At 34.8% G+C, this 132,054-nt stretch overlaps 4 protein-coding genes across 4 annotated transcripts; 2 read left to right on the top strand and 2 right to left on the bottom strand.

Moving 5' to 3' along the window:
* Positions 1 to 20,416: 20,416 nt before the first annotated feature.
* Positions 20,417 to 21,070, bottom strand: LOC149374697 (uncharacterized). The gene has a single exon (XM_089592345.1). It carries the CDS (start codon positions 21,068 to 21,070, stop codon positions 20,417 to 20,419), a length of 654 nt encoding a protein of 217 aa, XP_089448471.1.
* A 110-nt stretch (positions 21,071 to 21,180) lies between these two features.
* Positions 21,181 to 22,728, bottom strand: LOC149374696 (uncharacterized). The gene is made up of 2 exons (XM_089592344.1): positions 22,157 to 22,728; positions 21,181 to 22,078 (listed from the first exon to the last, which is right to left on the bottom strand). The coding sequence occupies exons 1-2, from the start codon at positions 22,726 to 22,728 to the stop codon at positions 21,181 to 21,183; spliced, it is 1,470 nt and encodes a 489-aa protein (XP_089448470.1).
* Positions 22,729 to 25,306: 2,578 nt separating this feature from the next.
* On the top strand, positions 25,307 to 104,904 carry dlp (glypican dally-like). Its single transcript, XM_089592343.1, has 5 exons — positions 25,307 to 25,534; positions 54,428 to 54,676; positions 54,735 to 54,903; positions 101,803 to 102,277; positions 103,986 to 104,904. The coding sequence occupies exons 1-5, from the start codon at positions 25,307 to 25,309 to the stop codon at positions 104,542 to 104,544; spliced, it is 1,680 nt and encodes a 559-aa protein (XP_089448469.1). The 3' UTR covers positions 104,545 to 104,904.
* Positions 104,905 to 120,224: 15,320 nt separating this feature from the next.
* LOC106645401 (uncharacterized) lies at positions 120,225 to 121,195 on the top strand. The gene is made up of 2 exons (XM_089592342.1): positions 120,225 to 120,326; positions 120,374 to 121,195. Exons 1-2 carry the CDS (start codon positions 120,225 to 120,227, stop codon positions 121,193 to 121,195), a joined length of 924 nt encoding a protein of 307 aa, XP_089448468.1.
* Positions 121,196 to 132,054: the final 10,859 nt, after the last annotated feature.

The raw sequence follows: 132,054 nt of genomic DNA, 5'->3' as shown, positions 1-132,054 counted from the left end.
ATTTCTCTTTCTAGGGCAATGAAATCGTTCTCTTATTTCCCGATAAGTTTGATTTATTCCCTTATGCGCTCCAATAGGGCTATCGTCTAATGTTTGTATTATATTAGTAGGCTCTTAAATTTTTGGGAAATTTACCTTCCCGTAACAGACGGATATTTTTATAGGTGTCTAGTCAAATGTTTCAGTTATAAGTCAAGGTTTCAATTTATCTGTGTAATTCTCTTCGTAAAATACCTAACATTTTTAAGTTTTGTCTTATTTATATCTTTTTAGGAAATTTAAAAGCTTTTAATTAATTTTCTGTAATTATCAGATCAGTAAAGGTTTCAATAACAACTATTAACAATACATGATGGTAAAGTGTCCCAAGTGTTTGGCCTACTTTTGGTTTTTTCAATTTTAAATAATTGAAGTCAAGTGCACCTATCGCTCTTAACAGACTTGAAATAGACATGACTGACTGACACTTCTTATTAATAAAATGAACTATATTTTCTCTTTTATACGTGAGCCAACGTCTGGCAGTGATCACGTTATTTATAAGTTTCGTCATACTTTTACAATCATCAGTATTGCTGCTACTGCGACTATCACTGAGACTTACAGACACTTTTTCATCTTATTTTTAATACAGATTTATTGGTTGAAAAGGGTATTTAAATCTGATAGCAGCATAAAGTCAGGTGCAGAACTTTGATTTACTGATTTTCTTTTATTATAATTCATTGAGGTTGTGTTATCTTCATTCAAGCTTTTCGAAACTTCTTCAGTAATCTCCTTTAAGTCATGTATGTGCGTTAGATCGTCTCATTGTTATTGTCTATGTCAGTGTACAGGAACTTAAGGGACTTTCTTTTTGAATAAGTGAAGTAATTGACAATTTTCCGTTCGTGGTATATTGTTGTACAATTTCCTTTTTATCGAATAAAGGTTTAAAACCTAAGGTACGTTTTAATTACTTTGCAATTTTATTATCTTGTGCATAATCATAAAAATTATCAGCATTATAAGCATCTATTTCATTTTGAATATTACGAATTAAAGGGACTGAGTTATTTTCATCAGAGAATCTGTCTATAGGTGCCGCTAGCCAATTTAGGTACATTTGCTCCTGATTTGGTCACACTCCTTATTTTCGTTATTTTTACTGTCTTATTGAGAATTGTTAGCAATGGTCTGGGTTAAGTAGTTTTTCACTCAGACGTTCTAACGGTTTCTTTTCTCCAACTTTGTGATTCTGTTTCTTTTTTTTCTCTATTTCTTTTAAATCCATCATCATTACGCTTAATAATGGTTAACTATTATTTATATTGTTTTTTGCGTACAGAAATGATTCTACTGGATTTTTAAATAATGCATCAGCGTTGGTATTGAGTTTTCCTGGCTTGCTATGAAAGGTTTACACATAATCGGTGAATTTAAACATACAGTGCATTAAGCTCTGTCCTGGATCTTTTCATTTCTAATATTAGATTCCTAATTTATTTCCTAACAGTTAGAACGGACGTAATGCATTGCGTATAGTGCAGCCAGGAATTTTTTTCTAAGTAGTGGAATAAATAAGCTCGGCTTTATTTAGAGTTCTTGAAAAATAGGCGATAACATGGTTAAACCCATTTTTTTTACTTAACACTACTCCAATAGCGTATTTAGATACACCTGTTGTTAACTTCAATGATTTACTTAAGTCGGTAAATTATAAGATATGCTTTTGACATCGATTGTTTTTTAGTATTGGAAAACTCTTAGACCGTACTTGGATCTATTCAAATTTTTTTTGTTTTTTCAAACAAATCTAACAATGGCTTTGCTATTTTCAAAAACCTTTAATAAAATGACTATAGTATCCTGCTAGTCCTAAGAATTGTCTTATACTTGTCATAGTTTTTGTTGAGCGGATTCTCTGTGAGAAGGGATCGGCGTGGGGCTTATCAGGTAGTGAAACACACAACACAATGGCAATATGAAAAGATGTAAAATGTATTCAAAAATAACAGAGAAAAGTCAGCAACATGTCCACAAGAAAGTTTGTATTAAATTAAATTAAATAAAATTAATTGTACTGCAATTAATAAAACAAAGGTATTTAAATGAAAACACTCGTGTTTGAATATGATACAAAAATAATTTGAAAATAGTCTATAGTTTGAGAAAAGTTTGAACAGCACTGTAATTGAAAGTCACGTAACTTATATATTGAGAAATAAAGTCTTGAAAGTCAAGCACTAGCACAACACAGACACAATTCTCAGCGTCTTGAAAGAAGGGGCTTACTCTGCGTTGTCTGATGTAAACAATCACGGTGCCTGGAAATCAAGACAACTTGCGAATGCTTCTGGGTGAGACTGTCCTTGTGAGATGCCTATTGAGAACTCTTCCGCACACGAGTACTTCTATTAGCGCGCACTCGTGCATACCAACAGAAAAACTATCGATGGTGAAATCACTCCGAATCAATTTGAGATGTCAAAAAAAAAAAAAAAAACCACTGCAGTAAGCAGCACGTTATTGTACTAATAACGAGTGTACTGTATGTTTGAGAAAACTTCGTATCAATGAGATGCACTAGAGAAAATCTAACCGTTCTTCTACTAATAGCGATAGATGCGAGTGGCTCTCTTTGATAAAACCGGACAAATCAACGGCTCGCTCATTATTCCGCGGACACCAACCAAATAGCGGCTTCCTAAGCACCGCGCGACTCGACAGTCGGCAGCGGCGCCGACCGACAAGCACACACACACACGGGCGCGCACACAAACAAGCCAACACAGCTGAGATGACGGTCGTTCTCTAGCTTGATCCACGCAAGTTCTTAAACAGTTTTTGATTGAAGAAGTACTTTAACGGCTTGCACCTTTTTGGGATCTGGTTTAGTTCTTTGTAGGATTACAATCGCCCAAGGAATATTACTTCATCTCACAAAGTTTTACAATATCTGGCTGGAGTACTATACTCGTATTTACTGATCTTAACCAGCAAAAAAGTAACCTTACTTTAAGGTTGTGATCTACTAGATCTTTTGCATAAATAATAGTATCATCGAAATACATTTCAACATTTAATAAACCTTTTTATTTGAGATCTTACAGTCGCTGGAACGTGGTAGGTGCATTTTTCAAGCTTTCGGGCATTCGTCTGTATTTGTAATGTCCATGGGGTGCCGTAAATGCTGTCTTGTACTTATCATGCTTAGCCATAGGAATTAGTTGTAGTCTACTTGCCAAATCAAAATCTGAAAAATATACGAATACTCACAATCAGTTTATAAAACCTGTGATGTTAGGCAATGGATATTCATCACCAATGGTTTATTTATCAAGTTCATTTCTTAAGGCTCAATCATTCCGTCATTAAGTTGTTTGCTACGTGTTTTTCTAAAACTTTCCTATGTAACGGTGGAGGACGATATTGTTTAGTGTTAATTGAACTGTTATTTTCACCCGGAGTTTCATGTGCAACAAGATTTGTAAGAACTAGGGCTCTTCTAGTAGTGAGAAGATGCCAGGGTATTATTATTAAACAATAAATTATGTCTCGTTCTTTTGACTTTCAATAATCTGTACACACGAGTCTTTTGAGTGTTTCTATTTGTGAAGAATTATTCTTATCTATAGGAATTTCTTCTCCGCTATTAGTATCAGGGTCAAATTTGGGGGTGATGTATTTACAGAGCAAAATCTCTTATGGGTCTATATCGATCGTAACATCTCTTTCACTAGTATTAATAGCCATAAAAGTATAGTGGTTGTTTATATTTCGCACTATTCCTTCACCTTGATTAATATTATTATTTACACTAACGTATGCAGGCTTTGATAGTATTTTTTAACTAATTCATCTTTATTTTATTGCTTTACATAAGAATCCTATCGTTTTATGTTGTAATCGCGGTGTGGAGCTTTATCTAATAAGTTTTATTATGACTTGTTTTACGGTAAGTCAATATATTTACACTGACTGTTTTTGTTATTTTCGATATCGAGACAAATAACGGTCCTAAAATTATCGCCAGTTTAATTTAAAATTAATTTATTATACTCATCTTGAGACTGCATATTTTCGTGTATATCATCAATTTTTTGGTTTTTGGTAAAACTAATTTTTATGGTATTAATATAACTGCTGGCTAAAGAAAGGTTCTTTTCATGAACATGTCTAATGCCATGTCTTTTATTGAAGTCATCATATGTGCGTCATACATTTTGCCCTTGTTTTCCATCACAGCTTTTTTAGTCACATAGCTTTTCATCAAGTGCGTTCTAAACGCTTTAAGGTTTTTTAAGTCCTGACTGCTTACACTTATTCGTCCGGCACCTAGCAAGCTTATTTGTATGGCATTTCATGTCAACTAGGCCACCCCCTGTTGCCCAAAATTCTTTGAGTGTTTATAAAAAGAAATATTAAGGAATTTTGAACTTCTGGTTTCTAGTTTTGAATGACGGGTGATACTTTGTAAGAACTCAAAATGGCGGTGCTCGTATGGCGGCTGCAAGGAACAGACTTCCCTGAATACAAATTTTAGTCTAGAAAATTGAACTTTTTGATGCAAGATATATCTATATTTAGAACTAGGGCTATATGGACGTCTATCGACGCCAAGATTTAAACCTAACCACAAACTATATCTAAAAACGCAAATTATCATAACATACAGCGACTGAGGGTCATTTTGATAAAAGTATTTAACTTTTTATAGAGCACATCAGACCACTATTTATAATTATAGACGTATCAAAAACCATCTACCCAAAATTTTGTACCCAATCTAAAAATATAGCTCAAAAACGCATACTTTTGTAACGTATAGCGACTGAGGGACATTATGACAAAAAAATTTCATTTGTCATAATGCTTATAAGACAACTATTTATAATGGTAGCTGTATAAAAAACCTTCAACCCAAACATTTTTTTACTTAACCTCAAAATCCACCTAAGGAATTCATATTTCCGTAACAGAAAGCGACTGGTGACCGTTTGAACTAAAAAACTTTCACTAAAGTCTATGTAGTTTCTACCATCATTCAGGGTTATGAACATATCAAATACTATTAACATACTAACTTGCAACTAACCTCGAAAAATACCTTTAGAACCGAATTCTTCTCTATTTATAGAGACTGAGGCGCCTATGACTAAAAATTTACTACAATTTTTGCTGTTTCTCCTGGCCATCTGAAGTATGGCCTTATTTTTGTCACTCAACCTTAAAAAATACTTAAGCAGTTTACAGTTGATAAGGTTGTGTTGGTTCTTGAAAATTCAATTTTCTAGACTAAACACTATCAATCACTATTGGTTACGAACATCAACGTTCTTTAAGTATTTTTTAGAGTTAGCTAAGAACTTAAGGGCCGCTGGTAGATGACATTGCTATGGGTGTACTTGGCCATAAAAAATACATAAAGATGTTGTCAAACCTTAAATTTTAAATAGCCAGAATTAAAGTACAGTACGTTACATTGTTATTTCACAGTGATGTCAACTATTTGAAGCCGCCATATTGGCACCACCATTTTTAATTCTTACAAAGTACCACTACAACTCGAAACATTCGATTATCTCAAGGAAGGAATTAATATATCGGTATAAGACAATTTGTCAAGTAAAGTTGACAACATTTAACACAATTAAACGTTTTTAAGATTTTGGGTTTCATTACGGCGCGCGGTACGAGTACTGGATACGATCTGAGTAAGTTACGGCAGAATCACCCATATATAAATATATACACATAAGGCATTCGATTTTAACTAGGCCACCCCGTGCTGCCCAAAATTTTTTGAGTTTTTTTTTAAATGGAACCACAAAGAATTTTGTGCTTAAGTTCTCTAGTTTCAAATACCGAGTGGTACTTTGTAAGAATTAAAAATGGTGGTGCCAATATGGCGGCTTCAAATAGTTGACATCACTGTGAAATAACAATGTAACGTACTGTACTTTAATTCTGGCTATTTAAAATTTAAGGTTTGACAACATCTTTATGTATTTTTTATGGCCAAGTACACCCATAGCAATGTCATCTACCAGCGGCCCTTAAGTTCTTAGCTAACTCTAAAAAATACTTAAAGAACGTTGATGTTCGTAACCAATAGTGATTGATAGTGTTTAGTCTAGAAAATTGAATTTTCAAGAACCAACACAACCTTATCAACTGTAAACTGCTTAAGTATTTTTTAAGGTTGAGTGACAAAAATAAGGCCATACTTCAGATGGCCAGGAGAAACAGCAAAAATTGTAGTAAATTTTTAGTCATAGGCGCCTCAGTCTCTATAAATAGAGAAGAATTCGGTTCTAAAGGTATTTTTCGAGGTTAGTTGCAAGTTAGTATGTTAATAGTATTTGATATGTTCATAACCCTGAATGATGGTAGAAACTACATAGACTTTAGTGAAAGTTTTTTAGTTCAAACGGTCACCAGTCGCTTTCTGTTACGGAAATATGAATTCCTTAGGTGGATTTTGAGGTTAAGTAAAAAAATGTTTGGGTTGAAGGTTTTTTATACAGCTACCATTATAAATAGTTGTCTTATAAGCATTATGACAAATGAAATTTTTTTGTCATAATGTCCCTCAGTCGCTATACGTTACAAAAGTATGCGTTTTTGAGCTATATTTTTAGATTGGGTACAAAATTTTGGGTAGATGGTTTTTGATACGTCTATAATTATAAATAGTGGTCTGATGTGCTCTATAAAAAGTTAAATACTTTTATCAAAATGACCCTCAGTCGCTGTATGTTATGATAATTTGCGTTTTTAGATATAGTTTGTGGTTAGGTTTAAATCTTGGCGTCGATAGACGTCCATATAGCCCTAGTTCTAAATATAGATATATCTTGCATCAAAAAGTTCAATTTTCTAGACTAAAATTTGTATTCAGGGAAGTCTGTTCCTTGCAGCCGCCATACGAGCACCGCCATTTTGAGTTCTTACAAAGTATCACCCGTCATTCAAAACTAGAAACCAGAAGTTCAAAATTCCTTAATATTTCTTTTTATAAACACTCAAAGAATTTTGGGCAACAGGGGGTGGCCTAGTTGACATGAAATGCCATACAAATAAGCTTGCTAGGTGCCGGACGAATAAGTGTAAGCAGTCAGGACTTAAAAAACCTTAAAGCGTTTAGAACGCACTTGATGAAAAGCTATGTGACTAAAAAAGCTGTGATGGAAAACAAGGGCAAAATGTATGACGCACATATGATGACTTCAATAAAAGACATGGCATTAGACATGTTCATGAAAAGAACCTTTCTTTAGCCAGCAGTTATATTAATACCATAAAAATTAGTTTTACCAAAAACCAAAAAATTGATGATATACACGAAAATATGCAGTCTCAAGATGAGTATAATAAATTAATTTTAAATTAAACTGGCGATAATTTTAGGACCGTTATTTGTCTCGATATCGAAAATAACAAAAACAGTCAGTGTAAATATATTGACTTACCGTAAAACAAGTCATAATAAAACTTATTAGATAAAGCTCCACACCGCGATTACAACATAAAACGATAGGATTCTTATGTAAAGCAATAAAATAAAGATGAATTAGTTAAAAAATACTATCAAAGCCTGCATACGTTAGTGTAAATAATAATATTAATCAAGGTGAAGGAATAGTGCGAAATATAAACAACCACTATACTTTTATGGCTATTAATACTAGTGAAAGAGATGTTACGATCGATATAGACCCATAAGAGATTTTGCTCTGTAAATACATCACCCCCAAATTTGACCCTGATACTAATAGCGGAGAAGAAATTCCTATAGATAAGAATAATTCTTCACAAATAGAAACACTCAAAAGACTCGTGTGTACAGATTATTGAAAGTCAAAAGAACGAGACATAATTTATTGTTTAATAATAATACCCTGGCATCTTCTCACTACTAGAAGAGCCCTAGTTCTTACAAATCTTGTTGCACATGAAACTCCGGGTGAAAATAACAGTTCAATTAACACTAAACAATATCGTCCTCCACCGTTACATAGGAAAGTTTTAGAAAAACACGTAGCAAACAACTTAATGACGGAATGATTGAGCCTTAAGAAATGAACTTGATAAATAAACCATTGGTGATGAATATCCATTGCCTAACATCACAGGTTTTATAAACTGATTGTGAGTATTCGTATATTTTTCAGATTTTGATTTGGCAAGTAGACTACAACTAATTCCTATGGCTAAGCATGATAAGTACAAGACAGCATTTACGGCACCCCATGGACATTACAAATACAGACGAATGCCCGAAAGCTTGAAAAATGCACCTACCACGTTCCAGCGACTGTAAGATCTCAAATAAAAAGGTTTATTAAATGTTGAAATGTATTTCGATGATACTATTATTTATGCAAAAGATCTAGTAGATCACAACCTTAAAGTAAGGTTACTTTTTTGCTGGTTAAGATCAGTAAATACGAGTATAGTACTCCAGCCAGATATTGTAAAACTTTGTGAGATGAAGTAATATTCCTTGGGCGATTGTAATCCTACAAAGAACTAAACCAGATCCCAAAAAGGTGCAAGCCGTTAAAGTACTTCTTCAATCAAAAACTGTTTAAGAACTTGCGTGGATCAAGCTAGAGAACGACCGTCATCTCAGCTGTGTTGGCTTGTTTGTGTGCGCGCCCGTGTGTGTGTGTGCTTGTCGGTCGGCGCCGCTGCCGACTGTCGAGTCGCGCGGTGCTTAGGAAGCCGCTATTTGGTTGGTGTCCGCGGAATAATGAGCGAGCCGTTGATTTGTCCGGTTTTATCAAAGAGAGCCACTCGCATCTATCGCTATTAGTAGAAGAACGGTTAGATTTTCTCTAGTGCATCTCATTGATACGAAGTTTTCTCAAACATACAGTACACTCGTTATTAGTACAATAACGTGCTGCTTACTGCAGTGGTTTTTTTTTTTTTTTTTGACATCTCAAATTGATTCGGAGTGATTTCACCATCGATAGTTTTTCTGTTGGTATGCACGAGTGCGCGCTAATAGAAGTACTCGTGTGCGGAAGAGTTCTCAATAGGCATCTCACAAGGACAGTCTCACCCAGAAGCATTCGCAAGTTGTCTTGATTTCCAGGCACCGTGATTGTTTACATCAGACAACGCAGAGTAAGCCCCTTCTTTCAAGACGCTGAGAATTGTGTCTGTGTTGTGCTAGTGCTTGACTTTCAAGACTTTATTTCTCAATATATAAGTTACGTGACTTTCAATTACAGTGCTGTTCAAACTTTTCTCAAACTATAGACTATTTTCAAATTATTTTTGTATCATATTCAAACACGAGTGTTTTCATTTAAATACCTTTGTTTTATTAATTGCAGTACAATTAATTTTATTTAATTTAATTTAATACAAACTTTCTTGTGGACATGTTGCTGACTTTTCTCTGTTATTTTTGAATACATTTTACATCTTTTCATATTGCCATTGTGTTGTGTGTTTCACTACCTGATAAGCCCCACGCCGATCCCTTCTCACAGAGAATCCGCTCAACAAAAACTATGACAAGTATAAGACAATTCTTAGGACTAGCAGGATACTATAGTCATTTTATTAAAGGTTTTTGAAAATAGCAAAGCCATTGTTAGATTTGTTTGAAAAAACAAAAAAAATTTGAATAGATCCAAGTACGGTCTAAGAGTTTTCCAATACTAAAAAACAATCGATGTCAAAAGCATATCTTATAATTTACCGACTTAAGTAAATCATTGAAGTTAACAACAGGTGTATCTAAATACGCTATTGGAGTAGTGTTAAGTAAAAAAAATGGGTTTAACCATGTTATCGCCTATTTTTCAAGAACTCTAAATAAAGCCGAGCTTATTTATTCCACTACTTAGAAAAAAATTCCTGGCTGCACTATACGCAATGCATTACGTCCGTTCTAACTGTTAGGAAATAAATTAGGAATCTAATATTAGAAATGAAAAGATCCAGGACAGAGCTTAATGCACTGTATGTTTAAATTCACCGATTATGTGTAAACCTTTCATAGCAAGCCAGGAAAACTCAATACCAACGCTGATGCATTATTTAAAAATCCAGTAGAATCATTTCTGTACGCAAAAAACAATATAAATAATAGTTAACCATTATTAAGCGTAATGATGATGGATTTAAAAGAAATAGAGAAAAAAAAGAAACAGAATCACAAAGTTGGAGAAAAGAAACCGTTAGAACGTCTGAGTGAAAAACTACTTAACCCAGACCATTGCTAACAATTCTCAATAAGACAGTAAAAATAACGAAAATAAGGAGTGTGACCAAATCAGGAGCAAATGTACCTAAATTGGCTAGCGGCACCTATAGACAGATTCTCTGATGAAAATAACTCAGTCCCTTTAATTCGTAATATTCAAAATGAAATAGATGCTTATAATGCTGATAATTTTTATGATTATGCACAAGATAATAAAATTGCAAAGTAATTAAAACGTACCTTAGGTTTTAAACCTTTATTCGATAAAAAGGAAATTGTACAACAATATACCACGAACGGAAAATTGTCAATTACTTCACTTATTCAAAAAGAAAGTCCCTTAAGTTCCTGTACACTGACATAGACAATAACAATGAGACGATCTAACGCACATACATGACTTAAAGGAGATTACTGAAGAAGTTTCGAAAAGCTTGAATGAAGATAACACAACCTCAATGAATTATAATAAAAGAAAATCAGTAAATCAAAGTTCTGCACCTGACTTTATGCTGCTATCAGATTTAAATACCCTTTTCAACCAATAAATCTGTATTAAAAATAAGATGAAAAAGTGTCTGTAAGTCTCAGTGATAGTCGCAGTAGCAGCAATACTGATGATTGTAAAAGTATGACGAAACTTATAAATAACGTGATCACTGCCAGACGTTGGCTCACGTATAAAAGAGAAAATATAGTTCATTTTATTAATAAGAAGTGTCAGTCAGTCATGTCTATTTCAAGTCTGTTAAGAGCGATAGGTGCACTTGACTTCAATTATTTAAAATTGAAAAAACCAAAAGTAGGCCAAACACTTGGGACACTTTACCATCATGTATTGTTAATAGTTGTTATTGAAACCTTTACTGATCTGATAATTACAGAAAATTAATTAAAAGCTTTTAAATTTCCTAAAAAGATATAAATAAGACAAAACTTAAAAATGTTAGGTATTTTACGAAGAGAATTACACAGATAAATTGAAACCTTGACTTATAACTGAAACATTTGACTAGACACCTATAAAAATATCCGTCTGTTACGGGAAGGTAAATTTCCCAAAAATTTAAGAGCCTACTAATATAATACAAACATTAGACGATAGCCCTATTGGAGCGCATAAGGGAATAAATCAAACTTATCGGGAAATAAGAGAACGATTTCATTGCCCTAGAAAGAGAAATTGTATTTTTCATTGAGTTCGTAAATGTGGCAAATATCCAGAGAAAAAAATTGAACGTAAAGAATCAGAAAACCCTTTGTGCTTACAGACGCACCTAGTAAAGCCTTTCATAAATTTTTTATTGATACCGTTAGTAAATTTAAAATGACAGCCAATAGAAACTGCCAATTGCTAACAATACAGTTTAATCTAACTAAGTACATTGTGATATTCCCTGTATTAGATTAAGGATCAAGCTTGCTTGCTGATGCACTCGTACAAAATCTAATTTTAGGTAGTGGTGTCCCTAGAGCAATTCTATTACATAGACATACCAACTTTCCGTCTAACCTGTTAAAACAAACACACAAAAACCCTACAAACGATTCATTTAACGATGTCATCATTTCCAAACAAATGGTTTCCTAAAAAGGAGTCATGCTGCTTTAGCCGATTTTTTATGAACTTACTCATAAACATATGATAACTAAGTCAATTTGGCCCAATTAGCAGCTTTTACATGTAAGACAAGTGTACGTACTGCAACAAGTCAGAAAACCAACAAGTAAAATTGAAAGTACAAGCAAAAACTATGTACAAAGAAATAAAGTCTTTAAATATTTATTTATGAAGTGACGTGTAAGTAAAAAAAGAAGTGCGTTCCTATAAATTTTATCCCTACTATAATGAACCCTTAAAAGTAAAAACAGTTTCAGTAGGAACTGATATGTTGATGGAAAAAAACGATGGTGAAATCATATGAAAACACAGGTAAATTAAAACTAGTTCCTGAATGATAGTGTCCTTGTAAGAATTATATTATATATGACTTCCAAAAAAATAAAAAAACAACGATACGGATTATGATCTTAGTGACACTAGTGCTTGAAGGTTGCACAGACTTCAACTATGCTAATCACGGCAACGATAACAGAGAACCACTGGAAACGAACCCTGGAATTTACTATGAACGAATCGATATTACAAAAATTAAAAGAGCTTATTAGGAGATAGTGATATGGCTTGATATTAATAAATTCATATTGGATTACCCTTTCAAGAAATAAATAACACCTCTCGACATTATATTCTGCAGTTTGATTATCTTAATTGTACTTATTACATGGCAATTGAATTTTTGAATTTAAATGTAATGCGGTTAAAAAATTATGAAGTAACAGTATTGAACATAATAAATACTGTGGGAACCTATGCGGAAGATAACCTTATTCTTCTTACCGGCATAAAATTGAATAAATTAACAACTTTTGTAATTATTGAAAGTATTGTTAAAGGATTTTTTAATTCAGTCAGAGAAGACAACTTTAACGTCAATTAATAATGGGTTTACGGGAACCGTACAAAAACTAAATTTAAGTAGTGAACATAAAATCGTCATTCAGTTACAATTAACCTATCAGGGAGAAGTGAACTTAAACTTGACCGTATTCAATAAACCCTTGAGAGATGCCAATGCTTTCCGTAATGCTATAAAATCAATTCAAGTACTAAATTTTAGTGGACAAACATAAACAAATGAAGAATTAAATGACCAAAACATAATAAACCAAATACAAAAAATTATAACCCGCAAATTGGAAGAAAAGCAAACTTATTTTATTTATATTAATATGCCATGTCACAGAAGCTATTATTGTTTTGATTATTATTGTCATCATTGTCAATAAGGCAAGAAGTTGTTTTAAGAAAACTGTGAATCGTAAAGTCTCGAAAAATTTTACAAAATTCACTATCAATTCAACGAACACAGAACTCTGCCTAATTATAAATCAAGAACTGAAAGAAGAACCAGAAAAATCGTGAGACTTTAACACTAACCATATAACAAAGTCATTGAGTTTGACTCTTTATGCCATACACCACAAAAATTGGAAACATACTCTAAGATGAATATTAATTTGATAGTATCTTCCTTTCAATCTTTATGATGAACTCTAATTCCGATGTTGAAAGAACAATGTAGACCAAGGATGATGATATAGATCATCCTTTACGAAAAGTTATCGAACAATGAGAAAAAAAAAGAAACATCAAAGAATGGCATATTTTCCCGGATCCTCATAGTTATACACAACGAACTATAGCTGCCATTTACGTTAGTGACACATTTATTAAAAAACTTAATGTAGGAAAAGAAATGCAGACACCTACTTTTTAAATAAAATCTACCATTCATCGAACAAAAAAGATTTCTTTATCAACATTACCAGAAAGTGGTAAAAATAATGTACCAAAACGTGACCCAAATAGACTTATACATCTTCTACTATGGATAATGGAAGACAAGTAAAGGGAAAAAGTCTTATTAAATTATTTTCCTTGATTTAGAACCTTAGAATATTGCTTTGCTGTTAGACATTGACAAGGATGGCTAATACCAGGAAGTATAAAATACATAACCTTGAAAGTTTTTTTTCCTATTTTAGTATTAAAGAATGATAAACCAAAGTATCGCACGAAATACGCTGAGCCCATCAAATGGAGCGCAAGATACAACATAAGCATGAAATTAACTCATTCTTCTTGTCAACAATAAGTTGAGTCAATGACATCAAAGACACGTGATTACATGCAGATGACAAAGATGTATACAAATTTTAGAAATAAGACTGACTTTTGGCAAAACCATCGATTCAGAAAAAGGAATCAATAGTACCAGAAAATAAACCTAATAATATAATTTTACCATTCAACTGTATTTACTTTAAAATGAGATAAGAAAAACGTCACTTTTAGTTTTAAGTTTTGACATTTTAGAGTAAGAATAATTAAAAATTTCTAATTACATAAAAGTATAATATTTAATATCTGTACTATGTCATAATATCTTTCTTTAAGACGTTGCTTAACGCAAAATTACATATTTATACATGTAAGAATCTGCAAATTATCTACTATCGCATAATTTTATGATCTTTAAAAAAGTGAGAGGGGAAATACCTTGTGTCGAACATCTAGATTTATAAGGTTTTGAAGTAATAATTTTACTGCAATTACCTTAGGAATTTAAATCAATAATTTAGGCGTAAGTTGTATAAACCATAGATTTAATTGAAAATCATTCATATGTAAAAAATTTGTATTCCTGTGCACAACTCTTTCCACATGCCTTTCACAGCAGGAAGTTTACAGTAATAGTACTCATACACGTACATGTTTTACTCTATAATGGTCACAACACACATAATATTTACACTTACAGACTACATAAAATAACAAAGATCACAGATACCGTCGTTAGTGGATGTCGCTTAAATCTTATAATTAAGGGTCCTATAAATAAACTAGAATTAAAATAGTTATTGTAACGGTACGGCTCAGAGCAGGCCTTAGAATAACAACCCTACCCTGCATCGTACACCATCTACGAAGTTGTCCACTATTGACCCTCAGGCGTTGCACTAGTGGTTGCTCACTTTACAAATACAAAAATCATCAGGACGTTGGATGAATATAATGATTTAAGGGGCAATCAATGTACAGCAATTAGCAACACTACTAAATAAGTTTGGCCGTATGCAATCTTTGAAAAAACAGCCATGCATAAAACCATATACCGGGTTTGAGGCTATGTGTCACCAACTATGTGATACTACAGTGGCGTTGGCAACCGTAAATACAACGTTGATCATAAAAGGTGCTAATCAACGATGTGGAGTATTTGATTATTAAATAAATACACTGTTAAACAGAGATGTATATAATAGTTAGCTTATTAATGACAGAATATACATATACAGCATGATATGTAACGGTGGCATTTCCCGAGAACCGCGTGTAGAGCGATTTTTTCTGACGCGATCCCCGTTGGAATTAATTTTTTAGGGCAAATAGCTTTTAAATGGGAGCCGATTGAAAATACGTTCCAAACTACCCCTAAATGGGGTTGGAAAGCTATAGCGCGCCCGCATAAACTCGCGACGTTGCCACATTGTTATTGGAGCTTAGTCGGTAAGCAGTGAGAACTATATCCATGTGCGCACGCAAGAGCGTCAGCTACTGCTGGTAACTTGAAGGTTGAATGTAAAAATTTTTACCTTAAGGTAAATATTGTCTGCTCCTTATGTTGTCAGTTGTTTATCCATCACGCGCTTACTGTCTTTCTCACTCTCATGTTGGACAAAAACATCTTTAAATTTTATACTTATGTCGTCTGTACACGATTTAGAACGAGTCCATTCATAAATTGCAATAATCAAGTACCCGGGAAGTACCCACCAAGTACCCGGGAAGTACCCGCCAAGTGCCCGCCAAGTACCTGGGAAGTGCCCGAGAAAGTGCCCGCCAAGTCCCCGCCAAGTGCCCGGGAAGTACCTGGGAAGTACCCGAGGAAGTACCCGCCAAGTGCCCGGGAAGTACCCGCCTAGTACAATACAGTCGGGTACTTCCCGGGTACTTGGCGGGCACTTCCTCGGGTACTTCCCGGGCACTTCCTCGGGTACTTCCCGTGCTCTTCCCGGGTACTTGGCGGGTACTTCCCGGGCACTTGGCGGGTACTTCCTCGGGTACTTCCCGGGCACTTGGCGGGTACTTCCTCGGGTACTTGGCGGGTACTTCCCGGGCACTTGGCGGGTACTTCCCGGGCACTTGGCGGGTACTTCCCGGGCACTTGGCGGGGACTTGGCGGGCACTTTCTCGGGCACTTCCCAGGTACTTGGCGGGCACTTGGCGGGTACTTCCCGGGTACTTGGTGGGTACTTCCCGGGTACTTGATTATTGCAATTTATGAATGGACTCGTTCTAAATCGTGTACAGACGACATAAGTATAAAATTTAAAGATGTTTTTGTCCAACATGAGAGTGAGAAAGACAGTAAGCGCGTGATGGATAAACAACTGACAACATAAGGAGCAGACAATATTTACCTTAAGGTAAAAATTTTTACATTCAACCTTCAAGTTACCAGCAGTAGCTGACGCTCTTGCGTGCGCACATGGATATAGTTCTCACTGCTTACCGACTAAGCTCCAATAACAATGTGGCAACGTCGCGAGTTTATGCGGGCGCGCTATAGCTTTCCAACCCCATTTAGGGGTAGTTTGGAACGTATTTTCAATCGGCTCCCATTTAAAAGCTATTTGCCCTAAAAAATTAATTCCAACGGGGTTCGCGTCAGAAAAAATCGCTCTACACGCGGTTCTCGGGAAATGCCACCGTTACATATCATGCTGTATATTTCTATATTGAGTAACAGCATCGAAGTGCCTACATATTAGATCAGCTACGCACTCGACTAGATAACTAGACGGCTGGTTATGCACTACTCGACTTTTAAGCTATCATTGCCAAGGTCGAAAATCAATACAACTTACCCTACAGATAATTTATACAACATTATTAAACACATCGATGATGTGTCGATAACTCAGGTGGGACCTACAGCTCTAGAATCAGTAGATGTGGCCCTAAACATTTTCAGGAATAGACATTTTCAACAGACCTACCGAATCTGATACGTGAAACTATAAGATTGTTGGCGTCAACACAAAAGAAAAAATATGATTACCTTACTAACGAAAATACTCAGAAAGACTCGGACCCTTTTTTACTACTCTTTGTCAGAGTTAACTGTGAAGAAAAAACACTTATTATCAAAAAAACCATTTGACTCAAAAAACATGACTAACAAGTAAACCTACCCAAGTGTGACAGTCCGAGTTGGATAAAACTTTATATACGAGAAGAGCATTCAAAAATATCAGACACGTGTTTTCTTAGCGACTCTAGCTCACTTTTAATGGTAGAAACTACCTTTGCAAAACCACCCCTGCATAATCATAGCCTAATCCACCTTACCTGAAGAGTGGAGAGTTTAGTGGCTTATTTTTTTTAGAATGATTGAATTCCACACCTAATTCCGACTAATCTATTTCGCTATCTCTGCCTTAACTCACCTAACCCTTAAAAACTACTCCTACTAAGTTGTAAGTAGGCTGACTTACTTAACCATAGGAACACCGAGTTTGGTTGCTTATTTTTTTTTAAATGATTAAACACCACACTATTAGCAGGCTAACCCTCAGAACAACCTATGCTTTAGCTCACTTTAACCTTGAAAATTACTCCTACCTTATCACAAGCAAAGTAATTCACCTACTCCTGGGAACAACACAAGTTGAGCATTAGCACTTATGTTTCCTACTTTGCTTATAACGAGATCAATTTTTTAAAGCAGTTATAATTTGTTTAAAAACAAATTTCAGATGTCTAATATGTAAATAAATAGTCCTTAACAAAATAGAAACTCTAACTTTGCTTTATACAGGAATAACCATGTGGAGGTGGCGAGTGTATAATCCCATTTTTTTTGTTTTTCTTTGGTAATTGTTTTTATTTTCATTTTTTTTTTTTTTTATTCAAAGTTTTTGAGTTATTTCCAAGCAGTAATAGTAAAAATATGATAACATAATCCTTATTTTCTTTAGGCAGAATCCAATTTTTCGTTATTATTTATATCTAGTAATTTTCGCAATAATTAATGGTATCATCACTGTCTCACCCAAAGAAGTGATTTATGCATAACAGCCTTGTACACGAACTGCAACTTATAATTACTGTTTTACTACACCTTGATTTTGGACAAAAGACTGCAACTTACGAATATTACTCTTCCTATGTGAGTTAACATCAATATGTATAAGTACTATTTATTGTACTATAAAGTTCTAAAACCGGTCTAAGTACTATAAAGTTGGCAAAAAACAGCTGTTATAGGCTTACAAAAGTTATTAACGATGCCACGAGGTTGCAATAAGTGAGTTAAAAGGAATACTTTACATGCTTTGAATGTATACAATCATAGGCACTGACGCAGAACATTCATCGAGATTAGAACATTGGTGTAAAAATTGACAAATCAATAATCTATCACGTGACAGATCAGCATTACATTATAACCCTAATATTAATATCATTTAAATTTTTAAGCTATTCAAGTACTTAAAATAATACGTATTTGTATTCATTGTAGCGCTTAAAATGGAGGAATGAATTTTATCTGGTTTAAATCCTTACAGCTTTAATAAATAATCCTTTGTATTATTTTTATATGTTATAACGAGAGTTAGTGCAAATCAACGGCCCTGTTTAGGGCCCACAACTATTTTATGGCGTAAGGAACGCACGACATTTTTTAACACCATAAGTATTATTACTATTTTTTTTTTTTTTTTTTTAGTTTTTGGTAGCTTATTATTTGACCAAAACTGCAAAGATTCTAAACAAAAACTTTTTTTCCGAGAAGTATTAGGAATAGATGCAAAATTTTACATTTAAAATGTTTTTTAACATTACGTGTGAACATACTATGGTGCTCCACTCAGTGAATGCCGGGTGAAGCCGAGACGAGGGGCCACTTGTTACAATATATTTGTCGTAATATCAGCTTTGTGTATCAACTCATAATTTTACAATAAACTGTCTATGAGGTAAAGAAGTAACAGACATTTATCAAAATGAAATCGCTGGTAGAGAAGAAACTTTGCATTATACAATGAATTTTTCTGAACTGCATATAAACACTGAAGTTAAGTTTAATAGTCCCAAGATGCAACTTTTATATATTAATTTGCGCTCATGATAGTTCAGTAAGGCTTGATTAACCTTCTAAAGTATTATATTTGTGCGTCTTATTGTTGTTTTTCATTAAATTAAGCACCAAATTAATGATTAATAAAAATTAATTACATTAAGGTAACCGGTGAGGTTAGAAATTCCTATGATATACTAACTGTCCTGAATTAGATAATTTATAAGAAAAATTATGTGACGCTAGTCCGAGTCAATAATAAAATTTTGTCTCTTGATAAATAAAACGAGTCAAATAAAAAAATTTTTGATTATTTTTTTTCTGAGCATAAGTTATTATTGCCTATTTTTTATTTATTAATCATAATATTGCTTAAATTTCTTACTTGAAGAGAGCTGTATGTAAGCAGCTTAAACGTTGTACATGAGATGATTGTCAGACAAGGTATTCTGGTTTTTTTATTGGTTTATGAATGTTTTTACTGCTTTATTTATTTCGCAGGGGATTACAAAATGCTTTCAACGCTTTAAATAAAAGAAAGGCACAAAGGATAGTTGCTTCGGCGTGTCATCGTCGTCTTCTTCTTCTCTCCTTCTCTAGCGTGGCGTGCGACTGTCCTCGCTGAGCCTTCGTACACGAGTGAGTGCCACCTGCCGAGCGCGGTGACGCACGAGGTGGGAGGCCGGGAGAGAGCGCAGCGACCGACGTTGCATGGCAGGGCGTGGGTCCCCGCTTGGTCGGTAAGAAAACCCGAACATCCCGCCCGCCTCGATCCAAGAGCGAAACCCTAGTCACCACCCGCCGAAGCAGGGGGAGTCCCTCGATCGTCCGTCGCAGGGAGGCTAGAGTCCGCAGGTGCCACAGGGAGACGTGCAAGCTTGACAATGGGCCGCACGTATTCGCCGGTGGCCGTCTTGACGGCAGCAGCACGGACTAGTCCATCGGATCCAGGGTGTATGCGGGTGATACGGCCCAGAGGCCAGCGTCCGCTGGACTGTAGCAGCGTAGGGTCAAGAAGAACCACCAGGTCCTCCACCGCGAAGTTCCGACGGACAGCGCTCCATTTCGGCCTCTGTTGGAGAGTATTTAGATACTCACGGCCCCAGTGCGTCCAGAATTGGGCGCGAACGGCCTTGACGAGCTCCCAGTGCGTGAGTGGGTCCAAATTCTCTGCAGCGGGGGTAGCTTCGATGATGGAATCGACGGAAGCCCCGATGAGGAAATGTCCAGGCGTGAGCACTTCGAGGTCAGAGGGATCGCCAGACAAGGGCGTCAACGGGCGGCTATTCAACATGGCCTCAATTCCAACGAGAACCGTAGAGAACTCTTCATACGTTAGATGACGAGAGCCGAGCACACGGCGTAGATGGCTCTTGGTCGACTTGACCGCGGCCTCCCAGAGTCCTCCAAAATGTGGCGCACCGGGAGGAATGAACTGCCAGGAAACCCCCTGGGAGGCAAGGGTCCCGGCGACTAGGTCCCAGTTAAATTCTGCGCCCTACAACGCATCGTGGAGCTCCAAATCAGCTTGACGGAAGCAGGTGGCGTTGTCGCTCCAAAGCTCGGATGGTCGGCCTCGACGACCGGTGAAACGGTTGAGAGCACCCAAGAAGGTGGCCACGGAAAGGTCGCCGACAAGCTCCAGATGCACGGCTTTGGTGGTCATGCACACGAAGACAGCGATGTAGCCCTTTGTGGTCCGGATCCCCCGTCCCTTCGATGTAAGCACGGAAAAGGGCCCGGCGTAATCGACTCCGGTGCGACCAAAAGCGCGAGACGGCGTGACGCGAGACGCGGGCAGCGGAACCATCAACTGGCTTGAAGAGCGCGCCTGTAACCGGGCACAGATGACGCACCCTCTAATGTGAGCCTTGATTCTGCGTGGCCCGCCGAGAATCCAGGCACGCCTGGAGACGTATGCGCTGGTAACGCGATATCCACCGTGGAGGGCGCGTGCGTGAGCCCAAGAGACCACGAGTCGAGCGAGCGGCGATGTTCCGCTGAGGATGGGAGGGTGCTTCTCTTCGTAAGACAGCGATGAGTGATCGAGCCGCCCGCCAACACGCAGAACTCCGTCGGCATCGAGGAAGGCGGCAAGAGAGGTCATAGGGCTCCGTTTCGGATGACGTTCACGCTTCCGCAGGAGTGCCATCTCATCCCCAAACGTTATCGATTGACTCAACCGAACGCAGGCCAGAAAAGCGTCCTGAATCTCAGTCGGCGTCAACGGCGCAAGCTTGAGAAGAGCTGCAGCAGGTCCGATTAAGGCGCGCGGAAGGCGCAGCAGAGTGAGAGCGTGGGCGTGGGCGGAGGCAGTGTCTCCTGGGGCCAAGACTTGTTGTCCTGGGCCAGCCACTTTGGGCCTCTCCACCACAGGGGCTGCTGTCGGAGGCCACTCATGTCGGCGCTTCTGGTGGCTAGGTTGGCTAGATTCGATTGCGATGGCACGTATCGCCAGGCACTGGGTGGCAGGACCTCCTGGATCTGAGCGATGTAGTTGTCGACGAGCACGTTGTTGGCCGGCTGATTGGAGCGTATCCAGTGGAGCACAATTTGAGAGTCGCACCAAGCGTGGCAGTGCTCGATCGCGACTCCCAACTCACTGGCTGCTGAGCGGAGAAGCTTGGCGGCGATGAGGGCCGCTCGCAATTCTAGACGTGGGATGGTCATGCGAGCGGCGGGCTCGGTCATCGGCTTGAGCGCGCGGATGGGCGCAAGCTTAGTACGAGCGAGAAGTATGTGGCAGAGAGCGGGCCCATCTGAGGACTGCAGCCGCGAATATACAACAGCGGCCATAGCACGGCGACTGGTGTCAGAAAACACGTGCAGCTGGACATTCGACGACGGAGACATACCAATCCAACGAGGCAGAGAAAACCCGGAAATGGCCTGCAGCTCGGCGGTGAAAGCGGTCCAGCGGCGAGTCATGGAGGACGGTACGTTCTCGTCCCAGTCCAAGCGCGCGCGCCACAGGTCTTGCAGTAAAAGCTTGGCGTTCAACACGTTAGGGGCAAGCCAGCCGCACAGATCGAACAAGCCTGCGAGCGCGGCGAGCATGGATCTCTTTGTGGTTTGAGATTCGACAACGGGCGGCGTCAAATGGAAGAAATCCGAGGGCGGGTCCCAGCCTACGCCCAGTTCGCTGACGAGGCCTTCAACACTGAGCTGATCCCAAGTAGGACGGAGGCGGACGTCTTCGAGAAGGTCTTCAAGAAGCTCGGGCGTGCTGGCAACTCACTTTCGCAGAGGAAAACCGCCCGCTTGAAGAAGTCCGATCAGCTGGTCGCGCAGACGCTTGGCCGAGCCGATGTCATCAGCGCCGGAGAGGATGTCATCAACGTAGCGATCGTTCATCACCACTGGGACGGCCTCGGGCCAGCGGCGGCCGTCATCCTCACACAGCTGCTGTACGACCCATAGTGACAGGTACGGAGAGCACGAGGCACCGTAGGTAACGGTGAGCAGTTGGTAGTGCATAGGTGGCTGCTTTGGGTCAGAGCTCCACAGAATGCGCTGCAGGTCGACATCGCGTTCATCAATCAGGATCTGGCGGAACATCATGCGAACGTCAGTACAGAACGCAATCCGGTGACGACGCCAACGCAGGAGCACACTGGGGAGAGCCGTCTGGAGCCGAGGACCAGCATGGAGCACGTCGTCTAGGCTGTAGCCACTGGAAGTCGGGCTCGACGCGTTGAAAACAACGCGCAGTTTGCGACCTTGGTCACCGTGCTGCCAAATGCCGTGATGTTGGATATAGTGCACTGGACGGTGCGATGCAGCGAGTTGGTCATCAGTAAGAGGGTTCATATGACCGAGGGCAATGTACTCTGCCATGAACCGGGCTTACTCAGAAGCCATCTCAGGAGTCCGCTGCAGCCGACGATGCAACGAGCGCAAGCCCGCGGTGGCACCCTGCAGACTGTCACCAAGGAGGCGCACAGCGTCATGTTTCAGCGGAAGTCGCACAATGTAACGCCCGTCGTCAGCGCGATGATAATCGGCAAAGATTCGCTGGCATTCCACATCCTCAGGCGCTTGGCGGCTGACATGTGGCACCTCCTCGATCTCCCAGAATCGCTGGAGCTGCGCAGCCAGCTCTTGATCCCAGCGCGACTGAGTGTTCGTGTGCAAAGTTGTGCCTGCGATGAGGGCGTTCGAGCCCAGGCCAGGGGCCCGGCCGACGAGAGTCCAGCCAAGAGCCGTGCGCTGTCCGACGAGCTTGTCACGCTGAACGTAACCGGGTTCGATGAGGCGGTGGTAAACGTCGACTCCAAGCAGAATGTCTACACGGCGAGGTGTGCCAAACGCTGGATGAGCCAGAGGCTCAAGATCTAGCCACTGTCTCATCACGGCTGGGTGCAAGGGGGCAGACGGAGAGGTGAGCCCGAGCCGCGGCAAGCAGAGCGCTGTCAGGTGGATTGGCGGTGCACGCTCTCCAGTTTCAAGGCGTAGATGCGCTCGGGTTCTCGAAGGGATGGTCAACCCTTCCCCAACCCCATGAATGCTCGCCTCGTTGACTTCTAGCGCTGCGCCGAGCTGCTGGGCCAACCGGATGGAGATGAGTGTAACCTCAGAGCACGCATCAAGGAGAGCTCGACCAGCGACTCGTCGGCCGGTGGGACCGGTTAGCTGGACAAGAGCGGTCGAAAGTACGGCTAGTCAGGACGATGGAGGCCCCTGATGCTGTGAGTCGGTGGCGGACGGGCCCGCGGGGTCGACTTTTGGCTTCTTGGGCGAAGAGGGACGCTGATCCGATTCAGGCTTGCGCCGATGGTTGCTCTCGTTCAGCAGACTGTGGTGGGGCTCCCTGCACTGCTGGCAGACGGACCGTGAAGGGCAGAACTTTACTGCGTGACCTGATCTCAGGCAGTTAAAACATAACTGCTCTTGATAGACCATGCGTCGCCGTTTCTGCGCGTCAAGGCCTTAAAATTGCGCGCAGTGACCCAGGTAGTGCGACTCTCTGCACGACGGGCATGGCGGCAGCGAGCTACTGGTGGCAAGGGCTCTAAAGTTTCGTCCAGGAAACGGGGGGGCTGGAGAGCGCATGCTGGCCGTGTTGGCTGAACGAGCAGGGCGAGAGGCCTCGACGGAGCTGAGCGCGCGGCACTGTTGACGAAGGAAAGTTGTCAAGGCAGCAAAAGTGGCAACTTCTGCCGTAATGTCCGTGCCAGCGCTCTCCAGTCGCTCGATCTCGTCTTCCCACGCGCGCCGGGTCGTCGGATCCATGCCAGTCATCGCGCAGGAGACAATCCAGTCATCCCACTGAGACACAGGACGACCCAGAGCTTCCAGCTGATCTCGATGTTTTCCCAGGGTGTCGAGGAGACCCTGAAGCCCTCGAGCTGACTCTTCCTTCAGAGACTTGATGTTACGGAGCGCCGTGATATGATCATGGATGAGAAGACGGCGGTGCTCGAAACGCGCTTCGAGTAAGGCCCAAGCCGTTGGGTAATTGGCACCGATGGTCTGAACGGTGTCGAGAGCGGCCTTGGCGTCTCCGTCCACCAAGGATTTCAAATAAAACAGCCTCTCCACGTCGGTGAGCTGTTTATCGTCGTGGACAAGCGCGCGGAAGAGGTCCCGGAAACTTTCCCAATCCTCTCGCTTCCCCGAGAAAGAAGGGATGCTGATCTTGGGCCAGCGGGCTCCGTGTCTCAAGTTATGACGGTCCAGGTCGGCGCCGCCCGGGCCAGAGAGAGGCGTGAGGGTGTTTCTTGCGTTGTAGAGGCGTGATCGAGAGGCGATATAGTCCGACTCTGCCGTCGAGTACATCTGGTCAAGAGACTCCAGCTTCTCGGGCGGCGGTGACTCCAGGAGACTCACGTGATTGGCCTGGAAAGTGTTCCAGTAGCCGTCCAGCAGCTCGAGCCTTACTTCCACGAGACCTAGGCTCCAGTTCGGGGGGTCGATCTTCTCGACGTCCCGTGCGAACCGGCTGATGACGCCGGCGAAGGCGCTCTGGGAGCCGAGCAAGCTCGTCCAGTCGTCGTTCGACCTGAAAAAACGATCACTAGCTTGACGTTTGCACGAAGCATGTCTTGCCTGCGGGCCACGAGCGGCGGGGCCATGTCATCGCCAGACTCGACACAGCTGTCGACGCGCGGCACATCGACGGCAGACAAAACAGATAGAAGGAGAGTGAAAGAGAAAGAGTGTGAGAGAGAACACGAAAGGGCGAGGATGCCAGAAGGGACGTGCGTAGACCACGCGCGTGCCAACGCGCACGCAAGCTACACAAGCTTCGAAGCCTGTCCCTCGGCGTCAACTCCCCGCGCCAGCGAAACGCAACAGCTCCGCCGCGCGAGGCGGACGCGCGCGACACGAGGCCAACATGGCGGCCGCGGCCGATGAGGACACCGCGAGCGCTTGATCGTGGCTAACAATGGCGGCCGCGAAAGCCTCGCTTTCCGACGTTCGAATGGCGTCGAACAAAGCGTCGCATCGACAACCGTACGGCCTTATCTCCGCCGTGGCTGAGCACAGCTGCTGGACCGCGGGCTCTGTGGCGACCGTGGCAGCCACCGTGTGCATGCTGTTGATAACGCGAGTGCCAGCAAGGCAAGCGTTAATGGCGGCGCGACTTCGTCGCGGCCAACACCTGTGTCGAATCGTGGGAACTGTGTCGACCACGACGACCTCCCTTACACAACATTTCTTTAAACTGTTCTTACATTACGCTGTGTAAGTTGAATCGCAGACTGTGACCACCCTAGCTGCGGCGTTGGCTGCTCTTCTCCTCGGAATCCGGCTCGAAGGACCAAATGAATGTTTTTACTGCTTTATTTATTTCGCAGGGGATTACAAAATGCTTTCAACGCTTTAAATAAAAGGAAGTCACAAAGGATAGTTGCTTCGGCGTGTTATCGTCGTCTTCTTCTTCTCTCCTTCTCTAGCGTGGCGTGCGACTGTCCTCGCTGAGCCCTCGTACACGAGTGAGTGCCACCTGCCGAGCGCGGTGACGCACGAGGTGGGAGGCCGGGAGAGAGCGCAGCGAACGACGTTGCATGGCAGGGCGCGGGTCCCCGCTTGGTCGGTAAGAAAACCCGAACAGTTTATACTTTATCATCGCAGTAATTTGAATTATTTTATTAATTCTTTTATGATACTTAATTAAATTTCAATTATATATAAGTAGCATTTATAAATAGTATTAGTAGTTATTGAAGTATACATAAGTAAATATCTGCTGCAACTATACATAGGATCTTACTCTGTTGAATGTTGGACTGCCAAACTTCCTCACTACTTTATAGTTATACACACACATAGACATTGGAATAGGAAAAAGAGAAAAATACGAGGGAGTGTGAGCAGGAAGCAGTCACAATGTAATCTTGACGATATTTACTTCATATTAAATATAATTATTTCCATAAAGATAAAATAAAACTGTTTATTTCTTCTTCTTACATAAATTAACATGGTTGCAGAAATTAGTGGTTCAAAGGGTGCTAATGAAAGAAAAGTGGGATTTCTCGTTTGTTTTAACTGAAAAGTTGAATCTCATGTAGGAGAACAACGATCAGAGTTTCGTAGTACACATGTGTAACGTAATAAATTGAATGGAATGAAAAAGAAAAAAGACAAACGTTTCGTAAAAGTTAGTAGTTAATCTGTTTACATGGCAACATACAGAAAATAAATACAAATAAAATACGAGCAAGATGTAAATTATGCAAGTGGATAAAATTATTGAACGCCATCAGAGGTTAGGTGAGCACATAATTTCTGATTTATTTCATGTGATGTGAAAATTAAAGTTAATGAAATAAGAAATGAAACATTTAAATGGAAAATGAATTTAATGAGTTAAAAAATCGGCTGGTGTCGAGTTGGCTCCCGAATGCCAGATAACGCCGTATCTATGGTCGAATTGGCTCCCGGGTCTTTGGAAAGTACGGTCGAATTGGCTCCCGGGTCTTTAGAAAGTACGGTCGAATTGGCTCCCTTAAAATCAAAACATGGGACTGTATTTATTGGGATAGATAAACTTTTAAATGAAAACATTGAATTATACGTATGTGTATTATACGAAGTAAGCTCAGTGGTAGGACATAATTGAGCAGAAACTAAACTTTGTGTCAGTTGTGCTCTCGCTGTCTTTATGAAAGTGTGTCCATCGGATTGTGTGTATTGTCTGTAAATTTTGTTGTTGTTTATTTATTCTATGACGATGGAATGTTTTACCAGCGAGAAAGGAAAAACTCTTATTTGTTTAGATCGGTATACTTTTAGTTTCCATAAAGTGCTGAGCAAAGATGTCCAGCGCTGGAAATGCACAACAAAAGGTTGCATAAGTTTTATTAAACTTGACTCAAGCAACACACTAATCGAGAAATATACCGATCATTCACACGATTACATTGACGAAGGTACTTTTTTCATTTTTCTAAAAAATTATTTGTTTATCTCATTCTTTGTTATTGTAAAAAGGTATTCTTAACCGGAGAAAATTGAGTAACAAATTGAAAAGAAAAGCGACTGAAGATATTTCAACTCGTCCAGCGAAATTAATACGCTACGAATTGAAAGAAGTAGATGTTGAGACATCAACAGTGCACGATGTGAATCGTATTAGAAGAAATACAGGCACAGCTCGACGTAGTATACTTCCAAAGTTACCGAAAACAAGATCAGAGTTTCATGACGCGATTGATGAACTTAAACTTTCAACTAACAATAACGAAAATTTTGTGCTTATAAATGACAAGAAAATTCGTATTGTTATGTTTTTAACTGTGAGCAATTTGAAATTTCTATGTAAATCAGAGACTACTTCAGCTGACGGGACCTTTTATAGCTCTCCAAAATTTTTCACCCAGCTATTTACAATTCATGCTCAGCGCGATAAAGTTTATGTCCCACTGGTGTTTTGTTTACTTCCAGACAAAAGTACATCTTCATACGAATTAGTTTTCTCACGTTTAAAGTCTGAATGCGAAAGAATTAATATAAAATTTGAACTTAAAACAATGTTTGTCGATTTCAAGCTGCCTATTCATACAAGTATCCGTAAAATTCTATTAACAACAACAATATGGGGGTGTCGCTTCCATCTAGGACAAAGTTGGTGGCGTAAAATTCAAGATTTGGGACTAAGTGTGGAATATAAAAACCAAGGTTCAGAAATAAGCGATTTTCTAAAAAGTTTCTATGGCCTACCTTTTCTGAATCCAAGTGAGGTTGAGGATTGCTTTGCAGAGGACTTGGTTAGTATTATGCCAAGCGACGACAGAGTTGAACATTTTTGTGACTATGTCCTTGATGAGTACATAAAAAGCGACGCACCAAGACCTCCCAGTATTTGGGCGAATTTCTCAGCATCCCTCTGCCGCACAACAAATAATTGCGAGTCGTTCTGCTCACATTTTAACGGTATGTTTAATACATCAAACTCCAATGTATTCGAGTTCACAGATGCATTAAAACAGGTTCAAATTGATGTGTACATTAAAATGCGAAGTACGAAAACAAAATCAAAAAGTATGCAAGAAAAAGAAACTTTTTTACATCAAGAAATGTTGCAGTATCAAAATGGTTTTTCTACGCGATATCAGTATATTAAGGCAGTATCAAAGAAATTTCTACCAAAAGTTGGTTTTTAGCAAATAATTTGAAAAATCTTCCAAGAACATCAGTATTCAAATAACTATCAAGATAATATTATTATTTTTTTAAACACGCCAGTACTTAAGTAATTTGAACTGCCAGTCCGAAGCCTCGATCAAGTGTGAGGGGAAAAATAATAATATTTGTTAAAAATGTTAATCTGGGAAGTTGTAATAGCATGGAAGCCAACTCGACCCACCTGGGAGCCAACTCGACCCTAGTTTCTAATGATTCGGGAGCCAACTCAACCCTGGTTTCTAATTACCCGAGAGCCAACTCGACACTTTTCTGAGTCATGGGAGCGAATTCGACACCTCCGAAAAAATCAAGGAAAAAAAAAATAAAATTTGATAAAAAAGGAAAAGGGTGAAAGTGCATTAAAATTTTAGGTGCAACTGACGCTCTTGCGGTCCATGGACAGAGAGAAATTAGTGTAGCAGCTATCAACTAGGGAACTAAAGTAATAAGCCAAACGTGGTGACAGAAGTTCCAGTGTTGAAGCTGTCCTGCATACACAAATTTAATTCAACGTGGGCTCTTGACTCTCAGGCACTATACGAAAAGAGGACCTGGTATACAGCAGCGGTCAGTATAGGTAGTTATGTATGCAATTGACTGTATAGAAAGCCTCTACCCTTCACATATATTAAATTCAACGTAACAGATTTTGTGAGCATTAAGTGCAATGCCCTTTTTACTTCGTGCTGTAGTTTATCGATTGAATTTTAAGAGAGTTATGTTTCGATAAAGATACTTATGCAGCACAAAAAATATTGAAGAATAAAGGAAAAATTATCCCTTATGCTGATATACTCGTTATTCTATAAGTTACCTCCATTAAAGTTGTAAAATGTAATAGTGTTCTAAGCTAAGTGTTGCAAAAATAATAAATTACGTGATTTTACTCTAATAATAAGAATTTTTAATCAGTATAGCTTGTTAATTACTTAACTTAAAACACGGCCATATGCACTAAGATTTAGTAATGTTTTAATAGATTTTTTTTATATATATACACACAGAGCAGTAACTCTACGCTCTACTGCTGCCTATGCTATTTTGGTTCCAAAAGGTCACGTGACTCTCGCGGTATATATATAGTCACTTGTGGGAAAAATAACACAGGCTTTACGGGTGCAATTCTATTTTTATTTTTTTAACACGGTCAACGATTGTAATACGATGAAAGCCTGGCAATACCATATTTTTGAGGACATGACAATACCTTAGGTATTTTTTCCTAACTCAATTAGTTTTTTGCAGCTTAAAACTTCCCTTTGAAAGTGTGAAAACGCACAATTAACCTGCACAAATCCCTTCCACCGCTGCTTATATATAGGTGTATAAACATGACTTTTGTACAGGTTAAATGTGCGTTTTCATACTTTCAAAGAAAAGTTTGAAGCTGCAAAAGACTAATTAAGTTGGAAAAAAAAGCTAAGGTATTGTCATCTCCTCAAAAGAATGTTATTGAAAGGCTTTTATCGTATTACAATCGCTGAACGTGTAAAAAAATAAAAATAGAATGGCATCCATATGGCCTGTGTTATTTTTCTCTCAAGTGACTATATATACAGTGAGTCACGTGACCTTTTGGAATCCCAATAGATAAAAACTACATGGAAGCATGATGTATGCAATCACACAGTAAGTACACCAATTTGGCATATTATAGGATTTTTGTGGCGTGGTGCACGCCTTTCGAATATAATAAAGCAGAATAAGCGCCTCTAACGATAAATAAATCTCGAAGCTCAACCTTCGATACCAGAGTGTCTAGTGCGCCCATTCGACGTTTCCCCCGCTTTAGAATGAGCTACCACATCGCCAAGCCACCTACGGAGCTGCAGCCGCGCTAAAAATTTTTCAGCGTGGTGGTGAGTTTGAATTGAAAAACTAGAAACTTTTTATGAAAAAGTTACTTAATAGAGCTGAGGATAATTCTAATTATTCAGAGTGAAGTTTATAAAATGAAAGTGGATCAAAAAGTAATAGAAATGTCAAAAAATGAAAGGATAAAATTTTCAATTTTTGATGGTCAAGAGTAGAAAATATAGAAGAAAAGATTACTGTATTTGACGTGGAAACAATATAAAAATGTTGGATCAAAAAAAAAGCCAAGCAGGAAAAGATAGACTGATCGGGATGAATATAATATAATGGAAATTAATCCATCTATGATAGTGTAAGCAACAATCTGGTTGAGTTTGTTGGTGATGAAGAAACACCTTTTAGAATTATAAAAAAGTTTGATCGGCTGCATTTAAAAGAGTCAACAGCTTTACAAATATGTTTTAGACATAAGTTAGATATAATGATATTAAACGGTTACGAGGACTTAAGCACATTCTTTATTAATTTAGAATAACAAATTAATAAATTAAGAAGTGCAGGTAGTAAAGTTGATTAACAATAAAAGTTGAACTACATGCTCAGGACACTGCTTGATACATGAAGTTACGTTGGCAAGTGCATTCAAAGTAGAAAATAAAGACATAATTTGTAATGGTTGTGGGAAACCAGGAAACATGAAAAGAAATTGTAGAAATAAATCGCTTGAGGTAGTTGGTAAAATTGGATCAGTGGGAGCACTGACATTCATACTAGTAGAAGAGCGAGAACAGAGGACATTATAAGAACAACAATAGAGGCAGCAGTTACGCGGACACGGTGGTAGAGGCTACGCACAACGAAGATATAACAGCATAGGCAGAGCCTGGCATCAACAGTATCAATAAATTAATGAGACATATCAACAAATTAACACAGTGATGATAACAATGCAGGAGAATACAACGCAAGATATACGTATAGCGGACCGTATGAAGATAAAGGTTCGTTTTTGATCCAGATTGTAAAATATAAAGATAACGAGAATAAAAATTTAAATGTTTATAATGTGAATCAAAATTATGTAAACGTTTATAATTTTAACATTAAAATAATTAATTGGATATTGGATAGTGAGCGTTGAGATCATATCATTAGCGATGATTCTTATTTCAGTGAGGGTTCAATACAAAAAATCCTACAAATATTAAAGTAGGCAATGGTGAAATATTAGAAGGAACGAAAATTCGTTAAGTTATTGGTTATTTTATGGTAAAAGGAAAAAGAGTTAAAATAATAATATCTAATGTATTCTAAGTGAAAGTAATGAATCAGAATTCAATAAGTTTTCTGCCGGTGATGGATGAAAACAATATTATTTCTATTTACTCAAATATAAAAATTTATGATAAAAATATTAACTTGATTGCAATAGCCTACAAACACAATGAAATTGATAAAACGTAATAGTTATATTATTGATAAGAGAAAAGTTATAACATAGAGATAGAAAATAAAGAAAAAAATTTTTTAAAATATTACACAAAATATAAGGTATAAATTTCAGTTACTTAGATTACATGCGTAAAAATAAATTAGTGAACAGTTTACCGAAAGAGTTAGAACATATTTTTCTAAAATGTGGCACATGTCTAAGATACACAGTGCTCAATTGGTCCTTAAAAAATAATAAAACAAGTGCAACAGAAATTCTTAAAATTTCTTTATAATTAGTATAATCTAATGTACATCAGCCTCACAAAACTTGAGGTCATAATGGTTCGAAATATTTTTTTACTCTACTTAATGATTTCAGTCAATTCCTAATTATTTAAACAACTCACATCTTAAACTAAAGCGTGCAATTGTTTTAGGACTTATATATTTAAGTTTAAAAATTTAACTGGCAAAAATATAAAGAAATTGAGGTGTGATGGTAAAGAGAAATATTTTGATAAATACATTTTGGAATTAGCTATCGCAGCGTGGTATGTTCTTGTGATAGAAAATAGTAAGAATTTAATAGGTATAAAAGGTGATGATACTTATATTTAATAAAATGGCGAAACCGAAAGTATAAGCAATAAAAGTGAAAACTCTGAATCTTAGATATTCATTAAAAACGTTCAAAACATTTTTTTTTAAAACTTAATAAAATTAAGAAAACTGATAAAACTGAGGGTGTAAGGTTAAAGGATAATTCTAAGAATACGAAAATGCTTTAAGAAGTCACAGTGAAAAAAGAAAAAACTGATTATTGTAGAGTTACTCTCGTAGAAAGAGTCGTATATTTATGCCGTTAGCCTGCCAAATTACGATAAAATGTTGAAAAGTGAGGAGTATGATTTATAAAAAAAAGTAATGAATAATAAAATGAACAACCTGAAAAAAATTATCTTTAGAAACTTGTCAAAAAATTAGAAAACACAAACGTATTAGATTTAAAATGGCTGTTTACAAATAAGTCCCATAATATAATGAAACCAAGACTCGTAGTAAAAGGTTTTCAGCAGATTAATGTGCTGGAAGACTTGTACTCACCAGTCGCTAAAGTTCAGATGTTAAAGTTTTTGTTATCCTATTGTTGCCAAAATTAATTAAAAATCATACAGTTGAACGTAAAAACAACATTTCTAAACGGTCACATTCGAACAGATGTATATGTCGAACAACCCTTAGCACATGATAATAATACTAGTAGAATGTGAAATTTAGAGAAAACATCGTATGGATTGAGTGAGTCACCAAGAACGTGGTACGAATATTTTGACGATTGTGTGAGAAAACTTAGTTGTGTAAGAAGTGAGAGCGATTACTGCTTGTATGTAAGAAACAAAGGGAAAGATTAAATATTTTTTATCTTGTTTGTTAATGACTCGTTGATTTGCGGTAACATAAATTATAATGTTAAACACGGTTATCTGACTCTTGACCAGAAAGATATCATTGCATCAGTTACTGGACAAATGCCTGAATCCATTTACCTGAACGGATAAATGTTCAACTGTTAATTTGTAGGGATTTTTTCCACCTGAATCCATATTCCCGAAAGACCTACGCCCGAAAGAGAAAAAAAGGATTATTGGGAGTAAAATGATTACAATTATAATTACAATTACTAAGTTTACAACTCATCTTACATAAGATGACAATGTTTCCTATATCCTTGAGGAAGTCAAGTTCCCAGTGTTAGTCCTTGTACGCGTCATAGTTATCGGCAACGTATTGCAGTCACTTTTGAAGTTCACTCCATTTTTTCTTTGGCGCAGCTTTGACTTTTTTTCCAATGATTAATTCAGCTACCGTAATTTTCTACGTTGGCCTGTTCCTTCTGTAATTCTGTTAGTACTAAATACAAGTCTAGATGAATTTTCTCAACAACGAGTCGAAATCTGTGGTGTCATACTTCATGTAAGCTGTGTTGATTCCATAATACTGGTTCGTAACGTTGTATAATTCATCGCTGTCTATCCCTACCTAGTCTGCCCGGGACATAAGTAAGACCTAGCGACATCGTCACCGGGATTAAATGCAAGTGCCAACATCCCATGTGTATACAAACAAAGACTGCGGTCAGTTGCGTAATTATATGCTTCTTGAAGGCCTTTAGCTTGCACTCGTCGGTACACTGACTGTTCTGAATGAAAAAAAACAGCAAGACATTACTGTCTCCGTAGGCATTAATTATTGCAAATTTGGAGTCGGACATTATTCTCGTGAGCGATCGCCAATCTTGTCAAAATTCTGTGATGGAAGTCTTGACCATATATACACTTTCATACTGTGCAGTCTTTCTTGAAGATAGTAACGCGAATACGGAGGGCAAGGGTACCATACAACACTCGCTCTGGAGATGTAGATGCAGTCATTGGCTGCACAACACTCTTGTAGAAGCCGAGTTTAGTGAATACTTGCAAGTAAAATACCCATGAGTAAAAATGTTGGGACACGTCTATCAGAAATATCAAAGTACATTGTCACATTTGAATCACGTGGAATTCTGTCAATATGAACCTAAAACTTTCCGTTGATAAACTACGTTAAACTACAAGACAGTAATTTTAGGTTACGATACGTTGCAGATACGAGCACCCTACCCACTTGAGTCTCTCGAGAATAGAAAATCAGAAATTCTTGGCGCTGAGTGCCAGATAGTATCGGTCTGTGAGCTTCTCCAAATAGGGTACTTTAAAGCTTTTTCGCTCTGGCAGTCGACTTAACACACCATCAGGAACGTTCGTTAGCTCTGTACGCAAGAGCTTAGCAGAGGGCTGCTCGAGATGTGCATCAGCCTTTCTTTTTATCAGTTTCATTACGGCTTTTGCTTCACACTTTTCTCAATTTGGTGGATGAGAATGCACTGACTGCTCAGAACTTTTCAGAACTATGATGATTTCCCCGTCTATTGTAGTTGTAATTATTGCTCTCTCGAAACATTCGCCTGCTCGAAGTTTACTGTAGTTCCAGTGAACTTTTTCTGTGCCGTTGGACTTAACGTAAATGTTACCACCTATATGTAATTTTCCATCAACAATTTTTTCTACGATCGAGTAGAGAGGTGGACGTGAAAAATTGACAGATATATAAATAGTTTAGCCTTGGTTGTCAAAGAAACAATTTAGATTTATTTTCAGCGTGCAAAAAAATTTCATTCGGGAAAAATGACATTCAGGGGCTTAGATTCAGCTACGTATTTCGTGTAAATGGATTTGAGTGGAAAAAATTCAGGCAAATTGTCGTTCAAGCGTTTGTTCCGTTCTGGTAAATAGATTCGGGTGATTGAGTAGGTACCTATTGCATCATCAGCAAACAAATATAAGGTAACAGAGTCTAAACTGCACAATATTCCTATGGAGTAAAATTTATATTTGGAATTCACACAATTAGCATCAACTTATTTGAACTACAGAAATTTTATCGGAGCTTTACTGTATATAATCACTAGTACAAGATGAGACATAAGTTGTAGTGTTAACTGTGTGAGCCACTTTCAAAATTACTTCGACAAATTATACTATAAGTAAGCCTTATGAATTTTAAAATACCTATATAAGATAAGAGTCTTAAAATTAACTTACCGAAGATATTTATACGCAGAAATTACTGACAGTTTTTCGATGTTGAATAGCTTGAGACAAAGTAGATAAAAAATCTACAGCCGGGCATATCATAAGGATATTTGGTAACGTAATTTACTGGAAATGGAAAGAGGAAGGAAACGTGACTGAATCGTTAACAGCAACTAAATGGCACTGTCTAAATCATTCAAAGTAATCTTGAATATTTTGAATGATTTTAAAATTCAATAAAGTCAACCAGTAAAAATTTGTGAAGATAACTCTGGAGCCGTTGCTTTTGGAAAATTCGGAAAAATGACTAAATAATGTAATACATAGATGTTCATTACAATTTTGTTAATGAGTGTTGCAAAAAGTGGATCATTCACATTATCAAAGTAGAAAGTAAGAATAATTTTGCAGATGTTTTCACAAAGGCTTTGAAAAAGAATGAACTTGTTGCATTTTGGCCAGTTTTGAATTTTATTCTAACTTCATTTGTACAAATTAATAAAAATTTCATTTTTACGTTAGAGTATAGATTGAGGAAGATGTATTACAATATACAAACGTAAATATCTGCTCTAAATATACATAGTATATTATTCTGTTGAAGGTTGTACTGCCGAACTCCCCACTACTTTATACTTATACACACCCATATGTACATTAAAATAGGAGAACGAGAAAACGAAAGAGTGTGATCAGGAGTCAGTCATAATGTAATCTCGACAATATGTACTTTATATTAAATGTGATTATGTCCATCTAGATAAAATAAAACTGTTCATTTATTCTTCCCACATAATTGAGCAGTATTATTTGTAGGACAATCGATGTGCACTATCTACGTAAAGAAAAAAGTCATGTGTGTCCCTTGTAGTGCACATGTAAATACCTGACGGTAAGAGGGCATTCGTGTTCTAGGCATAAAGCTTATGCTACAGCTGCATGCACTTAAAGCTGTATACGCCCAAAGCAGTTGATGTTGCGAATGCATAAACTAAAGTCGAGGATGAAACTTATAGGTCTGTATTGTACCTGTTAGTTGTAGCTAAACGACATATCAGGTAGTTGTCTAATACAACGAATTGTACAAAAATTATATAAAACAAAGAATAAATAAATTTAATACTTACAAAATTTTACTACTTTTATAGCAGTAGTTTCAAAAATTAAACTATTGTTGAATGTGAATCACAGTTCTTATGTAAATCTCTTTGTAAGTCCTTATAACTTGATTATAAAATTTGATAGTCAAACATGCAAAGTCTTACTTTATGGTATTTTGCATGAACAATGTAATAATAATAATAGAGAGTCGTCTGTCAACATTTCAAGAAAACTCAATTATAATAGTAAAATTTTTTTTGTAACCTGTAAGGATGTTGTCTTTCGTGAATAGTGGAGGCCGTGTTATTTAAATAACTTTAAAAAAAAGTAAAAAAAGATAACGAAAATAATTAGTTACTGGAGACTCTTTTATTCTTGAATAAGATCCTTAATCAATTTATTATAACAGTTACTAAAAATGTATGCAATGAATATTTTTTTTTTCCTATTTACAATTTTTATTGTTCAACATAGCACCAAAAAAGTTTTCTGTGGTATTTAAAGAATGAATTCTTTTTTTTTTATACCTTTTTTTTTATATTTATTCTGTTCTCGCAACAAACAATAGTTTTATTTTTATTTTCACTTATAATTATTACAAAATTGTTGTGTATAGTTTTATACGAGGGAGAACCGGAGCCCTTTGTTTGATACCACATCAAACGTATGAGCCACCTAAAATCCAAGATTTATTTTGAAATCCTGTAGCAAACAATCTTTTACAGGTGCATACACTGGTACATAGAATTTTTAGTTTTATTAGAAGTAAGCAACAGAAATTGTATATAGTACTGTTATCTAATAAAGTAATGCTAAAAATCAAGTTTTAACTTTTCAGTTTTTACAGGAAACTGAGACATTAAATATGGGTAAAAATCATAGACAACACTGTTTACTAAATGACGAAATGTTCCTGTCGTCTCATGAGTCAACTTCTCTGATGTAAGAGTGATGAAAATTCAACAATAGATTAATTTGAAACTACCACTATAAAAGTAATGAAATTTCCATACTACTAAATTCATTCATTCTTCACTTTGTATAATTATCAAACAATTCATACACATTCTATAAGAGGAGTTCTTTAAACTCAAAATGGAGCTGGTGTATTTATGCGGCCAGTGGCTTTTGCTATCTTTTTCATTCCGGACATTTAAATATCCTTTAATGATGCAGTGACAAAATGCAGGAGGGCAGTTGAAAAAAACAATTGTCTCCACGCAATCTTTCTGCAGCTACTGCAGGTACACTTAGATAATTGACTAATGAGTCTTCTTTCAGCTACAGCTAACAGGTGAAGGCACCTCATGGTCCTTTGCGTTGCATCCTTGGCTACAGTTCATGCGTTCGCAACATTATGTACATTAGGTGTATACTATACTCTACATGAGAACGTACTCACAGTTTCCCAAACTTAGTTCCCTGGATTTAGTCCATGTAAACCGAGCTTTAACTGCACGTGCTATAGCGTAGGCTTCGTGCTTGGAACGTCAGTGCCCTCTTACCCTGGGACGTTAGCATATGCACTATGAGAGATCTACATGACTTTTCTTTCCGTGTAATTGAAAAATTTTAATGGACATAGGTAATCTGGATAATTTCGTTTGTTATCAGTAAAATTTTAATACAATCTTGTGTACATCTTTAGAGTTTTAACTTTTGCCAGAATTTTTTAAAATTAAAATTAACACTAAAAAATTGTTGTACATGGAAAACAGCATGACACAATCTGTATGAAGTATGATTAATTTTATAGTTAACTTCGAACTATTGTTAACCTATGGAAGTATCAACTCTTGTGGATTTTTTTTGCACAGTATTATGATGGATTTTAGAAATGACCAATGATGTTGCTTTGTTTATTCCATTAAGTTTTCAGTGTCATTAAAAAAAAAAAAAAACAGGTGTGGGTCTCGGGACGTGAAACATTAAAGAATATGTTATTGAACTCGGTAGTATTTGATTCTCTATGATAAAAAAAGTAGTTTTTGCCAGATAATTGCCGTTGTCTTTAGGGCTATTTTGTGGCCCAAGGGACCTGCGAAACAGGGCTCGAGAGACATAAACCAGCCACGGAGCAATGTCGCGTAGGTGGCGAATCCTATTTTTTCTACCGAGCGCATACCAGCGTCTCAAAAACGCACGAAATAAAAATAGCATTTACTTTTTTTACTCTAAATAATCTTTATTTTATATTTTTGTATTAAAAAGACACTTTACTTATAAATATGAATTTTTATCAGTGAATATTATAGATTAAGAAAAAGCAAATTCTGTTTATATTTTTTTTGTTCATTAACATATAAATAACGAGAACAAGAAAGAACAATAATGCACGGCAAAAATTATATCTATACTACCTACCTACACATAGGTACATACATTAGTTTAACAAATGATCGTGTGAATTGCTTTCTCTGTCTCTCTTTCTCTTTTTGGATACCTGTTTATTGTGCGTAGTTGCGCTCGTGCGCGAATTTTGTTGGCTCTTTATTAAAGATGGGTTAAAATGGAGTTTAAATCAGCTTAATTGAAAAACCCCGGAAAAACTTTACATTATGGTCAAACATTAATATTTTAAATTAATCCTGTTCACAGAGAAGAAATTTTTTTTAAATAATGAAAAAATGATACTAATTCTAAAATTAGTTTATCATTTTCTGCATGCGCAAAATATTTAAAAAAGCCATAAAAAAAGCCTACCTGTATGAGTATAAGAGGGAGAGAGAGAAAGAAAGAGCATGCGCGACAGCAGACGATCAATGGCTCTCTCTATCTCACTCTTAATAAGTAAACGACTTTTTACTTATAATTAATCACTATTGACTTATTCGACTCATCTAACTTTAGAAAGAACTTTTACAAGTACTGCCAAGATGCCTTTTTCATTTTTTCTAAACATCTTATGCTAGTCAAAACAAAATTTAAATTGCATATTGATAGAAAATTTTTCACCCTACACGCCGGTATTTTTATTTTTTCTGTATTTCAAACCGTTAAAAGATGTAAGCAAAACGAACTTCAAAACACAATTTTATATAATTTTAATATTATTAGACCACTCAAAATTAATCATTACTATTTCTTTCAAAATCGGCAGACTCATATACAAATATATACATAACGTTCTATCATAGATCAATTTTCTAATTTAGAAGTTTCTCGGTTGGTATCCATAAGTAATAGGAACAGAGATCAGATCAGCATGCTGCATAGCACAATCAATAAGGTCCTTGACTAACAATCCACACGATTTGGGTTCGATTCTTGGAGTCCGTAAAATTAAAAAATATTTTTTACAGGTATAATATTTTCCTATATTATATAGTTAACTCAGTGGGGCATTCCACAAAAACCCCTCACCGTCCCCCATTTGCCCCCCACCGCCCCTACCAACCCCCCACAAAATAAGATAAAAATCCGTTATTTTCTTGCTTATTTTGACATATCGTAGTTTTTCTCAAAACCCCCCACTACCCCTCCACCGACCCCCCATGCATTTTTTCATGGCCCCCTACCGCCCCCCACAAAATATTATATGTATAGTCTAGAAGTACAGTATAAGTCTTTATTCAAGCCAGGGGGTTCAACCACGTATGGCTTCATGGGATACTAACAATGTATGTCTTAATATTTGATCAAATAGTTACAGATTAGTGCACAATACTATAATCAGCTAAACTTTAATACAATCAATTGTATTTCAATTTATTGAATCCCTTGCTTTCTTTGTAAGCATAAAGTTTTTGGTAGGCTGACTTTTTTTTGTTAGCATTTTGTAACGTTGCATTTTGCCAGCCCTGTCAACGTGTTAAAGTCTATTACCAAATCACATGGAAATATTGTATAGTATGTTTTCTCAAAACATCCCACATTCCCCCACCTACCCCTTATGGCCCTCTCACCGACCCCCACGAATTTTTTCATGGCATAATTACTATATCATCATCACTTATATAGTCCTTTGATACACAATTATTCTTTTTACGTACATAAACTTAAGTTAAATTTAGAGTATCATTAATATAAACAATGAAAGTTTCGCATCACTTTATGAGTCATCTTATGAAGCCTAATTAAACCACGAAGAGTTACGTCCATTTTTATTCTGTTTTAAATTAATGCTGAAATTGGTACAATAGATGAACACGATAAACATTTATGATATGTATTATTAATTAATAAATTTTACCTATACATAAAAAAATAAATAAAAAGAAATGTTAAATGTTTCTATGTCCCTTTCTGTAATTCTTAACAATAATTTTGAAAATTCGTTATTACTAGAACGTATATTATTTTGTAATCTTAAAATTTTGAAGAAGTTCCATAAAAATGATGATTTAATAGTTTCTTCTAATATTATAGTTTTATCACTGTTTTTTATAACTGGAAGGATTTGTCGAAAATCTCCTTCTAATACTATTAATTTATCACCAAAGCAAAGTTTTGTATTACACAAGTCTCTCAACGTTCTACCAACGATTTCTAGAGCTTTTTTCGGAATCATAGAAGCCTCGTCCCATATTATTAAATCAACTTCCCTTAGTTTTTTTTTTTAGTTTCAAATTCTAAAAATACACTTTCAATATTATCTAAGTCTAGAGGTAAACGAAAAGTTTTATGACTAGTCATACCTTTTGGTAGTAATACAGATGCAATTCCTGTCCAAGCCATTGACAAAATATTTTTACCTCTAGAAATAAAATAATAAATGAGTGTCTTATATAAGTAGGTTTTACCGGATCAACCAGGACCATCTATGAAATATACTTTTTCATCTTGTTCACAAATAGTTTTAAAAATTTTTCTTTGATCTTCATTTAAATTTGTGTACATTGTATTAAAAATTTTTTTTCTAAAAGATATTTCCTCAATATCGCAATTATTTATATAGTTGCTAATGGTTGGTGTCGGTAAACTCAAAGACTCACATGATTTACCTTCCGATACCAAAATTTGATTAATTTGTAGAAGAGCACAATTATTATTATCATTATCGAAGACTTCCGTAAAATATTTTTTATATTCATTCCATATTTTATCTCCTTGAATGTTTTCTGAAATCAAAAACCAAGCAAAAAATTGTCTTAACTGGTATGGAAACATAATTGTTATGGCTTCTTCAAAAATATTGTCGATTTCAGAATCATGTTCTATTAAACCCATTGCAATTGCAGTCTCCCTGAAATTTTTATGTGTTATTCCATTATGTTTTTTAACGTCTTCAAACGATGAAGCCCCATGTAATTTATTTAAAACAAGTTTTTTTAATTTGAAAAACAAAAAAGTTAAGAATAAATAAGAATAAATACACAAAAATTGTAAAAATATATTTCTTATAAAATATTCAAAAATTGGGGGGTTGGCGCGCAGTGCGCGCAGGGGGGCGTGAGCCCCACTATTATAATATATGTGTGTGCGTATGTATATGCTTATATGTGCAATACATATATGATATTTACCTATTATATACTTTTCTATATAGCTATACAGCATGATATGTAACGGTGGCATTTCCCGAGAACCGCGTGTAGAGCGATTTTTTCTGACGTGAACCCCGTTGGAATTAATTTTTTAGGGCAAATAGCTTTTAAATGGGAGCCGATTGAAAATGCGTTCCAAACTACCCCTAAATGGGGTTGGAAAGCTATAGCGCGCCCGCATAAGCTCGCGACGTTGCCACATTGTTATTGGAGCTTAGTCGGTAAGCAGTGAGAACTATATCCATGTGCGCACGCAAGAGCGTCAGCTACTGCTGGTAACTTAAAGGTTGAATGTAAAAATTTTTACCTTAAGGTAAATATTGTCTGCTTCTTATGTTGTCAGTTGTTTATCCATCACGCGCTTACTGTCTTTCTCACTCTCATGTTGGACAAAAGCATCTTTAAATTTTATACTTAAGTAATGTTACCTCAAATGAAAGTAAAATACCATATCAGTAAGGATTTGTCCACTCTACACGATAGTATTTTTGCAAAAATAGTCGAGCTCTTTGTCAAAAATATTGTTGTTAGGTATGTCTTGCTTACGTTCCCGGGTATGTCGTCTGTACACGATTTAGAACGAGTCCATTCATAAATTGCAATAATCAAGTACCCGGGAAGTACCCGCCAAGTGCCCGTGAAGTACCCGGGAAGTACCCGAGGAAGTGCCCGGGAAGTACCCGGGAAGTGCCCAGGAAGTACCCGACAAGTGCCTCGGAAGTACCCGCCAAGTACCCGGGAAGTGCCCGTGAAGTACCCGCCAAGTGCCCGCCAAGTGCCCGGGAAGTACTCGGGAAGTGCCCGGGAAGTACCCGAGGAAGTGCCCGGGAAGTACCCGCTAAGTGCCCGGGAAGTACCCGCCAAGTACCCAGGAAGTACCCGAGGAAGTACCCGCCAAGTGCCCAGGAAGTACCCGAGGAAGTACCCGAGGAAGTGCCCGGGAAGTACCCGCCAAGTACCCGGGAAGAGCACGGGAAGTACCCGAGGAAGTGCCCGGGAAGTACCCGAGGAAGTGCCCGCCAAGTACCCGGGAAGTACCCGACTGTATTGTACTAGGCGGGGACTTCCGGGGCACTTGGCGGGTACTTCCCGGGCACTTGGCGGGGACTTGGCGGGCACTTTCTCGGGCACTTCCTAGGTACTTGGCGGGCACTTGGCGGGTACTTCCCGGGCACTTCCTCGGGTACTTGGTGGGTACTTCCCGCGCACTTGCCGGGTACTTTCCGGGTACTTGATTATTGCAATTTATTAATGGACTCGTTCTAAATCGTGTACAGACGACATACCCGGGAACGTAAGCAAGACATACCTAACAACAATATTTTTGACAAAGAGCTCGACTATTTTTGCAAAAATACTATCGTGTAGAGTGGACAAATTCCTACTGATATGGTATTTTACTTTCATTCGAGGTAACATTACTTAAGTATAAAATTTAAAGATGCTTTTGTCCAACATGAGAGTGAGAAAGACAGTAAGCGCGTGATGGATAAACAACTGACAACATAAGAAGCAGACAATATTTACCTTAAGGTAAAAATTTTTACATCCAACCTTCAAGTTACCAGCAGTAGCTGACGCTCTTGCGTGCGCACATGGATATAGTTCTCACTGCTTACCGACTAAGCTCCAATAACAATGTGGCAACGTCGCGAGTTTATGCGGGTGCGCTATAGCTTTCCAACCCCATTTAGGGGTAGTTTGGAACGTATTTTCAATCGGCTCCCATTTAAAAGCTATTTGCCCTAAAAAATCAATTCCAACGGGGTTTGCGTCAGAAAAAATCGCTCTACACGCGGTTCTCGGGAAATGCCACCGTTACATATCATGCTGTATATACGGGTAGCACATGTTACAAACAAGAAAGGGGATACAGTAAGCGCGTGGAGAAAGAAGCAGAGAGCCGAGCCGAGCCGAGCTGATCCGAGCTGAGTTAAACCGGAGATCGTGCCATTGCACGGGTCGCTTCATCGTGTTGGTCGAACCCCTAATCGTGCCAATAGATGTTTAACATCAAAAATCTGATCTTTGAGTAATAAATCATGTGAAAATTTTACATGGAAATATGTTTTTTCTTTATGAAGCGTATCTTATTATGCACTGTTTTGGGGCCGGGAGTTAACTGACAACAAGTGACAGATACAAAACGACGGACATGCTTTCCCCACTCCACTCAGTTACCGTTGTGGCATATATCTTCTTACATTATATATTTTTTTAGCTGATTCAGCCTCTAAACCCCAACCATCCCCCCATCCCCCTCAAATGACCTTGTTAATCGTTTGTTTTCTTGCTGTTTAAATAATTTATGACATCCCCCTCAATCCCCCTTCATCCCCATCCATCCTCCACCCTTCTCCGCAGTTAAAACACCTCTTTGGAGTTTAAGGGTATGATTGCATTTTGTTCGGTTGTTGATTTAATTGCGCCATTCAATTCAAGCGTAGTACACAATACATTTTTAAAAGACTCTACATTATATAACAGTATATAAGATATATTTTTAAGGAGTCTTAAAATTGTATGACAGTAAAATTTTTTACAAATATATCCTGTAGTAATGAAGAAAAATAAATAAATTTGTTTCGAAAAATGCATTCACTATGAATTTACAAATTGTGATTTTTCATGAGTCTTTTAAATTTTTTTAATCTTAAACATCTTTTCCCACATTTTGTACAAATTATTTTAATTTCACATTTACTGTGCATTTTTATGTGTCTATTTAAATGTGTTCATCTTTTGAAGTTTTTATTACAATGTATGCATGTGAACGTTCTTTTAAAATTATGTTCCTTTTGATGCCTAACAAAATTTTGTTTCAAAATAAATAAAATTTTACAAAAATCACAAACGTATAACAATTTTCAATGTGTCTTTTTATGATCTATTGATTTTTCAAGATTCGAAAATTTTGTTTCGCATACATTACAGATGAATAAATCTTTCAAACTGAAATATAATTTTTCATCGCAAGTATTTAGATAATTGTTTGAGATCAATGATACATTTTGACTTCAACTGCATTGTGTACCCTAATATATGGATCAAATACATGTTTTAATTTTTTAATTGATAAGATCTATAAATTTTATTTCCCTATTTTTATGAAATACCTGGAAAAAAAATTTAGTGCATAGAAAAAACAGATATACACACAAAAAACAGATAATTACGTATTTATTTCTTTAATTTTTCATTTTTCGAAATGAAATTGACAAAATTTTCTAATTTACAAATCTCGGATAAAAACATAAAATATAAAACGTTCATAGATAATTGAAAATTTTTTTGAATTATTGAAATATTTCAGACCGAACAATATTTTTTATTTCAAATTTATTTTCAGATTCAATTTGAATGAAAATATCTCTTGGATTTTTAAATCTCAAAAGGGCAACGTATAACTGTCCAAGAGAAAATGAAGGTTTTCTAAAATATAATCCTACAGAATCGAAACTTTGACCTTGATATTTGTTAATAGTCATTGAAAAAGCTAATACAAAGGGAAATTGTTTTTTATATAAAATAAAAGGAAGTGATAATGAACTACTTGTGGTTAACGTTATTTTCGGTATAAAAATCGTACATCTTTTTTTGTCACCTGTAATTATTTCTGCTTCTATGTTATATTAAAGTAATTTTATTATTTTTAACCTTGTACCATTACAAAGGCCATCGGAAATACTTAAGTTTCGTATTAACATCACTACAGCATTAATTTTTCAATTTAATTTGTCTTCTTTGGATGTGATTCGAAAATTCTATTGGAAAGTTTATGTAAATATTATCGTCTGTTTTATTAACTCCTTTATGAGTAGCATGGTCTATGCTATAATAAGTCATTGCTTCTCCTTTCATGTTTCCTAAAATTTTATTGTTCAAAAAATAAGTGTGTTCATTATGGGACGTTAATATTACATTATTTATTGAAGAACTATTAACATTACTAAAAATTTTCGAATACACTTTGTTTGTTTTCCGTTGTTTAGATATTTTTAAACCATTAATTTTTCCATTACCAATATCCAATAAAAACGATAAAAATTTTTTGTCTATTGATCTAGTATTTGTTTTCAAATGCAAGATGTGAAAAAATTCCAAAATTTTTGGGAATTTAATAGCCTCTTCTATTATGTTAATTTTATTACCATGTTTAACTACAGGTAGAATTTGACGAAAATCACCTTCTAAAACGATTAGTTTGTTTCCAAATGGTGTGTTTGCATTACACAAATCTCTTAGAGTTCTGTCAACTATTTCTAAAGCTTTTCTTGGTTTCATAGAAGCTTCATCCCAAATTATGACATTTATTTCACGTCATTTTTTCTTATTGGATTCTAATTATAAAAAAGTACTTTCAGTTGAATTTTAATTTAATAGTAATCTAAAAATTCTGTGGGTCGTCATTACTATTGGTAATAAGATCGAGACTATACCTTTCCAAACCATAGAAAAAAATTTTTTTTGTAGAAATAAAATAATATACTAACGTTTTATATAAAAAAGTTTTACGAGAACCACCAGGACCGTCAATAAAAAAAAAATTTTGTTTCTAAATCTGGTAACTTTTTCAAAATTGAGTTTTTGATCATTTTTTAACTTTGAAAACATTTCAAGATATTTCGTAAATTTTACTTTTAATTTCGTCTTTAACAGTATTTTCTGATTCGTATGTGGTTAGTTCTGGTAAACCAAAATCCACACAAGATTTCTCATTAGAATTAAAAATTACATTTAAATGTAAAAGGGCTGTGTTTTCGTAGCCTTTACAATCTTCAACGAAAAATTAGAAACATTATTAAAAAAAGTGAACAAACTTAAAAACAATTGATTATTCATCTAACAAGTCCATCGTTTTATTGACATTAAGTTTAAATCATATGTAGTTATTTAATTTTCAAGTGATGAATATTTCTTAGGGGGTTGCCGCGTAAAGCGCGCAGGGGGGCAAAGCCCCACTAGTATGTGTACATTCCTATATTATATAGTCGTAAGAGTAAGGAGCAAGGTTTTGCTTCAGTCCCCCGACCCCCCCGCTTCTCCTAAATAACCAAGTTCTTCTTTCATTTTCTTGCATATTTTGATTGACTTTAACAACAAATTTTGTTACAATTTCACTTACTAACGATGTTTATTTTGATTACATACTTTAAAATGCCTTTGTAGGTGCTCTCCTCTTACATAACCTTCTTCACAATTTTTGAAAATTTTTTTTCAACTTTTTTTCCAGAACTTTTTGAACGTCTCTGTAAGTGATGACTTCTTCTAAAAGATTTCCCGCATTTTATACACTTGAAATTTTTTAAAAATGTTTTGGCATTCTTTTTTGTGACGCAAATAATTTTTTTTCTTTATTATGATAATGTTACATAAATCACATACAAAAAAATTTTTTTTTGTAAATTTTTTCGTGCAATGATAGACATTATTGATTTAAAAATTTTAATTTACATTTGTCACAGTGACGAAACTTTGCATCCATGATGGTGTATCTGAAAACATGTTACATAAAACAGATTGTATATAATTTCATAAATCTGGGTACTATAAAGTACTGGAATTCGCTTTTTAGATAAAAAAAAAAAATTTGCAAGAAAGTATAAAAATAGTGAAGAAACTATAAAATAATTTCTTTGTAACTCTTAAATTTCGATCCAAACAATATTTTCAATATTAAATTTGTTTTCTAATCCAATTTGGATAAAAAATTTTTTTGGGTTTCTACATCTGGACAATGCAACACATAATTGCCCGTGAGAAAATGATGGTTTTTAGAGGTATAATTCTAAGACATCATAACTTTGACCTTGAGATTTATTGATAGTTATAGAAAAAGCTAAGGTAAATGGAAATAGTTTTCTGTACAATGTAAATAGTAGTGAATAAGGATTGTTTGTATTAAGTGTTATTTTTAGAATAAAGACTTTATTTCCTTTTTTTTCACCTGTGATTATTTCAGCTTTGATAATGTGTTTAAATAATTTTGTAATTTGTAATCTTGTACAATTAAAAAGTCCTTCAGATATGTTTAAATTTTGTGGTAACATAACAATAGCCTTAATTTTCACATTAAATTCATGTGGAGAAAGACTTTCTTTAATACTATTTAAATATTCTGTAAAAAAATTAATACAAATATTATCTTCTGTTTTGTCTACTCTTTTGTAAGTTTCTTTATTAATACTATAATACGTTACTAATGTTCTTACTATTTTATTTAAAATTTTTTAGTTCAAAAAAGTGTATATTCCTTGTGAGATGTTTCTATAGCTTCACTTATAAAAGAATCATCATTAATAAAAATTTTAGAACATATATCATTTGTTTTCTATGTCTAAGGAATTCTAAAAAATTTAATTCTTCCTTCTCCTATATCCAGTAGCAATGAAAAAAAGTTTTTATCAATCGAACATTTATTATTTTTTGAATTAAAAATATTAAACAAAGGCCAAAAATTGGAAAATTTTATAATTTCTTGAACAATAGTTATTTTGCTTCCGTTTTTACTACTGGAAGAATTTGACAAAAGTCTCCACGAAAAATTATTATTTTATTTCCAATAAAATTATTACTACTAGATAAATCTCTTAAAGTCCCATAATCGATTTTTAACGCTTTTTTTAATATCATAGAAGCTTTATCCTGAATAATTACTTCTATATTACGTTATTTTTGTTTATCTGGCTCAAACTAGAAGAACGCACTTTCTATAGTGCTTAAGTCTAAAGGAAGTCTAAATGTTCTGTGAGTGGTCATTCCTCTTCAAAGCAGAATAAAAGCCACACTTGTCTAAGCCATTGTAATAATTTTTTTTTAATTGGTATGAAATAATAATTTAATGTTTTGGATAAAAAAGGTTTTTTCAGATCCAGCAGGACCATGGATGGAAAAATTTTTTTTCTCAAAATTGTATTATTCCTTGAGAAATGAGATGTTGATCATGACTAAGTTATGAAAACATCTTGTGAAATTTATGTTTACAAAATATTCTCTCATCATTGTCAGTATCGATACTTTTTTTATCGTTTCTGTTGGTTCTGGTAAACTAAAATCATTACAAGACATATTTTCAGAAAAAAATATTTTGTTTGAATGTAAATAAGCTCTATCTTGATCATATTTACAATCATCAATAAAAATTTTAATATAATTGTTTCAAATAATATTGCCAAAAAAATTTTCAGACATAATATGCCACGCAAAAAATTTTCGGAAAGGCAGCATAATGCTTCATGCTTCTTCAAAAATTGAATCGAATTAAATATCGTGTTCTACTAATCCAATAGAAATAGCTGTTTCTTCATAATTACTGTCAGTGATATTATTAACAGTTCTTGAATCTATGAAAGAAGTTTTTCCTACTGCTTTATTCAATATAAATTTGAAACAAAATCTTTCGTGATCTTTTGAAGAAACTACATTTAATCTGCTGAATGTAATTTTTTTTTTTAACGTTTTCATTAATTCCATTGTTTTGTTTTATTGTTGAACTAGTAGCCCCCTCGTCTCGGCTTCGCCCGAGACTTACTAAATGAAGCACCGTAGCGTGTTAACACGTAATGTAAAACGTTTTTAATTAAAAATTTTACCTCTATTTCTAATACTTCTCGGCAAAAAAATCTTATTAAAACATATTTGTTCAGAATCCATACAGCTTATTTGGTCAAGTAAAAAGCTGTAAAAAGTGAAAAAAATGTAATTATACTAAAAAGTACCAAGCATTCCTTATACCATAAAATACTCGTTGGCCCTAAAAGGCCGTTAATTTGCAGTTTTTTCCGTATAATCTATCAACAAAGCTATTTAAAAAGCTGTATGGATTCAAAACTCACAAAAAATATGTAAATAAAAATTTTGTTTTCTCTTTTCTCACAACTTTATTACCACAGCAATGAAGTCCTGTAGCTAAATCTCTACATTTTTTTATAGCCACAAAAATACAAGTTTATATTCCACCTATTTAAAAATCCGAAAGATTTAAGAGATAACTATGAGAATTGTATTAAAAAGCTTATCTCTCACTTGATAAATTCTGTACTTATCTTCTTGCGACTTTTGGCATAGTTAACACTTTTGTGAGCCCTAGAGGCTTTTTTTTTTAACTTAATTAGGTTGTAAAATATTTGTCAGCAAGGTAGTTCGACCTCCAATGACCCTAAAAAGGACCAGTAAGCTTTTTAAGTGAACGTTTTCTTGACTGAAATTTCCAGCAAACGTGATTGCCTGTATACCTCAGGATGATCTTTTCTGGCCTGTTATTGTAGCACCACACTGATCAGGAGGGAAACTACAACGTTTGAAGCTTTGAAGCTTGTTCTAGAGTTCTCCCCAACGTCTCCTGGTATAACGTTGAAGACGTTGGTGTCTAAAGCACCTTTTTTTTTGCAGACTCAATTGTTTTGGTGATCCAAGGTGGAGAGATTGGTTCGTGATGCTTGCCCGTTGGAGGCTGCTCCGTTGACTCAAGTTTATTTTTGCTTTATAGCGGTTCGGTTCTTTCAGCGCAGACCTTGGAAAGGATCGGTGATTCAGGTTGAATGCTTAAAGTCGAGAGGGTAGTAAAGGGTCGTTGGTCACCAGGATTCCTAGCCTTGCGCCGAACAACTGCGCTTGTGACGGCTACCAGTGAATGAATAACTTGGTTTAATAGTGGCCGGCTTTACGTAGTCTTTTAGTCGGTAACATAACTTTAGTTTAGATAGTTTTAACGGCCAGTGGTGAGATTTCCAGTTATTCCTTATTATTTATTATTCTTAATTATGGAAAGCCAGCTGTGGGTAGTTTGACTCTTATCCTTGGAGTCTTAATGTACAGAGACCGTACTGGAAGAGAGGTATGCCGCTGACCAGAGAATATCTCGTCTTTAGGTCGTTCCCCGGATAATCAACCAGTCATCGTGAGTCAGGAAAGTGTGCCTGGAGAATACCTTATCTTTAGGTATGCCGTTTGGACGACCATTAAGAAGGAGGCCGTTGTGGCTGCTCGTACTTTCCAGGGCTGTCTTCCCTGGCTTGCATTAAAAATTGAAAATTCTCTGACGGCTCCAAGCCAAATGGTTGTATAGCCACAAAACTCTAAAGCGTTGGAGCTGGATGTGCGTTGGCTAGATACGTCTTCTGGTATTTCCCGGAGGCGTCGACCTTCTGAAGCCCATTTTTTCGTTTTTTTCGTAGCATTCGGTTGTTTTGGCAATCTGGGGTAAAAACCGATTTATTTCGCTTGTCCATAAAAAAAAAAAATGTCATTGGTAGCTGGAATGCCCAGCTGCTGGACTAACGACTTTGTTCTTGGTGTACTGCCGATATACGAGTACGATAATTGACAACTCGATGTGGCATCTTACAACTACTCTTCACTATCTTTGATTGCGGGTGGCTTTAATTTTGCTTTGACGCTAACTAGCGGATCCTACTAAACTAGGGCGCAAAGCTAGCTTATTTTAGCATTACTTTAAGCTTATTTATCGCTATTGTTCTCAAAAAAAAAAAAAAAAAACTACGCTTAAACCATCTTGGAATCATTAAGAATCAGTCTGCAAAATTTTATCAAAATCGGTTGAGTCATTTTCGCGGTTAGTGATTACAACGGTTTTAGTGACTTTTATGTAGTTGTAAGAGTTTAAAATAAGGTTTTACTTTCCCCTGCTCCCCCCCACCTTCCACTCCGCTCCCTTTTTTGTTATGACTTTCTTAGTTTTACCAGATTCATTAAGACTTTCAATAAGTTGTCTCGCTTTTTACAAATACAGTGTTTTAAGATTCTCTAATATCTATTTCAATTTTTTTTTGTATTGAAATATTTTTCTGTTAAAAATCACGTTGGAAACGCTGATTTTTGCTTTTCTTTATTCGAGGTGGCTTTGTATAAGGGTAAACGCTACAGTTGTTGATCTATCAAAACTGTTTGATTACATATTACAGAAGGTTTTGTTTGTCATAATATTAAATTAGAGCAACACATAGATAGTTTAATCTCATGCATATGGTATTAATTACTAAGATTACATTAAATTAAAAAGTTGATTACAGTTGACATTGATCTTATGCAGTAAGATGTCTCCCGGAGCGCACGAGGGGAAATATTATACATACATAATTTATGCTAATTCTTCCACAAAGAGTTTTTTTGGTGAATAAGTACGTTTTTTAAGTAAAAACGCTATCAGTAAATTACCTAATTAAGAGGGCGCTGGAATCACCTCTTTTTGAATGTTGCTTTTTTCCGAAAATGTAAACGCACTCCCAACCTGTACTGATAATTATACAAGTAATTTTGTTGTTTTCGTATGCTTATTTATATCAGTATAACTCAACTACAATTAGCGAGTGGAGACAGCAGCAGTATTAACTAAACAACATAATACTTGTCCAATTTTTAAATATAAAAATTGAAACTACAAGTAAGACTTAAAAATAAAAATAATAATAAATAAATAAATAAATTAAGTACTATTAAATCTTTATAAATATATTCCTACCCTTAAACATAAAAGATGTACAATGTATTGTAATATTCTTTAACCCACGACAGCACGTAAGCTACAGTTTGAAGAAAACGAGGAGTGCTTGATTAATAAATTTTAGAAACATTTATTGACACGTACAGGATCCACAGCTCATTTAAAAAAGGGGGACACTAGAAGGAATACTAAAGCTCACCAAAAAAAGTCAAGGGCACATCTCTCTATCTACATAAACTTTACCACTTTTATTGAGAATTAGCAGCCTGTTCTTCATATTACCTTAAAATCAGCCTAGTAATCATTCCCCATCATAAAACATCTATGTCCAGTATTTTTTTTAAATGCCGTAGTCTTCCAAATTGTGTCAAACCTACTGGACCATATTTTTTTGCCTACTAACAATTAATTCTATCACTTTTAAAGGCTTTACAAAATATCAGCCTAAAGTTTATTTTGAAAAAAATTAGAGTTATAACCTAACCAGGAGGATAGTGCGCAGATCATGCAGGGGTGAAGCCCCACATATATATATATAGCTGCTGCTGCTAGATTTATTTATTACAACTATTACTTAGTAGGCAGATATTTATAATTATATAAGATACTTTCTTTTAGTAATAAACTGTTAAATATTTGTTGCGAAAATTTGTATGGAACCTTTTACGTGATCCAGCATATTTCAAAGGCTAAAATAAACAAATGCCTATACACGTATGTATTTTTATCCGAAATAAACTAATAATTTTTGGGTCCCGCTGGATCTTTACTAGAATAGTTTTTACGATGACTTATTTCATGTAAAAAAAGTAAGAGTGCTACAGGCTTATATAAAATTTTAAAGCGATACAGGCGCTGTTATTAAAAATGTGATTTAATTATGACATTTCTATTAAGTCATACCATTAATGTTCGTGCAATTTACTATCCGTGTTGACCATCCAACATTAAACAAAGATACGAAGCATTACGAGATAATTTATGGGCTCTTAGCAAAAAAAATAGAGAGTGACAGGCTCTCATAAATTCAAGAAAAAATTGAATTACATTTGAATTAAACTTTGCCCCTGCACTTATATTACGTACAAAATAATTTTATTTGAATTCACCATCTTCAGAGTAAGTAACCGAACGTTTTGAAAAGATACGGGACATTATGTAGCGTTACGGCATCTTAGTTTTTATTTTGGGAAGTTCGAATATACTCATTGGTGAGCCAGGAAAATTGAAAAATTGGAACACCGAAATTTATTGATAGCGTGCGGAGTCCGCATGAATGTGAACTCTATCTCTCTATATATATATATATATATATATATTGCACTATGCCTCGACGTTGTAGGACCTTGAGTTCATTGTCGATTATATAAATTCAACTTCTGTGTGTGTGTGTGTGTGTGTGCGTAGCGATTTAGAAAGGCTAAACATATAGTAACATCGTTACTACGCTTGACGTAAGTGCTAATGTATACTTAAGGTCTTAAACAAATTCTTACCGTAATTTGAAAAATTCGAACGTTATTATTAGATTTAATGATAATATAATTTAATACTCAAGATTTTTTTGAGTATTTCCTTTGTATCTCCTATAGTTTTTTCGCAGTGTTGTAAATACTCAAGCAAAGTGTGCAAATTACTAGTTATTTAATCCCTTACTGACAAATACTTGGAATCTTTACAAATTCATACATTTTATTTTGTTTCTCTGACATTTGTAACTAAAAACAAATGTAGTGGTTTTTTAACAAAATACGCTTCCGCAACTTAACGTTTTTAAAGATTTTTTTATTGAATTTTTGACTAAAATGTATTATGATGCAATCAAATGCTTGCATGAATAGAAAACCCTTAGTTCATAGATTTTTTGATAATATTTCTGCATTTTTATGTAGTACCTTGTACAATGATAAAAATTTGTGAACAATAAAGTTATTTTTTACTTTCAGGGAAATTTAGATGAAGTTATGAATACATTCTTTAACACTCTTTATCAAAAAATGTTTACTGTTTTGAATAGTCAGTACAGATTTGATAATAAGTACCTTGAATGTGTGGGCCAGCATATGAAGGAAATGAAACCATTTGGTGATATTCCTCAAAAACTAGGAGTACAAATAAAGCGCTCATTTATAGCTACTAGAGCCTTTAGTCAAGCTCTTCAGGTTTCGTCAGAAGTATTAAAAAAAATGCAACAGGTAGAACGTAATAATAACTGTTAAATAATTAACGAATAACTTACAATATCTCTTCTAGCTGAAAGCTACAGATGAGTGTTCTGCTGCTCTCACGCGAATGACGTTATGTCCATCATGCAGCGGTATTAACGAAAAAGTACTTGCTTGCAATAATATGTGTGAAAATGTAATGAAAGGTTGTCTAACACAACACGCTGCACTAGATTCTGACTGGAATCAATTCGTAGGTAAGGTTATACAAACCGTTTTAATATAAACTCTTTATCAAATTTTAAGCAAGAATTAATTTGCCTATGTTTTTGAACTAACTCCAAAATAGTTATTAAAAAGTTGTACTGTTGTACCTAAAAAAGGAATAGTTATCTAACTATTAGCTAGCTGAAGAATAACGGTTAAAATCAAAATAAACATAATTATATATCGCGCCTTTTATTTATTTAACCATAAACTATTCAGTTTTTTTTGTACATGGTAATTTTTCAGTAAACTATAATAAATTATTTGTTATGCTATAACTTATAATCTAATAAAAATTAAATTTTTTATATTTAACCATCATAACTAACGTAGTTTTTTTAGTGGCAGTGAATTTTTTTTATAAAGAAAGTGTAATTTATTTAAGTTATCTTAATATATTTACTGTAGTCCAAGTATTGTATCCTATATTCACTAAGATTTAAATCTGAGTATTTTTTGTGTTACCATACAAATAATTTTCGAGAAAATTTATTGCTCACTTTACTGAATATTCTGATTTCTTTCATTTCCTTATTTTATGTGCTTTACAAGCTTAAGAGAGCAGTATTGTCGTGTATAAATTAACTCAGAAGTTGTGAATAAAAACGTGGAAAGAAGCACTTAGGAAGGTGTACGTAGAAGATTTTAATTGACTAGGAAACTGTACAGATAGTTATTCATTAATATTCACAGCAGTTAATGTTAAAATTCCGTACATAGTAGATTCATGGCCGTTCAGTCAAATCTCTCTCTCTCTCTCTCCCTCTCTCTCTCTCGCACTCTCCGCTCATGTGACAGAACTCTAATTAAAGCTTTAAAATTTGTTATCTTTATTTATAGTTTGTCATAATAATACTCATGACTATAACTCGTTCAATACTTTTGACAATGACACTGCGAAAATATTTATTTTACTTACTGTAACTTTCTATCTAGAAGATTCTTATAAAAAAAATATTAGTCAATTGCCACATAGTATTAACCACTGCATCGTTAAAGTGAATACAAACGGCATGTTACACAGTGTATTAATTATACTCGATAATGCATGGAAATAGTTAAAGATTCGTTTGCTGGATTCTACTCCGACAAATGAACTGACTTACTAATTAAGACGTAATACATGCATATTAAAATTGTAAAAAGCATATAAAAAAGTGATTTTTGATAAATTTATGCATACTTCATAATAACTTTCATGTCCTCACTCCGTATAAAACTCGTATAAGTATGTGAATAAATTAATTTCTTAATCTAATACAAATGTTACACCTTTTTTGTTAGCCCAAGACTTAGTTAGCTGAAAATTAGAAAAAATCATAATTAGTTGATTTTTTAAATTCGTTGCTGTCAGAGTACTAAACCATTTTTATATGCACTCGTTTTATTTTATTCCGATCCGAATTTGCCTTAGGACTATTCAGCAATAAAAAAAAAATTTTTTTCTCTTAGAAAATTGTCGCAAAAATATTACTATGTTAATAAGCTTTTAATTATCACATCTTGCTCTTATTGTTCTAAATTTTATTTATCTTGCCAGCACGTTTTAATATCAGAAACAACGATTTCCGTTACAGCCTAGAAAGCATTTTGAAATGAACTTATGTATGGCTTAGAAGTCTATGTAAGTGGCACATTTTATTTTCAAGCATATTGTATGAAGACAACAAATTTTAGGAAAAATAAAATTTACCTAGACACATAATAATCCGGCTGCTTTCATTGAGACAAATCGATGTAGAGGTTTAAAAGTATCTGCACTAAATTAAGCTAGTAACATTAAAATAAAGTAAAATTTTAACTGTATTTCTGGAATACAATGTTATTTTTTTTCAAAGCAAAGATTCAGCAAACCACATTTATTTTCCTACAATTTTTCTAACGGCAATATAATGAAGTGCTCCATGATTTTAATACATTTTTTCTGTATTATAGGTTTTTTAGTTACTTTTTAACGCGTTTATTAGTTACTTTCATCACGTAAATCAGTGAACACAGTGTTTACAATGAGCTTCTGCCCATAAGACATAGTCTCCTTTGTCAACTGACCAAACTTCATCCCACTTGTCAATTAATTCAACTTTCAGTTAGTCTTTGCCCAGTTCATAGAGAACGTCAGTCTTATAAAACTTCCAACCTGAGCGTTTCCTTGAAAACGAAAATGCTTTAACGATGAGCCATACAGTGCAAGTATCTCCAACAATAATTTATTAAAGAAATTTGAAATAATTACTCGATAAATTATCTTACTAATATATAAAGCAAATTTGCTAAAACTGTTGTAATCGCTAACCGCGAAATCTACTGAACCGATTTTGCTGAAATTTTGCATACCAGTTCTTGACACTTCTTTAATAGTTTTAGTTTAGTTTTAATCTTAAAAAATTTAATGACCATAGCAAGAAATGAGCTCGAAGTTTTGCAAAAATACGCCAGATTTTCACGTTAGTTCAGTACGATCCACTAGGTGGCGTCGACATAAAATCAAAGCTTCCTGCAACAGGATTGAATAAGTGTGGTTATAATATGCCGGAGCGTCCCTAAAACTTTCGCAGTCGTCAACCGGCAGTACATCGACCTGGATCGAAACAGTTGATGTAAGTTGTGCAGCTGGATATCCCGGTTACCAACAACAGATTTCTTTAATGGGCCAGTGACCTAGGTCTACTTCCATCCTAAACCTCCAGGATTGGTAAATGCCACCAATAAAAAAACATTCTAACGGATACCGTCTCCAGTGAAATACCATGAGACGTATTTATCCAGAGCACAACCTACTCTAACACTTAAGAATCATACGGCCGTTCCACCATTCATCCTGGTGTCGTCAGAGAATTTTATACTACAAATACAAGCCAGGAAAGACAGCCCTGCGGAGTACGGGCAGCCACAACGGCTTCCTTCTCAGAAGTCGCCTCAACGGCATATCCACAGAGAAGGTATTCTCTAGGCTAACTTTCCCGACCTACGATGAGCGGTTGGTTATCCAAAAAATAACCTGAAGACGAGATATTCTTTGAACAGCGGTGTACCTCCCTCCATCACGGTCTGAATACACAGAGACTTCGAGGGTAGGAGTCCAGCTACGTGCAGCCAGCTCTTCATCATCAAGAATAATAATAATTAGTATCTGGATGTTTCACCACTGGCCCTTTTCAGGACCATTATAAGTACTTATGTTCCCTACTAAATAATCAATCTCAATGGTTTTTTTGAGAGTCACCTAAGTTTCAACTACCTTGCCAACGAATACATTTTTACTACCATTTCCGGAAGCAATTCGTCGACTAAAAGGCTATGTTAACTAAAGACGGCCACTATTAAACCAAGTCAGTCATTCACTGGCAGTCCTCATGAGTGCAGTTGTTCGTCGTAAGGCTGTGAACCCCGAAGACCGATGACCCTATACTACCCTCTGGACTCTTAGCATTTAACCACGAATCACTGATCCTCTCCAAGGTCTGCGCTGGAAGAACCTAACAGATATAAAAAAAAAAAATTTTAGCCAACGCGACAGTCTCCAACGAGCAAGCATCACGAACCAATCTCCCCACCTTAGTTACCAAAACAACTGAGTCTGCAAGAAAAAGGTGCTTTAGACACCGACGTCTTTGACGTTATACCAGTAGCCGTTGGAAAAGATCTCTACAACTAGCTAGAGAAGATCAGCCTGAGGTATCGAAGCAGTCGCGTTTGCTGGAAACATGAGTAAAAAAAGAGTTGACTTAGGAAACTCACCAATTCTCTTTAGGGCCATTAGACATCGAACTACCTTGCCAACAAATATGTTAGAACTTAACAAAGTTGACAAAAAACACCCTTTAAGGCTCACAAAAGTCTTAACCATACCAAAAGTCGCTTAACAGATTGAAAAAATAGCCCTTTTTGCAAATTATACGAGATAAACTGGAAATTAACGGCTCCTTAGAGCCAAGGATTGTTTTATGGCATAAGGAATTCACGGTACCTTTCAGCAAAAATATTTTTTTTTTTAATTTTCACAGCTTATTATTTGACCAAATAAACTGTATGGAGTGCGAACAAATATGTTTTTAACAAGAAGTTTTTAGTTTCGAGAAGTGTCAAGAATAGATGTAAAATTTCTAACTGAAAACGTTTCACATTACATGTCAGCACACTACGGTGTTCCATTTAGTAAGTTAAGATTTTAAACTCCCAAAAAATATGTTTTGAAAACAAAAATTTTTTCTTGTATCCCACAACTTTATTACTAGAGCAACAAAGTTCTGAAGCTTAATCTTTACATTCTTCATTGCCACAAAAATACAAATACATTTTGTACTTATTTAAAAATCTGAATTTAGATCCTTAAAGATTTAAAAAATTACTGTAAGGGTACAATAAAAAGCTGATCTCTCGCATAATGGATTTTTTATTTGTCGATTTTAACGCTACTGTTCCAACCTCGATAAATTTTCCGTGGCAGTTTCTTAATGCCTGAAATTGTATTCATTAGATTCATTTAAAGTTTTTGTTCCAATTCACCCTCTTTCGACTTTTGGCATGCTTAAGACTTTTGTGACCCCTAAAGGCTGTTTTCTGTTAACATTGTTGAGTTCTAATACATTTGTTGGCAATGTAGTTCGACGTCCGATTACCCTAAAAATACTGGTGAGCTTATTAAGTAATTTCTTTCTTGACTGAAGTTTACAGCAATTGTGACTATCTGAATACCTCAGGGCGATCTTCTCTGGCCTGCTATTGAAGCTTCAGACTAATCGGAAGAAAAATCACAAAGTCCGAAGCTTTGGAGCTAGTTGTAGTGCTCTTTCCCAACGTCTCTTTGTATAACGTCAAAGACGTTGGTGTCTAAAGCACCTTTTTCAGACTCAGTTGTTTTAATGATCTAAGATGGAGAGATGGGTTTGTGATGCTTGCCAGTTGGAGACTCTTATTGGCTTAAGTTTTTTTCCTTCTTAGCCGTTAGGTTTGCCCAGCGCAGATCTTAGAGAGGATCGGTGATTCCTGGTGTAATGCTTAGAGTTGAGAGGGTAATATAGGGTCGTCACTGGGGTTCCCAGCCTTGCGACGAACAACTCCGCTCGTGACGTCTGTCAGTGAAAGACTGACTTTGTTTAATAGTGGACGACTTTACATAGTCTTTTAGTCGATGAATAACGTTTTCGAAAATGGTAGTTAATTGCTTTTATTGGAAAGGTAGTAAAAACTTAGGTGGCCCTTAAAAGAACAGATAAGATTGATGGTAAAATAGTGAAAGTAAATACTTATATTGGCCCTGAAAAGGGCCAGTGGTAAAATTTCCAGTTATTCCTGATATTTATTCTTGATGATGGAGAGCCAGCTACAGGTAGCTTGAGTCTTACCCTCGGAGTCTCTGTGCACGGAGACCGTGATGGAGGGAGGTACACCGCTGACCAAAGAATATCTCGTCTTCAGGTTTTTTGGATAACCAACCGCTCATCGTTGGTCGAGAAAGTTAGCCTAGAGAATACCTTCTCTGTGGATATACCGTTGAGACGACTTCTGAGAAGGAAGCCGTTGTGGCTGCCCGTACTCTGCAGGGCCGTCTTTCCTGGCTTACATTTGTGGCACAAAATTCCCTGACGGCACCAGGCCAGATTGTGGTACAGCCTCATATTTCTGAAGTGTTGGAGCAGATTGTGCTCTGTCTAAACACGTCTCCTGGTATTCTACCGGAGACGTTATTGGTTAGAACATGTATCATTTACATTCTTGATGCAGCTTGGAGACTTGCCAGTAAACGACGGCAGAAGTTTTGGAGACCCTTTGGCGTATTATAACCACACTAATTTAATTTTGTCGCAGGTAGCTTCGATTTTATGTCGACGCCACCTAGTAGATCCCACTGAACTAACGTTAAAAGCTGGCGTGTTTTTGCAAAACTTTGAGCTAATTTATTACATATTTTTATTAAATTTTTTAAAATAAAAACTTTCCTAAAACGATGTAGGAAGTGTTAAGAATTGGTATGCAAAATTTCAGCAAAATCGGTACAGTAGTTTTTGCAGTTAGCGATTACAACAGTTTTAGCGATTTCGCTTCATATATTAGTAAGATAATGCTTGACAGAATAAAACACTTGCTTGACAACAAATAACAGATATGTTACAGCGTTGTATAGAACTAGAACTCATTAATCCTATCAATATTCCAAACATCAATAAATTCACTATCGTAGAAGAAATTAGACCAGTATTGACATTAAAAAAAGATGCAATCACAGAAAACAGTAGAGACTCGTACCGAACGAGCTGCTTAGTAATTTCAATTGTAAATTGTATGCAAAGAATTGAATTGATAAGTTCAGTAACTAAACTTTAAAAAGACTTAGAAGAAAGAGCTTCTAAGTCTATTTCCAAATGGTTTTATGGAATTAAACAACCATTTCTTTTATAGGTGATTTGTACATCAGATCCCAGATTCAAACAATCCAATTTAATAACCAGTTGGTTATGCATGAACTAGAATACGAAAAAAGTAGTTACAAGAGTAGTTCTGTGTCCCCTTTAGTTGCTTCCCTAGATCCAGTGGTGGAGATGGTTCAATACTGCGTTAGTGGTAAGGTGGGTACTATAAGACGCTTTCATACTATTAAACTGGGTGCAAGTAATATATATATGGGGCATTCTTTTTAATATTTACCCCCCTGCTGTCTAAAAATGGAAGCAGCTAAAAAATTATAATAAATCACAATTTTGTAGCTTAAAGCCTGTAGTTTACGATAATGAGTGGCTCTTTTTGAAAATAAAAAATGGTGGCTGATGGTATGACTCTGACTGTCGATGAAGACCGCAAAAAATGTTAAAATAAGCAAATATCTTGAAATCTTATCATATTGCAATCCAAAAAAATGTGTAAATATGTTTGTTTTTGGTTGTTTTAGTAAAGTTAAGCGTATGCGTTTTAGTATAAGGTCACATTTTGGTTCTTACCTCAAAAAACAGCTGTAAATCGTATTTTTTTGTTAAAATATTTCATGTAGCCATCGAGATAAGTACAAAAATATTTCTTTTATGCGAATTACCTCAAATAAACCTTAATTTAATAAGGTCATCAGTCTGTGACAAAACAAAATCTGTCCGTAACCTAAATAAACAGTCATTAACGTCTATTTTGCTAGTATGAGGGCATATCGCAATAAGCTCATCCATCAGATGGCGCGCCTGAGTGATTCACGTGAACTAGTGTGTCCATATATAAGATGGTGCTATATATAGACGACATATAACACCATCGTGTATATAGGTACCCTAGTCGACGTGAATCGTTTAGACATCGTTGCGCCATCTGATGGATGAGCTTTTTGCGATATACCCTCATAAACTTTATTTATCGTTCTAAGATAAGTGACACAATAAATTTTGTGCGAGATGAACTGTAAAAATTTAGCCAGTGAGAATTTCAACCATACACATTATTATATAATACTAATAAAATATTATACACCCTTCCTCAAGAGATCCTGCGAGTTTTCCTGCAGGATCTTTTGGTATATGGACTAGAGAAAAGTTCCCTTAACTCAAAAATTGCTGCATGGTTAATTTCAACTTAATATGAACAATACTTGATTAATATAGGAATTCAATTTCCAATAGTATTCTATTGCAATTAAAGTCAAAGTACTAAATTTAATTTAATTAAAGTACTCATTTGTGTTCATCAGATTCTAAAATATTAACTCAATACATAGCTTCTAAATATACATTATTTAATCATTCATTTAAAACTATAGGACTTAATTAACAATTTCCTTATATTAAGTATTACCTCTCTAGAGTATGTATTATTTTCTAAATGAGAAAAATTTTTTAGTATTTACTAACCACGTACCTCAACTGACACCACGCTAACTACAAACAAGCCAGCTAAATGAAAGAACGCCGATAATCAAGAACTCACGTGTGTTATATATATTGTTTATGTTCACAAACTTTTCTCAACCAGTATATATTCGACAGAATTATATATTTTTACAAGTGCTGTTTGTTGTAAGTATATTTTGATTGTACATGTAAATCTACAGGCCCGATTTGATAAAAATGCGGTAAATTATCCCATGATTATCGCTTAAGTATAGCCGTTTTATATACATACATTGATTTACTGTATACTTAAGTAGCAAGCACTGTGTAACTTGAAGAGAAGCCTGAAGATAAGCTGTCAGCTATTACGCGAATAGTTATTTGGAGTAAAACATACAAGAAAAATATATGTTCTGCATTGCTTACCTTTTTGTTGTACCCTAAAATTTTTATTTACTTTGAGGTTATCCTAATATTTACAATTAGAATTAGGTATTGCAATAATTAAATTTTGATAAAAACGTCCTCTAAATAGAATCATTTACTTGTGTTTTTGATAAGTTCAAATATTTTTTTAATATTTAAATTTCTGATTTGACTTCGATCTGCATCTTATAGATTTGTTGACTGTTTCTAATATTTATTGATTCTTATAAATTTTCTTACAACTAATTAAAACAATCCACTGGAGGAGAAGAGGGTGATACCTAAAAATGTTGTCCATAGCTGATATTACGATACAGTCTTTCATTTTCCATTAGACCTCCGACACTTTTTGATACAAAGTAAAAATTCCAGATTTTGACAATGGCAGATAAGATTCATCGTGATCGATTCAGAAATCCATACGCAGATGAAGGAGTACAGCCACATAAGGGCTCAAACTTAAGAATAATTTCATTAGATTTATTTGAAAAAAAGCCCAATCTGCCAAACGATAGTCATGTATGTAATAATTGTCGATTGGGGCGTTCATTAAAACGTGCAAGTGATAGATCAATTGATACTATTCGTGCAAATGCAGACATAGACAGTGATGATACAACAGAAATCGATCTTAACAATTCTTACGACTATTGTAAAAATGTGGATGATGTTCAAAGCTTTTTCTTCAAGAAGCAGGAGAACTATTTCAAGAGCTAAAAAATAAATTTTCAGGATTAATAAGTACCGATCAATTGAAAGTTCGAATTCTCACTTTATGCCCAGAGTCCTGGAGTATCAACAAAATAGTAAAAGTTTTCGATGCAACAAAATATTTAGCAAGAAAAGCTAAAGAACTTAAAAAAAGTGGAAGGATTTTTGGTGAAACAATCACATCAGTACGAAAACGTATATCAGATACTCACATGATGACTATAAATAATGTTTTTAATCAGGATTCCATTAGTAGAACTATGCCTGGAATGAAAGATGTTGTATCAGTTAGAATTTATGACAAACGTACTCATTTTCAGAAACGTCTTGTAATGTTTGGCCTAAAAGAACTGTTTAATTTATTAAAAGAGGCACATCCCGATGTTTCAATTAGTTTTAGTGCTTTTGCAAAACTGCGACCCAAACATTGCATTTTACCAGGAGCAAGTGGAACTCCATGTGTGTTTGCACTATACATCAGAATGTAAAGCTTCAATTAGATGCAATAGATATAGTAAACATGACGAAAAATTTTGAAAAACCGATTGAAAATTACAAGGATCTTTTAAGTTTGATTGTTTGCAAAAATCCAACAAACTCATGTTATTTAAATGATTGTCAAAGTTATCCAAATATTACACAGTTATCAGATATGTCGACTGAGGCCTTTAGAAACTTTGGTCTGGAGCAAATACAATATAGTACATGGACAGCAACAGACAGAGCGACATTGCTGACTGTGACATCTGATGTTAGTGAATTTATCGACGATCTGTGTTATAAATTACAAGTACTCAAGCCGCACTCATTTATTACTAAAATGCAGTCAGAATATATAAAACATATTAAAAGTAATATTTCTAATTACGAAGTAGTTATTATGTTTGATTTCTCAGAAAATTACTTCTATGTTTTGCAAGATGCTTTGCAAGCGTTTCACTTTAATAATGCACAGTGCACAATTTTTCCCATTATATGTTATTTCAAAGAGAGTGACCAAATAAGACACAAAAGTTGAGTTTTTTTATCAGGTAGTACAAGACACGGCAGTGCTGCAGTATTCACTGTACAAAAGCAACTAATTCCTGAAATTAAAAAACTAGTGAAAAATGTTAAAAAGATAATTTTTATTACAAGTGGTGCGAAACAACACTTCAAGAACAAATATCAGATTTCAAATCTCGTCAATCATGAGCACGACTTTGGTGTTCGAGCAGAATGGCACTATACTACAACTGGTCACGGGAAAAGTGCGTATGATGGAATTGAAGCCACATTCAAAAGAGAGGCTTATCGAGCTAGCCTAACGGCTAAGCCGACAGAAGCAATACTCAAGCCCGAATCTTTATTTAAATGGTCGAAAAATCATTTTAAAAATATTGAAATATTTTATTTTAGTACAATTGAACATGATAAGTCCACGAGATGTTTAAAAAAAAGATTTGATGCAGCTGTTCCTATACCAGAAATACTGAAAAATCACCCGTTTAAATTATTGCAAAATGGAAATCTACTTATGAAAAGATTTTCAAATGAGATTGGCGGTATTGAATTTTCATTAAAAAATAAAAAGATTGTATGATATAATCGTATTAGATTATACTGAGTTAAAATACAATAAAGCCTTATTTAATGCAAAATTCAGCTTTTCCTTGATTTAAATTTGGAATTAGCGATTTGTAGATATCGTAGACAAAAAATAGTTAACAAATTCCCTATAATTTATGAATTATCTTACAATCTTAAAGCATTAAACATATTATCTAAAGTTTCTACCTTACCAACTTCATTAATTTTTTATCGTACAGCTATTTATTCCTTAAATAATAAAAAAAACATTTTGCTCGTTATAAGCTGATACTATGATAAATAAGCCTATGTCAAGTTTATTGAAATTAGTAGCAAATTGAGAGAGAAACGTTGCAACGCGTAATCATAAAATTAATTTAAGTTTATATTTATACTGTGAATCACATAAAAAACTTATTGTGTAACTTATGTTACTTACTTTAGGGCGATGAATGAGATTAAATAATAAATCACGATGAATAAATTCTAAAGTCGTAATACTTAATATAAATGATTTCTTGATCAAGCCCTATTGTTTTTAGTAAATGATTAAATTGTTTATGCAAGGAGCGGCGTTGGCTCAGTGGTAAGCGTGCTTGTTACTGATACAACGCAGTTCTAGGGGTCGTGGGTTCGATTCCCTGTGAATGCAGATTTTTTCAAAAACTGTTTTCATCGAGAAAAGTTCCTGTGTAACCCCGACTGTTTTGGGGCGGATTTTTCCGTGGAATTTTCCTTCAGAGTAATTCCAGAGTTTTTTCATTGCCCCGCAAGTTTTTGGGCCTGGGTGAATGCGAAACAGTGTTAGGGCTATATGTAGGGATTAGCGGACCCGATGCCAGGCGTCGGGCAGGGATCGCAGGCCTTACCGGCGAGGAGTGGCCCCTGAAATACGGGGCTTCTCCGGGGATGCTAATTAGCCTGGATCCGATGCTTCGGCAGAGAGCACTGGCTTAACTGGCGAGGACTAGACGTCCTGGAATAATGCAGTCTTCTCTGGGGAAAGACTACACAGTGGTGAGTGGACCCGATGCACCATCGGTGCAGAGAGTGTCAGCTTAATTGGCAAGGTGTTCCACGGGAGAAACTCACACTGTGCCCATGGATTTAGGTAGGATGCGAGAAAAAAGGTTTAGAGATGGGTGTGGCAATACACCCCACACATAGGTGGTGAGTGGGTGGCCCCCGCGACTAGGCCAAGTAGGCTGTCGTGGTAACCCGGAGTAAAAAAAATAAAATTAAATAATGTATGCATAGAAAACATGTATTAAGTAAATATTGTAGTATCTAATGAGCACAAATAAGTACTTTCATTAAATTGAAATATAGTACTTTGATTTTAATAGCAATTTAATCCTATTGGAAATTTAACATTTTTATAAATTGATTATTGTTTATATCAAGTTACAATTAACAATGTTATCATTTTTGAGTTAAGAAAACTTTACTCTAGTACAAATTCCAAAAGATCCTGTAGGAAAGCTTGAAGGATCTCTAGAGTACGGGTTTACAATATTGAATAAGTATTATTTTTTATTGTGTCTTGTTAAAATTCTTACTGTTTAAATTTCCACAGTTGATCTCATACGAAATCCATAGTGTGACTCATCTTAGTACGATAATTAAAGTTTATACTAGCAAAATAGACGTTAATGACTGTTTATATAGGTTACGGACAGATTTTGTTTTGTCACAGACTAATAAACTCATTAAATTAAGGTTTATTTAAGGTAATTTGTATAAAAGAAATATTTTTGTACTTATCTCGATGGCTACATGAAATATTTTAACAAAAAAATACGATTTACAGCTGTTTTTTGAGGTTAGAACCAAAGTGTGACCTGATACTAAAACGCATATGCTTAACTTTACTAAAACAACCAAAAAAAAAACATATTTACACATTTTTTTGGCTTGCAATATGATAAGATTTCAAGATATTTGCTTATTTTAACGTTTTTTGCGGTCTTCATCGACAGTCGGAGTCATACCATCAGCCGCCATTTTTTATTTTCAGAAAAAGCCACTCATTATCGTAAGCTACAGGCTTTAAGCTACAAAATAGTGATTTATTATAATTTTTTAGCTGCTTCCATTTTTGGACAGCAGGGGGGGTAAATATTAAAAAGAATGCCCCATATATATATATATGTATATTCTTATACTATATAGTGATTTTGGAGTGTCATTCTACATAACCCCCCTCCACCCCTCCTAGGCCCCTTCTCACCCCCCCTCTTCTCTAGAAAAGGGAAAGTTCTAATAGTTTTTACGTTATTTTTATTGAGTTAAATTTTTGTTTAGCCCTTCCCTCTACCCCCTCCACCTCTTCCTCAGCTTCCCGCTCGATTTTTATAAGCCCCTGTCTGAATGAGGTTAAATTTCATTAGTTCATAGCTTAGGCCCCATTTAAAGTGAGTGCAGCATCCAACGGCAAAGGTCGGTAAAAGTAGGGAAAGGTTAGATTGAGGTCTGCAATGAGCGCCACAGGCTATTGCTTACGTTTCCTAACTTTTTGTTTATGCTGCTAGGTGTTCCTCTTTTGTGTATAGGTATACAAAGTAGTATCAACAAGGGATAGCATTTGCTAGGAACGTGAACCAAAAGTAAGAACACGTTAGCAACAGCTTGTGGTGCTGATTGCCTACCTTTGCCTAGACTTTGCCGACTTTTGCTTTCAGCTGCTTTTGGTTGCTGCACTTACTATAAATGAGGCCTTATTTTGATTTGGTTATAATTTTGTGTAGCCCCGCCTTACCCCTACACCCAACTTAATGAGCCAATAACTGTATTTGCTATATGTATGTGATTTGGCGCTACTTGTTACTTTAACACATATTTTTATGAGAATGTAGAGAACTTTTGTCGACGGTGGCCGCTTCAACTATTTTGCTCCATAAGATCTCAGGATTGCTGCAATATTTGTTCTAGCTCTCTTCAACCACATTACACCTCTCTCTTAATAATTTTTTTATCTATATATATATATATAATTGTTAGCAGATTTACATACTACCTGTAAGGTATAGTGCTATGGAGTGACAGGTTAATTTTTTTCACTAGTTCTCAAGAAGCTTATTCATTGCATTATTGAGGATGTAGTAAACATGTAGCATATGTTAAACGAATAATTTTGTAAGTTTTTTATTATTTGCACTAATCTAAGAAGATATCATACTATTTATGTATTTAGAAGTGATTATTTTATTGTCAAAATGTTAAATAATTAGTAGATGTGCATGTGGTAGTCCACGTTTTTGGAATCTTATGGTATAAACATAAATTATTATATTACTCAAAATGTTGTTACGCGTTATATCGTCTGAAATTAATTGTAATTTTGGGTGCAATAGCCGAACAGTTGTTTTTGGTATATGGTTTGGCACTGTTTTTTTCGGAAAGTAAGCCAAAACCGTTTTCAATTATTTTTATTTAGAATTGCACGTTTCTATTTCAAATTTCTAGTCTACCGCATTTTCTCATTATAGCCATAGCATCTTACTGATGTTGTTGCATATAACGTGGCCCTCCAACATATGTCGATCGCAATGTATATACGTCTCCAATTTTTTATTTTTTTTTCAAAATATTCTTATATATTTTCCGCGCTGTTTTTACAGCATTTGATAAACCTTTATAACATTTAATTTTGAATTTTTCAACAATATCCTTAAAATAGCTGAGGTTCTTATTTTTAATCATAAGGTATACATGTACAAAAACTGTTGAGTCAATTTTCCGACTTATTATAGAAAGCTAAAAAATGTTATGTTTATGCTGTAGGAAAATGTAGATAAGTAATACTGTAGCATAGTTAGATAATTTGGATTGTTATTATTATTATTATTGTTATTATTATTATAATTATTATTGTTATTATTATTATTACTATTATTATTATTACTATTATTATCATTATTATTATTATTATTACTATTATTATTATTATTATTATTATTATTATTATTATTATTATTATTATTATTATTATTGGTTTGTTAGTATAAATCAGTGCCCTCCGGTGAATTTGGAAATTCAATGTGATCAGTGATCCGTTGGGGGCGAAATGTGAGAAAATAAATAAATACAAGTGAAGTGTATTTAAATTTTTTTGCGTTGATTTATTAATGTGCAACGTTTCGCTGACAATATGCGTCAGCCTCATCAGGCTACAAAATTAAAATTAAAAACACACAATGAGTGATCTGGTAGGCTCAAACACAAAATACAATAAATTTTGATGTAACAATTCGGTAACTGATCACTGATCACTTTAAATTTCCTATTATTATTATTATTGTTATGATCAGAACAAAGTTTAGAGTAATTAGTATTTCAGCTTATATCACCTGTTGGAAACATTACTGAAAATACCATTGGATCAACAAAATAGGAGAAATTATTTAGATTATTTGTTTTAGATATTTTTTGTTATATTTTTAGGATAGACTCACAGATTAAAATTTTCTGGTAATTCTGAGTCTGTAATAACTATTGCTCTACATTCGACAGTTAATAATTTATTGTAGGTATGTCTTTTTTTACTTGTTATAAAAAAACCATTATATAATTATAAATTCTTTCTAACATAAGCAATTTCATTGAAATATCAATAGTTTTTAGCTGTAGAACTTTTTTTCATAAGAAAAGTCAGGATTTTAATGTTATTTTTAATTAGGTTATTGTTTCTACTTGAATTCAATCCTATTTAAATTGCCACTTAATCGTTATATGTATATAATTAACCATATTTTGTTATTTTGCTCTTATCTAATTTGATAGTATTAGATACAAGGTGACAAAGTTATTCTTGAATTCTTATGTTACAAAGAGATTTACCTTTTTGATTTATCTAATTGCTCATAAAATATGCAAAACAAAAAATGTAACTATAATATTAGATCAGCATTCTAGAAGTTTTATCATAAAAAACAAATTTTACAGTTTTTTGTAATATTTACTTAGAGGACTCAAACAAATTCCGGCATTTTTGCAACAACTATATTTCTTACGTTTTTTTGCCCAAAACATTGCTAAATAATACTCACATTCGTTACTCAGTTTACCATAGCAAAAAGGTTCTATTAAGAATTTATTTTTATTTGTTGCACTTATACAATTACAATTCTTTTTATGATGGTTTTTTACTGTACTTAAATTTTTTTGTTTTTTTTTTTTCAATAAATCAAGTGTATAATTTCCTGAAATTTTTTGTACGTCCAGATTTTAACAAGTTATTAAAGTAAAAGTACTAGAATCAATGTCACTAGGAAATGATATACTTAATTGTAAACTAGAATAATTACCAAAAAATATAAGGTTACTTAAATCTTACTCATTATACTATAATGTACATTTAAAATATTTGTACATGACATTAAATTTTATTTGCAGTGGCAAAAATTCTACTTTGTGACATAAGATCAAAATATTTATTACGGAATATTTCACTTTTAAAGTTATTATTTACAAGAACGTAGTTTTCATAATATGCTACTTATTGACAATATGTTTGACCATTATTAATCTTACTCTCATATAATAATAATCATGATCATACAAAAAATTAGAAAATCTCTGAATAATTCATTTTCGTCACTTACAATAACTATTCCATCAAAATGACTTTCGAATTTTGTAATTTCATCGTCATTCTCGTTCAAAGTATCACTGTTTTTTGTTTTGTTTTAATTTCTTAGTTGGCTTATTATTCTATTCAAATTATTGTTATTATTAGAATTTTAATATTCTAACATGTCATGATGACCTGAATCAAGGTTTTTTGTAAAAAGTATAGTCAATTCTACATTATTTTAAAAATTTCGGCATTTATTGATTTTTTTTTTTTATTTTTAAAAAATAATGTTACATTAACTTTATAAATTTCAACAAAAATTTTGATTTAGACATTTTGTTTTTTTTTAACTTTAAAAGGCAAGGTAAAAAAATAAAGTAGTTAAATGATTTTATAAAATAGAGGGGTTTTTGTTTGGAGCACGCTGGGGCTAAGCCCTACTAGTGTGTGTGTGTGTGTGTGTTGTAGGTGGGTGTGCGTGTGCACATATGTGCGCGCGAGTTAGTGTATGTATGTATTAGTTGGGCTTCACTCCCTCCGTACGACAACCCCAAAATTATATGTTATTCGATGTTTATTCCGGTGATAAAAAATTAATTTTCATACAATAAGGGTATCTGTCCCAATTATGGATCCCTTCAGAAAAATTTCGAGCTCAACTTTATTTGGTGTCTAACGGTCAATAAAACTACACCTTGTATAATAACGTACGTAAGTCGTTTGATTCTTTTTTAACATAAAATTTTTTTTTTACAAAAAGTTTTGTTATTTTTATTTTAATGATGAAACAAAAAAAAAAAATTTTGTCTTTAGTACGGACCCCCTAGATGGACTGTGAACCTATCGTGGTCCCCCCTATTACGGACCCTGCCCATAATGTGGACCCCCCAATGATGGACCCTGTCCATAATGTAAAAAAATATTTGTATGTAATTAAATAAACATTTGAGATTTATTTATAAGTACTTCTCACACTTTTAACAAAATATATGACTAGGCACTTTTTGAGATAAGTTTTCAAGAACAAATTTTTATACAAAACTAATTTTGTGATAATTACTATGACTTTTTTTATTATAATAATCTTATATTTTTTATGACTTTGTTATGGTTAGTCTTCTTCGTGCGTTTTTTAAGAGGTATTTTTTGTTGTTTTTTCTTTACTTTTAGAATGAAAACAAGAGCTCGAAGTTATGAAGTTGAAGATTATGTGTGCACTCAATACTGGCGGAATAAAGGGTCCATAATAGAGACAGAGCCGATAATTATGGCTGTAATGTGGACCCTCTAATAATGTATATAAATATACTTTTTAGGAGTATTATTTGTTTTTATTATTTTTCTGAAACTCTTATTGATATATTAAACAATTTTTTGAGTTCAAATAATACTCTTAATGTTTTATACAGCATTTCAAAAATATGAGTATCTTAGGGTTTTCAACAAGGCATGATAAAGAAAATAGTCAAAAGCGTTGTGTAACTTTTTAATATATTATTTTAATGATATAACATTATTTAAATGCTATCATTTGTCATTATTATGGTGTATTAGAGAGAAAATAACAACTTAAAAAATAATTCATTGTGCTATTGAAACACTCGTTTAACTTATCATTGATAATGCAATAATGGGTCCACGATAGGGTCAGGGTCTATAATTGGGACACATACCCTACGTATTTGTGCAAACATAAGACAATTTTTGCTGAAAACACGATAGATAACCCTGTTTTCGAGCCTGTTCCAATTTTGAAGAGTGTAAGTTATAATCACAGAAATCTTATTAAGAGGTTAATGAATACGCGTGAATTAGTTTTTTTCTTCAATAAATTTATTCGATAACGTAGCCTACAAAACTTAACGTTAAAATTACCGACATTTAAATGTTATTAATACGTAGAAAGTAAGGCTGCATCATAAGACTACAGTGCCTTGTTAAATCTCTTACTAAAAATCATAAACAAATGCATAATCCACTATCTTATAACGAGTTTACTACCTTGATTACATACATTGATTAAACGTTACGGTAATATCGTTATACTTTTTCCTTAGCGATAACAGCTTTTTTTTTATTTCTCTTTCTCTTATTTTTCATTAACAACAACGTCGATAATAGGTCCACTACCTGCATCGTGCCCCTCAAATTGATACCTTTGATTAGTAGTACTTAGTGGCATGTCTGCTTTATCTCTCTCTTTCTCTCTCTCTCTTTTTCCTTGTGCTGGTAGACTAAGGTACATGTGTTGTCTCTCGTTTGCTTCAAGTACGGTGGTAGAGATAATGTGTGCTTATACATAACTCTAGAGTATTTAATGGTATCCTATATAAGTTTTAATCACACATACGTACATAAGCTTATACACTTGCTTATATATACATAGCAAAGAATATAGTAAGTTCGATATTGAAAAACTGTTGGTGGTGACGATATTTTTATATGATTCGTATAATACTTATAAATTATATATTTTCTATAAAAAAATAAAAAGTCTGGGTAAAAGACAAGGAGAAAATTAGAAAGTAAAAACAGAAAATCAGTTTAAAAAAGTTGATTTTTAAAAACCACTATACATTACTTGGTGAGCAAACTATTTAAAAAATTAAACGTATCTTTATAAAAAAATATACAACGAATTTTGTCTAATTTTTGTTTCGATATTTTAAAGTTTCTTGCAACAATCTCTGGCAGTGATGAAGATGACTTAGTTAAATCTATTAACAGTATTACTCTTGACTGTTAAAGAGATAGTCTATCAATACTAGGTGACGTTGTTTAATCAAATATCTCTGCAAAGGAGAGAGTTATAGATGCTGGTGATTGTAGGGATGGCCATAGTTTAAGCATGGAATTTTTGTCCTATCCAGCTGGTGATGGTGGTATAAAATATAACTGATCACTGCTAGTTAGAGATGGTAAAAGAGATGAAAACCTCTCATTGTAACTCGACGGTCTAACTACTAAATTGTGCAATGATAAATTATAGGGCTCTGCAACAAAAAAATTCACCTTAACAAAGAACTTATTTCGTATTTGTTAACACACGATATAAATAAACTTACAAGAAATGATAGATAAAATTACATCTATTCATTCCAAAAACTGCATCCTGCTCGGCTAGTGGCTCTGCAAAAATAAAGAAAAATCATGTGACATAAAAAAAACTTACCAGAGTTGAACGGTTAAATGATATCTTGCTTATTTAAAATGCTGCATCCTACTTCAGCTTATGGCTCTGCAACGTATAACACGTTATCCTGGGATTACGACTGACGAGTGTGTTTTACTTTTTTTTCCACTATAACTTTGCGGTAACTATATTCAGGGAGGGATCAAGTTATTCACTGCTGTGTATGATGTGAATTGTAGCAACCTGTAGTCAAGTGAAGATGATAATATAGAATAGCTTTATTGTAAATACTTATACACACTCTCTTACTCCAGGTCCTGACCAGTAGTAGCTACACTTGGCATCACCGACACCAAGCGAATATTCTAAAACAACTTTCTTAATTCGATCGAGTATATTTATTTAATTCCATGAACAGCCACTTAAGTTACAATGTTCACGTGGCACACCACAAAGGCGACGGCCCAGCATCGTAATTTGCTGCAATATGTTAACTACGTTATAATTGGCGTTTTATGTGTATTTACACTCGCGATAGGGGACTCAGGTGGACTCGAATAATCATTAGGGCCAGGGATTATTATAAGGGACGACTGCTTTTAGACTTCACAACACACAGCACCAAAACTGCATACGGCCACCTACCAGAATATCACCTGTGACGATCTTCTCAATCCTTTCAACGATGCTATCCGTGTATGATTGCTCCCGGGACACCGACACACTGACAGCTGTCGTTTACGGATCTATTCTCTTAACATCGCAAACACACAAACACACAAATCTCCAGGATACGACTAGGAAGCACGGAAAGGGAGTCAGACCAAGCTCTATAGTTACTCTGAACGCTGTGGCCTCCGGGTTTTACACCGGGATTTCATACATTACAGCAAGCCACATGCAGGAGAAAAAAGCTACATATGAGACTTTCGCCATTTATTGTCGGTGACAAGGGCTCTGTGATGTCTCTGGATGCATTTCCAATTTGCCATGTCTTGAACAACAGAAAAAAAAAAAGAAAAAAAACAACAAATTTACAACAAATAATCATTGTAGAGCTCTTTCCTAACGTCCTATGGTATTACGCCAAAGACGTTGGTGTCTTAAGCACCTTCTTTTTTTGCAGACTGAGTTGTTTTGGTAATCTAAGGTGGGCAGATTGGTTCTTGATTCTTGCCCGTTGGAGACTCTCTTTTGCTATATTTTATTTTTCCTTTCTAGCTGTTAAGTTTGCCCAGCGCAAACCTCAGAGAGGATTAGTGATTCATGATTTAATGCTTAGAGTCGCGAAGGTTATATAGGTTTACTGGTCCTCGGAGTTCCCAGCCGTGCGACGAACGACTCCGCTCGTGACGTCTGCCAGTGAATGATTGACTTGATTTAATAGTGCTCGGCTTTATATAATCTTTCAGTTGACGAGTTGTTGCCAAAAATCGTAGTAAAAATATATTTGTTGGCATGGTAGTTTAACGTTTGATAGCTCTAAAGAGTACTGATGAGATTAAAAGTTAATTAGAGAACGTAAACACTTTTGATGGCTCTAAAAATGGCCAGTGGTGATACTTGTAGGTATTCTTTACTGTTATTTTTGATGATAGAATGCTGGCTGCAGGTAGCTTGACATTTACCATGGATACCGTGCTGCAGGTACAGCTGAGGTACGCCGCTAGTCGAAGAATATCATGTCTGCGGGTCGTTTCCCAGATAACCGCTTACCGCTGGTCGAGAAAATGCGCCTGGACAATACCTTCTCTGTGGGTAAGCCGTTGGGACGACTACTGAGAAGGAGACCGTTGTGGCTGCCTGAACTCCTTAGGGTTGTTTTCTCTAGCTTGCTGTTTAAAAAGAATCTGCTCTGACAGCCCCAGGATGGTTAGAAGAATTGCCATGAAACCCTAAAATTCTGAAGCAGATTGTGTTTTGGCTAGTCTCATTTTCTGGTGTTTTGCTGAAAACGTCATTAAAAACACCTTTTCATTAGTGGCACTCGTCAATATTGGTGAATTGGGATAGAATTTGACGTAAGTTGCTTGTCCAATTAGAAAACAGTGTTGTCGGTATTTGGGATACCCAGCTGCACGACTTTTAGCTCTTTACTTCATGCACTCCGAGTAAACGACTGTAATATTTGGTTCTTTGCTCGGGGATATAACAACCAGACTTGCTTAATTCTATTGCAGGTAACTTCGAATTTACTTTTTCGCCACCTAGTAGATCTTATTGAACTGAAGTGAAAAGCTAGCGTGTTTTAGAAAAAGTTTAAGCTTATTAATTGCTATTGTTATGAATTTTCTTAAGATACAAACTATATATAACTACATATATTAAAACCATCTAGAAAGTGTCAAGAATCAGTATGCAAAACTCCAGCAAGATCGGTTGAGTAGTTTTCTCTATTATCGATTACAACGGTTTTAGTGACTTTGCTTTATGTAATAGTAAGATGGTAAATATTAATAAGTATTGAGCAATAACTGTAAGTTTTTACATTAAACTTCCACCTCCTATCGTTAAAAAAAGCTTGTATAAGTTTTTAAACTGCTTATCAATAGTGCCTTAAACAGACAATTTTATTTGCTTTACTTCCTACTTGTGATGATTCAAAGTGTCTTTGTAGTTACATACAATATAAAAATAATTATTCGCTATGCGCCTATGTCAGGTGGCGCCATTGAGTGAGAACAATTGCCCCTCGCTAAGATCGCCAGAATGCATGGAGTCTTATAGGAAAATTTTTAAATAAATTAAAAAGAAGGTCATTAAGAGTGAATGGACCAAATGAATCAGTGATTTGAGTGTGTCTTATGTTAGTGTACAGTTATAAATTTTGTTAGGTGTTGCTAAAACTTGTTGCTGTACATTAACATAATACACACTTAAATCACTGATTCATTTGGTCAATCCATTCTTAATAAACTTTTTTTTAACTTATTAAAAAGTTTTCCTGTAAGGCTCCATACATTCTGGCGATTTTAGCGAGAGACAATTTCTCTCACTCAACGGCGCCACCTGACATAGGCGCATAGCAAATAGTTGTAGTGTCATTTCCTGTTTAGTCTATCCTAAACTTATTTCTAAATTCGGTAATTAAAATAACATTTCAATAAATGTATATTTTTTTAAAAATGAAAAAAATGTATTTAAAACATAACCTCTTCATTTCACTGCAGGAAAAAAATGTCAATGTGTTGCTCATAGAAAGTCTTATATGGATATAAGTAAAGATGAAAAACTAAGATACATTAAAAAGTACAAGTGAGGATGGAAAAATATAACAAAGAGAAAATGTAATAAAAAAAGTGTTTAAAGCAAACGCGAAAAAAATTAAAAGTACAAATAAGTGTAAAAAGTGAAAAAATAGCAGAGGAGAAAGTAAAAAGTAAATAAATAAGGTAAAGTAAAAAGATTAGAAGAGACTAGTGAGAACATGGCAGTGAAAAGAAAATGGAAAGTAGATAATAAAGAAAGGTTAATGGTGAGCGGAAAGACAGGAAATTAGGAAAACAGTGTTTAAATAGTAATTAAGCAGTGAGAAAAATGAAACGATATGGCGAAGTCTGAGAAAAAGTGAGGTTAGAAAAAAATAGAGGAAGAAAAAGCGGCAACTTGAGAAAGTGATCGATAAAAGAGGTAACTTCAAAGGTAGATAACAGTGGCACCTAGTCAGTAGTTAGTAAAGAAGAAAGGGCAGAGAATATAGAGAGAGGCCGATAAATATGGTTCCTGAAAGCCCGATAACAGCACACTTTAGTAAAAAATAAAACCAGAAGTCTGCACGTTGGGGGAGATTTGTAAATTAAAGACTTAGGTTGGCAAGGAAAATTTTTACATATCTGATTAAGGTAGTTAAGGAAGACTTCCACATATTTGATTGCGATAGGTAAAGAGATTTTCGGATTTATTGACGTTGGAAAGACAGTAGTACACAAGCAAACAGTTTGATCAACAAAAGTGGCAGGAAAACTAACTATTATTAATGTGACTACAAGAAGTAATGCAACTACTAAACACAAGGAACACACCTTGTTAGCTTTTCTAAAGGAAGTCAAGAGAATAGAAAGTTGGACTAGTAGATTGGACTACAAGATGAGCAGGTTGAAAAAAAGTAAGACAGTATGATTAGTAGTCTATAAAGAAAAGAAGAAGATTGGAAAAAGAAAAAATACGTGTAAATAAAAAAAGGCAACAGTGGGCAGAAGAAAAGACGGCGTTAGAAGAGATATTAAGCAAGTTGAAATGTGATGAATAAAGACGAGAAAGAGAAAAGAAGATTGAACATTGTGATCAAAGGAGCAAATATTAAAAGAGAGAATCTAGGAAAGAGTGTGGAGGATTTCATTGAACAAAAAATTAAAGTGAACGTCAAGGTAGAGAAGGAGAAAATATACATAAATTGGATATATGAAGATGATGGTCAATTGTAAGTGGTGTAGGTATGATGAATGAAAAGGAGAGTTCACTGAATAAAAGAGATGGAGTCGAGAATAGCAAGATAGAGTAGCGGAGAACAAAAAAATAGAGTGGCAAAGGGAGTGAGAAGAAGGAATGTCAGGATTTGCTCGTGGAACTTTGTAGGAGTGTTAAATAGGACAATGAAGTGTGTAAGAACTTGAGTGATTTTGATGTGATAGTGTTAGTGGAAACGTAGTTAGAGCGGTACAAGTAGAATAGTGCAGAGAGTAAGTTATCAAAAAGTTTTGAGTGGAAGTGTATAGCAGCGACAAGAGAGCATAAAAAAGGTAGAGCAAAAGCAGTAATAATTTGAGGAATTAGTAAAAAGATGTAGAGCAGAAAAATTTAAAACACGGAAAGATAATATAATAATGCAGGAGATCAAACAAGGAAGTTAGGAGTAGAAGATGATAGGAGTATATAGTCATTATGTAGCAAGGACAATGGAAATTATAGAAAGAGAAGATTAACTCGAAAGAAAGAGGAAGTGTACTAATATTGAGAGATTTCAACGCAAGAACTGGGAGAGAAGAAAAATGGATTAATGAAACGAATTGTGACAACAAGGATGTAATGATATGAAAGTCAAAAGACAAAAAAATAAATAAAGAAGGGAAAAAACTAATAAAAAAACTACAGAAAAAGGATGGTGTATAATAAATAAGCAAAAAGGAGAAAAAGGAGAACTCACACACGTTGATAACAGAGGGGAATCGGTAATAGATTATGCAATAGAAACTCAAGAAGATTTAGATCCAATAAAGAAAATGTAGATAGAACAAAGAATGGAATCGGATTATATGCCATTAGAGATGTACTTATAAGACGATGGAGAAGTAGGAACAGCAGAAAAAGAAGAGAGGGTAATAGCAAGGAGAGATTGGACTTAAGAGTTGATTGATCAGAATGAAGAAAGGTACAAGTAATGGGAGTGGAAAGAAGATGTCAAAGAAAGATGGACTGAACTAAAAGAATTATCAGAAAGTGCAGTGCCTAAAGTATGGAAACTTGGAGATAAGAAACGGTACGATAAGAATTGGAAAGAGAAAAGAGGTATTAAGAAGAATAATAAAGTTGTGGAGAAAAAATAAAACAGAAAAAAGTTATTACAAAAAAAAAGGGAGTACAGAAATTGGTGTAAAGCAAAAAAAAAAAGGTTTGAAAGATTATAAGGAAAAAATATAGAAAACACAACATCGCAAGGTTAAGTGTAAAAGTATACAAACAGGTTCAGAAAAAAACGAAAAAATAAAGTAGACAAAAAATTACAGTAAAAGAGTTGAGAAGGTATTTTATGGAAAAGTTAGCTGGAAAAGATAAAGAAAAATCGTGAGAAAAGAGACAAATAATAAAAAAAAAAGGACTAATACAGAGAATCAGGAAGAATTGAGTGAGGAAAAATTTGAGAGACAGATTGCAAGGTTAAGAATAGGAAAATCACCAGGAGACGATAAATTAGGAAGTGAGTTACGAAAGTACAAGCGTAGAGAAGTAAATGCAGCCTTTTAGGAACTAATTTTAAAAAGTATGGGAAAAAGGAAAATTACCACAGCAATAAAAATAGGGGGTGATATGCCTGATTCACGAAAAAGGTGATAAGTGGATGAAAAATCAAGCAAAGCGAGAGAAAAAATATTTGCCTGTTTTATAGAGTTAAAGGAAGCATTTAATAGAGTGGATAGGCAGGTATTAAATTAATGATTAATAGAGATTGAGGTGAACGAAAAGTTGAGAAATAGAATTATGAATATCCATAGAGAAACTAGGAATGTAGTTGAAGTAGGTGAGAAAGAATCCAAAGAAAACTGAACACAGAAAAGTGTCAGGCAAGGATGTCCATTGACCCAAACGTCATTTAATATATATCTAGCGGATTTGAAGGAGGACTTAAAAGAGAGAAAGTGGGAGGATGCAGAGTTGGTAATGAAAAAATATATAGTTTGTCTTACGTGGATGATATAGTATTACTTGCAGATAGAAAAGAAGAATGAAAAGAGATGTTAAAAAGATGTTAAAGGTACCTGTTTAATGAAAAAATGATTTCAAGTGAAAAAAAAAACAAAAATTTTAGTGTTCTGAAAAAAGAAAGAGCAAAAGTAAAAGGTGGAAGTGAAAAAGTGAGAAATTAGAAGAAAAAAATAAATTAAGATATCTAAGTTATACAAAAAATGAGAGGAACGATAGATATATAGAAGAAAGGAAGAGGAAAGCAGTAATCGCCATAAAGAATGCTTAAAGCATAGGGGAAAGATTATTTAAGAATAGCTACAAAAGAAGAAGGAAATTATCTACAGTACTAATGGAAAGTACAGCGTTGTTTGCCGCGGAAGATTGGGGTTTGAAAGAAAAAGAAAGGCTTGAAAATGTACAAAGTAGATGTATGAAATTGATATTTGGACTAGATAGCAATACGCCAAATTATATAGTGGAGGAGAAGTGTAGATTAGAATAGATTAGTACAAAGGCCCTTAAGAGAGCGTTAAAATTCGAAGAAAAAATTAGAGACTTAGGAATAAAATTAACAAAAGAATGCATAAGAAAACAGGTAAGGACAAAGGAAGAGAGGAAAAGAAAGAGAATTATAAAAGAAAAAACGTTACGTAAAAAAACATAGAAGAAACAAGATTTATGAAAGGGGTGGAATTTAAAGAAGAAATAAGAGAAAAAATACCAAAGAACAAGGAAAGAAAAGAAAAAGAGAAAAGAACGGAAAAAATAGAAAATGCTCAGTACAACAAGGTATATAAGGATAAAAGAACAGAGGAAGAACCAGAACATTTAAAAAAGGGTATGCCATTAAAGGATAAGAAGTCAGTAGCAAGGTTAAGGTGTGAAAATGAATGTAGAGGTAGAGAGTTTTGGAAAGAAGATAAGGATAAGAAGTGTAGATTATGCAAAGAAGAAGAAGACCATAGACTTATAATAAAGAAATGCAGAGATACAAGAAATGACGAAGAAATGGAAAAAACTTTAAGTATTGATGCAAAAGAGATAGAATTACAAAGACGAGTAATCAGAAAAAGAAAGAAAACAAAAAGGATTGAAAGGCTAAGGAGAAGACTGAAGAAAAGTTACAGTAGTAAAGAGAAAAGAAATATTAGTGAGATAGGTAGGAAAAGAAGAAAAAGAATGTGTCGTGAAGAAAAAAAAAAGATAGAATATAAAAGGACAAATTAAATAAAAGACTTCTTTAATATTAAACATTGTAATAATTACATTTTTTTTTGTTTTTGTTGTTTTTGTTTTCACTGTTTTATACAATTCAATGATAAAAGTAAAAAAAAAAAGTTACCGTATATGTATACAGAAATAAATATAATTTAATATAATAATTATGTAAAAATTGTATGGAAATTATAATGGAACCCCTTCAAACCTGAAAGGGGTAGAGTATAAAATAAAAAAATTAAAAAACAATGACGTAGAATAAGGTCAAGAAGATAAGGGAGAAGAATATAAAAAAGAAAAAGAAGGAAAAGAAGAAGATGAAAAAATTCGAGATACTGATTATTATAATTGTAAAAAATATCATTACTTTACAACTGATGGAAAATTTAAAATCCATATGGTTTAGTGCGTTAACGTAAAAAGTGACGTGAGTGAATTATGATATTAATATTTTAAGATTTAAAGATAATAAGAATAAAATCTGACAACATTCATAATTAATGCAGACTGCAAATGTAATTACAGTCCATACGTATTCAAAAGAAAGCTATATGGCATCATAAAACGCCTAATGTGGGATCTTACGTGATGTGTTGTTTTGACGATGGTAAATTACAGTACATGTGCTATGGACTAGTACACCAAAAGGATAAAGATCCGGCTACTTGATTCATAATAAAAATTCGTGATCTTGCCTTACACTTATAAAGAATATATCAAAATGTAATAACAATGAGCTGCTGGCTGATAAAGAAGATATTGAATTTATATGTGGACCTATATCATGTATGTGAAAAAGCAATAAGGAACATAAGAAAATTAATGGTCGTTGTCATTCAACCGAAAAGTAAGAGTTATTTTATTTTCTTCTAATAGTAGAACTTTTTTCTTTCTAACATTTTTTTAATACAAGAATGTACTTTTTGTTATTAAGGTAAGGGGGTCAACACACAAAGAATGCAATCTTGAGTACCGAGGCTCTATTAATTCCCACAGTTTTTCACAATTTCATAAATTATTATACACATTTATTAATACAACAAATTGTTACTTGTTTTCGTGAATAAGTACAGTTTACCCTACAATAAAAGAAAAGTATATTTTTCCAACCTTGGACGTTTTTGAGAGGCTGGTACGCCCTTGGTAGGAAAAATAGGATTCGCCACATAAGTGCCGAAATGCTTCGCAGATCCCTCGAACCGCAAAATATCCCCGGAGACGACGACACTTATCCGACAAAAACTAATATTTTTTACCAAGTATATTGTAACTTAAGCATTTCCTTCAATGTCATCGTTTCATTATATATGATTCTTTATTTTGGTGTATGAGAAATCCAATACAAATACCCTTAATATGTTAATTTCACGTATTTGTCAAAATATGAGCATACTATAAATATCAGAAAATGTGTTACTCTCCATACTTGTCGGGCAGCTTCTTAGCTTGCGATTGATGTCGTTAATTGACAGAGGTCCATTCAATTTCCTTGTCCTTCCCAATTATATCGACATTATTTCCATCGAAAGATAACTTTTAGTGTCGATTACATGACAAAAAAAGCAATCGTTTCAAAGCTGGCGTTATAAAAGCTAATATTAAATTTAAGGATTATATTGACTGTCTGCGCGATATGAGTAAGAATATTAAACGAGAGCAATCAAGTGTTGGATATCGTCATCATATAATTTGTACTAAGAAACAAAATAAAATAGATCTCAGTTCCGACGATAATAAGCGATACATTTTTACTGCTTCTACCGATACATTACCTAGGGCATGATATAGGGCATATGATGGATACAGAAATTATACAAATCTTTTTTTTTCTATCTGCACTTAATTTTCTAGATTGAGACTTCACATATTGCTTGCAAATCACTACAATTATTCACAGCACGAAATGCACTACAATAGTACTCGTACATATCAATGTATCAATCATTTATCATTATGACACCCATCATATTTATGCTTATAGATTACATAAAATGACAAAGATAATAGACACCATCGTCAGTGGACGGTGCCTTAATCTTATGATCAAGGGGTCTGTAAACAAACAGAATTTTAACAGCTATTATAACTATACAGCACGGCTCAAGCCTCATAAGAGCAGCCCTGTACTGCTCCATACAAAAGCTATGAGGTCATATACTATACACCATGAGAGGCCGCTGATGCAGCTACATCATTGAAGATGGGACCCTAATTGATGCTGATGAATACCATATGAGAGGTAATACCAATATTGGTACCTCCTAAAACGTTAGCGAATGAAAGACCCTACAATGTGCCTATGAGAGAACAAATATCTATCAAGCAGCAGCCGCCTATATCTAGAGCAGTACAGTCTAGATTAGATAAAAAAACTACCTTGATCAAAATGTGCAACGAAGAGGTAGAAATACTAACTCTTCACTTTGTAAAGTAAAAAGTACTAATAAGAAATTCATGTGCTAACAAAGAAACCTAATAATACTAATAACCTGACAAAGTTCTTTAAATATTCGTCCGGTAAACAAGATACTTATTTTTCCCGCAAGCCTCAAGACGGAAAAAAAATTTTACCTGTTAACACCAAGTATTTCACAGAAGATGAAGCTATAGCGATGTAGAAGATAGTTAAGCGTTGCATTACAACCCAACAAAAAGAGCCTAACGACATTACCAACACTACTACAACGAATATGCAACTAGTTGTAGACTTTTTAAGCGGCACGGTCCGAAAGTTACCACCAAGGCTCATGATAAAGCTAACGGTCGCAATTACGACTGACGATTATACCAAGTATCTGATGACTTTTGGCCCAATCAATGATATTAGTTACATGAAACTTCAAGCCACAAGAAATAAGAAATAGAATTTATACATGGTTTTTGTCACGTATTGCACCAAAGGAGCAAATATCATGGCATATAACGAACTTCAAAATTATGGAGTTAGGTATGTCAACAATCAACAGACACGCTTTCAAAAACAAAGCATAACAATAGATACGCCATGTGAAAATTATCTACATAAATGTGATTCACAATTGCATAGTATATTGTGTATAATCTAAATTGACATAAAAGTGAGATGCAATTTTAGCAATAAAAATGTCATCTTTGTCAAAGACGACTGGCACATAAAAAATGGAAGGTACATGCAAAGCATACTTTATTATTATTGCGATTTGCGCAGGGGGTGGAGCCCTACTAGTGTATACATAGCTTTTCTTTTTTATTAGGATGTTCTGGTTACATTAGTCGATACTATTAGTTGTAGTAGGTATATGACTCTGATGCTTGTCGGAAAACTAAAAATTAAATACGACCAATAGGTATACAAGCGAATATTGATATATCTTAATCATTGTATCAGAAGGTGCATATGTATAGGTAACGGCACTTTTTATACAAGCATTCTATATCCTCCATACATGCCCTTTTTCTTACTATCCAATATACTTAAGACTCAGAATACTAAACCACATAGTTTCTTTTTTAAGAAATTTTTTTAACAAATGAATAAGAATGAGAAAAACATCCTCCCCGGGTGCAGATCGAACACACAGCCTCCTATTTACTAGACAGTTGTTCTACCACTTGAGCTACCAAGGAGCTGTACATTCACTCGCACCGTAAGTTTAGAGAAGTTTCTCATTCTTAATTTTTAGAGCTGTGTTTCACCTAAGCTCGATATAGTAGGTATGTGACTCTAATGCTTGTCGGTAAACTGGAAATTAAATACAACCAATAGGTATACAAGCGAATGTTAATACATCTTAATCATCGTATTACGAGGTCATCATATTAGAGTCATATACCTACTACATCAAGCTCAGGTGAAAAACAGCTCTAATAATTAAGAATGAGAAACTTATCCAAACTTACGGTGCGAGTAAATGTACAGATCCTAGATAGCTGAAGTGGTAAAGTAACTGTCTTGTAAACAGCAGTGTTCAATTTCCTAAGTCTCAAAAATTGCTTACATGTTACTCTAGTGGACTGTGTGAATTTTGTTTATCTGCCGTGTGTAGAGGAGAGGAGCAGTTGTTTGAGGAGAATTGAACGTAGCACTTTCACTTTAAATAAAACGATTTATTTTAATAATACAAAAAAAAATACTTATATTTAACTGAATTTCAATAACATTAATGTCCCAAATTTTATGTTTATAAAATAAACTGTCTCCTATCAATAATATGGTTAATACAACGCAATGTTAACTAGTGTGAATATATTCTTTAAGTTCGTAGTATCACTTGTTAATTTTTACTTTCTTGTTCTAAATTATCATAATTAAACTAGTGTTAAACTGTGTTAGTAAATGTTAATTATGGTTTGAGCACTGATTTTCTCGTAAGATTAATCACACACTAGTTTCAACTTTCCGAAAATGGTTGGCCTTTTGTAATTATAGTGACGAGGTTCCTTGGGCCACACACTTAACTTTTTACTAAAAGTAAGGTTTTTTATTTATTTATTTTAGCAGCACACCATATCACGACCCTCTATTTCAAGCCCTTTTCATAAAGGACCGTGAATTAACGACGCCTTGGTGGTTAACTTTAACTTAGCAGCACTTGCCACCGGAATGATACCTTTGTCGTCGTAGGGCTCATATAATAGCGTTACGGCAATACTATAGCCGTAGAGACGTCTCTTGGGTATCACACCCGATCGAGATGTTACTGACTCAAGTACTCGATGACGACTATCTTACACTAGCGTTTTGTGTCTTTAACAAACCTTACTACACTATACAACTATACAAGAGCGGCCTTTAGACACTGACGCAATACCATTAGTAATATCCTATCGTCTTTTCCGGAAATCAAGTGATATTTGAACAAGGAGGTTGTGTGTTTGATTCGCAGTCATGGAGGATATTTTTCTCATTGTTATTGATTTCTTAAGAAAATTTCTTTAAAAAAACTATGTGGTTTAGTATTGTGTGTCTTAAGTATATTGGATATTAAGAAAAAGGGCATGTATAAAGAATATAGAGTGCTTGTATAAGAAGTGCTGCCATCCATACATATGCACCTCTTGATACAATGACTAAGATGTATCAACATTTGCTTGTATACCTATTGGTCGTATTTAATTTCCAGTTTACCGACAAGCATTAGAGTCACATACCTACTATATCGAGATTAGGTGAAAGACAGCTCCATAAATTAAAAATAAGCAACTTATCTAAATTTATAGGGCGAGTAAATATGCAGCTCTTCGGTAGCTCAAGTGGTAAAGCAACTGTCTAGTAAACAGGAGGTTGTGTGTTCGATCCACACCCAGGGCGAATATTTTTCTCATTCTTGTTTATTTCTTAAGAAAATTTCTTGAAAAAGAAATTATGTGGCTTAGTATTGTTGGTCTTAAGTATATTGGATGTTGAGAAAAAGTGCATGTATAAAGGATATAGAGTGCTTGTATAAAAAGTGCCGCCATTTATACAAATGCACCTGTGGACACAATGAGTTAAATGTATCAACATTGGCTTTTATACCTATTGGCCGTGTTTAATTACTATCAGTTGTACTTCAACAGTCGTGTCTTTTGGCTCTAAAATTAATTTGATTTTTTTTATCTGTTTTGTAGCTTTTTCGATGCGCATAGTGATAATATGATAATAGTCTTCAAAAAAAAGGACTACAACTTAAAGTAGTGGTAGGTTAACTACGTTAATCATAGTCTTAAGGCTATATGAAATTAAATGGCGTGAATGGGTTCTCATGTAAATTTCGTCCAGCAAACACACCCTTCGAACCATACGTGCCCTTTAATAGCATCTGAATAAGCACAGTAGTAGAAAAAATACAGAATGTTTTGCTACGCTGCATGCAATTAAATACAATTACAAATAAAATGGTGTTACGATTCAGGATAGGGACTCAAAGAATAGAAAGCGTCTTTTTTTTTGTTAATGTTTATTAAAAGTACAACTACTTGAATCATTTTAAGAGAAGAAAAAAATTGCAGCAGCATTCCTAGTAATCCTCCGAACACATAATAACGTATTTCTTTAATTTTTAACATAATTACTGTATCAGCTGTCAAGAGAATGTCGGTAAAGACCACCATCGACACGTTTAGATGTAAAAAAATATTTTTTACGTATGACCTACAAAGTATTGTTTAAGTTGTGTACTTGTTTGTTGTTTTTTAATCTTAAGGTACTGTGTTTAATTTTATATTTCTTATTTTGTTATTCTTGAAATTACTAATGCTGTTTTATACACAATTATTTTTCGAACATTCATTCTTCAACTTCTGTTAGAATTTGATTTTTTCTATTGACGCCTCGTTTTACTATTTAGTTTTTGTTTACTGTACTAAAGAACTGGTGTCAGCTGTCTTTCTCATTTAGGACGGCTCTGCTGCCTTGTCCGATGCTCAATAAAAGACTCTCTCTTGGCCAGAAATAACATAACACCTCTCTTCTTATTTTTTTAGATTAAAATCTAGCATTTCGATGTAATGTTTAATCTGCAAAAATCACTCATTCATTTTTTAATTTTTAATGATAATTGGTTTTTGTTTCTTTTCTTAATCAGCGCGATGATTGGATCCCAACAAACATTTTTTTGTTTTGTTTGACTTCCTTAAAGTATGTTTAAAGTTTTTGTTATGTTTTTTTATTGTTTTAATTTTTTTCAACAAATCCTAATTAAAATAACTAGAGCTCTAAGCTAATTTTTTGTGCATGAATAAATAGGTTTAACTAAAAATAGTCTTTTTCATGTCCAAGTCAATGGCAATTTCACGTGAGGAAATATCGATCTAAAAGCTTTCAACTTATCAAAAGCGAGAGATTTATTATCAAGGATGAAGAAATTAAGCTTGAATGTTAAGCTTAATTTTTTACGTTTCTCATTGTTTTTACGCTTTTGGTTCAGCGGTTAACCTCTTTTTTATAATTTTCAGCTCCCGAACGATATTTTAATCCTGAGCATCCTGACAATGCCTATATCAGTATAAGTTACCTTTAGCAGTATCGATCATCAACAGCACGATCTTGAACCTTTTGATGTTGTCCTGATTACGAATTTTGCTTTTAACTGTTAAGCCACCATTCCGAGCAAGTGCTTTAGCGCAACTCTGCACGCTGCAGTACTGTTCAGAATCTGAGCTTGCTTTACGAAAGAAAGAATTTTGAAAACCTCGATGATAAATTTTCGTCAACGCTGCTGAGCACCAGCCGTATAATCTTGCGTCCCGTAGTTTGTTGCATCCTAACCTCTACCCTCTGACACTATCAGTATAATGCTGCATGCCGCAACATCGTCTCAACCCTGAGATTTTAGCCAATTATAATGTTGAACTGACATCCTGACTACTTCCAGCACAGTCCCGTACACCCAGCACCTGCAGCTCCATCCTGTGCACAAAAGCATCTGTGCCGTCTCGAGTCTGTATTCAATGATGACGTAGAGCTAGCACTCCAAGTTGCTGTGTCAGCGCCACTCTGTGTACCACAACGCCGAGCACTATTAGCGTGACTCCGATCGCCGTAGTGACTTTCTCATTCTAGGCTTGCAGCCGATGATGACGTTGAGAAGCCACAGCAAGTAATCTGATGAAATCTTGTGAGCCAAAGCTAAGGTAGACCTACACCTGAGTTTACAGCTAATGATAACATTGAGCTCGCAGCCCCACCAGCTCAACATCACTATGAGCACCTTTGTCAGTGGTCTCTTCACACCGCAGTGCCGTCCTAGTCTCGTGCTTATACGTTATCCCAAACTCAATCTTGCGCTCGACGACGATAGTTTCACGCTGCCACTTCTAGTTCTAGTGTCACTTATACCCTAATTAATAATAGCTGCTGCGCATTTCTCTCTTAATCCTGCGATCAGCGTCATCTATTTTATCCTGAGGTTGCGGTTGACTACGATGTCAAGCCACTATGCATCAATGCCACTCAGTTAGCCACAGCACTGCTCTAGATCCAACCTTACGACGTTAAAATTACACTGTCATTTTCAGCAATAGCAGCGCAGTTCCATACGTTAAAGCGTCCACTCTGTGTTGCCGCTACGAGCACTTGTGCTAGTGAGATTCCCACCTCCCACCAGTGTGATTCCGTGTTCTGAAGCGCTGAACACTATCAACGCGATTCCACGCCTTGCAACGCCCTCTCAATCCTGAACCTATTGCTGATAATGGCGTCGAGACATGACTTCCTGCACCTTCAATGTGGTCCTATGCGCCAAATAGATTCTGATGATGATTCGTTTTTTTTTTTAACTGTGGTATTATTCATGGCTTCTACTGTGAAAGAATTGGTGAGGAGAAGGAGGGTAAGATAGGTGATTTTCCTTCTCTCTCGCAGGTGATATTTGAGAAGCAGATGTATTAGCGAAGAAAAAGAGGATGAGCGGGTGGTTTCCCTTCTCTGTCGTGGGGGATTTTTCAAAAGCATGAACATGATTAAAGAAAAGGAAGGTAAGTAGGCGTATCCCTTCACTTTTCAGACATGCCACTGTAGCAATAAATGGAAGATTGAGGTCGTGGGCTTACAGAAATTAGGCGTAAGTTTGGTTGCGACAAATTTTTAAATAAGATTTGTTATATTATGTAAAGTTTTTCAATGCATTAAATAATAAGAATAAAAAAATGCTATTCTTTACTTAAAATTCGTATGGTACAAACCTAAAAGATTGTTTAGGAAATAATGTTATGGACAGAATGTGTGTATTTTTGAGTGTTAGAACTATGCAAGTTTCGTCTGTTATTTGCTTCTATTGTTACTACGTAAATAAAAACTAAAAGTTCGTAATGCTAACATCATGTATCTTTTTGAAACATTTGGTTAATGACTTAAAAAATAGTGGGTTAAATAAAATGTAGCTTTTTTATATAATATTAGTGCAGTGGTAAAGTTTGGATTTAATTTGGTGCGTTACATTATTCATTTTTCGATGAATTTATAACAACCCGTCATGTTTCCTTATCAAAAAGCCCGTAACGCTTAAAAATCTAATACACATTTGCGAAGCATTCGGTTGTCAACTCAGAAAGTGATAAGTTAAAACATAGCTATTTTGTTCATTGTAAAAGTGCAAAAGTATAGTTTTATTTTTAATGGATGAGTCACTATACAAATTTTTCGATGAATGTACAAAAGTTCGTGACGCTCTTTTTTTACTAACAGCCCGTAACGCTATACCGAAATACATTGTATCTTAGTTTGATGTTGGATTATCGACTTGGATGGTAACTTTTACAAATGTACATGGTAAGTACATAATATCAAATTAATAACAAAGTCGAATTGTCATTGACATCGCTATTATTTCTGTTATAATAAGATTTTATAAGATCTCGTTACGCTTCTATTTTTCTTAAATAAAATAAGAAAATCGTTGGAAACGTACGAAAAGAAAAGAAAATTTTTTCTTTCGCAGATCTAAAAGGCCCCAAAAAGTTTTATTTTTTTTTGTATACGGACGATACCAAAAAAAAATTTCAAATAATTAAAAGTATAATTTTATTGTTTGTTCATTCCAGTCGTTGAAAATATGCCAGTTTTCGTAGAATTACCTAAATTTCTAATGAATTTATTATTAAAGAAGTCTGCTTTAGCTTTCACGCCCTCGTCCTTTTTTAACAAAATCAATAAGACAACCAAACATATTTTTCTACTTTTTAATAAGATTAGTCGAGATTGCACAAAGAATTTTTTTACTGTTCTTTACATTTTATGTTAATTCCCAGTGTTGTGGGATGCTTTTGAAATAAATGTTTCTAATTTAATTTCTTTCTGAGTAATGAATATAACACCTAAAGAGATTGGCGAATTAAGCTGTGAATTCAGTTTATCTCTGTATATTATAATTTCACATCCAGAGCAGTTTTCTAAACATTTTTATCAAGATCTTAATTTTATAATTAAAATATACCCTATCTAAAAGTTATAAGATCACTAATCTACACAATATACTGATTTCATATAAAATTTTTATAAATGTGTCGGTTAAAGGGATTTTTAGGATCGTTAATTTGAAATTTGTTATAAAAAAACGCAAATCGTGAAGGCACAGTCAAGATAAAGGCAGACATTTAGTCTATTCTGAGTTAAAAAACAATTTTTATTTTTCTATTTTTAATTCAGGACTATTTATTATCAAAGTTTGTACTTTACTTTTTAAAATATTTTATACATGCTATTCCGACTGAAACTTTATCTCAATCAAGTATATTTTCTGTTGAGTTTACAGATTAAAACAAAACTAAACGAAATGACCGGTCGTCATTGATGTGTTGCACACAAGCTTTTTTCGTACATTTTCTATTTATGTATCACTTAAAATACATACAATCACGTAATGTACATTACTTTGATAAGAATGAAGTAATTTTACATTTTTGTATCGAAAATACAATCCTTACTTTTACTTTCTGCAAGTTTTCTTTTTATCAAACTCATTCTCTACGGATCTGGTTTGAGTGGTAGAGGATATAGTATATATACCTTCTGTAGTATACTCATATGATTCTCTACTCAAATGCTTAGTACATTTTCTCTTCATTATTTTTTTTTCTATGATTCTAGCAGCTTTTTTGATTAGCATTTGACGGAGAATATAAATCTTTTCAATATTTAAGCTCCATAAATTAATAAATTGGACAATGCACAAAGTACGCAAAACCCGAAGTATTTCTAGGTACATAATTTAGTACTTTTATCGTTACATGGAGTCTTTTTTATACTTTAGGATTGAAGCCAGTGGTTTCGGATACTGGGAAACAGCATTTAAAAAATCTATAATAATTAGTAGCATTTATTGTTTACTACCGCGCTGATTGATATTATACAGTAATTTAAAGTATTCTCTTTTAATTTGCATTCTTTGTATTTACTGAGGAGTTCTTTATAAATGTCTGTTCAGTCCACTCTTAGCCCAATTTATATAATCCAGCCTGTGTGACACGTAATGTACTCACCTTATACACATCCTTCATTGACGCAAAGGCTAGTTTCAAACTCGTGCGATGTATTTTTTTAATTTTCAATGAAAACAGAGATAGATTATTTATTGCTATATATTGCTATAAACATAATAAATATTTTAACTGTAGTAGTCCACGCATGAAGTGTGTGATCATCTAGGATACATACATCCATTATTAAAGAGGTTAAATCCCTCGCTATAGTCCATGCGACGCTCTCTATAGTTTGGTATGTCGTTTGTCTTTCTCGCTCTCCTGTGACAACATAACTTTTTGTAGTTTTTACCTCGGTTATTAATTAATTTTTTCTTTTACTAATACTCTCGAGATGTTCAATAAAATTAAATACGATCATTATATATATATTTGTCATTGATAACATTTTCGTTTAAGGTTCATTGTTAATAAGTGAGGTAAATGCAATAGAAGCAGTTAAAAAGACGACAGCCCATAAGCCTACATGTAAAAACCAGCTAAATATGAATTTTAATTATGCGGCTTGTAGGAACTTCCGTGCCTTCAAATTTTTACAGTATAATTGTTATGACTTTATTCATTTGTACACAAATTTGTATCCAATTCTCATTGTTTATTCGTTTACCGATAGAACTACTTTAATTATATCTAAGGATTTCCTTGACTTATTTTCATTTACTTTGACGTATTACTTTTGTATTAGTATACGTATCTATTATCACATGAAAAATAAAGATTCCATTTGTTTATTCTAGTAACTTTATTTGTTTTGAGAAAAAAAATTTTAAGAACAGATTTTTCTGCTTTTGCTTACTTACAAACAAATCTTTGTAATGGATGTCAATCACATAAGAAAATAAGGTTATGTGTTTCTTGAAATTTCAAATAAAAATAGAGTAACTTACAACTAACAAGTAACTTGTAACTTACTTGTTAGTAAAGGTCTCTCTCTCCCTCCCTCGCTCTCTCTCTCTTCCTTTCTCTCTCTTTTTAAATAAATAAATAAAGTGTATTTACATGTAATCAGTCAGATCAAGGTTCTCTAGATTAATTTTGATAATTTCGAGCTTTATTTATGTGTAGATACAAAAAAATGTCATCATGATTAGAATTCAAAAATGTACGAGAGTGTGGGTAAATGTATAGTTACATTTGTATATAATCGATCATATCTTGAAATTCAATGGATAGATTATAATAAACCTTAGTTTTTTTTGTTTCGAGATACCCGTCACCTCCTATGATGGAAAATCAGATCTTGATTTAAAGAATGACTTTTTTATTTCAATTTTAGAAAGTGCACTTCCGTTCAAAGTACAAATTATGTTGTTTATAAATTTTTTGGGATGTTTTATGAAAAAAAAACTGAAATCAAAAAATTTTATACATTAAAAAAGTTTCAAGATGATACTTAAAAAATCAGGTATGTAGGTGTGCATTAGTATGAGTAGGCATATTTATATAATCAGTCATATTCCAGGATTGCATTATTACATTCAAATTAAAATCAAGATTATCTTTTCATTATTGAATGAGTATCACTGCTAGAGAATTAAACTTAAGTTCACAAAACTAATCATTTTAAATATTAATCCAATGGGTTCTGCAACTTATATTTTTTTATTTTGTGATATTCCATACTTCGAAATTTTAAAGGTCTTGAAGTTTAAAAAATGAAAACGATTTTGTATAAAATTTAAAAATATTCTATATGCAAGGTAATAATTTTTTTATTCAGTTTTGGAAAATAAAAAGTTTTACGATTTAATAAAAAAATGTCTTATACGTACTAAGTTCACAAAAAAAGTAATTACCAATAAAAGTAGTAAGTTTTGTGACTATAAATTGGCAGCGGTTTTGAACTAAAATCAAAACTTCCTGCTCAATAAATATCTATCAAATTAAGTAGGATTATCACTCAGGAAATTGTTTTACAATGTTAGTAAAAACATGGAAACATTAATGCAACAAGTAAATAGTGTGGTCAACTAAGTTGTGTTGAATATTATACGTTTGTGAGAGAGAACAGTTTGTTAAAAAAAGTGTAATAAACGTGATGTAAATTGATTAATAATTATCAATGTAATATCGAAAAACTAAAACTAATTCTTTACTTATGTGTTAATTTTAAGTTCTCATAGAAAGTTGCAATTTTTAAAGACATCTAGTGTGATGTTTTCTTATATTTGGCTTATTTTGGATTAAGTTTGATAATTGTGTTTTGTAGTACATATATTTTTCAGTTTCATGCGGATGGCAAACACTTGGTTAGCAAAACTTGATATTTTTTGATAAATTTATATGTGTTTCTTTGCCTGGTTCTTAAGTAATCGTTGATCAATAGTCTTACATTTTAGTTGGATGATTTTTTAAATACATTCACTATATTTTGATTCCTTTGAAGTTCTTGAGTGCCCTGTATTTAAAAGAAAAAAGCAGCAGCTCAGAAATTAAGCAAGTATAAAAATAAAAAATATGAAATGTAAATGAAGTTCAAACTGTAGTTATAAAAGCTACTGAAATAGCTTCTGATTATTAATCTATATAAATTGATTACCAGTCATTTCTCCGATTCCGTTTTTCCGACTGACTAAATTCCTAAAAAATCATTTTTTCCGAATCTAATTTTTCAATAGAATATATTTTAAAAGTACACTTGCCGACCCGAAAAAATATACATCTCACTAATGTATAAATAGTCCGGGTCGTAATCTGGAATTCGTGGGAAAAATTATTTGGATAGGATTTTTTTGCATGATCTTTCGCAAAATGATCACCTAAAAACGAATTTGCATGTTGCCAGGCTTCAAAGTTGTAGGGAAAATGTTTAAACAAAATTTTTTAAACAAATTAAAAATATTGTTTATTTTGCCCTGGAAAAAATTTTTTTAGCTTTTTTGGACAATTCTAAATAAAAAAGATGTCTTGCAAATATTCTCTAAAATCAATACTTTTCGAGATATTAACTGTACAAAGTTTAAAAAACCGTGAAAATCGCCACATTCAAGTATGAAAAACAACAATAAAAATTAAAAATTTTGATGTTGCCAAAGTTCTCAAATATTCTTCAAACATCCCTTGACAAAATCCTAAGGCGTTTCTGGATGTTATTTTATTGCAAACCCATCATTTTTAATTTACAATCAAGCGTGTGCATCGTTACGGTCGGCCGCTGCTGGCCGCGGCTCTCATACTCCGTCTCTTTCCCACTCACGAGGAGTAAACGGAATTTACTGGCGCTCATATTTGATTTTAATGGTAAGTATATTATTCTTCTATAGTAATTGTGGGAATAAAAATAATTATACAATCTTTCATATTGATGAAAAATGAGGTTAACCCAACTGTTGCTATATAAACATACATGTATTTAAATAAAAAAAATTATTTTAAGTTAAGCCTGCACACGCTTAATTGTAAATTAAAAATGAAGGGTTTGCAATAAAATAACATCCGGAAACGCCTTAGGATTTTGTCAAAGGATGTTTGAAGAATATTTGAGAACTTTAGCAACATCAAAATTTTTAATTTTTATTGTTGTTTTTCATACTTGAAAGTGGCGATTTTCACGGTTTTTTAAACTCTGTACAATTAATATCTCGAAAAGTATTGATTTTAGAGAAAATTTGCAAGACATCTTTTTTATTTAGAATTGTCCAAAAAAGCTAAAAAAATTTTTTCCAGGGCAAAATAAACAATATTTTTAATTTGTTTAAAAAATTTTGTTTAAACATTTTTCCTACAACTTTGAAGCCTGGCAATATGCAAATTCGTTTTTAGGTGATCATTTTGCGTAAGATCATGCAAAAAAATCCTATCCAAATAATTTCTCCCACGAATTCCAGATTACGACCCGGACTAAAAGCAAAGTCTTAAAAAACGTTGTAATCGCTAACCGCGCTAACTAATTGTTCGATTTTTCTGAGATTTTGAATAATGATTCTCGACAATTCCTGGATCGTTTTCGTATGGTTTTATTCTCTAAAAAATTAACAACAATAGCAACAAATGAGCTCAAGGTTAAAAAAAATGCTATCTTTATGCTTTGGTTCAGTAGGACCAGCTTGGTAGCGTCGACATAAAATCATGGCTACTTGTAATCAAAGTAAATCAGTGCGATAATAATATTTTCGAGAAAAATGTCCAATACCATAGTCGTTCACTGGCAGTACCTGAAAAACAGAGCAGCAACTAGATTCTGAAGTTTTGAGAGCTTGCCCTGCCTTGTAAAAGAATAATTTTTTCAATGATTTTTTCACGTTTGTTAGTTCTTCTGAAGTTATATTTATGGTATTATAAAATTTTTTAGTTCCTAATTGCTCTGGGCGAACGCTCTAAACTTCAGACTCGATACAGAGCTTTTAGTTATGCAGCTGAGTATCGCGGCTACTGACGACACTCTAACGGTTTGCGATGGGCTGGTTACCTACGCTGATCTTGGATCTGGATCGCAAAGATGTCCAAGTGCCATAAAAACAAAGGCGTTGTAAATGCTAGCATCCGTCGCATGATACCAGAAGACGCTTGACTAAAGCATAACTAGCTCCAATGCTTAAGGGCGTTGTGCTCATTCTTTCAACCAACCTGGTGCTGCCGAAGCATCTCTTGCTACATCAGTAATCTGAGGAGAGTAACCTTAAAGAGTTAGGACAGTCACATCTTCTGGAAGTACCATCAGTCTTTGACTAAAAGTATAACAAAAAAGTATAAGCACTGGCTCTTTTCAGGTCCATCATAGATCTTTACGTTTTCTAAATCACTATCAATCTCATCAGTCTTCTTAAGGTGGCTCCAGTGGTCTCAATGTTAAAATTATAAATAACCCAACCAAGGTTAATAAAATTGAATTATATTCTTTGAATTCCCATCTTTCTATTCGTATAAAAAAAAATTAAGGTTGACGATGAAAATTGTAAGAAATCATGCTAACAAAATCGTAGTTTTAAGACGGGTTGGATAGGAAATGCAAGCTCACGCGATATACAACCTACTGCTGCACTTATATAAATAACCCGTAAGGTGTAAAAAACATACTATCTTGTATTTATTATTACGCAGTTTTCGATGACATGAGAAAAGTGTCTTGTTATCGAACAAAATCTTTAAATAATCGGAGACTAAGTATACAGTTGCAAGTGCAAGTCAGCTCTCAGCTGTCTGCATTCTGCAGAGTACTTATATATAGGTATAACTACTCTTGAACTTAGGAGCGTACCGTAACAGTTCACCAATTAGGGCAACATAAAACTTTTTTGTTTTTTTATATTAACTCACTAAAGTAACAGATAAAATGTAGAATATGGCTTACAACAGTCTCTACGATAATTTTATACCATATTTTAAAGAAAATAATGATTAATTTTTAGTCTCCCCATTTTGATACGGCACTAGGCGCTGGAGCCACCTTAAAGGCCATGTAACGCTAAATCATCTGGTCAACAAATATACTTTTTGCAATTATTTTTGAAAAATGTTTTAAAACTGATTCCGACAACTATACGTCCACTAATAGACAAGATAAAGCCTGCCACTTTAAAACCAAGTCAGTCATTCACTGGTGGACGTCACGAGTAGAGTTGTTCGTTGTGAGACTGGGAACCCTGGCCACTAGTGACTCCTGTTTCCATTGTTTGCTCTAAGCATCCAGCCAGAAATCACTGATCCTCTCCAAGGTCTGCACTGGGTAAACCTTATAGTAAAGCTGTAAAGAAAAAATAAACTTGAGCAAACATGACAGACTTCAATAAGCAGGTGACAAGGACCAATATCTACCTTCGATCACCAAAATGACTGAGCTCAACAAAAGAAAAAAGTAATTTGGACACCAATGTGTCTGACGTAACACCAGGAGACGTTAGAAAATAGCACTACAACTAGCTCCAACGATTCAGAGCAATGTAGTTTTCGTTCCGACTAACAAATTCATTACATCTTAACAAAGTTGGGAAAAAACAGCTATTTAGGGCTCACACAAGGTTTTAACAATGCTCTAAGTTGCAAAAAGGTGAATTATAAGAAAAATTTCAAATGCATGAAACGTTTACAATTTTAGACGTCAAAAAACTGACGTAAATTTATTAAGATTTGAACAGCTGTGTCAAAATAGACAAATAAATAATCCATTAAGTGATAGATGAGCTTTCCATTGCAACCCTGAGATTGATTACTCAAGTCCTCCAGCTATTCAAATAGGTGGAATAATATGTATTTGTATTCATTGTGGCGGTAAAAATGGAAAGATAAGATTCCAGGACTTTTTATCTCTGATGGTAAAGTTTTGTAATTAGAAAAGAAAATTTTAACTGTATATTTTTATCAGTTTTTAATCTTAACAGCTTTCACAAACAGTCCTTTTCATATTTTACAATGTGAAAAACTGTAAATTTACGGCCATTTTTTAAGGCCAATAACTATTTTATAGCGTAAGGAATGCATGGTGCTTTTAAGCATCATTACATTTTTTTAAAATTTTTTACAGCTTATTATTTGACGAAAGCTGCACAGATTTTAAACAATAATATCTTAAATAAGATATTTTTTTATTCCGAGAAGTGTCAAAAAACATGCATAATTTTAAGGTATTGATAAACTAAAAATACATCCCATTATTCAGTCTGCTTTTTAGCAGCTCTAAATGCGCACAATAGAAGTCCGGTCGGTGTTTTTCTACGACAATACGAGAATGGTTAAGTTAACCTCAGCATTCATCAAAATTCGGTAGATAAGTGTCGTATGTTACAGCAGAGTATTCCAACAGAACTAATGGTTGTCCAGGACTAGGATTATTTGTGACGGCTCGCATGGTACACTTTGTCGGAAGTCCAAACCTTTTGCACTCCCAATATTGTTTTTCTCCAATACCTTTTTCATAGAAAAAAACAAAACCATTAAGCAAAAGCTTGTTTCCGATGATTTTAGCACTCATTGTAAAAAAAAATTTGTTAAAAGAAAAGGTATAAAAGTTTAAAAAACAGTGTAAAAGTTTGTTTGTTGAAACGTGTGAAAATAGGTTAGCAAATAAGTAAGATAACGACGAAAATTCGAAAAACTTTATATTTATTTGTAACATTTAAAAATCGATAAAAATGAAATCGCTATATTGGTCATCGGAATATTTAAACCAGGAAAATTTGTCGTTCGCAGTTTCGTGTACTCAAAAAAATTGTCAGTTGGATAAAGAGAATCGGAAAAATGTACCGAATAAATATGATGGCAGATACCTTGTAAATATAGCATAGAAATTGGAAAAATTGAGTTATTCAAGAGCGTAGCTGATAATACCAATACATACTAAGGAAAAAAGAAGGGGAGCGAATGAAAAAATAAGGGGTAGGGGAGTCCAAAATATTGACGGAATAATTCATTTTTGTTTTAAAACTATGATTGTTTACTTCAGTGATCGTAATTTTAATGACAATGATAGCTCAGTGCAACGACTGCATTATTTCGACAGCCAGTCACACTTTGGCTTTGCACTTTTACTGCTCTGCGGTTGGCTGTCAAAATAACAAACAATAAACTGCCAGTGTCACTAGAATAAACATCCACATATTTACTACAAAATTTAAATGCACTGTTAATATTTTCAACACAAAAAAAAAATTATAAAGTTAACGGGGATATTTAATATTGAACCAAGCTTATGGCAATATAAAAACGAAAAAAAATGTGAAGATTTTTTATTTATTTAAGTGTAATTGTTGTATAGAAATAGTATAAAAAAAGAACTGCCGAAAAATAAACGACGGCCACGGTAGCACAGTGGCTTAGGTTGCGGTTCTTATAGCTCGGGACCTTGGTAACACAGGCTTTCGCGTTCGATATCTGATCTTTACTCACTTGGCTCGCACCTCTGGAAAACCAATTTCTCATGTGCATATTTCCAAATGTGGTTCGATGATTTGGAAGCCACGTAAAATAAGGTCCATATTGCTGTGAAAGTGATTGATTCACATTAAATCTGAGGCGGTTTTTTAATATGCAAATAATGATAGCATGTACGTGCAGAATAACACAGCAATGCAGAGCCCATTGAGCATCGTTCTCAGAAATGACTGTAAACTGTATAAAAAACAAAAAAAACTATTTCGTCGAAAAAAGAAGTGTACAAAAAGACTGCAGAATGGGAATGAATTACTGGTTGAATGATACTAAAGTTGTAAGCGATATAATTGAGATGTATTTGATAGAAATTATTAGCAGGGCTTTCTTGCATGGCAAATTATTGCATGGGATTGTCTCATAGTATCATACAAACATACGTGTAAAACGAATACTTTACCCTTCTATATTAAAAATAAGAATTAATATTGGAATAGCAAGATCAATGGATTTGAAAAAAAATTATTTCAATTTGCAAATAGAATAAAAATTTCTACATCAGTTAGTGGACTCTAAAAATAAGAATTTCAACTAATAGTATTGTAAATCATTTGATACGTAAGTTCTTGGGGTTTTTTGTCGGATCTGTTTAAGTAAAAAAATTTTATTTACAATTTATATTTTTCAACGTCTGAAATATCAAATAAGATACCTAAATTTTTGAATGAAACTAATTACCGTGCTATCATGAGAATTTATTTTGCATAACTAAATTAAAATCACAGTGCAGTGAGTTTTTGTAATGCTAAAAAACATTCAATAATCTTTTTTAAATTTTGTATGGCCGATTTTATTGATTGTTAATGTACAAATATAACAGGAAATCATTATTTGTTTTTAGAAAAATTATCATCATACAGACAAATTTTCTTTAGAGCTAGGGAAAAACCTAGAAACTTGTTCCTTCTTTATGAAATTTTACCACAATATGTATGAAGTTTCTAATTTGTCATAGATATTGATGACTATTTTGTAATTTTACAGTTTTCTAAAAACCAGCAGTAAGCAAACGAATAAATTTTGTAAAACGTTCATAGAATGCAACAGTTTGTAATAGTACTCCCTATTGTAATGTTAAAACAAGCAAACTTATTGTAAGTTATTTGTTAAAGTAAATCCAATTACAAAACACTCTTTTGTTAAGATCACATTCATAATGTTATAAAAATTAGTTACTAAATTAATCCAATCAAGCTTTTTAAAACTATTCATTTTCAATTTTCACGATCATTCAAACATATTTTTGCAGAAGCTGTAGACAAAGTAGCAGAAAGATTACTTGGACCATTTAACATTGAACTACTTGTGCAACCAATCAATTACAAAATTTCTGAAGCAATAATGAATTTTCAAGAAAACAGTAACGATGTATCACAGCGTGTTTTTGCAGGTTGTGGACGGCCGGTATTAGGTCGTCGTCGAAAACGGTCAGTTTTTAATGAAAACAACAATTTTGATAAATTAAAATCTATGAATGTTCGCAAAGATTTTGGTCCAAAAGCTAATAAAAAGGATGAAAATGATGAAGAAAAACATCATGAAAAGAAAGGCGAGGAACATACTTCAAGTGTTATTATTTTAGATAAGCTTGTTAAAGAAATAAAACAGCGTATTCGAGATTCCAGACAGTTCTGGCTGTACCTTCCATATAAATTATGCAATGATGGACTTGTTGTACCACCTAGTAATACTAATGATTGCTGGAATGGCACACATATCGATAAGTTAGTTATTTTTCTTACTATTGCATAGTAAGGCTGATTCTAAAAAAGCTGGTCAAAGATTGAAACGTTAAGTAACGTATTTCAAATCACGAACTAGGAGTTTTTTGGGATCTTTGATTACGAATACACTGTCAAATTTATGACAACTCACCCCTTAACCCTTTCTTCACCACCCCCCGGCATAAAACATCGCACATTTTCAAAAAGAATCGAGTCATATATCACTGTCAAGGTCTTGGGGTCCTTGATTATAAATAAAATGTCCAGCTTACAAAAGATTAGCCTCTTCATTCCTAATTGACTACCCTCTGGCATAAAATATCGCACATTTTAAAAAGGAAAGCTTCTGTCGGAATTGCTTCTGTAAGACAAAGTTTGAAAGTCTGCATAATCTACTCATTACTGTAGAGTTTTTTTCCTTATCCCTTCCAAATTTGACCAATTAATTAAACCAACTTTTATTTTTTCCAAAAATCTTGACTCTTTTCTAAAGCTACTTTCGTATCTTGCTTTAATTTTGGAAAATAATATTCGAACAGTTTTTTTAGAAAAGTCAGATAAAATATAACGTAATTGCAGCTTTGTGGATATCAATATTTCGATTATTAAATATTCTTCTAATGCAGTTACATTAGGATTTTTTCAATTGCACCGTAAATCTCCCTCCTGTTTAATCAACTTCGTGAAGTGCTACTACCTAAGAGAAAGAGTGAATTAATTGATTTCGCATTATTCTATTTATTCAAATTATTTGTTAATGAATAAGTTTCTTACTTATTATTTATTAAATAGTTATTTTTAAACTATTCTTAGTTACAATACTGCCAGAATATTGTAACAAGAAATTTATCATCGTACATTTAAATAAAATATTATCTAAGTTATCTTTGTTGTGTAAAACATTCATCCACTCGTATTTATAAATATAATATTATTCTTACATTTGATTTTTTTAAATCAATTTCTTTAATTAAAGAAATTTAAATTACCTGCCATGCTTATTTACCTGTCATACTGTAGTTCTCTGACTATTTGTGGTTACAAAAATAATGTTTAAGCAGAAAATACAGAATTTTATCCTTTATTCTCTACTATAAAGAGACTACCAAAATTAAATTACATATGATTTTTTCACTACAACTAAAAAATAAAGGTACAAGTTGGTGCAGCTATTTTTTTTTACTTATTGAAAATACATTAAAGAACAACTTTAATTTAGTTTCATGGTGGAACGACGCTGAACAATAAATTTTTTTAATAATAACGCGTAGTAATCGAACAATTTCAAATAATAAAATTCAAAATAATTGTCATTTTAGTAATTTACTGCACTGTTTAATACATTATCTCATACCTTTTTTTTATTTTACTTACCTTTCGAAGTTGATATCAGTTCATCCGATTAAAATTATTTTTAAAACACAACTTCTATACAACTTTACATCGTTCAGAAACATGGTAGCACTATCAACAATGCTCGAACCAAAGTAGAACTACAACTACGACTCTGAAGCAGGTAAACAAAAATCGACTTTATGAGTATCTCATGACCCTTACGGGTATACTAAGGTCAACCCAACAGAACAAAAACACAAGATATTTTTTTTCTACTTTTGGCCAGCTTTTTTAGAACCGGCCGCACTTTTTATCGTCTTTATCGTAAAAATATCTGAATTACAATATCCAAGAAAAATTTTATAACTTTCAGATACGTATATCCCGTTTCGTCGAGTGGTGAAACACAAATTTTAAATCCAGAAGTTCGTTTTCTAGGTTCTCGTACTGCAATAGTCAACGAACAAATTTTCGCTTTAAACACTATAAGCAACAGATTACGGTTAGCATTCAACGGCCACGACGTAGATTGGGTAGACATACAGGACAACTGGTCGTCAGGCAGTGGCTCAGGTTCTAATAGCTTAGATCCTACAGAAATAACAGACGATGAAGATGGTTTTAGTGAGGGTAGTGGTTATGAAACTACAACAAGCTCTGATGTATCTGAAAAAGAACCCATTAAACCAAAAGCTTCCAATGGAGAGATACTGCAGCTTCCAACAATGATTGTTATTACAGGCGATAAATTAGATCGTAATTATAATGTTAATATGAATTCTGTTATTCAGGAAAAACATGATCTAAATATTACCTTAAAGCGGAATTCTGGAATATCTCTGGCATTACAACAAAGAGCATATCCAGGAAACTTCAAACCTTATTTTTATATCATCGTTGTTGTGTGGATGACTAGCTTCTTAACTAAATGAATATTATGTAACCGGGTGACTGTGATTTTGTTAACCAATTCTTTTGTATATAGTCCCTTAATAGCGCTTAAAAACTTAGCAAGTTACTTTTGCCAATTACAATTTAACTTTTTTAAATTCTGAAGCCAAGCTGAAAATAAAATATGCAGTTGTTTTCACTTTTTCCCATAATGAAGCATCACCCTGCTGTCTTTGAAGCTCATTCTGAGCTGAAGAGAATTATAATTTACGTACATTAAAATCGTCTATTTATTTATTTTTAACGATAAGGGCTATGTGTCTCCATTATAGCTTCTTTATTGAAAGTGTGAGAATCAATTGAATGTTATAAATAGTGATCAATAAAATTACACCTGGTGAAGTAACATACTAATACCTAGTTTGAAATTTTTTACAGTAAAAGTTTATTTTATAAAAAAGTTTTGTATGTTTTACATAAATAACTAAAATTAAAAAAATGTTTGTCTTAGTTTCAGATCCTTTCAACGTATCATGGCTTTATTTTGTTGTTGCTTTTCTAAATTGAATAGGTTAACAAATGTTCTTGTGCTATTATTATAATTACTAGCAATTTTATAAATTCCTGTACTACTTTTTTTTCATATTGTTAACTATAAAACTAAATGTTACTTGTTACTACATTTTTAAATAGTATAATGAAATCTTAATACTGCTACGTTATTTTATCACTGTAAGTTGAAAGGCGTGATATAATTGAAAAAATTCTGCTTTCTTGTAATGAATAACCTTTTTAAAAAAAAGCAAGCTGTTCATCATACACTTGCGAATCTTAGTTGTGCTAATGACTTCTTACTTAATAAGTCAATCCGTTACATTTAATATTGTTATTTTTGTAGGTACTTTTGTCTTATTTGTTGACCTTCATACTTTAGTTCTGCATTAAGTTGATACTTATTCTCTATTTGTCTCACAAAATATTCTTTCTTGATTGATTATTTTCGGTATATCATTTCTCATATTTAATCATACGATTCCGCTAGGTATCATGAGCAATTATTCATACATTTATCATCATTTCCATTGGCCCATAAATATAACGGTACTTTTTTAAATAAGCACTGTTAAATAATGTATCGTAATTGTTAACATTATCATTCAATAAGAACTGGATGTTTGTGGACTTAAGTCTCACACTCTCTGACGGGCCGCGGGACCAGCAGTGTGTCTAACTATTCGATTTTTTACTTTCCTTAGTAGATTGTGATTTTTTATGTGTGTATATATATATATATATATATATATATATATATATATATATATATAGGTATTAAAATAATAAAAGATTAAATACCTAGTTTTATTCTCCTTGGTTGTAAAATGTAAGTTGAGATATCACTTTTTTTCTGTGTTGTACTTCGTTGGTGTCAATGCGTCGTCCGGTGGCTTTTTCTCTATTTATGGCATCTTCAGATAAACTAGTTTAATAATTTTAATAACTTTTACTTGATTCGACTAATTTTTAATTGATTTATTTTCTATTTTATTTAGAAACAAATTTATCGTACAAAGTGATAAAAAATAGAAAAGAACAGAAAGTCACTCTTTGACAGAAATGTTTAGCAAGTTACTTGTATAATTGAGTGCTGCTCTCGATGAGCGGTAGCGGGCTACCAACTAAAACGCCGAGCGAAGAAATGCACCTTGCGTGAAGCTTTAGTTAGTACTTTTTTGTCTTACATTTTATGTGGCCGGTACTTGCTGACGTTATGTGTTCAGGCTTATCGGCTCGCTTCGGTTGCCTCTTGACACTTTCGAGAGCCACGAAGTACACAATCAGCTTTGTTAGGTAATGACTTTCGTTAAGTTTGACTCTTTTCACAGCCTTAAAATTTTATCATTGAGGGAACAAATATAATATAAAATATAATAAAAAAATAAAAAATTTATTTATTTACAAGTCGTCACTTAACAGCCTCCCCATCTTAAAACTATCACTGTCCTTGGTGAGTATATATATTAAAACAATCTAATTTAAGGTAAAAAGTGGACCATGGTAAAATAAATACCTGAAGAAAACAAAATAAAAAAAAAAAAAATTTTTCTACATTCACTTTTTTTTCTTAAAATCATTCTAACCTTATAAATTAAAACTTATTGGCATTAATCTTTGATACACATATTAGCATTATAGAAAAAATACATTACAGTAAATATGTATTTTTCTATGTGTATATATCTAGATACATAATTCGTATTGGGTCGATGGTTTCGGCATTGGATAGTGAAGTGATGGTAATAGGTTTGATCAAGGTTATGTTAGTTAATAGTTAAAGTATCTTAATACTTCCGTACAAACAAAGGTTTGATTTTTTTTTTTTTTTTTACGTGCTCTTTATTGAATTACTTCTCAACTTTAGTCCGCGTAGTGCTAGTCATGTTGGACGAGGCTGACCTTCTTATTACAAATATTACATTTTATTTTCATTTTAATTTGGATGTTACATAATATAATATGCAATTGTAAATCGTATTTTTACACACAGTTTTCGCACGGTGTATGTATTGTGCCTTGTTCTTGGTTGCGTGTCCGTTTACTGTTGGCATACCGTACTCCATGATTTTGAAGTTCGTTATACGCCCTGATGTTTGCTCCTTGAGTGAAATACGTGGCAAATACCACGTTTAAATCCTTTCCATTATCTCTCGCGGCTTGAAGTTTCATATAACTAATATCATTGAGTGGGCCAAAAGTCATCAGATATTTGGTCCACTCGTCGGTCGTAATTACGACCGGTACTTTCATCATTAGCCTTGATGGTAATTTTTTAGTCGTGCTGCTGAAAGTGGCTAAAAGTAGTGGAATATTTGTTGTAGTTGTGGTTGTTGTTGTATTGACAATGGCGTTAGGCTCCTTTCGTTGGGTTGTGATGCAATGTACAACTATCTTTCGCATTGCCCATCTTGTATACCGTACGGATATTCGAAGAACTCCGTCAGGTATTTAGTATCATAAGGTTTCTTTATTAGGACATGAATATCCCTAGTTGTACGTTTTACTGGTACAAAGTGAAGAAAAGGTATTTCTTTATCCTCGTCACATGCCATGATCGCGGTTTTTTATCTAATCTAGACTGTTATGGTCCAGATACAGGCGGCTGTCACCTAATGGACGTTTGTTCTTTTTGTACTGATGATTAATCATCCCCTTTTATTCCGATTATTGTCGCTATATTTAATGTTGCACCAACAAATTTCTGCGTTCGACTTTTATCGATTGGATCTTTAATCATTTTGTCCAACCAACGTCCATTCTCCAATATGTTATAAATTTGATTTACTGATTGATTTCTTATTTATCAGGGACGCAGCTGCTATTGATGTTGCCTGATTCCTCACATTATCCGATGAATGAGGTATCGAATCCAGTAGTTCCTGTAGCGTTGGCGCTGCATTTAAACTGTTAGCCACTATTTCTGCCTCCAGTGGTAAACCAAACACTACCTTATAACTCGAATAACCCATAGCACAGAGTTTTTGTTCTATTGACTGCACTATTCCGAAGTTCTTCAGAATCTCTTTTCGCATGAGCCGGCTATAAACTCCCTGCAAAATTATGCTAAGTTGGGGTCCATCGGCCATTGCTTCGACGATTTTAGGGTTTTGTTTATCCATTGTGCATGTTATCCTGTAAGCGTAAATATAATGGGTGTTATGATAACTGTTGATCGATACTATACATGTATAAGTACTGCTGTAGTGTATTTCGTGCTGTTATTCATTCCGAAGATTCATAGGTTATATGTGGAATAAAAATATGGAAATAAAACTAGGCTTATGAAAGCATTAGATGATGGGTAGGTTATTTTTTATGAAATGAATCACTATTGTAAATGGCGGTTATAATTCGATGTGTATAAATGTGTAAATCCGGGAGGATGTGCATTGTCTTGATTTTTACTTTAGTCTCTTATTGTTCAATAACTTCATGTAAAGGATGATTTACGTTGACTCCAGTCTTTACTGTTATTTCATAGTCGAGGGTCATCATGCAGCTTGGAAGGAAAATAGTATTAAATTACTATTAATTTATGAGTTAATTTTCAGCTTTTGGGGTGTATGGCGTAGGAGTATCAAACTCCGTGTCTTCATTATACGTCTAGTTTTAGATGATTTAGGTATTTTTTGTTTTCTTTAAATTCGACATAAAATTCAATTGGTTCTTGTTTTATGGTTACTCGGGGTTCTATGTTCAGTGGATTAATGGTGCCTTTTATTCATTTTTTCGAGACACTACGATTTATAGTCTTCTCAAAACAGCTTCTTGCTCTGCTGATGAGTATTGCTATTATATTTATAATAATAATATCTTCAATAACATTGCGTATTAAAACAAAAAGAGAAGATAATTTTTCCTCCGACTTTTGAGTTCGTATTTTCTCCATTTGATTTATTTTAGTTTGTACATTTAATTCGTTATCTTTCCATGCTTGTTCATTAAAGTTTAGTTCTCGAATCGATTTTACAGCGTCATGAAAAGCATTAGTGTCCTTTAATAGTTCATGTAATACAGTTAAGTTTAAGTTCACTTCTACTTGATAGGTATATTGCATCTGAGTGAGGATCTTACGTTTACTAGTTAAGGTTAATTTGTGTGTTTTTCCTGTACACCTATCATTCATTCCTAAAAGACCTATACCTTCTATTCTTTCTTGTCGATCCATTTTGTTAGGGCAGATGTTGCCTAATTGTTCCTCATAAGATGTCGAAAATAACCATGAATTATCAGCTGGTAAGTAATTGACTTTTTATTTTAGGTGTGAATATAATTTCACTGTATTTGAATATTTTGTGTTCCAGGTCGTAATAGCATAAGAATTTCACATTTTTTTATAGGATAGGGTTCTTTTAACGGTTCCATAAGAGAGCACACATAACAATACACCGTTTTATTACATTGGTTCAATGTTACTTCATTTAATCGTAAATACGAATTATAGTCTGCTGCTACTGCTGAGTAAGGGTACGATGGTTTTATACAGGCAGATCTATTTTGTCCAGATTAAGGTATCATGACTGGATGTAGTCTATAAAGATTATAAGGAGTTCGATCTACGAGTGGCAAATGTAATTCTACCATGGTTCTATTTTCTTGATGCACAACATCTAATTTACTTAGAATGCTTTTTCGCCAGCATAAAGATTCTCTATTGGTGCTACAAATTCTAGATTCCCTACTAGATTCTTTACATGCTGGGCTACGATTCTAGATGTATTTGGAGAAAATAGCTTTGGATGTCCTTGACCTCTTTGTAAATTACACAAAATGTCAATCATACCCTTATGGAAACGAATAATTTGATCTAAGGTAGCCTCGGTATTTCGAAGGTAAGCTGATGAATCAGATATCTATCAAGAGTAAAGTCTTGTCCTGTAGTCAATATATCAACATCTTGTTTTAGAATATGTTTATAGCGTTTTGTAGTGTTATACAGTTTTTTAATTGCAGCCGCAAAACTATGGCTATTTCATACATCCAATTAAATATATGCAAACAGTTGATGTTAGTATTCATAACGTTGATATCGTCTTCTGTGACCAAGCCGAAAAAAAACAATGCTTCCAATAATTCCAAAAAGTATCAGTCTTGTTGTTTGTATGCTGGCTGGTGAAATAATGTTATCTCCTGCATGGCTTCCCACAGTATTTATTACGCTCAATAGTGTTGCTTTGAGATATGTTAACCGCTCTACCTTTAAATTTGAGAGGTCCATTCCCATATAGCAAGTGCAATGAGCATAACCAAATTGTATAGTACAATATCTACAAGTTTTATTTAATTTTTGAGTAGGTGTTTGTTTCAATTCATCGATATCCGGCCATATCACAATCTTCCATTCAGCTCTTTTAATTTTTGTAATACTAATTCGTTCGTAATATATTCCAGGGTTTGTTTTAAGTGGTTCTATTTTACAGTTACCATGATTAGCATAGTTTAAATCTGCGTAACCTTCAAGCACTATTGTCCCTTATATGGTCACCATAATTCGCATCGTTTTGTTGTTTTTTCTTTCTGGAAGACTTGTAAAATATATTTCTTACAAGGATATTATTTTTGAGGAACTAGTTTTGTTTTATCTGTGTGTTTCCGTATGATTTAACAATTTTTTTTTTCAAGTAACACATCATTTCCCTCTACAACTGTTTGAAACTTTAGGGGTTCATTATAAAAGCGATCAAATTTAATAGTAACGCACTTCTTTCTTCACCCAATCGTTATCCCCCGGTTTAACATTTAGAGGCTTTGATTTTTTCATCATATTTTGTTTTTGCTTGTACTTTTATCTTTATTTGCTGATTTCCTGCCGCAATTTATATTTCTTAAAGTCGCCTAATAAGATCTTGTAAATATAATCGATAGGTTTATAACCTTTTATCTGTAGGTATCTTCAAGGGCAACCTTGCTACTTTCTCAAATACCAGTTCATAGAGCATAAAATTCTTGGCTGTATGTACTCTCATGTTATACGTAAAAGCCGCAAATTCGGCTAAACAATCGCAGTCATCATAAGTTTCAAAGTAAGTTCTTATAAAGTCAGCTAGGGCATGACTTCACTCGAGTAATCTGTTTATTTGGGGATGATATGCTGATGTAGTTAGATAATTGGTTCTTAAGATTTTCATGAGTTGTCACAATAAATTAGATATAAATGTAGCATGTTTGTCTGATAGAGTTGCTTTAGGCGCACTGTAAACTAATATTAGATTTTGTACGAGGGCATTGGCAAGCGTGCTTGATCTTAGGTTTGGTACTGGGACTAATATGATGTTCTTAGTCAAATTATACTGTATGAACAGCAAATGCCAATTACCATTTGGTGTTGTTCTTAGTTTACCGATGGTAATAATGGAAACTTTATTAAAAGCTTCAATAGGTATATCTGTAAGCACCAAGGTTTCTTTTGTTTTTATTCATTAAATTTTTTTCTCTTGACATTTGCTGCATTTACGAACATAATTGAGAATATAATTTCTTATTTCAAGCCAATAAAATCATTCTCCTTCTTTTCGATAAGTTTGGTTATTTCTTTCATGTCCTCTAACAGGGCTGTCATGTAGTGCTTGTATTATTTCATTACGTTCTTAAATCCTCGGAAAATTAACTTTACCGTAACAGATAGCAATTCGTATAGGTGTCTGATCAAATGTTGTAAATAACATCTTCCTTTCTTGAAATTCGGAAAGTTTTAAGGTTTCGTGGCAGCAATATTTTTCCAAGTGATTTAATAGCTTTTACAAGACTTTCTGAAGTTTCTAAATCGGTAGATGTTTCATTAATAACGATTGATAGTATATTATATCTTCTATAAGCTGTTATTAGTATTTTGTCAACTTTTGGTTTCTTTGATTCCAAAAAACTAAAGTCTGGTGCACCTATGGATCTCATCAGTCTTAAGACAGATGTGATTGGTTGACAATCTTTGCTAATAAAATGAACTGTATTGTCTTTTTTGTACGTAAGTCAATGTTTGGTGGTAATTACATTATTATTGGCTTAGCTTTACATTCTTATAATTGTCAGTACTACTGTTTCTATCACTAAGACTCACATACACCTTTCTGTACTGTTGTTTGTTTCGATTAATTGGTTGGAAAGGGTATAAGTCCGATAGTAGCATAAAATCAGGTGCAATTCTTCGATTTATTGATTTGTTTGCACTGCTATTTGTTTATCATTTTCGTTTAAGTTATCCGGGGTTTCTTCTTTTATTTGTTCCAAGTCCGGTGCTTCAGACCGTCTGTTTTTTGCAATAATAGTAGTACTCGTGTGTGTTGGTGTTTAAGAATTAAAAGGTGTATTTTCTTGAATCCCAGAGGTGATGAAAAATTTTTTACTAGTCATATATTTTCTTAAAATTTAATCTTCATCAAAAAGTGGTTCAAACTTCATTGTTCGTCTTAATAAATCTGCAATCATCATCTAATACAGAGTCATCAAAATTATCGGAATTATAGGTGACCATTTCGATAAATATATCCTCAATTTTGGGATCCGGCTTATCTTCATCCGAAAATCTTGTTACTGATAAAAAATCCATATCAGGTTTCTCGGCTTCATCATCGTTGTTAGACTTGTCTAAATATTGTTGATGACTTTGGTTTAATTTTTTTGTTAACTTTTGTATTTCTTGATAAGTAACCTTATCAATACTACTTGTCGTAGTTTTAGGTTAGTCTTTAAAAATGTCGTCGTTCGAACGAGTCTGAGTCATTATCTATATTTGAGTCTACTTCCGTGTCAGTAAATTCTTGTCGTAATCTACTTCGTCTAGGGTCATATACTGGTGGTTTTGTATCTTCTTCTGACGATTCTTCAGTACTACTCGGGTCGTTTTCGGAAAACATTCTTGTCCTTAACAATACACCGAGTTTAATTATATCTCTGACTGGTAATTGTGGCATTTCCTCATTTTTGAAACTATTAGGTCTTATTCCGGAGATTTCTGTTTTCGTATCGCTAGTGTGTGATCTTGAGGCTACTAATTTTGGAAAATTTCCTTTTAACGAGCTGAAATCTTTTGATGTATTTTTAGTGATATTGTTTAATATACTCGGTCGAGGTGTATATGATGTCTGTGGTTGTGGAAATATTTTCGTTCGAGTCTTTTGAGTAATCACACTATGATCTAACTTTTGCCGTTCCTGGTATGTTTTTGAACCAAGGGGTCGTCCAGGGTCTCTGGCAAATTTAGGTACATTTGTTCCTGATTAGGTCATACTCCTAGGTTTCGTTACTTCTACTGTCTCCTTCAAGATTGTTGGCAATGCTTCGGGTTTGATAGTCGTTAAATTGTTTCTCTGACTTTGTAATTCTGTTTTCTTCTTTTTCTCTATTTTCTGTCGACCCTTCGTCATTACTCTTAATAATGGTCATCCATTATTTATATTGTTTTCCGCACACAGAATTGGTCCTACTGGATTTCTAGATAATGCATCAGCATTGGTACTGAGTTTTTTTGGCTTGTGTTTAAAAATTTATTCATAATCGGTGAACTTAAATATCCAGTAGATTAAACGCTGACTCTAATTTTTTCTTGTATGCATCAAATTCAATGGCCCATGATCAGCTACAAGAACGTATTTATTTCCTAATAAATACGAACGAGAATGATGCGTTGCGTATAGTGCAGCTAAGCATTCCTTTTTAGCCGTAGAATAATTTATTTCGGCTTAATCTAGAGTTTTCGAAAGATAAGTGACAGGACAGTCAAACCCATCTTTTTTGATGGAATTGTAAAATAGGCTCTCGACATACATGGTCTTTTAGTATTAGAAATCTCTTTTTTTGCATTTGAGTCCATTCAAACTTTTCTTTTTTTTTTTTAGTAAATCTAGTAATGGCTTAGCTATTTTTGAAAAATCTTTAATGAAGCGTTTATAGTATCCTGCTAGTTCTAAGAGATGTCTAATATTTGTCATAGTTTTTGGTTGGGAAACTTCTCTAACGGCTCGTACTTTTTTAGGGTCTGGTTTAATTCCTTGTTGACTTACTATATGCCCAAGAAATATTACTTCTTTTCGGGAAAGTTTAACTTTATCGGGCTGGAGTATCATATTTGCTGATCTCAACCGGTCGGAAAGTAACCTAACTTTAAGGTCATGATCTACTGTACATATTGCGTGAATAATAATATCATCTAAATACACTAACATTTTAACATTTAATAAACCTCTTAATATGAGATCTATTAACCGTTGGGATGTGGCAGGTGCATTTTTCAAGCCTTCGGGCATTTGTCTGTATTAGTTATGTCCATGGGGTTTTGTAATAGCTGTTTTATACTCATCATGTTTAGCCATAGGAATTTGTTGAAATCCATTTGCCAAATCACAAAACTGAAAAATGTACAGATCTTCCCAACTAGTCCATAATATTTGCGATCTTAGTTTATGGATATTCATTATTAATAGTCTTTCTGTTTAGTTCTCGAAAATCAATTACAACCCTCCATCTTGAATTTCCATTGCTATCAGGTTTTTTTGGACCAATCCAAAGAGGTAAATTATACAGTGATAATGAGGGCTCAACTATTCCATCGTTATATTTTTTGCTACGTGTTCTTCTAAAACTTTTTTATGTACTGGTGGGTGACGATGTTGTATAGTGTTAATAGGCATGTTATTTTCCGTCGGGATTTCATGTGCAACAACATTAGTACAGGGTAAAGGGTCTCCCGATGGCAAAAAGATTTCTGGAAATCCGGAAACTGATCGATGAATTCGGTCTCGTTCTTTCAGGTTTAAGTGACTGGTATGCAAAAGTCTTTTAAGGTATCTTATTTTATCTTGTGTATTTTTGATAACTGGTCTTTCATATTCACTACTAGTATCGGGGTGGAATTCAGGTGCAATATATTCGTAGGGTAGAATTTCTCTTGGATGAATTTCATTATTTATCGCCGTAATATTACATTAACCGTTCTCATTTCTTACTATTCCTTCTCCTAAATACACGTCATCACGTCCTATGTCGACTCGTGGTAAGTATTCTTCATTTCAATTGATTTAAAATATTTCAAGTATCCTTCAGCTGATTGGTTTTAATTAAATCAGTTCTTGTTATTTGATGTAGTAGTATTTTTTTATTCCTTATTAAGGCATTGTTACTCCACACTATGAGTATTTTTACTCTGTTCAATGGCAGAGGGATGGAGAGTATCTTGGTCATTTAATTAATTATTTTTACTGTATATCCCACTTTCATCAGTTTTATTATTAGTGGGCTCCATAAAATTATCACCCTTCTCTAATAAAATCAATCTGTCATATTCATCTCAAAAGTGCATATCAGCTTTTATGTCTCCAAATTTTTCGTATTATATCATATAGGTATATTTGACCTTTCGGGCTAGCCTACGATGTATTCGTCATCAAATTTTTGTTAGTCAATTTTATCTGTAGAACAACCTGTTTCTTTGTTCGTATTAAGAATAGTAGCTGAAACCTGATTTTCCTGCGCTTGTTTCTTGAGTTTTATTGCTATATGATCCTTCTTAACCCTTTCCAATTGCTCTATTTCTTCAAGAGTTTTTTTTAAACAAACGGGTTCATTACGTCATCACCTAATACTATAGCATTATGATAATATGATAATGTGGCTCGTCATTTATTACAAAAGTTTCGACCTTATAGACCGACATGTTAGATAGGAAAATCGTTATGGACTACATGATATATTGTAGGTTTTCCTTGTAAAGTTATATACGTTGTTCCTTTAGTTAAAACTGGGTGGGATGTAATTTTGGTAAGATTAAGGAGGTTTGGGAGAAACGTGCCAAAAAAATGTATGTTATATTTTAGCATTTTAGGAGTGTTCATTAATTTTTCCAGATTTTTCACCAGGGGAAATTTTCGAGAAAAAAATTATGAAATATTGACAGTTTAACACGGTCTCTTATGAGAGAGCAAGGTTAGGTTTGCCTTTTTATTGAAATTAAGGTATATAATAAATGTGTTGAAATGAAAAAAAAAACGGTTTCATAGATAACTTGGTACAAAAGGAAGATGCTGGACAAAAAAAATCAAGCCTTGCCAGGCATTTTTCAAAAATATAAGCAGCTACAGTCGTACCGTTTCAAGTTTGTAGAGTGCACGAGGTGCGCGGTAAAGGGGGCCCATGTGCGCGGGCAGGGGGGAATCCCCGTTCCTCGCCTCTCTGAATGATTTTCCCAAACCTCCTTGATAATTTTACTAGTCTCCACGCGTGAATATGGATGTAACTAGTCTAATTTAATCAGTTTTGTGGCGGTGCCATCATCAAGCTCGAGTGTTATAAAACGATTTTTTCCAACTGGGACAGACAACCTTATTCTTGTAGTTCTATAAATAGTACTTGTAGGCTGTTGATAGTTCTATAAATTTTGCCTCTGATAACAAGAATTAAAATTTTGTTGGTTGTGATTGTTGTAGTTACCACGATTATTATTTTGGGGGTATCTATTATAATTATTTGTCCGGCCTCGATCACCAGATTTGGTATTTCTAGAAATAAAATTCAAATTTTGTTGTGCATAATAACTGTAAGGATTCTCGTATATATCGACTAAAATTGCTTCGCCCATAATTATTACTATTTCGTTGATTTCCATGATATCGATTTTTTTCATTGTTTCTAAAATTTCCTCAAAAATTTAGATTATTGTTGAACTGTCTATGAGGATTTTAATTCTGATTGTTCCTTTGGTGTTCATGAACTTATCCTATTTGATGCGATGAGAATTACTAGTCAGGATACCTATTCTGTTGTTGATATGAGTTATTTAGATTATTTTTAAAATCACTGCGAGGTAGTCTTTGGTATCGTGTGTCCGGGATTATACCCGCTCTCATTTGGCTCTTGAATCTGAACGCATGCTCGAAGGCGTCGGCTAGAGAAGCAGATTTTTTCGCATTTACTTGCTGGCCTATCATAGGAGCTAGTCCATTTATAAATGCCTAGCGCCATGTCTCTCGTTGGCGTCATAATATGCACATCGTACGCATTGGCCTTAACTTTTATTAAAGCCTTTTCAGCACCACTCAGTAGTAGGTTAACATAATCGTAATATTCGTCTACTGATGGCCCTTGCCATTGGTGCACTTTCTGCAGTTGAGTTTGATAATCAACAACGGTTTTTCTTGTCGAATATCTTTTTTATAATGTGTTAGAAATGCCACAAAGTTTTCGAAATCTTGGCTGCTTACGCTTATGCGTGCGGCACCTCGTAGATTCTGCAATACTGCTCTCTTATATAAATCTTTTTGGTCTTCTCTGACAGCTTTCTCTGTTTCAAACATCTTGAATATAGTCCTTAGGCGAAATATTTTTTCCATTGAATGTATGAACGGATTTAATCGGATGTTGAAATGAGAAGTTGGCGTTGAGAGACTCCATCAGCGCTTCAGCTACTGTCATATCAGCATTATCGTTTTCATGGACCGTTTTCTTAGTTGTATAATTTGCTTCATGTGCATATTTTTTATTTTTATACTATAGTCATTTATTAGTTAGTGTGTGGTACTGGAATCTTTGGGCTTGTAACAATAAAACTTGTAGTTTATAGGCTTTGAATAGCCAACTTATATTTTGTGAAATTAGGGTTTGTACTCTGTGTGAGTTTCAAGTGAGCAGGCAGGTTTGTAGATTCAGGTTTGAAGGCTTGTATTATTCGAAGTTTAAATGAGTAAATTCGAAGTTAGTAGAAATATAACCTCAAAACTTGAGGATTTTTGACTTACAATTGTAGGTTTCAGATCTGTGAATCTTTTTTAGGCTGCGTTACTTAAACACACTTGCCTGACTGCCTGTACAGGAACTACACAGGTAAATCCCGTGCCTATACAGGACCTGTCCTGTAATAGGACTCGATTTCTATGCGGGTCTTTTTGATACTTCATACTATTCATACGACACATATGTGTATTGGTATTCACCACAAAGCTCATCCAGTTTGTTGCTTAAACATTTGTACATCCATAACTTTTTTTTAATACAGCGGAGTGTGAATGATTAAGTACAAGTTAAAGATAGTGGAGATGAAATAAAGTTAGTTATTACTAGAGATACTTACAACAAATAATGCCATTTGTACAACATTGCAACTTCGTGCTGTAAGTGATTAATAGTTTTGAAGAGAGAAAAAGTCATTTATTGTTCACTTTAAACCATGTTTTCATAGTAAATAATAATTGTTTATTTTTTTAAACTGATTAAATATTATGAATAAAATATAACTCATACAGTTTCTAAATATTTATTTCTTATTGAAATAATCATTTCAGATTATTCAACGTTAAAGTTATCATTATTTATTTTAGACATGGTAAAAATATTTTATCATAAATTTTCCAGTTTAACTCTTTCAATACCATATTTTCTGACCGGGGATCTGGTGACCCTGCACAGCTGATTCTTCTTCATTCGCAACATTAGCACTAAATGCTGTAAAACATAAAAAATTATTGTAATATTGTATAAAATATTTTAAGCCATCATCGTTCAGCAATAATTGCTTTAATTTATCATCATACAAACGTAAAGCAGGTAAAAATATTCTGCCACATTTACAAAAATTAAATTTTTTGTCTTTCCCTTTTCCAAAATTCTGCACAACAGGATTCGATATGTTAATATTCTAATGTTACTAATCTTAATACTACTGTTTCGATTCAGTAACACAAACTTGGGTGACACGAGAAAGAGTCAAAAATAACTAAACAATAGTTTGACTTAAAATAGTGTCGTCCAAAGACTTAAAGCGTTTTTTAAAAACTAATTTTAAATCGCATTATTGGAACAGAATCTTTTAAAATGTTAATAACATTTTATAGAATATTTTATAGTTTATTTGAAGATGCTGCTATTACTTTAAGTTTAGTGGAACACGATTTTCAAATTCATAATATTTTTGAAGGCGCGTGTAACGTAATGCTGACATGCCAACTCAGAAAATTTTTTTGCATGGTTTTTAATTTCTGAAGATATTTATGAAAAAAAATCAAACAATTTTTTTTTTTAATTTAAACAAAGTGAATAAAACAATTTTTTATTACAGATAAATTTAATATACAAATATAAAGAAATCTCCAAAAAAAAAACCTCAGAAACAGTTCAAGAAGCAAAGTAAGACTTATGTGATACAAATATCTATTTCAGTAATGAAATACTAAATTGACAAGGAGATTTTAGACATTTTCCAGTTTTTAAATACAGGGTTTATAAGCATGACTATACAAACAAGTATTAAATCATCACACTTTTGGTCTTGTTTTGCATTTTAAAACTAAATATCAATACTTGTTTAGTTGACAAAACATTTTTAAAATTATTATTACATGTTGGAGAAGAAAAAATTAAATCATTGCAATTGCCAAATAAATAAAAAATAACTGATATTTGTTCCAATATTTTTGGTAAAGATGTTAAATATTCAATAAATTTTGTTATACTTACTTGTTAAAACAAATATAATTACTTTACTAAATAATGAAATTCTGAACTATGAAAAAGAAAAAATGAAAACATATCACAGCATAAATCTTACTACTTACATGGGTATTCATACATTTTATAGTAAAACAATATTCATAAAGGCTTTGTACGTATATGTGAGGATCTCTTCGCAGTTGAAGAGGCCTCGTGTTCAACAAGGGAATTTACGTTAACTCAATAGTAATAAGCGAGCTGAACGATGTGAATTTTCTCAAATGTGCTAAAATATTTACGTTAAATATAATAAAGGACAGGATGGACCTGGTCGGGTAAACACCAAAGAAGTAAACAGAATTGTGGGAAAAAGCTGAGAAGCATAAAAAACCCAATTTATTAGAAAAAAGCGAGCAAATTAAGTAAACTGTTATGTAAGTAAGACAACAAATAAAGAAGGTGTAAGCAGCGTGTGTATGCATGTGTAGAAAGATCAAAGAGACGGTCTGTAGAAGTAGAGTACGAATAGGTCGGCGGTTTTACCCTGGCTTCCCATATGTCCCCGAAATGGGGCGATAATGGCGGATTGAAATGCCCCTAAATATTTTTTCGTACGGCTTGATGGTGGATTTCTTTTCGAAAATTTTCTGAATTAAACGTAGCATACAGCTCCCGTAGCTGATTATTCGCACCTACAAAATTGGTCCCACCTGATGGACAATCAAATTATTTCTCTCGCCTTTGCTACTAAGATATCATGGCGGGCACGGCTCAACGTATAGCCAACATCGCGAAAAAGCGCTCAACTCTTAAAGGGAAGATTACGACCTTGTCGAAGTTACTCGATCAGCAGAAGCTCGTAACGCGAAGTTGTGCCTCGCGAACCTGACCACGCTGTTTCACGAGTATGAAACTTTATACTGTGAACTTGAAGAACTGGATTCCGAGAACACCGAATTGGCGACAATTTACACTAGTATCAAAGACGACTTTTACAGCGTGTTAAGCACGGTTAAGGACATGCCGGGCTCCACGTCGCTGGATAACTCGGCTACCCTTCCGGGCGGTCATTCAACTCTGCTCGATAAACCGCGTCAACCGAAACTTCCCGTGCCCGAGCTCCCAACGTTCGACGGCAATCACAGCGAGTGGCTGTCGTATCGTAATACCTTCACCAACATGATTGATTCGCGCACTGATATCGATGACTTCAATAAATTCATGTACCTAAAGAATTTCCTGCGAGGAGCCGCTCTGAGTCAAATCGCGGTTTATGAGACGAGCGCGGAAAACTACAAGCCGGCTTGGAAACTCCTAAATAATCAATACGATAAGAAACGCGTGTTAGTATCGAAACACCTCAACGCCATTATCGATCTGGCAAAGATAACGGCTGCTACTTCCGACGGACTATCAAGGTTGGTCGATGATATGCGCCAACACATTATTCAGCTCGCTTCTCTAGGCGTAAAACCCGATCCTCACCTTACTCTCACGATTCTCGAGCACGCGCTCCCTAAGAATATCCTTGACAAGTGGGAAGAAACCGTGAATCTGCAGACGCTGCTCACGCTTGAGCAATTTTATACGTTTATTGAAAATCTCGCGTATCGACTCGAACAATCAGAACAAGCACCCGTGCGCCAGGGGACGGTTTCGCCGGAAAACGTCGTGCAGATCAATCAGGTCCGTCAAGAATGCGAAAGAACAAAGCTGGAGCCTGTGTGATCGTAATTAACACGACCACCGCTATGATCACTTGCGCTAAGTGTGGAGTCAATTACGCGCTCTTTAAATGCCCGGTTTATGACAAATCAACTGTCCAACAGCATTGGGACTTCGCGAAAACGACAAGCTTATGTCGTAATTGTCTCCGTACTCACCTTGGAAAGTACCCCTCTATGCACTGCAGACGATGCACTCGCCATCATCACACTTCGTTGCATGCTGACCCCAAATTCGAGCCAGCCTATAAACCAGCCGCTTGACTAGGCGTGGATGCTTTAAGCACGACTTCTCGTACGTCACAGCACCAGCTCATCATGAGCGCGGTAGTTGACGTACAGGGTGGGGACGGTACATTTATAGAAGCCCGCATGCTACTTGACACTTGTTCGACCGCGCATTTTATTACGGAGAGCTTTGCGCGAAAACTTTAAACCCATGCAGCCGAGTGTAATACCTATCAACGCAATGGACGCTATGCAATCGACGTCGAAGAACAGTCTCAATCTTACCTTTTTTTCGCGTACTTGTCAGTTTGAAAGGGCATTAACGTTTCTCACGGTAGAGAGAATTGCCGACCTCGTCCCGAGCGAGCTGTTTCCACGAGGTGAAATCGAAATCCCTGCAGACGTGAGATTAGCCGATCCGTGCGTCCACCTTCTTCGGGCCGTAGATTTATTGATTGACGCAGGCGCAACCCTCCTTTGTTTTCGATAGGCCAAATAAATTTGTCACGTGATAACTGTGACTTATTTTTACAAAAAACGCGATTGGGCTGGACCATTGTTGGGGGTGTAAATAACGACGTAGAAGCGCGCTCGATTTCTTGTGATTTAACCGAATTAGCTGACCAACTAACCAAATTCTGGGCAATAGAGGACGCGACCAATAAATCTACCAGATCCCTCGAAGACACGCTGTGTGAAAATCACTACGTCCAACACACAAAACGCGTCTTGAGCGGGAAATGTATAGTGCACCTTCCGTTTCATACATGTGATCCTTAATTCGGTGATACTAGGTTACACGCGTTACGCCGTTTTTTTCCTTTCAACGTTAATTTAATGCCAACCCGGGATATCAAGCGGATTACACGAAGGTTATGCAAGAGTACATCGATTTGGGACACATAACGCTGATAGATCAGGAAACGTTGGGAGGCTATTATATTCCTCATCATGCCGTTTTGAAGCCCTCAAGCGCCACGACAAAATTGCGAGTAGTTTTTGACGCGTCGGCGAAGGTAAACAAAAGCTGCTCGCTAAACGATGCGTTAATGGTCGGACCCACTATACAGCCCAAGCTATTCTAGCACTTGTTAAGGTTTCGTCTACCCGTTTACGCTCTCACCGCCGATATCGAGGCTATGTACAGGCAGGTTTTGATACATCCGGACGATCGAAAATACCAGCGAATCTTGTGATATAGTCAAGGGGAGATTCGAGCATATGAGCTCAATACCGTGACGTTCGGTCTATCATCCGCGCCGTTTCTGGCTATACGCACCCTCCAACAGCTCGCCGACGATGAGAGCGCTAAGTTTCCCCGGGCTAGTGTAATTCTGGAGCGCGAATCTTACGTGGATGACCTCATAACAGGCACGGATTCGTTCGATGAGTGTTTCAAAATACGCGACGAGCTGATTAAAGTATTACAAAGGGGTGGATTTAATATACGTCAATAGGCCTGCAATAATTTGCTTTTGTCGAATGAATCAGATAATAAAGTAATTGATTCCGGGTGACAAAGGAAAGTGAATTAAAAAAGACCTTAGGCGTATTTTGCGACGCTCAATCCGATAAGCTCAAATACTCTGTGCAACCCATTGATATATCCGTCAAATTAACAAAGTGCTACATTCTTTCCGAAGCTGCAAAAATTTTCGACCCTCTCGGTTTGCTAGGCCCAATAATTTTATGCGCGCGTCTGATTATGCAGGAATGTTGGAAGGCTGAAATTAAGTGGGATGAGTCGGTACCACAGGCTCTATATACCAAATGGAACTTGCTTGCGAGTCAAATCGGTTGCCTGCGCGAATTGTCCATCGAGCGATGAGTGATAATAAGCAACCCGACGCATAAACAAATCCATGGTTTTTCCGACGCGAGTAAGGCGGGGTACGGGGCATGTTTATATGTGCGATCAAGCGATAGTAGCGGCCACGTACTTGATAGATTAGTTTGTTCAAAATACCGAGTAGCTATGACAATTCTGCGCCTCGAGTTATGCAGCGCTTTGACCTTAGCGCGCCTGTACCAAGAATCACATGCGACACTGAATCTGCCGGTAGATCAGGCAGTTTTTTGGTCGGATTCAATGATCGTGCTGCAGTGGCTCAAAAAATCCCCTCAAGCGCTTCAAGTATTTGAAGGAAATCGCGTTGCCGAAATTCAAGCCCTCAGTGATAATGTAAAATGGCGACACATAAGCAGAAAGGATAATCCGGCTGATGCGTTATCGAGAGGGCAGTTTCCAGCAGAATTTTTGCGGAACGCCAATTGGTTTTCGGGACCCGTTTGGCTGAGAAGGGCCGTTGACACTTGGCCCGCGAGTAAAGAAATTATGGTCTCTGAACAGCCTGGATTGCGAAAAAATCTTTGCCTGATTTTACAGCCCGTTATTTGCACTTTGTTTAATCTTTTTCATCTTATTCCACTTTACTCAATTCAATTTCCTATTGCTTACGTTTACGTCCGTCACGTTTGTGCCTGAGTCGTTATACCGAAAGGGAAATCAGTACGCGCGAAAGAACAGAAACCGAACGAAAAATACTCTCTTTAATTCAGCATGAGCAGTTTGGCCAAGAGATAAAGCGCATATCGGGGATCGGTGGCGAAAATACTAAATTAGCCGCGTTGAACCCGTTTTTAGACGAACATGGTCTAATACGCGTCGGTGGTCGATTGCGCAACGCGAATATTCCCGAGCATTAGAAATACCCTATACTATTACCGTCACATCATCACGTTTCGAAACTTATTATTACTGAAATCCACCGTGATCATCACCTCACCGGCATTCAAACCACTTTATCTAATATACGGCAGCGTTTTACGGAAAATCCCAAGTCTGAAAAATCGTCCGAAACTGCGTCACTTGTATCCGACACAAAACTATTCCACTGCAGGCAAAAATGGGTGATTAACCGGAATCGCGAGTTAACCAAGCGGCGACCTTTGATAATGTTGGCGTGAATTATTTCGGCCCCCTTTATATTAAAGAGAAAAAGTTTCGTAATCGGAATAAAATCAAGGCGTATGGATGTGTGTTTGTCTGCATGACGACGAAGGCGGTGGACACAGAAATAGTTAGCAATATGACGACCGACGGATTTTTAGGCGCATTCAGAAGTTTTTGCCGGTGTAAACACTTACATTGTTTTTTCAGATTTTTCGATGAGATTAAGGTGCTCAAGCAATTTTAAGAACTCGAGTAGTGCACTTGCGTCTACATTTTTTCTACGTATCGTCGATGGTAGACAAGGTTAATTTCTATTTTATTTGAAAACTCTTACTATTCTTATTCATTGTAATCTGATAATTTAAATCAATACGTTGTATTTTATTTTTCTTTTTAAAGGAAAGTTAGATGACAGATTGTTTCATATTTTTGATTTAAATAATTATAATATAAAACAATATGTTAAAAATTTGTGTCGTTGCAATTCACAATCTAAAAAAAGAAGACTTTCTAATAATAATTTCGAAAGCATTCCTCGAAAAAAATCCACATTGTTTAGCTGTATATTTGAAATTGAAAATATTGTTTGGAATGAAATTCTAAAGTAACAATAAAACTATTCCATAGTTTATTACTATTTTTATACTTTCTTACAAAATTGTTTTTTATCAAAAAAGCCAATTCCAGTACCTTTTAGTACCCAGACTTATAGAATCATATACAATCCGTTTTATGCTATATGTTTTAAGATATACCATCATGGATGCAAAATTTTATCAGTGTGACAAATGTAAATTAAAATTTTTAAGTCAAGAATGATTATCATCGCACGAAAAAATTGGCAAAAAAAATTTTTTTGTGTGTAATTTATGTAAGATTATTATATTGAGGCAAAAAGACTCTTTGCATCACAAACAAAAATACCAAAACTTTTTAAAAATTTCAAGTATATGAAATGCAGGAAATCTTCAAAAAAAAATAACTTACAAAGACATTTAAAAAATTATGAAAGAAACGTTAAAAAAAATATTTGTTAAAATTGTGGGAAAGGTTATGTATGAGCAGAGCACCTAAAAAGGCATTTTAAAGTATGTTATTAAAATAAACATCGTTAGTAAGTGAAATTGTAACAAAATTTGTTGTTATAGTCAAATAAAATTATATGTGATTGTTCACGAGGGAAGGGGTTTTATGCTGCTCCCAATCCAGTTTAGTCGTGTAGAGGTGGAAGTGGTTTACGGCGGAAAATAAATGTAACGCAAATGTGCAATAAAATACATACAACATATTTACAGTGCTTAAATTATGAAAATGTGCTCAAGTGAAGGCAAGCGGAGAGAAGCTTTCTCTGCCGCCGCGGCGCGCTAACTAACATACTATGCTCGCAGAGCAATATTTATAGAGACAAAAGTTAAAGTAAAAATTCTAGTACATTGAAAAATAAAGGTACAAGAGTAAAGGTAAAACGGTCTCTTGGGCATTGCAAATGTACGCGATGATAAAGGCGTATGATCGGAAAATTACTTCAACTTTAATATAAGAATAACGAACGTGACGCAATTTAAATTTAGAAAAGGTTTGTCGGCAAATATTCAGGTACAAAACTGAACATACCGCCCGCCATACTACGGTTTGGGGTAAACGGAGTATTAACAATTAGCACTGCACTTATGTAAAACAAACTTAAAGTCTGTATTTTGAAAATTTCAATAATGTAATGGACCGGAAAGCGTCCAGCCGAATATGGCGCACTGGGCCATGGGTGTCCCAGGTAGTCCGATGCGTAAACTCTCTTGAAGAACTCGTGGAAGCACATCAGCTCCTAGCAGCAACTCAATTTCCGTCAGATCGGCTCGAAAGTCGTCTGCAAGCTCTAAACCCAGTAGATACTTCCAGTCGCCTGGAAGCTTGAAGTTTCCTGACCTGTAGCTGGATATGAGCGAGAGCACTAGAGCTTCGCACGTGAGCTTCCCCTCGCTTACCATGGAGGCGAGAGTAAGGTAAGTTTTTCCATGAACTCGCGGAGTCTTCATGCCACCGATGCCAATGACCTTCATGCTGGCCTCTTCATATTCCTGGCGAAGTTTACTTAGCAGGCTCTTTGCAACAAAGGATCGCTGAGAGCAGTTGTCGAGCATGGCACGAGCGATGAGTGTGCGTCCGTCCGGGCCTTGAATTCGGACTAGCGCAGTAGGCAACAGCGTAGTGTTTGAAGAGTCTGGCGATGCAATCCAATGACAGGATACGCGACTCCCTTTCGTGAGTGTAGCAGGCCATGCAGAAGATGCAAGATGCACTGTAGTGGCAGGATTCTCGTGTAGCAGCGTATGGTGATGCCCGTTGCAAGTTAGGCATCGTTTGCTTGATTTGCAGCTTGCGAGTTTGTGAGCACCAAGGCAATTATAGCACATGTTCTTGGCCTCAACAAACTGTTTGCGTTCGTGTGGCGATTTTGCTTTGAAATCGGCACAGCGTAGTATGAAATGCTCACCTTGGCAAAAGCGGCATTTCTCCGTAAAGGCGGCATATGCGTGCGAAGTAGAAGACGCCGTCTTGTCCTTCTTCCGTGTTGCCTTCTCTGTAGAAGACGCAACGATCTCGAGCATCGAGATGCGTTGTTCAATGAAACGCACGAGCGTTTCAAGTGCAGGAGGCTCGTGGGTACTGCTGAGCGATGACTCCCATTCTCGGAAAGTTCGAGCGTCGAGTTTCCGAGCTGTAACAGCGACCACCAAGTCATCCCACTGGTCCGTCGGACGCTTAAGCTGTTTAAGTGCAGCCAAGGCATTTACAGTGCCACTGAGCAATGCCTTGAGTTCGAGCGGCGATTCGTTGCTTACAGCCGGCGCGGCTAGCAAATCGCGAGTTAGCGCGGCAACCAAGCGCCGCTTGTTTGCATAATGATCCTCCAACCTTTTCCATGCAGCCTCGAAGTTGGCGTCGATTACCTGGATCGTCCTCAACAATTCAGCCGCCTCGCCTTGCACATGCGTCTTGAGGTGCTGAAGCTTCTCGACGCTGGAAAGTCGAGAATCGTTGACTATGATCGCAGAGAACAGATCCTTAAACTCGAGCCAGTCGTTGAAATGTCCGGAAAATGTGGGCACAGCAATGGACGGCAGGTTGCGAGAGTTAGCTGGTGGAACAGGAGCTGGGTCTGATGCGGGCAATGCAGGAAGTTTTCCGAGCTGTTCAGCCAAATAAGCTGCCGAATCGAGGTAAGCTTCTTCGGCGATTTCGTAGCTGTTTTCATCGAAATAGCCGATGTCCTTAGTATCGTCTGGAGCAATGTTGAGAATCCTGAGATGAGTGTCCTTGAAGTCATCCCAGTTTATTCGTAGTTGCTGTATACGGCTCTCGATGATTGCACGAGTGAACTTATCCTTGCCGCGCTTCTTGAGGTTTTCGTAAGCATTGCTAATGCTTTTGTACAACTCCTGTTGACGCTTAAGTAAAATTTTGAGTTCCTTGACGTCTGCCATGACGCAGTCGATGTCGCGATGAAGCGCTTGATAATAGGGCTGAGTGTTGGCAGCTAACGACCGCCCGCCTTGGCAAATTCAAGCACGGAGAGCATGCACACACTCTGATTCCTTGAATGACTCACTACTGCAGCTTCGCGAGAGCGCGTTCACCTACACTGCATCAAATGGTCAAGGCAAAATTCAAGGCTTCACTGAGCACTAGCACATATCCACTCCTGCACTGACCGTCGGTCCCTGGAACCACGCTCTGCTACCAAAAATGTTCACGAGGGAAGGGGTTTTATGCTGCTCCCAATCCAGTTCAGTCGTGTAGAGGTGGAAGTGGTTTACGGCGGAAAATAAATGTAACGCAAATGTGCAATGAAATATATACAATATATTTACAGTGCTTAAATTATGAAAATGTGCTCAAGTGAAGGCAAGCGGAGAGAAGCTTTCTCTGCCGCCGCGGCGCGCTAACTAACATACTATGCTCGCAGAGCGATATTTATAGAGACAAAAGTTAAAGTAAAAATTCTAGTACATTGATAAATAAAGGTACAAGAGTAAAGGTAAAACGGTCTCTTGGGCATTGCAAATGTACGCGATGATAAAGGCGTATGATCGGAAAATTACTTCAACTTTAATATAAGAATAACGAACGTGACGCAATTTGAATTTAGAAAAGGTTTGTCGGCAAATATTTAGGTACAAAACTGAACAGTGATAATAAGTTTATATACAAGGCTTTACAAATTTATTCACTGCATTGTTATACATACTAATTATATCATATAATCTGATACAATTGGGGGAAGGTAGAGTGGGCGAGGGAGAGCTAGAAAAAATATAGGATTACTCGAAATATGCAAGAAAATAGAAGAAAAAAACTACTTTCTTGGGGGGGAGCGGGGGGGAGGTGGGGGAGAAAAACCTTGCTTTTAACTCTAACAACTATATATCATGGGAAGATATATATGTTTATGCAAAGGTACCTTACGCGAACAATTACATGTGTGGAAGAGTATTTATGAGGACAAAAGAGGAATTATGCGAATATCCGCATAATTCCACCACGTTATTGATATATATGGCTGATTCTGATGTAACTTGCTCAGATCGTGCCCGGTATTCAGACTCACGCGCCGTACTGAAATCCAAAACTTTTAAAACGTTGAATTGTGTTGAATGTTGTCAACTTTACTTGATATTTTGTCTAATACCGATATATTAATTTTTTCATTGAGATGATCGATCATTAAGAGTCGAATTTTCCATTCTGACCCATGTCCACAACTCAATTTCAATCATAAAAACTTTCACCGGTAAAAAATAAGGCTTTTCTACTACTTAAGCGTGTAAGCATTATATACTCCAGCTATTGGTAATTAGATTTGTACCTTAGTCTCACAAAAAATCAACTAAAACGAGTGAATCTCACTGCATACATTTTGTCCGCATATTTGCCCCATAATGGTGGTTTCAACAAAAATCAGTTTAAACTAGTAACTTTATGGACTGGAAATGCTAACCAATGGTCACTTTTCAAAGTATAGGACTAAAATGAATAAATCCTTACAACAGTAGTACCTGAAGTTGTTACCTCTCGAATAGCCAAGCTCTTCTTTTTGCGTATTTCGAGCGTACAAACATTTCATTCCGTTCCGACCCCCCATGGAACAACCACTCTGTGTACATGTGCAGGTACGCAAACTACAGTTTCTTATTGCATTTGAGGCTAGTAAATAAAGATGGGTGGACATGTCATTGTAACATGTCTATGAGTCATACGAGCACTACAAACACTGAAAATTACATTCCGAACTTTTCCATTCCGACCCTACCTCACCTAAAAGTGCCGTTTTTTTCGTTTTAGGGCAATCAATCCCAGCTAAACCTTTTTTTTATCACTGTTGGGCTAAAAGACGAAACACGTGTCTTAGGGTTTCGTCCAATTGGCCTTTTTTCGCTACATAAATGCAAAAACGGTGGTGCTACTTCCAACGTTGGTAGCCAAGTGGTGTACTCCATTAGGTGGCTTTATCTGGGCTTAAATGAAAGCAGAAATACAGTCCTAATGATTAAAACAAAAATCTTTGAATTTTATGCCCCGAATGAAAAGTTATAGTGATTTTATGAAAAATACCGAATTTCAGCCAAAATCACATTATTAGCGATATTTACGCTCTAATTAAAACAGCTGTAACTTTCGAATAAAAGCACAAAACCGAACAAAATTTTTTTTTTAATCAATAGGTCTTTATCACAGCTTTAATTTTAGTCCAGTAAGAACACTCTAGCTGTTGAAGGAGCTTAGCTACATGTGTTAGAAAGATATACAATTATTCAAAAATCGATTAAAACTGACTTTTATGAAGATTCGTATAACTTTTGACCAGAAAATTTGGTAGTTGCATCGCTTTAGATAATTATTACTGATGTTGGGTACAGTAAAAATATTATGAAAAAAGTTTGTTTTAACCAACTTTTTTTGAAAAAATTTTTTAAGTCGATCTGAGCAAGTTACGGCAGAATCACCCATGTATATATGTTAGAAGCACGTGATGTCTGCATAAGGCACTTTCTATAAACACAGACTCACAAATACACATCTATATATATATATATATATATATATATATATATATATATATATTCGCACCCCTGCGCGCTCCACGCGCTAACCCCCTACTGTTCTAACTTAAAAGAAGAGTCTTTAAATTTCATATGTTAGTGGAGAGAGGTTGGTGGCCAAAATTTCGTGAGGAAGAAGAGTTTTGAATCTACATCGTTAAGCATTAGTTATATATTTATCAGTAAATTTCCACACCACCCAGAAGGTACTATTGTGGCACGTTGAGAGTTTTTTTTGAAATTCTTCGTTATGTTTAGAGAAAAAGGTATATGTAAGCTTTGCTAGTTTTGACAACTTTGATTTCACTCAAATATGATTGAAAAAAACAGTCCTTTCATTTTTATGTTAAATGTTAATACTACCATAAAATGACAAGTAATTTCATGAATAAAAAATATCATTATATGTTACAATATTCTTTGATTGCATAAAAAATACTTATAACGCAATAAAGCTTTTGATGAATTAGATAATCTGAACAATGACTTTCTGTTTTTTTAAAAAAATAGTCAGAGAATATAATTTTTTCTCTAAAACAGCCACAAGAATATTTATACATATATATTCAAAAGAAATTATACTTTACAAAGGCATAAGAAATGTTATGAAAAAAATCTTGAAAAAAAAATTTGTCAAAAGTGTGCTAAAGGTTTTTTAAGATCTTAACGTTTTAAAAGACACTTAAAATTATGTAATGAAAATAAAAAACGATGATAAATTACAACTTTTTTATTCAAGAATAACAATTATGTGTTTATTTTTTATTTCATTTAATTGATGTGATAGTTAGATTATTAGAAATAAAATGAATCGTTGCCTATAAAAAAGATGCAACTTAGCTTCTATGTAACAGGGATAAACGAAGCTGTTAAATAAAATACACTCAATAATTACCTTAGTAGTCTCTTTTTATCCTAAGCGGGGTGAAACGGTAAGGAGTGGGGGGAGAGAAAAACCTTGCTCTAAACTCTTACAACTATATGATATAGGAAGATTTAGAGAGTTGATAGGAGTTTCAAAAGAGTTGGGGGCAGGTAGGGGGGGAGACTGATTAGATATCGGAGGGAGCTGGTGAGAAGCGGAGAGGGGATACACGAATTCTAATAGAGTCGAATTTTACGATAAAAATTAAAAAAACTAAGTTGTTTCGGGGGAGCGGGAAGGAGCTAGTACTTGCTAAAAACCATACAACTATTTAATGTAGGAAGATATATATATATATATACATATATGTATAGGTATGGTTTTAGGTTAAAAATAAAAATAAAATTATTCATATGTGAATAAAATGGATACCTACGTATATAAGTGTTATAACCGGACTTGTTCAGAGTAAGGTCTTAACTGTTTTATTTAAGTGTCATTCGTGGGGTTCGTAGAATTCAGCTCGCGAGCTTTATTTGTTTTTTTTTGTATTGAATAATAATCTTTATTTAAATAACATGGATAATTAATGCATTTCTTTATTAAAGCAATTTAATAATAATTTGTTATTTTAAATACAGTTTAATCGGGTCACTTTTACAAGGTTCAGAATAAATTTCATTACTGATATTTTACTTACATCTATCACTAGTATCACT

Source organism: Copidosoma floridanum, unplaced genomic scaffold (genome assembly GCF_036245765.1).
Source record: "Copidosoma floridanum isolate Cflo_tuat_1 unplaced genomic scaffold, Cflo_Japanese_pri ptg000016l, whole genome shotgun sequence".
Taxonomy (NCBI): Eukaryota; Metazoa; Arthropoda; class Insecta; order Hymenoptera; family Encyrtidae; genus Copidosoma; species Copidosoma floridanum.
Note: the sequence above shows the minus strand (reverse complement) of the source record. Positions and strands in the feature narration are given on the sequence as shown.

Excerpts from the sequence above, each read along its gene's own strand:
- LOC106645401 (XM_089592342.1), top strand. The coding sequence starts at position 120,225 with ATGGCGGGCACGGCTCAACGTATAGCCAACATCGCGAAAAAGCGCTCA. Across the intron at positions 120,327-120,373 it reads TACTCGATCAGCAGAAGCTC|TATGAAACTTTATACTGTGA; the intron begins GTAACGCGAAGT and ends CTGTTTCACGAG.
- LOC149374696 (XM_089592344.1), bottom strand. The coding sequence starts at position 22,728 with ATGAACCCTCTTACTGATGACCAACTCGCTGCATCGCACCGTCCAGTG. Across the intron at positions 22,079-22,156 it reads GGCGGTTTTCCTCTGCGAAA|TGTTGAAGGCCTCGTCAGCG; the intron begins GTGAGTTGCCAG and ends GGATCAGCTCAG.
- dlp (XM_089592343.1), top strand. The coding sequence starts at position 25,307 with ATGGCGGCCGCGAAAGCCTCGCTTTCCGACGTTCGAATGGCGTCGAAC. Across the intron at positions 25,535-54,427 it reads GCCAACACCTGTGTCGAATC|GGAAATTTAGATGAAGTTAT; the intron begins GTGGGAACTGTG and ends TTTTACTTTCAG. Across the intron at positions 54,677-54,734 it reads TATTAAAAAAAATGCAACAG|CTGAAAGCTACAGATGAGTG; the intron begins GTAGAACGTAAT and ends TATCTCTTCTAG.
- LOC149374697 (XM_089592345.1), bottom strand. The coding sequence starts at position 21,070 with ATGGCACTCCTGCGGAAGCGTGAACGTCATCCGAAACGGAGCCCTATG.